Raw genomic sequence first — 132,826 nt, forward strand, 5'->3', positions numbered from 1 at the left:
AACATTTGGATATATTTATGAAGTGATGTCGTAAATTCATATAATATGCAATAATTTTTTTTTACGAAATTGATTTTCAGTGGTTCGTATAAAAGTTATACAAATTCAATTAATTTTATATATAAATATTTTCTTATAATTTTGAACGAAAATTTTAACTGAGAATTTTTATTTTTTTATTATGTATGCATGTATATGTTGATGAATGTCATTTGGAGATGCAATATGTTGGAGATCTTTAACCAAGAGACATCATGTCATGGATCACATACATACTCTTTTTTTGATATGTTGGATCTAATACGCCTTAGTTTGTATGAAATTTTGGTCCAAACTAGATCATAACCAAGCATTTTGGCAATTTGAGCCCAACTTACTGAATTTTGGGCAAAAGCAAAAATGTATGTGTATCAAATTATAATTGTAGTATGGACCAAAGCAAAAATGTATGTGTATATGTATATGTATATGTATACTAATATTATTTGTTAGTTGGATATCACAAGTCTAAATATAACACTAATTAAGGACTTGGCCTTTATTCAAAATAGTAGTTTAGAGCTATTAAAATAGTATGTGTATATATGTAGCTTTGTATATGTATATATCACTAGTGGAGAACATACAATTAGTGTCGCCTTAAAAAACCGACACTAATACTTTAGTATCGGTCGTTTACAAAAACTCGACACTAATAATATTAGTGTCGGCTGTTTATAACTGGCCGACACTAATTGTTAAGTATTAGTGTCGGCTGTTTATAAAAGGCGACACTAATACTTAACAATTAGTGTCAGCCATTTATAAACAGCCCACACTAATACATTAGTGTCGCTTTTTTATAAATAGCTGACACTAATACTCAGTTATTAGTGTCGCCTATTTATAAACAGCCGACACTAAAGCTATTCCAATTTCATTTTAAGTCCCGCGCACCTCTTTCAAACGCACGCCTGGGGTTTAAAACATCTCCTTCACTTCACTTCACGCTTCTCTCTGATCTGATCTTCTCAAACCTAGCCTCTTCTTCTAGGCGAATTCTAGAAGATGTGATGCAATATGGTCTTGCGCATGCTTCACGAAAAGGGGCGTAACTTTTGATCCGTCCGTCGGATCGGGCTGAAATTTTGACAGGAACTCCACAGCCCAAAACCGGATGCAAAACAAATCTATGATTTGTTTCACCATTTGCGGGCTCAGATTCGCGATCCGAGTCTTCCTTCATGAACTTTTGGACCTTTCTTTATAATTTGTGAGTTTTTAGGGTCTTTTATGTATCTTTTATGTATCTTTTATGTATTTTCTGTTTTAGGGTTTGTATTTAAACAGACGTCATGTCTTTTATGTATTTTCTGTTTTAGGGTTTGCACAAACCATTTATAAGAATAACAATAAATGAGCAATTTGGATGATATTTTATTTAGTGAGTGTTATTTGTAAATTAGTGTCGGCTTTTTAATAAATAGCCGACATTAAAAGTTAGTGTTAGTGTCGGCTATTTAATAAATAACCGACACTAATGCCTTACTTTTAGTGTCGGCTATTTACAAAGTATTAGTATCAGCCCGATTAGTGTCACCTAATGTCCGACACTAATACCCATAAACAGCCGACACTAATTCCAAGTTCTCCACTAGGGCATATATATGTGTATGTGTATGTGTATGTGTATGTGTATGTGTATGTGTATGTGTATGTGTATGTGTGTGTATGTATATGTTTGTGTGTGTGTGTTTGTGTGTGTGTGTATGTATATGTGTATATGTGTATATTATACATATATTATAAAAACCTTAATTAATGTTATATTTAGACTTGTGATATCCAACTGACAAATAAAATCAAAGTTCACTGAAAAAATAAAAAATAAAATCAAAGTTCACTGAAAAAATAAAAAATAAAAAATCATAGTTATAAAGAATTACGACATCACTTCGTAAATATATCAAATATTTTATTTTTTGGCATACACTCTAAATAAGAAAACTTTTTTTCACAAAATTATTCAAATCAAAATACTAAAATCTTAAAAAAAAAAAATAAAAAAAAAATAGCATGGGGCGCCCCAGGGAGTGGCGCCTCACAGGCCTAGTGGGGCGCCCCAGGGGGTGGCGCCTCACTAGAGGAATGGGCCGCCCGTAATTCTGGCGGTCAGGGCATATTTAAAAAAAAATGGGAGACAGGGGCATTTTTAAAATTTTGATTTGTTTTAGAGATATTAATAAAAATGGCCGCCCAAATTCCCAATTTTCCTTTCTCCGGATTGATGGGCTGATGACAGATTCGCAGGCAAATGAAAATATGTCATATCATATATAATACTAAATAAAATAAGTAAAGTGCTCGAGACCTCGAGTGCTTCTTCAAGTTATCCATCGCATTATAGGCCATAAAGGGGACCACAGCATTGGATCTCGCTACACCCACCAAATATCTTATATATATATAAAATAACAACATATCTTTTCATTTCTGTTTTTAATTGCTTTACAAGAAATTGACTAGCTCGCTATCGTCATCTCTGCTTCTAAATGGAGGCCGCTCTCATTAAAAAAGCTATTTGATTATCCGTGGCAATTTGCATGGGGACAAAATCTGGAGCAACTTATCACATTAGTATGTTGACCTCAAGACCGTGTATATCTCATAATAATGGGTAAAGATTTTACATAACAGTTTTGGTTTCATGCACCATACAAATTATAGAACCTGAACAACGCTGCATGAAACAAAAATTGCTCTGTTAATATCTTTACCGACAATAAGGACGTTAAACTGAGTAACTTGATCTTTTACCCAGAACTGGATTCGGAAGAAGATCAATTAAAGAACCTATATAAAGCAACATATTTATGATTTAAAAAAAAATATATATAGTATTCAGTTCAGATATTCAACTAGGTTTTGGAATAGTGTTTCTTTCTTATTTAATATAATATTGAGGCTATATATGCATATATATTACGGATCGAACCGTGTTATGGATCTATATCTCTATTTTCACAGTTCATACAGTTGATTCGAACCCGCTAAATATGATCTTTTTATATTTAACATATATATATATATATATATATATATATATATATATATATATATATATATATATATATATATATATATATAGAGATAGGCTAATATCAAATCGATTGTTCCTGGGGTATGGAGCAATCAAGTTTTAAACCGTCCGATCTGTTATCAGATTCGTGCTTGATCAGATCTGATTGTGTCGCTGATTTTAATTGAGCGGAATGAAGAAAATTGAAATTTCGCTCAATCCGCTGGTACGAAAAACTGGATCGGTCCAGTTCAACCCTCCCTCTCCCTCTCTCTCTCTCTCTCACGCGTAGTAGCCAGGCGTTATACCTAAACCCTTTCTCCCCCGTTCCTCTCCTCTCTCGGCGGCGACTTCTCCAGCGACAACCGCTGCTCTCTCTCCTCTATCTTGGCGAAGCTCTTCTTTCCCTCGGTCCTCTCTTCTCAGCTAGGGTTAGGTAGCGACAACCTCACGAGTTTGTTCAGGGTCTTGTGAAATTGGTAAACTCTCTCCCCTCTCTCTTGTTCTCTCTGCTGAAACCAGGGTTAGAAAAATATGAAATCAGTAACCTCAGACTAGGGATAGAAAAATCTGAAATTTATACTTAGTTTGCAATGCGACTTTCAGTTCTGTATGTACTTGCTGAATTTCGGTGTAATTTCCACTTCTGACTGAAATTGTGATAAACTTGTTATAATTAGCACACTCTACTTGTTTGTTGTATATGAAATATGAAGTCTTCTTATAATTGTCTCCTCTTTTGCAATTATTGGGAAAAAATCAAAACCAACATAATTTCGTTTATGCACAGTACCATCAATTTTACTGAATTTTCGTAACTTATGAGTCACAGCAAGAATTAATGTACTTTTAATTGTTTGTCTCAGCCAGAATTAATGTAATTTTCGTAACTTTTGTACCATGAAGAAGTGTCCAAAGGTAAATAACTTTTAATTGCTTGTGATATTTTTTCTTTCTTTAATTGTCTGTGATTGTTTAAGTGATATTTATTATCTAATTTTCTAATTGTAGAAAGAAGAGGATGAAAATGTAGGTAAAGACAATTTCCATAAAAAACGACAAGTGTAAAAGAAACAAACCAATTTCCATAGAAGATGCGAGTTAAGACAAATCTGATTTATGAGTGAAGATGATGAAGATAGCAAAGATCAAAGTGCATACGAATCTGATGCAGTTTATGGGGATGAAGAAGACTTGTTTTGAGGGCATGTCATCCAAATTTACTATTATGTGATATTAAGAAACAATAGGGTCTATTTTGTAAAATTCGCAATACCCTCTCTGGTGCAGTTTGGTGCAGGTTATGTGATGTTTTTGTGCAGTTTTTGTCTAAATCCAAAGTTATATTCAAAACTACATTCAAAGCAGTTTTTGTGCTTTTATATTTCTTGATGGGTCCACTACCAAAAAATTCGCAATACCCTCTCATGAGTCCACTACCAAAAAATTTCTATTCATAAGAATTTTTAACTACTTCTAATCATTGTCCAGAGTTCATAACATAAAAATGAAACGGCTATCCGAAAAACTGTTGTTATTTTACAAACAACACCTCACAAAATTGTCCTTTTGACATAGTTAGAACCTGAATAAAAATCTGAAATTTTATGAGTGAATAGATCATGTTACAACATAAATTTTCATAACAAAAACAGAATTTTTGGTGGAGTATAATTCCCACAATTGCCCTTCAAAGATTGAGTGCCAGAAACTCTCTTGCCAAAACAGTGACATAAAAACACCTGGGTAATGTATAGATATAAGATCATAAAATCAAAAGTAAAAAAACTGTGATCATTAGCTTAAGACTTAATGATATGATTTACCAAATATGTTGTATATAAAAATAAAAGTAACAAGAATCTAACAGTGGAGTAAAAGATACAGCCCTAAAACATATCAAAACACCTAAAAAAAGCTATAAATTAGTATACTTGTATATTATGTATTCAGGTTTGATCACATAGTCATGTTACACAATCTCCATACATATATCACACTTTTCTGAAATCTAATTCAAAACAGCTCATTGAACTCATAGCACAAAAGAGTATTGTGCTATGCACTAAGAAAAGTAAAAAATAATAGAGAACTCAAGCATAGTGCAAACTAACAGAAGCAAAGTAAAAAACATTCATTAACTACAATATTTTCATATAAATAAAAGCGTCAACTTAGAAAACCTAGCTAAAGTCATTATATCAAAAACTAACATCACCTAACAATAGTCATTACATCAAAAACTAACATCACCTAGCTAAAGTCATTACAATTACATGTCATTCAAGTACATCATATTCATTTTTTCTTCAAATAGGCGAAGCATGTAGGGTTTGACATCTCCTGCAAATAAACCATGTAAAAAGAGTCTCAATCAATATGTACAGATAAATATATGGACTTGAAAGATTTGAAGTCATAGATACATAACTAATTGTATAACATAAGAATAGAAGGATTGAGAAAAAGGTAGAGACCTTTAAAGCTAAACACAATTACTGGTATTTATGAGTTCTCTTTAGGAAAACTAAACCGTATTTTTTTTAACCCTAATTCACAATTCACAATACAGATTGCATCAATTTCATGTTTAACAAGCTGTTGTGATTGAGGCATAATTACCTAATTAATACTCAATGCTCAACTTTACCATGTAAGAAACTGATTTTGTACCACTATATTGTGTTTTTTAATCCTAGATTCAGGTGCACAATTTGAAATATGACGGCCGGTTCATATGATTTTGTAAGAACCCAGCATCTCATATATTGATTCCACTATAGGGAGACTTCAACTACTGGACTGAGCTATTCAACTTGTTCGAATAGCCGCATTGCAAACTAAGTACAAATTTCAGATTTTTCTATCCCTAGTCTGAGGTTACTGATTTCATATTTTTTCTAACCCTAGTTTCAGCAGAGAGAACAAGAGAGAGGGGAGAGAGCTTACCAATTTCACAAGACCCTGAACAAACTCGTGAGGTTGTTGCTACCTAACCCTAGCTGAGAAGAGAGGACCGAGGGAAAGAAGAGCTTCGCCAAGATAGAGGAGAGAGAGCAGCGGTTGTCGCTGGAGAAGTCGCCGCCGAGAGAGGAGAGGAACGGGGGAGAAAGGGTTTAGGTATATCGCCTGGCTACTACGCGTGAGAGAGAGAGAGAGGGAGAGGGAGGGTTGAACTGGACCGATCCAGTTTTTCGTACCAGCGGATTGAGCGAAATTTCAATTTTCTTCATTCCGCTCAATTCAAATCAGCGACACAATCAGATCTGATCAAGCACGAATCTGATAACAGATCGGACGGTTTAAAACTTGATTGCTCCATGTCTCAGGAACAATCGATTTGATATTAGCCTATCTCTATATATATATATATATATATGAGGAGGGATCAAGTTACAACATTTTTTGAGTTACAACAAGCATTATTTACATTTTCAAAGTCCAAATCGTCGAACCAAACCATTAGATGTGATCTCTACAATAAAATGTGCTTGGAGACCAAATTTTACATTTTTTGGATTTTTTTTACTATTTATTAAGATGGGTACAAAATTCAATGGTATGAATTTGACTAGTTTTTGTTCCCACCTTAATAAATAGTAAAAAAATTCTAAAAAATGTAAAATTTGGTCTCCGAGTACATTTTATTGTAGATATCACATCTAACGGTTTGGATCGACGATTTGGACTTTGAAAATGTAAATAATGCTTGTTGTAACTCAAAAAATGTTGTAACTTGATCCCTACTCTCTCTCTCTCTCTCTATATCTATATATATATATATATATATATATATATATAGAGTTAGGCTGGGGTGCTATGGATAGCATAGTGGCCTCCCGTGCTACGGTTCAATATTCAAGTTTTCAAAATCCAAACGGTCGATCCGAACCGTTCATTGATTAATCCATATTGAAATGTGCTTGGAGACCAAATTTTACATTTTTTGGAATTTTTTTGCTATTTATTAAGATGGTTTCAAAATCGCTGTTTTTATTAAAATTCTGCACCACTGGAAAACAGCGGTTTCAAAAATGCTTAATAAATAGTAAAAAAATTCCAAAAAATGTAAAATTTGTTCTCCAAGCACATTTCAATATGGATTAAACAATGAACGGTTCGGATCGACCGTTTGGATTTTGAAAACTTGAATATTGAGCCGTAGCACGGGAGGCCACTATGCTATCCATAGCACCCCAGCCTAACTCTATATATATATATATATATATGGCACGGCTAAATTGCTGCCGGGGCAATATCGTAATTTCTAATGTCCAAACAATAAATCCAAACCTTTAGATGTTTAATCTATATTATAATCTACTTGGAGACCAAATTTTACATTTTTTAGAATTTTTTTACTATTTATTAAGCTGGTTTGAAAACCGTTGATTTCAGTAAATTTCTGCAGCATTGAAATCAGCGGTTTTCAAATCAGCTTAATAAATAGTAAAAAAATTTCAAAAAAATGTAAAATTTGGTCTCCAAGTAGATTATAATATAGATTAAACATCTAACGGTTTGAATTTGTTGTTTGGACATCAGAAAATAAAAAAAACCCCGGCAGCACCTCCGGCTAAAATGCTACCGGCAGCAATTTAGCCGTGCCCTATATATATATATATATACTTGCAACTAAATTATAGAATGAGTCTATGGTACTATGCATATCACGGGTTGTTACCATGCTACAGCTCTATATTCGAGTTTTCAAATCCTAACGGTCGATCCGAACTGTTCATCTTGTTCTCCATATTAATATTTATTTGGAGACCAAATTTTATATTTTTTGAAAATTTTTTACTATTTTTTTAGATATTTAGAAAATCACTTGATCTGAAAATTCTGGACCATCCAAAAACAGTGATTTTCAATAAATCTAAAACAATAGTAAAAAAATTTCAAAAAATGTAAAATTTGGTCTCCAAACACATATTAATATGGAGAACAAGATGAACGGTTCGGATCGACCGTTAGGATTTGAAAACTCGAATATAGAGCCGTAGCACGGTAACAAATTGTAATATGCATAGTACCATAGACTGACTCCTAAATTATATATATATATATATATATTTAAAAAAGTTGTAGTATTTTTGTAGATAGGTACAAAACTACTGCTTTTGGATGGTTCCGAATTTTCAAATCAAGTGATTTTTTACCAATTAAAAAAAGGGTAAAAAAATCTTTAAATATTATAAATTTAATTTGCAAGTATATTTTTATATGAAGATTGTTTGTACTTTAAAAATAAATATACAAGTTCATAGCATGAATTATTGTGTAATAGGCATACTTTCATAGCCTCGCTCTTAATCTGAATGCGTATCCTCTCCATTAACTCAAAGGGAATTTTTTGAGTTAAAGAATTTCAACTGTCTGATTTTAAACCGAGTTAATCTTGTACTTGATTATAACATAGGGGCCTTTCAATATTAGTACAGATTTAGTTCACATGAATCTTAAAATAAATTGAACAATTAAGATTCATTAACTCAAAAGATTTCCTTTTGAGTTAATGCAGAGGATACAAATTTCTCTTAATCTAATTTCAAAAGGAACTGTCAGCTCATTAATTGAAGTATTTGCTTGTGCCTTGCTTTCGACAGGTATTGATTTGATAGGAGGCACTAATTAGTAAGAATTTGCCACGCTGCTATGCTTTCAATATTAATGTATATCTAGTTCGCAGAAATTTTAAAATAGATTAGACGATTGAGATTCATTAACTCAAAAGATTCTTTTGAGTTAATGCAGAAGATACGAATTCCTCTTAATCTAATTTCAAAAGGAATTGTCAGCTCATTAACTGAATTATGTGCTTGTGCCTTACTTTCGGTAGGTATTGATTTTGATAGGAGGCACTAATTAATAAGCATTTGCCACGCTGCTATGCTTTCAATCAAATTCATCAGAAGAAGAGAAAAAAAAAGGAGATACCAAAATGTAAGTCCTGTATGAAGTCTTTTTTAACATAAAATTGATCCTTTATTCTTGTATGAGTAATTCTTCTACTTTACCTCCACCGTAGAATCTGATTCTAAATAATAAAGTGATAGCATAATCAACATGTCGATTCTGCTTCATTATAAGTATACAATTTTAAATATCAACTATGCTTTAGTTTTGGATAACTACAGTTTGCAAAGCTGTTAGCCTCAAATTCTGCATTTTTTCTCAAAAAAGTTACCGATTCCCTCGAACGATCTTTTCATTATTTTTTCTAAAAATCAAACAGAAATATCTTTATAGCCAAGGAAGGTGACTTGAAAATTCGTTAACTCTAGAGCTCTCTTCCCTCCTAAACTTCATTCTCGACACTGTAACACTCCTCTCTCTCGGCTCTCTCTCCTCAAGTGAAAAGGAGAATGAGAGAAAGAAGAGAAAGCAAAGCTGAGAGCGCAGTATCATTGGAGTTTGAAGTGTAAATTTATTTTCATTTAGATCAGAGCGCGGCAGTGAGCATATCTGATCATCGTGCAGCGATTGTCAGACAAAAACAAATTCGGTCGTGAAGAGAAATAAAAAATAATGTAATAGAGTGATTAAAGTGTAGATATATAAAATTAGACAAATGCATTGGTATAGATAATTTCTTATAACCAATAATGTGTAGTTTAATCAGTTTATTCGTATTTAGCAAAATTTATTGCCAAATAATCTAACAACTACATAACCAATGACTTCCTAATTTTCAATCTACATGCACGGGGGGATGTGAAAGTGAGCGAAGATGCAACTGTAAAATTGAACTGTTTTACAGAGTTGAAATATTTTAATTTTCTGCTATAAGAAAGAAAGAATTATTGTTGGTGTGTCCATTAAAATATATTATAAATTGCTTATTTTTTCCATCAATACAATCAATTTTTCATTTCCTCATAAAAAAAGTTCCATCAAAATACTTAAATTAAAATAATTATATGACCGATGAATATGACAACAATTATCCGTCTAGGAAATGTGACAATCCTCAGTGGAGTAAGGCTTATTTGTCTCTTTCTTGAGGTTTTATTTTGTTTTACAATTTTTACGCTAAAGGTGAGGAAGGCTACCATTTGTTGTCAGTCACTAGCCATTAGCCAATCAGAAAGAATAAAAATGGTGAAGGCCCAAGCTGGGAATTTTGTGGCCTTCGTTTAACCTTAATCATCTGATCAGAAATAAACGACAGTGATTGAGGATCCCCTTTTGGGAACCACTAGCCTATCACACATTTTTGCTGTCCGCCTGTGACAATGTTCTCCAAAAGCTTGATGTATCCTTCATAAAGCTTGTTCCTATTCTCCTAGTAATTGATTGTGGCACAGTTTTTTTTGTTAATTTCTATTTTAGGTAATTAAAGCTATTTGCCAAGTAAAAAAGATGGCAAATTTAAACTAAAAGATCGGAATAAAATTTTCATTATCTTTTTAAATATGACGATGATAACAATAATTGTAGTAATAATTATAATATAGTAATAGAAATAACAACAACAACAACAACAATAATAATAATAATTATAATAAGAGAAATGTTCTTTGTTCACGAATTGTCCACCACCTTATCCACTCTAACTGATTTTAACGACTCTACTTTCCTTTTATAAATCAGATCTCTCTCTCTCAATCCTCCGCCTCTCTATTTTTTTCATCTCTCTTTTGAAAATCCTGGCGACGCTCTCTCTCTCTCTCTCTTTTGAAAATCCTGGCGAGGATCTCTCTCTCTCTTCTCTTCTACTCCGGCAGCGACGGCCGCAACGGCAGCAACGGCTGCAACGACCGCGACGGCAGCAACGGCCTCGACCTAGTGGAGAGAGACGATCTAAGAGAGGCGATCTGGAGGAGCGATCTAGTGGATAGATCTAAGAGAGACGATCTGGTGGAGATAGATGAGAGTGAGGCGATCTGGAGAAGAGAGATAACAGCGAGGCGATCTGGAGCATAATCAGGTTATTTTGCAGTATTCACTTTGTAGTTTTACAATATGCATCTTGTGATTTTACAGTATTTTGCTACTGTCAATTCATTTTTTGTTGTATTTTGTTTCTGGATGTTTGAAAATTTGAATGATGTTTTTTATAAGATTTGTTATTTAAGTTACATCATTGAATGATGAATTTTACATGATTGGTGCAAGTAAAATGACATTTTTTTTCTTTATGTTTGAAAATTGTTATTAGATTGTTTTACATAAGTTACAGCTTTGAATTATGAATTTTACAGGATTGGCGCAAGTCAGTTTTACATGATATATGTTGTTATTTTTTAAATGTTATGTATATCATTTTATGTTATAAATGGGTTTGGTTTACGGTATAGGTGACAAATTTTACAGTATATAAGTAATGTTTTCATATTCATTTTGTATTAGTTATTATGATATGTGTATGTTACATTTTATATTAAGTAATTTACAGTATATAAGATATACAAATACAGTGTTATGAAGACATTTTGATGTACATCATTATATATTTTTTTTTGTTTGTGTCTAACATTCTTTAGTATTGATTTTTACAGTTTTGCCCCAATGGCTTTTGATTTGAATGAAGATTTGGCAAGTGTAAATTCTAGCGTGAATAGTATTGCAGAAATTAGGGTTGTAGAAATCTATTTAAATGCCGAACCCGATATTGTGGGAGATGTAGGAATTGAAGAATCAACAGAGTCAAACATTGGGGTGAATAGATTGTGTGGTGAACAGATTTTTGTTGAACAGATGATGGATGTATGTATAGATTTAGAAATTTTATAGTATACATGGTATTAATTTATGGTTTATATTTTGAAATTTATAGTATACATGATTCTTTGCAGGTTGTAGTTTAAGCTGAAATGTAGCATTTTTTACATTTTATCTTACATTATACATGATATTATTTTATTGTTTAGATTTAGAAATTTTACAGTATACAAGATTCAATTTATTCGTTTACAGTATTATTTGAAAATTTTACAGTATACAAGATTCAATTTTACTGTGTAGAAGATTCAATTTTACAGTATACAAGATTCAACCCAGTGCGGAAGCTAATAATTAACTCTAACTGCCAGTAACCACTAATAACCGCTAATAACTAACTCTAACTGCCAATAACTTCCTATAACTGTAATTTTCGAAAGTACATTTATTTTGTCATGTTATGCAAGTTTCAATCTTTTTCTAACTATCATGGGACCACTTCAAATAGTTGCTGGATGTTTTGTGATTAACTGATATATTTTATGTGATATATTGTATAATTATACAGCATGTAGAAGTAATTTTACAGTATTCATGCAAGTTAAAGCTGTGGGCAAATGGTGGACAAAAGGCTGTGGACAATTAGACGCTTCCTAATAATAATAATATATTTTTTATTATAATAATACAATTAATGATAGGAACATTGATAGTAGAGAAGGACAACAATTTTGGGATCAAAGTATTTAAATTGTTCTCTAAAACAGAAACTGAATTTCAAATTTACAACTGCTACATGAAAAAAAAATTATTAATCATATGTACAATAATTAAAATTATTCATCTTGTAGTTTCTCCTTTTGCAGTTTATCTGATGCTTTATGTTTGGATGTGCCAAGAACAGAAGTTATTCTAGAATAAGGGCTATTCGGAATAGCAATGTATATCTAAACAATATTTTTGCTATTCGGAATAGCTATAATAGCTGCTATTCTTTATTCCTTGTAAATATTAGAATAACTACTATTCAGAAAGTGTGAAAATAGAGGGAAAAATGCTTTCTTCTCGTATTTCCGCTAGCACAGTCACAAAATGATAAAATTGACATTACTTATATTTTCTCCACATCGTGACAATTCGTTTGAGACCCCCACTTACCTATCTTTCTTCTTAATTTGCACATTGTTAACACTATTTTTTATCGGTCATAGCTGTTCACTATTATAAATGTACAATCCGAACAACATTTTTACTAATCCGAATAACAACAATTTTATACTAATCTCAAAATCATTATTTTTTCTCTATTCTCATTCACTATTTTCAAATTTCACTATTCTAGTTATTCTAGCTCCCATCCAAACGTACTTGTGCTTGCACTCATTTCTCTTTATTTTTTTATTGGACCTAAAATAATAAATTTACAACAGATGTATTATAAATTCAAATTTTCTATTAGCAATCTTCTAGATTGGACAGAAAAATTTGCTCCTTTCCCTAATGATAACAATGGCAATAATTCTGCCATATGTTGCTAAAATTGCGGCCATTTTTATTAATATCCCTAAAAATAATAAAATTTTTAAAAATGCCCCTGTCAAATTTTTTTTTTTATAACTGCCCTGACCGCCTGGATTTCGGGCGGCCCAAAAAGACCCAGGGAGGCGCCAGCCCGCCAGGCGGCCCACAACGCTAATGAGGCGCCATAGGCTGGGGCGCTCCATGAGCCAAGTGAGGCGCCATGCGCCCGGGCGCCCCATGCCCCATATACAAACCCAGCACAGAAGCGCCTCTCCCCCCTCTCCCCCATTCTGCCCCGCCTCCAGACCAGAAAAAAGAGAAAAAGAGAGAAGGAAACGCCCCTGCCCTGCCCTGCCGGTCGACGCCTCACCACCCGCTCCCGACCGCAACATTGTCATCTCCCCCGCTCCCTCCTCGGTTGAAGGTATGTTTTTTCATTGCGATTCGATTAGTTTAATTTAGGGTTAGAATTGTGAATGTGATTCAATTCGATTCGATTTGATTCGATTAGATTAAATTGATTGTTAAATGTGATTAAATTGATTGTTGATTGTAATTTGATTCGATTCGATTCGATTCAGGGTTTATGGATGTGAAAAATTGGTTGAATGTGATATGGTTGAATGTAGGGTTTATGGATGTCAAATGTGAATTGCTTATATTTAGATTTGTATACTTAAATTTAGGATTTATGGTTGTGAATTACTTATAATTTATGGTTCAATTTAGGATTATAATTTACGGTTCAATTTAGGATTATAATTTATGGTTCAATTGGTTGAAATGTTTTAAAAAAAATGCATGTACATGCAAAATTAATTTTGTAAACAAATTGCATATACACTAAAAAAATAAATTTTTGTAAAAAAAAAAAATGCATATGCATGCAATTTACTTACATGCAAAGTGTAAATTAATTGTATATACATGCAAATGCATATGCATGCAACAAAATTAATTGTATATGCATGTATATGATTTTCAATAAATCTACAAAAAATAACCCATAATTGTATGTAAATTGCATGTATACGCATTTTTTTATTTAACAATCAATTTTGTTTTTTTTTGTAAAATTAATTTGTTTACCAAAAATGTATATGCATGTACATGCAAAATTAATTTTGTAAACAAATTGCATATACACCCAAAAAAAAAATGTATATGCATGTACATGCAAAATTACTTTTGTAAACAAATTGCATATACACCCAAAAAAAATGTATATGCATTTTCTTTTCTTTTTTGTAAAGTTTATTTATTTTCAACAAAATTAATTTTTGTAAAAAAAAAATGCATATACATGCAATTTACTTACATGCAAAGTGTAAATTAATTGTATATACATGCAATTTATTTACCTACAATTATTTTGGGAAAATATACATGCAATTCTTATTAAAAAAATTTATATAAATTGTACGTTTTGATTAATATTTTTTGGCAAATGTAGTATGCCTAGAGTTAGACGGTGGGGAGTACGAGCTGAGCCTGCAGAGGGTGCAGATTCTGTGGATCCGAGTGGAGCTGGCACGTCCTCGGTGGATCCGACTGGAGATGGCCCGTCGTCGTATGATGATACGACTGGCAGGGGTTTTGAGGATCCGACTGGAGCGGATCCGTCGTCTCAGGCCGATTTTCCAGATGGTGTGCATGATCCTGACACATTTAGTCCTCTTCTATGGACCCATCATGTTAAGCACCGCGTCTCATTGGCATCTCTTGAGGTACGTGAATTTTATACTTTAAAAAATGACATTCTGTTGAGTTATTAAAAAAAATGCACGATTTGAGTCTGACAAATTGATAATAAATACAGGACGATGTCATGCTTACGGTGAGGCACCGCAGGTCTGAGATTCCGTACGTCCCCCATAAAGAAATGCAGCGATACATCTTGAACCTCGGCTTGTATCAGCTTGCCACCATGCCGCAGAGTAGGATCGATGTGTCTCTGATGCAGGGTCTAGCGGAGAGATGGCGACCTGAGACTCATACATTTCATCTCCCGGTCGGGGAGATGACAGTCACCCTTGGTGATGTGAGCGCCTTATGGGGTTTACGTATCGATGGCGACCCCATAGGCGGCATCTCAGACCATCCAGAGCTGCAGAGGATGATACCGGAGTTGTTAGGGTGTGATCCGAAGACTCTGCAGAAGAAATATAAGAAGAAGAAGGGGGAGGAGGAGGAGTTTCGTTATTCCGGGTACTGCATTTCTCTAAAGGCACTCCGGTCTCACTTCTTCCATAATCAGATAGATGTTGATACTGATGACATTGAGGCGGTCAGGAGGTACTATTACACTCTTTAAATTAACTTAGTAGTTGCTCAACCGTCTCAATTATTTACATTGATTATTTTATATTGCAGGTATACTAGAGCATATGTGCTGGATTTGTGCGGTGCTGTCATGTTCGAGGATTCCAGCGGTGACGCGATTCCGATGATGTACCTCTCCCTGCTGAGGGACCTGGAGAAAGAATCGAGATGGAACTGGGGTGGAGCTGTCCTCGCCCACTTATACAGAGGCCTCTGTCATGCTTGTCTGGTAAGTCTATATTAATATACGTTGTTATTGAAGGATGGATAAGAAGCACCCAGATTGAATTGTAAGTTAAATTTTCAGGTCAAGAATAAACAGCTCTTTGGACCACTGCTTCTGCTTCAGCATTGGTCGTGGTCACATCTGCCCATAAACCGGCCAGTCATACCATTGCCGCATCCCGATTGGGGAGGCCCTGAGCCAGCCAGATGCCCCGCATACGCCGCCATATGGGGCAGTCATCACGATCATGAAGAGAGGGGCAGGGGGATTTCTTATGTCCGGGGTCAGCTCCAGATGCTCCGAGATGGGAATATCGATTGGTTTCCGTATCGTGCATGGTATCAGCGCAGATGGCTGAGCCCGCTGACATTAGAGCAGACACATCTATGGTATTATCGGGGACCGGTCGTCTGTTTCTGGATCGTGGAGTACCATTACCCCGATCGGGTATCCCGGCAGTTTGGCTTGGATGCTTTCATCCCGGAGCACCCGTTGATGGGCAAGGATGCTACCGACAAGTTCCACAAGTAAGTACCATCTACTTAATTAATTTTTAACTTTAATATATTCACTGTTTCTCTACTTTCTAATTAATTGCACTTGCAGAACGGCGCACACTAAGGCTAAAGTCGACTGGAGCCAGCATTTCGTCATGCAGTACAACTGGGCTCGACATCCGGAGCAGCACTTATGGAGCCCGCCAGATACTACATCGTTGGGTGCTGGTCCCGGGGATCTGAGATATGCCGTATGGTACCAGAGATGGGGCATGCCGTCAGTCTACCTGACAGGCCATTATGGCGAGACCCTACGACGTAGGCTGATGGATTCATCCAGCAATTATATGCCCTGGGGTCCGATCAATGCTCGCGCGGTAAGTAAAACCGAAACATACTTTAATTTTAAAGTGCAAATCCAGATTACTTACTGTAGGCATAATCATGTTGTGTGCAGCTGTTGACCGCTATGAGAGGAGTTGGACACAGCTTGGCGTGCATGGCGAAGGATGCTTGGCGATATATAGGATGCCAGATGCTCGAGCACACTGCACCAATCGTGGAGACAGGCGGTTTTGAAGGCCGCCTCGTTGGCATGCTGCGCGATGCTGGGGAGAACATCAATTGGCGGGAGATACAGTCTGCACCGCGAAATCCAGATTATCAACGAGTCCCTGTCTACGGCGATGAGATGCCGCAAGCTCCTGCAGGTAATTACAAGTTAATATTAAAAGTACGACACACACAATATTCTTATTTCCGTTGAATTGTTCGTTCTAACTCAGTTAACTTCCAATTATGCAGCTGATGACTCAGGTTGGGCGTTCCACGACTGGGTGCTGAATACCCAAGGATGGGATGCTTATAAAAATAAATACGGAGTTGCAGTAGAGCTTGGCACGGTCAGTCGCCAATTATACCATTATTTGTTGCAGAGTTCTTTGTATGTAGCAAAACTAACATTATTTTAATCTAGGATGGAGCACCTCGTTGGAATGCCGATCCCATATTTAGCATAAATGAGCTGGACCCGGCAGATACAGATGCAGAGGCGTATGGCTCCCACAGACCATGATATGGAGTGGAGATGGAGCATGACTTTGAGGCTGGTGGGAGTTCATCTCAGACTGCAGATGGCTTTGTCTCTGCATTATTTGGCGCACCGCCTCCTTCCACGTATTCTGCAAGCTGGGAGCAAGATCCATGGGAGCTGCGTACACAGCCCGCCAATGCAGAGTCAGCTGCTGGATTTGATCCACGGGCAGCCAGGACAGGTACGCAGCACATGTATACGGGGGACGAGGATGAGGATATGGGGGACGATGAGGAGGATTTGGGAGAGGATGCACTCCGAGATGTGAGTCCGCAGAGGCGCGTGCAGCCGCACAGGCATGGCAAGGGCGTAGCGGCTCCTAGGTTGTCTCTATCCGGAAGGAGACGAAGATGATGATTGTAGAGTTTTTGTTTATTGTGATATATTTCTGACTGTAGTATTTTGACTATGGGACTGCTGTATTATGTTGACATTACGTTTTTTTATTTTATGTTCATGTTGGTATTATGTTGTTTGCACTTTACATTTCATTATTATAACACAGTTCAACAATACAATTAAAGTTCAACAATACAATTAAAGTTCAACAATACAATTAAAGTTCAACAATACAATTAAAGTTCAACAATATAATTAAAAGCAGCACATGTATACTTCAAGTAATTACATTCAAACTAAGAAATTATATTCAAGTAATTACAATTTCTTCACTATTTGCGACCCACACTCCCAGCAGACCGCCTGTGACAGGGGCGGTTTGCTAGGGTCCTGACCGCCTGGGCCACGGGCGGTCCACTAGGGATGCCTATTTATTCGTTTTTTCTCTCTCTCTCTTCTCACTCCAACATCAATCTACCTTCCACCTCAAAGGCAGAAAGAAGGGAGAAAGCGCTCAAGGCGATTTCGGGCGATTTTCTGGGCGACTACAGCTACAGGTAATTTAAATAATTTTTTAATAATTTTTTAAATATTTTTTGTAATTATTTTTTAAATATTTCTTTTAATTATTTTTAAAATATTTATTTCAATTATTTTTTATATATTTTCTAATTATTTTCTAATTAGCCGTTGATTACTGTACAGTTAGTATTTAATTACGCACATAATTAGCCTTCCTAATCAATTGCTGTCACTTGAAACCCTAGTTATAATGGCACCCAAAGTTGGAAAAAATAGAGGAAGAACTGAAACCGAACGCGAAGCAAAAAGAGCACTCATTAATAATTTTTGGACGGCTGAAGCCTACGCGATGAGGAATTTGGAAAGATTATTTTCACCCAAAAATAATGAAGAATTTCTGAGCACTCTTGATCCATCAATTAGAAAAATGCTGATGGAAGGCTGGGTGGACAGGGTCCCTCCACCTGGATGGGGACAGTGCTGCTTATGTGAGCTGAACGGAGATATGGTGGATATGTTCTTCTGTTATAAATGTGGCAAAGCTGTTCATCCCAATTGCATGGACCCGCATGCAGATCTGCTGAATGACGCTCGTCTCACTACGTGGGAGTGTCCTGCGTGCGTCCGTCGGGCTGAGGAAAAAAAGGGAGCAAGCTCCTCATCTCGTAAGGCTTAGACCCGAACTGTATGTTGTTGTAGTATTTTATGTTTTAAATGTAACGGTTTGTATAATTGCTATTTGAACTGGTTGTTGCTGTATGAATTTTATGTTACCTTATTCTATGGACTCGACGGTACTGTATTATTTAGTAATGTATCTGGATTTTATGAATTTTAAATTCCTGCTATTTAGGTTGAACATGGGCTGCATTATTTTTGAATATGATAGAAATAACTACAGTTCTAAAATAGTATCTGGATTTTATTTTTTGACATACACATACACATATACATAAACTAAACACTATTTTAAACAAAATTATTCAAATCAAAATCCTATTTCTCAAAAAAAAAAAAAAAAAAAAAAAAAACCAAATACCAGTGAGGCGCCCCAGGGAGTGGCGCCTCACTGGGGATATGGAGCGCCACTAGGGGGGGCGCCTCACTGGCTGTTTTGGGCCGCCCCAGGCCCAGGCGTTTAGGGCATTTTTAATAAAAAATGAGGAACCGGGACATTTTTAAAAATTTTATTTTTTTTAGGGATATTAATAAAAATGGCCGCTAAAATTGTTTTGACCTTAATTTATAATTTAAACTCCAAAATAATAAAAGGCGAATTTGAATTGTATAATTATGCATAAAATATATTTATCATGAATAACTTGGTGTGCTTATCCCTTTTTTAGTTGTCTGTCCAATTTTAGAAGGTCCTCTTATTATTAAGTTGAAAAGTTTGAGCCATTCTATTAATTATCGATGAATATTTTAGTTTCTTAAATAAGAGCAGGTTTTAAATGCTTCATGTCTTTATATCTCATTCGTAACTCACATTTTTATCTATTTAAAAATAATAATTTTATATCTATATAAAAAAAAGTAAAAAAGTTTCAAAAAAATTATAAAAAGTTGGTCTCCAAGCATATTTAATATGAAGATAATATTGAACGGTTTATATCGACTATTTAACTTTTGACAAAAAAAATAAAAACATAAGACACAAATATAACATGAAAGATATAAGACATTTCAACCCTACTCAGGTAATTAATTAATTAAGTCCTTTTTAACATTTTAGCTAGCTACTAACGCAACTAGACGTCCTAGGATGACCAATAAAAGAGTCAAAACACCAAATTATTTTTTAGTATGATTTTATATTGTACATGCATCCTTCATACCACTCACATTAAGTTAATGGATTGAATTGGCTGCTTAATTAATCTTAGACTTTAAACTATGTTCCGAATTACTAATAAACATATCAAAACGTAACAACATTTTGTATCACTAAATAGCTTGTAACAACAAAAACAAAGACTTCAAAAATAGTTGTTGGACTTAAAAAGTGACCTACAGAGAGATGAATAGATCAGTGTTGTAAAAAAAGTCCGTTTAGACCGATTAATCGGCCGTATGGTCGTTGGCGGTGATTAAACTGTCATGAACTTTTCCGAATAATCGACCTATTATTTCTAATTATAACCGATTATTTTCGATTAATCACTTGGTGGCACCCTGTCCGTCTGACGACTGCATACCGTTATTTACAACACTGGAATAGATAACTTAAATGTACCTTTTATAGATTTATCATGTTGACATCTGAAGTTTACCAAATTTATTTTATCTACAACATTATTAAAAAATAAAAATACCAACAATGTAAGAAGTACAAAAGCCAACTAATAAAAAAAAATACTAACCAAGCAATTAAGAGAGGAGACACCAAAATTAATAATGGAGTTCGTTATAAGCGAATTGATTACACCAAACAAGCGCATTTGCTAAAGATGTGATTGGCACCTCTTTATATTCTACTTTTCAGAAATTATTTATACAACAAGTGCCTTGATGAGGACCTTAAATTTATGAACTTATAACTTTCGAATCAATATTTCTTCCATAATAAATTGAAGTGTTCATCTTGATGAAAATATAACAACAACGATAATAATAAAATATTAGAAGGCAAAAGAGCTCCCTAGGTGATATCAAACCCTAGGCACGCCTTCTCTCCTCTCCTCTTCCAACACACATCTACTTTCAATCCACTTCTCTATCACTTTTTTTAGGCTTCTCTTTTGACAAAATGCCTCCTCTTTCTCTCGCCTCTACTTTGACAGGAGAGAAGAATGAGAGAGAAGGGAGGAACCGGAGCTGATTAGAACCGAGAGCGTGGTATCGTCGGAGTTCAGAGCATTGAGTCTCTACGTCATCTTAATCGGAGCACAAGTGAGTAGATTCGGTCATCGGAGCGCGGCGGTTGTCGAAAAAACGGATTCGGTCGTAGAGAGCGATAAGAGAAATATAATAAGGTAATTATGAGTGTATATAAGTGAGATTAGAGTTATTTAGAGTAGTTTGAAAGATTTTGTGAGAATAAAGAGTGAATTTAGATTTAAAGTTATTTGACTCGTTATAAGTTTGTTTGTCTTTTTTTTTTTTTTATTAATGAAATTATTAGTTAGAATTTAAAACCACTAACTATAAAAAAAATATATATATATATATATAACAACAACTTTTCTTCAACAAACTCCAACAAATAACAGTATATAGGTCATGTTCGACACTATAAAATAAATTAAAATTGAGTGAAATAGCTGTCCAACATGCTTGGAATAAAATAAAACAGTGTATGGTGATGACAGAATAGAAAAATGTGAAATAAAGAGGAAATTTTGGAGTCAACTCCACCCCATATTGTACAAAGGCCCCTCTCTATTCTATTTGATTGGAATATATAATTTGATGGGGGTTTATGGAATATGATTCTTATTTTATAGAAATGAGAGGGGCCTGGGGGGGCGGTGCTTTTTTTCTGAGTCTATTATATAGTACTGAATCTAATTGGAATAAAGTAGAAAAAATCTTCCTATTTTCTTTTCTGTTCACCATTCTCAGTTTTATTGTTGCCGAACGTCACCATAGATATCAACGAATTCGAATACCCTCAGGTTACGTACCTGGCTGAGTAGAATAGAACTGGACGGTATGAAATTGGAATTTTTAACCTGGCATGAATCTCAAAGCACAAATGATCGATACTGCCCCCTACTGCTATTCCGATCACCCACCGGCTGAAATTAAATCTGGGCTGTCTATTACAACTGCGTTAGGTACCTGAGAGGATACAGATCCAGATATCAACAGATGGGTTTAGGTCTATTCTTAATTTGACTATATAGATAACAGTATATATCTATAATCTTATGATGAGTTTTTATTTTAGAGGAAATGAACTAAATCTTTGACAAAACAACTTATGTTGAGTTTTAATTTTATAGGAGATGAACTAGATCTTTGACAAAGCAAGGGTTATGTTTATAAGATTGAGCAGTTAACATTGATTAAGGACACCACAGCCCTTGGGACAGAGAATTATATAACTTAGGACCAGGATCAGAAGTGATCGATCCATATAATTTAAACTAATTAGGGAATGTGACTTATTGAAAGAAGCAGAATTCGACAGTTGGAGTGAAGAAATCAAGTGTTTATAAAGAAATAAAAAAGAATATGTAGCATGCTTAAGAGATATTTAGTCATTAAATTAGTCGGTTTGGATAACAAATGATTTATTTTCTTGTGACACACACAATCACATGCCTAAATCTCATTATATATGCATTACAAGTAAAGAAATGAACCATTTGTCCTCATAAACTGATTAGTTAGATGAAGAAATATTTTCATACACAAACTATATATATATATATATATATATATATTTTTAATGAAGGATCAAATAAATACTTTATAAATTTCAAATGAGTTTTAATAGAAAAGTTAATTAATTGAGTAAATTTGTGAGTTTTTGAAATTTAGAATGGTTAATATAATATTATAAATTTTATAGGGAGTTTTCGAGGGGTATACATAACATTTCCCCTAACAGAGTGAAAAGTTTCTATAAAATTTGAATGGTAATTGTAACAAGTAACAACCAGTGTTAAACAAATTGGCCGAACCGGACAATTTTGAGTGTAAGTTGGATCCGGATTATTTTCAGTTTGTTTCAGTTAGATGATCGTTTCTTGTTAATGAACAGATAAAAACCGGATTATTAACTGGTTTTTGTCTTAAACCGGAGAAGCGTTCTTTAAAAAAAAACCGGTTCAGAATGATTTAGTTCCTGTCTTAAATTTTTCTTGTTTTCCTAATTCTCCTCCAATCTGCTTCTCGCGCATCCAATCAGAGAGAGATGCTCATCTGATGTATAGGCGACCCTTTTCTTCTTTTCTCGTGGTGTCGTGGATACAGGAGAGAGAACAGTAGGCCAGTGAATCAGATTCAATGCAGCATGTGACCGTGTAGAATGAGATCTAGATCGTCTGTTTCAATTTAGTACGAATCTGGAATGCTCATCTGATGTATAGGCGACCCTTTTCTTCTTTTCTCGTGGATACAGGAGAGAGAACAGTAGGCCAGTGAATCAGATTCAATGCAGCATGTGACCGTGTAGAATGAGATCTAGATCGTCTGTTTCAATTTAGTACGAATCTGGAAACGAATATTCCATGTACATACATATTCTAAACAAACCGATTAATTTGAGTTCAGATTCAGCAGGGTACCTTACTCTACGAACGAAGAATCCCCGCTGTCTGATTTAACCTGTCACGAATCTCAAATACCCTCTGTACATTTATCGCTGCTCCGTAAAAGCATCAGTCCGAAGCTTTACATGATGACATCATTTTAAAAGTAGAGTCTTATTTCTGTCCATTTTAATTTTCAAATATCATCTGACGGATCTTCTAATAATTTGATTATTGTATTAAATATTTATTTTAATGGATTAATCTCTATGAAACTCATCCAATTTTAAACCCTAAACCCTAAATTCATCCAATTATTATTGGACTTAATGACCTGGTTTTTATTAATACCCTCCAACAAAATAAACCCAACAAATATATCCTCTGGTAGTATTTGGCAACCATGACTTAGATCTCCTTAGTGATCTAAAGAGTCTGAAGCTCACCGAACGGGTGCTCATTTATCAAGCTTAAAACTACTTTCTTAGTGCTCTTTTTGCCCTCTTTTCTTAAGCCTGCCCAAGATTTTAAGTCATAGTTCTACATAGCTTAAGTAATTTGCCAAGCTTAAGGTCTTCGTAAGAAAGTAATTCTCCAACTTTATTGCCGAACGGGTGCTCCTTAGTGCAGCTTAAATTTTAAGCTTGTGACTCTTGCCGAACACCCTCTCTGGGCTGATTTTTTTTCAAAAATACCCCAACTGCCCAGGATTTGAGCGGTCAGCTATGGTACTTTTTTTTTAATTTAGAGATCTTAATATATTCAGATCTCTACCAAGCTACAAACTAATTTATACTAGCAAGTAGCAAACATATACTAGTTTTAAAATGATTGTGATTTTTTTTTTATAGATGTTTACCAAACAATAACTTTTTTTTTAGAGAGATTTTAATATTTTCATCTAAAATGTATATTATATGGCACCTATCCTAGATAAGTATATTGTAATCATAGACAAATTATGTGTTGTTATATCAATAAGATTATATTACTTTGAAGAGGCATTCTAAATTTGTCATATTATATTGCAAATACTTGAATAGCCACTAGGCACCCATTGGGGACATAAAATTGACAAATGCATATCCAAAGTTGCCAAAAAACAAAGGAAAGAGCATCCAAACTTGAGTTGAAGTTTCCAATTAAGTTTTTCATTTTTATTTTTCGAACATGTAGAGTACCATTTTTTATAGCAAACATTAATTCTATACACACTAAACATCTCTAATTTTTTTTTTTTTTGCAGCAAACCGCCCCACTGTTGGGCGGTCAGCTGAACAATTTTTTTAGAGATGTTTAGTGTGTATAGAATGAATGTTTGCTATAAAAATTGGACATTAAAATGAGTGTTTTGATATCTTTTTTACTATCTTCATTACTACCGAAGAACACTTCACCATCGGTTGAAATCACATTCCGCCATCAATTTCTGAACCATTACATATCGCCTCGATAGAAAATATGTACACATATGCTATCGACTCAAACCGATAGCGCTCAACTCCAACGCCATCAGATGAAAATTAGGGACAGATGGGAATAATAGTTTTTCGATCATTAAATAAGTTGTTTAATATAGAAACACCATCGGATCTACTAATGAACTGATGGAGAACCTACATACGGTGTTTGATATTTGATGCCGTTGATCTTTGAATGCCATCTCTTACGTTGTTCAACCGATGACAGATGCACTTACACCATCTGTTTGACTGTGTTGACATTTGGCAGGTCTCTTGATTACTTTATCTATGCCATCTGTTACTAATTTTGAGCCATTGGTAATTTATGTGAATATATGTTTTTAATTGTACTTTTATTAGGGTCTAGCCTCTGTATATATATTATATATCCATCCATGTATATTAAATAACACCCAATAGTAGATAACAATAAATAATATAAAACCATACAAGCTAATATGAATAGAAAATTAATATAAACAAAAACAACTAATTGTATCATATATATAATTAATACAGGAAGTTGTATTCACATCATACAAGAGGCGTTACAAAATTAAGGACACTTAGATATCACTGATAAAAAAAATCCAAAATGGGATTCTTGTTCCTAAACAGACACATATTCATCATCAGTGATAACAAAATCCAAAACAGGGTTGTTTTTCCTAAACAAACAAATAAATTATCATCATCAGAAGGTGAATAATCATTGCCCTCAGGTGCTGCATTAGGGTTTCCTTTACCCTCTTTTCTTGCCATATGTAGACACTTCTAGGGTGATTCAAAGATCTTCAATTGGGGTATTGTATTAGGGTTGCAACTACCATCTTCTATTGTCAAATGGAGACACTATTAGAATGGTACAAAAACCTTCAATTGGAGTGTTGTATTGGGATTACAACTACCATCTTCTTTTTCCAAATGGGGACACTAGTAGTGTGCTGCAAAGACCTTCAATTGGAGTGTTATATTAGGGTTGCAACAACCATGTTCTCTCGCAATATGGGGACACTACTAGTGTGCTGCAAAGACTTTCAATTGGAGAGTTGTATTTGAGTTACAACTATCCTCTTCTCTAGCCATCTGGATATACTACAAGTCTACAAAAACATTCAATTGAAACGTTGTATTAGGGTTGCAACTACCCTCTTCTCTTGGCATATGTAGACACTCCTAGAGTGCTGCAAAGACCGTCAATTGGAATGTTGTATTAGGATTCAACTACCTTTTTCTCTTGCCATATGGAGACACTGCTAGTATGTTGTAAATATCTTCAATTGGAGTGTTGCATTAGGGTTGCAACTACCCTCCTCTCTTGCCATATGGTGACACTACTAGGGTGTTGCAAGACATTCAATTATAGTGTTGTATTGGGGTTGCAAGTACCTAGTTCTCTTGCCATATGGAGTCACTAATAGAGTGCGCAAACACCTTCAATTGGAGTATTGTATTAGGGTTACAACCATCATTTTCTCTCGCAAAATAGGAACACTACTAAAATGCTGCAAAGACCTTCAATTAGAGTGTTGTATTAGGGTTGCAACTACTCTTTCTCTTGGCATTTGGAGACACTACTATAGTGCTGGAAAGGCCTTCAATTAGATTATTGTATTAAGGTTGCAACCACTCTCTTCTCTTGCCATATGGAGACACTACAAGTGCGCTGCAAAGAGCTTCAATTGGAGTGTACTATTAGAACTGCAACTACCCTCTTCTCTTGCCATATAGAGACAATAATAGAGTGCTGCAAACATCTTAAATTGGAGCGTTGTATTAGAGTTGCAACTACCCTATTCTCTTGCTACCTGGAGACACTACTAGAGTGCTACAAACACCTTCAATTGGAGTATTGTATTAGGGTTGCAACTACCATCTTCTCTTGCTATATCGAGACACTACCAGAGTGCTCCAAAGACTTTCAATTGGAGTGTTGTATTAGGGTTGTAACTATCCTCTTTTGTTGTCATATGAAGACACTACTAGAGTGCTACAAAAAACTTCAATCGGAGTGTTACATTAGGTTTGCCATTACCCTCTTCTCTTGCCATATAGAGACACTTATAGTGTGCTCCAAAATCATCAATTAGAGTACTGTATTAAGGTTGCAACTACCATCTTATCGTGCCATATGGAGACACTTATTAGAATGCTGCAAAGACTTTCAATTGGTGTGTAGTATTAGGGTTGCTGATATCTCGCAAACTTATCTATATGCCGACCTATATTTTGTACCAAAACCTGCAAGTTTGTTCTTATTTTGCAGGAATCAGGCGAAATCGAGGAGAACCTAGAATTTGAGAAGTTTTTACATGGCCCGTACAACATCTTGTCCGGCCCGTATCAACCTCGACTTGACCATAGACTCGACCGCTGACTCGACCATAGAAGAAACACAAGCACACAGCCCAGACAGGATATTGTATGGGCCGTGTTAGGCAAATCCGAAAACATATCCAGAATCTAGAAACAAGGCCTATTAAAGGAAGGTCGGCCAGAAAAGCATATAAGCGAGATTTCTTGCACCAGAGACCTCATTCTGGAGCAGAGAAGCATTCCTAGGGTTTTGGGATTGACGGGTATTGCTTGGATGCTTAGTTGAGAAGCAAAAGACGCAAGTTTTGTTATGGATCTTCTTCTTCTTTGGGTTTTATCATGATTTCTCATACTCTTATCTGTTTTACTTGTTTTAGAACTATGCTTGAGTAGATTTCTTTGTTTCTAGGGTTAAGATGTAATCTAATGTTTTGTTTTGCATGATAGTTATTGGATTTTTGTGTTGGAATTTGTGTTTGCTTGATTGTGTTTGATTTTAATTGCTTATATGAAATTGTTTGATTTTTATTGGTTTGTCACTAGATGCATGATCACATCTAAAGCACATTTCAACCTTTATAATCTTTCAACCAAAACTAAGTACATGAGATAGATTTAGTGATCCGAAAGGTGAAACCAAATAGTAGCTGAAAGGTGAACATTTTCTCTTATTGACAGATAAGAGGTTACCTTTAGAATACCAAACAAGCAACTAGGTAATTCGGACCAATATAAAAGTTGAGGTCTAGAATCCGACGAGGGTAAATATTGCAACTCCATACCAAGTTTTATGAACCAATATACGAGAGTTGAGGTTTAGGAACATTAGGTTTGGTCAGTAGAACCTTACACAAAGGAACAACACAAAGAAATAGTAACTGGTGCATTAACTCGAAGTCTACACGGACCGTGTACGACAGTACCCGGCCCATGTAACCCAACACGACCTGTGTAGGAAACTACACGGCCCGTGTTAGGGACTGAGAGGCAGAACTTAGATGAGTCTGAATCCCTGTAAATGCCTTTTTATTATTGATTTAAACCAAGTTTATTTTCTTCCTTGCAGTTAATTATTGTTCTTGAACTATTTAGGAAACATAAATACCCAAACCAACTTTTCTCACTTCTAGTCTTTAATTAACTTAAGTAGAATCTGGTTATTACTTGAACCGTCCCTTGGATTGATACCTGAATATACTGCTCGATAGGATTGTGCACTTGCAAACCAAGGTTTAAAAGGTATATCTTGCTATACTGAAACTTTGGGCATACACTTTTGTGTGAACAAGTTTTTAGCGCTCTTGCCGAGGAGGGCATAATTTATTTTCTGGATTCTTGCTTATTTTAGTTAATCTAGATTTTAATCCGTATGTTCTCTTTTATTTTTCTCTCTTTCAGGAAAGCTGGCATTTAAACCACCTCCCAAGGGTGATTATCAACTGAGGAGTAAAGGCCCACTCTTAACCACTCCTCAAGAGCCAACCGTTTCCTCACCACCTCTCAACACGGTCCGTGCGCTCAGCCCCTACTTGAACACCACTCAACACAGACTATACAATTGATACGCGGGCACCCAGGAAGAGAGAGCCCTACTTCAAGCAAAGCTACAATGAGCAACGACGGGAACAAAGACAGAGAGGAGGATCTGAGTGATCAAGAAGATAGGGACATGCATGACTTTGTGCCAAGGACTCTACGTGAGTTCAATGTGCCGAGAGCTAGAGACGTGAGGGGAGCAATCAGGCTACCAAGAATTGTGGGACAGCAATCAAACTTCAATCCGGGAGTTGTCAACATAGTGCAGCAAAATACCTTCCACGGCTTGGATCATGAGGATCCACATGCGCATCTCCAAACCTTTCTTGAATACTGCACCACCATAAAGACCATTGGGGTAACAGTGGATTACACTAGACTTGCATTATTTCCTTTTACTCTTAGGAACAAGGCCAAGAAATGGTTAGGGTCATTACCAAGGGATTCCATTACCAACTGGAGGGAATTGACTAATTCTTTTCTTACTAGGTTTTTCCCTCAGAAAAGAACTGCCAATGTAAGAACCCAACTGACCAGTTTTAGGCAAAGGTCTGATGAACCCCTGAACGAAGATTGGGAAAGGTTTAGGGAGTTATAATATTCTTGTCCACACCATGGTATTCCTGACTGGTTGTTGATCCAAACTTTCTATGATGGTTTAACTGAAAGCACTTGAACATCTATTGATGCTGTTGCAGGAGGAGCACTGATGTTAAGGGAACCACACGAAGCGATGAATTAGATCGATAACATGGTTCAGAACCAACAGTGGTCTGGCCGCGATAACACTCGAGCTGGAGGTGGCGACCGATTTGAAGTTGATCAGATCACTGCTCTAACTGCCAAGCTGGTTGCTATGCAGAAGGCAATTGAAAAGTTGAGTATAAAGTAAATGCCCTATTATCTTGCCATCTGGAGACACTACTAGAGTGTTCCAAACACTTTTAATTGGAGTGTTGTATTAGATTTGTAAATGTCACATTATCTTGCCATCTTGTAACACTACTAGAGTGCTCCAAACACCTTTAATTGGAGTGTTATATTCCAGTTGTAAATGCCCTATTATCTTGTGATACTGAGACATTACTAGAGTACTCCAAACACCTTCAGTTGGAGTGTTGTATTAGGGTTGTAAATGCCCTATTATCTTGTCATCTACTCCAAACACCTTCAATTGGAGTGTTGTATTAGGGTTGTAAATGCCTAATTATCTTGCCATGTAGAGACACTACTAGAGTGCTCCAAATACCTTCAATTCGAGTGTGGTATTCGAGTTGTAAAAGCCATATATATAGAGTCACTACTGGAATGCTCCAAACACCTTCAACTGGAGTATTGTAATAGGGTTGTAAATGCCCTATTATATTGTCATCTGGAGACACTACTTGAGTGCTCCGAACACCTTCAATTGGAGTGTTGTATTAGAGTTGTAAATGCCCTATTATTATCTTGCCATCTGGAGACACTACTAGAGTGCTCCAAGCACATTTAATTGGAGTGTCATATTCGGGTTGTAAATACCCTATTAACTTGTGATATTGAGACATTACTAGAGTACTCCAAACACCTTCAGATGGAGTGTTGTATTAGGGTTGTAAATCGCCTATTATCTTGCCATCTGGAGACACCAGTAGAGTGCTCCAAACACCTTCAATTAGAGTGTTGTATTAGAGTTGTTAATGCTCAATTATCTAGCCATCTGGAGACACTACTAGAGTGCTCCAAACACCTTTAATTGGAGTTATTAGGGTTGTAAATGCTCAATTATCTTGCCATGTAGAGACACTACTAGAGTGATCCAAACACCTTCAATTGGAGTGTTGTATTAGAGTTGTAAATGCTCTTTTATCTCGCCATCTGGAGACACTATTAGAGTAATCCAAACACCTTCAATTGGAGTGTTGTATTAGGGTTGTAAATACTCAATTATCTTGCCATGTAGAGACACTACTAGAGTGCTACAAACATTTCAATTCGAGTGTTGTATTAGGGTTGCAAATGCCCTATTAACTTGTTATATAGCGTCACTAGAAGAGCGCACCAAACACCTTCAATTGGAGAGTTGTATTAGTGTTATAAATGCCCTATTATATTGCCATCTGGACACACTACTAGAGTGCTCCAAACACCTTCTATTGGACTGTGGTATTCGGGTTGTAAATGCCTTATTCTCTTGTATATAGAGTCACTAATAGAGTGCACCAAACACCTTCAATTGGAGCACTGTAATAGGGTTGCAAATGCTCTATTATATTGTTATCTGAAGACACTACGAAGGTGCTCCAAAACACACTCAACTGGAGTGTTGTATTAGGGTTGCAAATCCCCTATTATCTTGTCATTTGGAGACAATAGTAGAGTGCTCCAAACACCTTCAATTGGAGAGTGCTCCAAACACCTTCAATTGGAGTGTTGTTTTAGTGATTTAAATGCTCTATTATCCTTCCATCTGGAGACACTATTCGAGTGCTCTAAACACCTTCAATTGGAGTGTTGTATTAGGATTGTATATGTCCAATTATCTTGCCATCCAGAGACACTATTAGAGTGCTCCAAACACCTTCAATTGAAGTGTTGTATTAAGATTGTAAATACCATATTATCTTGCTATATAGAGTCACTACTAGAGTGCTCCAAACACAATCGGTTGGAGTGTTGTATTAGGATAGTAAATGCCCTATTATCTTGCTATTTAGAGTCACTACTAGAGTGCTCCAAATACCTTCAATTGGAGTGTTGTATTACTGTTGCAAATGCCATATTATCTTGCCATTTAGAGTCACAATAGTGGAGTGCACCAAACAACTTCAATTGGAGTGTTGTATTAGTGGTGTAAATGCCCTATTATCTTGCCATCTAGAGACACTATAGTGCTCCAAACACCTTCGATTAGAGTGTCTTCTAAGGGTTGTACATGCCCTATTGTCTTGTCAAATGAAGATATTTCTAGAGTTCGCAAACACCTTCTATTGCAGTGTTGTATTAGGGTTGTAAATGGCGAATTATATTGCCATCTGGAGACACAACTTAAGTGCTCCCAATACCTTCAATTGGAGTGTTGTTTCAGGGTTTTAAATGCTCTATTATCCTGCCATCTAGAAATATTACTAGAGTGGTCGAAACACCTTCAATTGGAGTGTGGTATTCGGGTTGTAAATGCCATATTATCTTGTTATATAAAGTCACTACTAGAGTGCTCAAAACACCTTCAATTGGAGTGTTGTAATAAGGCTGTAAATGCCCTATTATCTTGCTATATAGAGATACTACGAAAGTGCTCCCAACACCATCAATTGGAGTGTTTTATTAGGGTTGTAGATGCCCTATTATATTGTTATATAGAGTCAATACTAGAATGCTCCAAATATCTTCAGTACGAGTGTTGTATTACGGTTGTAAATGCTCTATTATCTTGCTATATAAAGTAACAACTAAAGTGCTCCAACCACCTTCAATTGGAGTGTAGTATTAGGGTTACAAATGCCCTATTATTGTGCCATATGGAGACACTACTTGAGTGCTCCAAACACATTCATTTGGAGTGTCTCATGAGAGTTGTAAATGCCCTACTATCTTGCCATCTGGAGACACTACTAAAGTGCTCCAAACACCCTCAACTGGAGTGTTATATTAGGATAGTAAATGCCCTATTATCTTGCTATTAAGAGTCACTACTAGAGTGCTCCAAATACCTTCAATTGGAGTGTTGTATTACTGTTGTAAATAACTCATTATCTTGCTATTTAGAGTCACAATACTGGAGTGCACCAAACAACTTCAATTGGAGTGTTGTATTAGTGGTGTAAATGTCCTATTATCTTGTTATATAGAGACACTATAGTGCTCCAAACACCTTCAATTAGAGTGTCTTCTAAGGGTTGTACATGCCCTATTATCTTGTCAAATGAAGACATTTCTAGAGTTCCTAAACACCTTCTTTTGCAGTGTTGTATTAAAGTTGTAAATGGCCAATTATATTGCCATCTGGAGACACTACTTGAGTGCTCCAAACACCATCAATTGGAGTGTTGTTTTACAGTTTTCAATGCTCTATTATCCTGCCATCTAGAGATATTACTAGAGTGCTCGAAACACCTTCAATTGGAGTGTGGTATTTGGGTTATAAATGCCATATTTATCTTGTTATATAAAGTCAGTACTAGAGTGCTCGAAACTCCTTCAATTGGAGTGTTGTATTAGGGCTGCAAATGCCCAATTATCTTGCTATATAGGGTCCCTATTAGAGTGCTCCAAACACCTTCAATTGGAGTGTTGTCTTAGAGTTGTAAATGCCCTATTTTCTTGCCATCTGGAGACACTAGTAGAGTGCTCCAAACACCTTCAATTGGAGTGTTGTTTTAGTGTTTTAAATGCTCTATTATCCTTCCATCTTGAGACACTATTCGTGTGCTTTAAACACCACCAATTGGAGTGTTGTATTAGGGTTGTAAATGTCCAATTATCTTGCCATCTAGAGACACTATTAGAGTGCTTCAAACACCTTCAATTGAACTGTTGTTTTAGTGTTTTAAATGCTCTATTATCCTTCCATCTGGAGACACTATTCGAGTGCTCTAAACACCTTCAATTGGAGTGTTGTATTAGGGTTGTAAATGTCCAATTATCTTGCCATCTAGAGACACTATTAGAGTGCTTCAAACACCTTCAATTGAAGTGTTGTATTAGGGTTGTAAATGGCCAATTATATTGCCATCTGGAGACACTACTTGAGTGCTCCAAACACCTTCAATTGGAGTGTTGTTTTATAATTTTCAATGCTCGAAACACCTTCAATTGGAGTGTGGTATTCGGGCTAGAGATATTACTAGAGTGCTCGAAACACCTTAAATTGGAGTGTGGTATTCGGGCTGTAAATGCCATATTATCTTGTTATATAAAGTAACTACTAGAGTGCTCAAAACACCTTCAATTGTAGTGTTGAATTAGGGCTACAAATGGGGCAATTATCTTGCTATATAGAGTCGCTATTAGAGTGCTCCAAACACCTTCAATTCGAGTGTTGTCATAGAGTTGTAAATGCCCTATTATCTTGCCATCTGGAGACACAACTAGAGTGCTCCAAACACATTCAATTCGAGTGTTGCATTAGGGTTGTAAATGCCCTATTATCTTGCTATATAGAGTCATTGCATTATGGATGTAAATGCCCTATTATCTTGCCATCTGGAGACTCTACTCGAGAACCCTAAACACTTTCAATTGGAGTGTTGTCTTAGGGTTGTAAATGCCCAATTGCAGTGTGGTATTCCGGTACTAAATGCCGTATTATCTTGTTATATACAGTCACAACTAGAGTGCTCCAAACACATTCATTTGGAGTTTTTTATGAGAGTTGGAAATGCCCTATTATCTTGCCATCTGGAGACACTACTAGAGTGCCCCAAACATCTTCAATTGGAGTGTTGTATTATGATTGTAAATGTCCTATTATATTGTCATATGAAGACATTAATAGAGTTCTCCAAACACATTCATTTGGATTGTTATATTAGGGTTGTAAATTTCCTACTATATTACCATCTGGAGACACTACTAGAGTCCTCCAAACACCTAAATTAGAGTGTAGTATGAGGGTTACAAATGCACTATTATCGTGCCATATGGAGACACTACTTGAGTGCTCCAAATGCGTTAAATTGAAGTGTAGTGTTAGGGTTAAAAATGCCCTATTATCGTGCCATATGGAGACAGTACTTGAGTGCTCCAAATGCCTTCAATTGGAGTGTAGTGTTAGGGTTACAAATGCCCTATTATCGTGCCATATGGAGACACTACTCGAGTGCTCCAAATGCCTTCAATTGGAGTGTAGTATTAGGGTTACAAATGCCCTATTATTGTGCCATATGGAGACACTACTTGAGTGCTCCAAACACATTCATTTGGAGTGTCTCATGAGAGTTGTAAATGCCCTACTATCTTGCCATCTGGAGACACTACTAAAGTGCTCCAAACACCCTCAACTGGAGTGTTATATTACGATAGTAAATGCCCTATTATCTTGCTATTAAGAGTCACTACTAGAGTGCTCCAAATACCTTTAATTGGAGTGTTGTATTACTGTTGTAAATACCCTATTATCTTGCTATTTAGAGTCACATTACTGGAGTGCACCAAACAACTTCAATTGGAGTGTTGTATTAGTGGTGTAAATGTCCTATTATCTTGTTATATAGAGACACTATAGTGCTCCAAACACCTTCAATTAGAGTGTCTTCTAAGGGTTGTACATGCCCTATTATCTTGTCAAATGAAGACATTTCTAGAGTTCCTAAACACTTTCTATTGCAGTGTTGTATTACAGTTGTAAATGGCCAATTATATTGCCATCTGGAGACACTACTTGAGTGCTCCAAACACCATCAATTGGAGTGTTGTTTTACAGTTTTCAATGCTCTATTATCCTGCCATCTAGAGATATTACTAGAGTGCTCGAAACACCTTCAATTGGAGTGTGGTATTTGGGTTGTAAATGCCATATTTATCTTGTTATATAAAGTCAGTACTAGAGTGCTCGAAACTCCTTCAATTGGAGTGTTGTATTAGGGCTGCAAATGCCCAATTATCTTGCTATATAGGGTCCCTATTAGAGTGCTCCAAACACCTTCAATTGGAGTGTTGTCTTAGAGTTGTAAATGCCCTATTTTCTTGCCATGACTAGTAGAGTGCTCCAAACACCTTCAATTAGAGTGTTGTTTTAGTGTTTTAAATGTTCTATTATCCTTCCATCTTGAGACACTATTCGAGTGCTTTAAACACCATCAATTGGAGTGCTGTATTAGGGCTGTAAATGTCCAATTATTTTGCCATCTAGAGACACTATTAGAGTGCTTCAAACACCTTCAATTGAAGTGTTGTTTTAGTGTTTTAAATGCTCTATTATCCTTCCATCTGGAGACACTATTCGAGTGCTTTAAACACCTTCAATTGGAGTGTTGTATTAGGGTTGTAAATGTCCAATTATCATGCCATCTAGAGACACTATTAGAGTGCTTCAAACACCTTCAATTGAAGTGTTGTATTACGATTGTAAATGCCCTATTATATTGCTATATAGAGTCACAACTAGAGTGCTGCAAGCACATTCAATTGGAGTGTTGTATTAGGGTTGTAAATGTCATATTATCTTGCTATATAGAGTCACTACTAGAGTTCTCCAAACACCTTCGGTTGGAGTGTTGTATTAGGATAGTAAATGTCCTATTATCTTGCTATTTACAGTCACTACTAGAGTGCTCCAAATACCTTCAATTGAAATGTTATATTACTGTTGCAAGTGCCCTATTATATTGCTATTTAGAGTCACAATAATGGAGTGCACCAAACACCTTCAATTAGAGTGTCTTCTATGGGTTGTACAAGCCCTATTATCTTATCAAATGAAGACATTTCTAGAGTTCCCAAACACCTTCTATTGCAGTTTTGTATTCAGGTTGTAAATGGCCAATTATATTGCCATCTGGAGACACTACTTGAGTGCTCCAAACACCTTCAATTGGAGTGTTGTTTTAGGGTTTTCAATGCTCTATTATCCTTCCATCTAGAGATATTACTAGAGTGCGCGAAACACCTTGAATTGGAGTGTGGTATTCGGGCTGTAAATGCCATATTATCTTCTTATATAAAGTCACTACAAGAGTGCTCAAAAAACCTCCAATTGGAGTGTTGTCTTAGAGTTGTAAATGCCCTATTATCTTGCCATCCGGAGACACTACTAGAGTGCTCCAAACACCTTCAATTGGAGTGTCGTATTCGAGTTGTAAATGCCATATTATCTTGTTATATAAAGTCACCACTAGAGTGCTCAAAACACCTTCAATTGGAGTGTTGTATTAGGGCTGCAAATGCCCAATTATCTTGCTGTATAGAGTCACTATTAGAGTGCCCCAAACACCTTCAATTGGAGTGTTATCTTAGAGTTGTAAATGCCCAATTTTCTTGCCATCACTAGTAGAGTGCTCCAAACACCTTCAATTAGAGTGTTGTTTTAGTGTTTTAAATGTTCTATTATCCTTCCATCTTGAGACACTATTCGAGTGCTTTAAACACCATCAATTGGAGTGCTGTATTAGGGCTGTAAATGTCCAATTATCTTGCCATCTAGAGACACTATTAGAGTGCTTCAAACACCTTCAATTGAAGTGTTGTTTTAGTGTTTTAAATGCTCTATTGTCCTTCTATCTGGAGACACTATTCGAGTGCTTTAAACACCTTCAATTGGAGTGTTGTATTAGGGTTGTAAATGTCCAATTATCATGCCATCTAGAGACACTATTAGAGTGCTTCAAACACCTTCAATTGAAGTGTGGTATTACGATTGTAAATGCCCTATTATATTGCTATATAGAGTCACAACTAGAGTGCTGCAAGCACATTCAATTGGAGTGTTGTATTAGGGTTGTAAATGTCATATTATCTTGCTATATAGAGTCACTACTAGAGTTCTCCAAACACCTTCGGTTGGAGTGTTGTATTAGGATAGTAAATGTCCTATTATCTTGCTATTTACAGTCACTACTAGAGTGCTCCAAATACCTTCAATTGAAATGTTATATTACTGTTGCAAGTGCCCTATTATATTGCTATTTAGAGTCACAATAATGGAGTGCACCAAACACCTTCAATTAGAGTGTCTTCTATGGGTTGTACATGCCCTATTATCTTATCAAATGAAGACATTTCTAGAGTTCCCAAACACCTTCTATTGCAGTTTTGTATTCTGGTTGTAAATGGCCAATTATATTGCCATCTGGAGACACTACTTGAGTGCTCCAAACACCTTCAATTGGAGTGTTGTTTTAGGGTTTTCAATGCTCTATTATCCTGCCATCTAGAGATATTACTAGAGTGCGCGAAACACCTTGAATTGGAGTGTGGTATTCGGACTGTAAATGCCATATTATCTTCTTATATAAAGTCACTACAAGAGTGCTCAAAAAACCTCCAATTGGAGTGTTGTATTAGGGTTGCAAATGCTCAATTATCTTGCTATATAGAGTCACTATTAGAGTGCTCCAAACACCTTCAATTGGAGTGTTGTATCTTGCCATCTGGAGACACTACTAGAGTGCTCCGAACACCTTGAATTGGAGTGTCGTATTCGGGTTGTAAATGCCATCTTATCTTGTTATATAAAGTCACTACTAGAGTGCTCCAAACCCGTTAAGTTGTAGTGTTGTCTTAGTGTGGTGAATGCCCTATTATCTTGCCATCTGAAGACACTATTTAAGTGCTGCAAACACCTTCAATTGGAGTTTTGTATTAGGGTTGTAAATGCCCAATTATCTTGTTATATAGAGTCATTACTAGAATGCTCCAAACACCTTCAATTCGAGTATTGTAATTGCGTTGTAAATGCCCTATTATATTGTCATATGGAGACACTACGAAAGTGCACCAAACACCTTCAACTGGAGTGTTGTATTAGGGTTGCAAATCCCCTATTATCTTGTCATTTGGAGACTCTATAAGAGTGGTCCAAACACCTTCAATTGGAGTGTGGTATTTGGGTTGTAAATGTCCTATTATCTTGTTATATGGAGTCACTACTCGAGTGCTCCAAACATCTTCAATTAGAGTGTCGTAATTGGATTGTGAATGCTCTATTATCTTGTCATCTGGAGACACTACTTGAGTGCCCCAATATCCTTCAATTGGAGTGTTGTTTTACGATTTTAAATGCTCTATTATCCTGCCATCTTGAGACATTACTAGAGTGCTCAAAACACTTTCAATTGAAGTGTGGTATTCGGGTTGTAAATGCATCTAGTTATTTAAAGTCACTACTAGAGTACTCGAAACACCTTCAATTGGGGTGTTGTAACAGGGCTGTAAATGCCCTGTTATCATGTCATCTAGAGACACTACTAGAGTGCTCCAAACACCTTCTATTGATGTGTTGTATTAGGGTGGTAAATACCTATTATCTTGTTATATAGAGTCACTACGAGAGTGCTCTAAACACCTTCAATTGTAGTGTTGTATTAGGGTTGAAAATGCCCAATTATCATGCCATCTAGAGACACTATTTTGAGTGATCCAAACACCTTCCATCGGAGTGTTCTTTTAGGGTTGTAAATGCCTTATTATCTTGCCATCTCGAGGCATTACTAGTGTGCTCCAAACACCTTCATTTAGAGTGGTGTATTGGAGTTGTAAATGCCTCATTATCTTGCCATCTCGAGGCATTACTGGAGTGCTCCAAACACCTTCAATTGGAGTGTTGTATTAGGGCTGCAAATGCCCAATTATCTTGCTATATAGAGTCACTATTAGAGTGCTCCAATCACCTTCAATTGGAGTGTTGTCCTAGAGTTGTAAATGCCCTATTATCTTGCCATCTGGAGAAACTACTAAAGTGCTCCGAACACCTTCAATTGGAGTGTCGTATTCGGGTTGTAAATGCCCTATTATCTTGTGATATTGAGACATTACTAGAGTGCTCCAAACCCGTTAAGTTGTAGTGTTGTATTAGTGTGGTGAATGCCCTATTATCTTGCCATCTGAAGACACTATTTGAGTGCTGCAAACACCTTCAATTGGAGTGTTGTATTAGGGTTTTAAATGCCCAATTATCTTGTTATATAGAGTCACTACTAGAGTGCTCCAAACACTTTCAATTCAGGTATTGTAATTGCGTTGTAAATGCCCTATTATATTGTTATCTGGAGACACTACGAAAGTGCACCAAACACTTTCAACTGGAGTGTTGCATTAGGGTTGCAAATCCCCTATTATCTTGTCATCTGGAGACTCTATTAGATTGGTCCAAACACCTGCAATTGGAGTGTGGTATTTGGGTTATAAATGCCCTATTATCTTGTTATATGGAGTCACTACTCGAGTGCTCAAAACATCTTCAATTGGAGTGTCGTAATTGGATTGTGAATGCTCTATTATCTTGTCATCTGGAGACACTACTTGAGTGACCCAAACTCCTTCAATTTGAGTGTTGTTTTAGTGTTTTAAATGCTCTATTATCGTGCCATCTAGAGACATTACTAGAGTGCTCGAAACACTTTCAATTGGAGTGTGGTATTCGGGTTATAAATGCATTATTATCTTGTTATTTAAAGTCACTACTAGAGTACTCGAAACACCTTCAATTGGGGTGTTGTAACAGGGCTATAAATGCCCTGTTATCATATCATCTAGAGACACTACTAGAGTGCTCCAAACACCTTCTATTGATGTATTGTATTAGGGTGGTAAATACCTATTATCTTGTTATATAGAGTCACTACGAGAGTGCTCTAAACACCTTCAATTGGAGTGTAGTATTAGGGTTGAATTTGCCCAATTATCTTGCCATCTAGAGACACTATTTTGAGTGATCCAAACACCTTCCATCGGAGTGTTCTTTTAGGGTTGTAAATGCCTTATTATCTTGCCATCTCGAGGCATTACTAATGTGCTCCAAACACCTTCATTTAGAGTGGTGTATTGGAGTTGTAAATGCCTTATTATCTTGCCATCTCGAGGAATTACTGGAGTGCTCCAAACACCTTCAATTGGAGTGTGGTATTAGGGTTGTAAATGCGCAATTATCTTGCAATGTAGACACTTCTAGAGTGCTACAAACACCTTAAATTGCAGTGTGATATTCGGATTGTAAATGCCCTATTATCATGTTATATAGAGTCACTACTAGAGTGCTCCAAACACCTTCAATTGGAGAGTCGTATTAGGACTGCAAATGCCCAATTATCTTCCTATATAGAGTCACTATTAGAGTGCTCCAAACACCTTCAATTGGAGAGTTGTATTAGAGCTGTAAATGCCCTAATATATTGCCATCTGGACACACCACTAGAGTGCTCCAAACACCTAAATTCAAGTGCAATATTAGGGTTGCAAATGCCTTATTATCTTGTCATCTGGAGACACTACTTAAATGGGAGTGTTGTATTAGAGTTGTAAATGCCGTATTATCTTGCCGTCTGGAGACACTACTGGAGTGCTCCAAACACCTTTAATCGGAGTCTCGTATTCGGGTTGTAAATGCCCTATTATCTTGTGATATTGAGACATTAGTAGAGTGCTCCAAACCCATTCAGTTGTAGTGTTGTATTAGTGTGGTGAATGCCCTGCCATCTGAAGACACTATTTGAGTACTGCAAACACCTTCCATTGGAGTGTTGTATTAGGGTTGTAAATGCCCTATTATCTTGTTATATAGAGTCACTACTAGAGTGCTCCAAACACCTTCAATTCGGGTATTGTAATTGCGTTGTAAATACTCTATTATATTGTCATCTGGAGATACTACGAAAGTGCTCCAAATACCTTCAATTGGAGTGTTGTATCAGGGTTTTAAATGCTCTATTATCCTGTCATCTGGAGACTCTACTAGAGTGGTCCAAACACCTTCAATTGGAGTGTGGTATTTGGGTTGTAAATGCCCTATTATCTTGTTATATGGGGTCACTACTCGAGTGCCCCAAACACCTTCAATTGGAGTGTTGTTTTAGGGTTTTAAATGCCCTATTTTCCTGCCATCTGGAGACATTACTAGAGTGCTCGAAACACTTTCAATTGGAGTGTGGTATTCGGGTTGTAAATCTCCGATAATCTTGTTAAATAGAGTCATTACTAGAGTGCTCCAATCACCTTCAATTGGAGTGTGGTATTAGGGTTGTAAATGTCCAATTATGCAATGTAGAGACACTTCTAGAATGCTCCAAACACCATAAATTGCAGTGTGGTATTCGGGTTGTAAATGGCCTATTATCATGTTATATAGAGTCACTACTAGAGTGCTCCAAACACCTTCAATTGGGTGTTGTATTATAGTTGAAAATACCCTATTATCTTACCATGTGGAGAAACTACTTGAGTGCTCCAAACATCTTCAATTGGACTGTCGTGTTATGGTTGTAAATATCCTATTATCTTGCCATCTGGAGACACTACTGGAGTGCTCCAAACATCTTTAATTGGAGTGTCGTATTAAGGTTGTAAATGCCTAATTATCTTGTGATATTGAGACATTACTAGAGTGCTCCAAACACCATCCGTTGGAGTGTTGTATTATGGACGTAAATGCCCTATTATCTTGCCATCTGGAGACACTACTTGAGTGCCCCAAACACCTTCAATTGGAGTGTTGTATAAGGGTTGTAAATACCCAATTATCTTGCCATGTAGAGACACTACTAGAGTGCTCCAAACACCTTCAATTGGAGTGTTGTATTAGGGTTGTAAATGCCCTATTATCTTGCTATATATAGCCAGTACGAGAGTGCTCTAAACACCTTCAATTGGAGTGTTGTATTAGGGTTGTAAATGCCAAATTATCTTTCCATCTGGAGACACTAGATTAATCCAAACACCGTCAATTGGAGTGTTGTTTTACGGTTGTAAATGCATTATTATCTTGCCATCTCGAGGCATTACTAGTGTGCTCCAAACACCTTCAATTAGAGTGGTGTATTGGAGTTGTAAAGCTCAATTATCTCACTATATAGAGACACAACTAGTGTGCTCCAAACACCTTCAATTGGAGTGTGGTATTCGGGTTGTAAATGCCCTATTATCTTATTATATGGAGTCACTACTAGAGTGCTCCAAACAGCTTCAATTGGAGTGTGGTAATAGGGTTGTAAATGCCCTATTATCTTGTCATATGGAGACACTACTAGAGTGCTCCAAACACCTTGAATGAAGTGTTGTATTCGGGTTGTAAATGCCCTATTATCTTGCCATCTGTAAACACAACTAGAGTGCTCTAAATACCTTCAATTGGAGTGTTGTTGTAGGGTTGTAAATGCTTTATTATCTTGCTATATAGAGTCACAACTAGAGTGCTCCAACCACCTTCAATTGGAGTGTTGTATTAGGGTTGCAAATGCCCAATTATCTTTCTATATAGAGTCACTACTAGAGTGCTCCAAACACCTTTAATTGGAGTGCGGTAATAGGGTTGTAAATGCCCTATTAACTTGTCATCTGGAGACACTACTAGAGTGCTCCAAACACCTTGAATGGAGTGTTGTATTCAGGTTGTAAATGCTCTATTATCTTGCCATATGTAGACACAACTAGAGTGCTCTAAATACCTTTAATTGGAGTGTTGTATTAGGGTTGTAAATGCTCTATTATCTTGTTATATAGAGTCACAACTAGAGTGCTCCAACCACCTACAATTTGAGTGTTGTATTAGGGTTGCAAATGCCCAATTATCTTGCTATATAGAGTCACTACTAGAGTGTTCCAAACACCTTTGGTTGGAGTGTTGTATTAGGATAGTAAATGCCCTATTATCTTGCTATTTGGAGTCACTACTAGAGTGCTCAAAATACCTTAAATTGGAATGTTGTATTACTGTTGCAAGTGCCCATTTATCTTGCTATATATAGTAAGTACGAGAGTGCTCTAAACACTTTCAATTGCAGTGTTGTATTATGGTTGCAAAATGCCAAATTAACTTGCCATCTGGAGACACTACTTGAGTAATCCAAACACCTTCAATTGAAGTGTTTTTTTAGGGTTGTAAATGACGTATTATCTTTCCATCTCGAGGCATTACTACTGAGTGCTCCAAACACCTTCAATTGGAGTGTGATATTAGGGTTGTAAATGCCCTATTAACTTGCCATCCGGAAACACTACTCAAGTGCTCCAAACACATTCAATTGGGTTGTCGTATTAAGGTTGTAAAGGCCCTATTATCTTGTGATATTGAGACATTACTAGAATGCTCCAAATACCTTCTATTGGAGTGTGGTATTCGGGTTGTAAATGCCCTACTATCATATTATATAGAGTCACTATTAGAGTGCTCCAAACACCTACAATTGGAGTGTTGTATTAGAGTAGGAAATACACTATTATCTTGTCATCTGGAGACACTAATGGTGTGCTCCGAACATCTTCAATTGTAGTGTTGTATTGGGGTTGCAAATATCCAATTATATTGCTATATAGAGTCACAACTAGGGTGCTCGAAACACCTTCAATTCGAGTGTTGTCTTAGAGTTGTAAATGTCATATTATATTGTCATCTGAAGACACTACGAAAGTGCTCCAAACACCTTCAATTGGAGTGTTGTATTAGGGTTGCAAATCCCCTATTATCTTGCCATATGACACTAGTATAGTGCTCCAAACACCTTCCATTGGAGTGTTGTATTAGACTTGTAAATGCTCTATTATCTAGCCATCTGGAGACACTACTAGTGTGCTCCGAACACCTTCAATTGGAGTGTTGTATTAGGGCTGTAAATGCCCAATTATCTTGCCATGTAGAGACACTACTAGAGTGCTTGAATCACCTTTAATTGGAGTTTCGTATTAGGGTTGTAAATGCCCTATTATCTTGCTATATAGAGTTACTACTAGAGTGCCTCAAACACCTTCAATTGAAGTGTTGTATTAGGGTAGTAAATGCCCTATTATCTTGCTATTTAGATTCGCAATACTGGAGTGCTTCAAACACCTTCAATTAGAGTGTCTTCCTAGGGTAGTACCAGCCCTATTATCTTGTCAAATGAACACATTTCTAGAGTTTCCAAACACCTTCTATTGGAGTGTTATATTAGGGTTGTCAATGGCCAATTATATTGCCATCTGGAGACACTACTTGAGTGCTCCAAACACCTTCAATTGGAGTGTTGTTTTAGGGTTTTAAATTTTCTATTATCCTGTCATCTAGAGATAATACTAGAGTGCTCGAAACACCTTCAATTGGAGTGTCGTATTCGGGTTGTAAATGTCACCTTATCTTGGTATATAACGCAACTACGAGACTGGTCAAAACACCTTCAATTGGAGTGTTGTAATAGGGCTGTAAATGCCTTATTATCTTGCTATATAGAGATACTACTAGAGTGCTCCAAACACCATCAATTCGAGTGTTTTATTAGGGTTGTAAATGCCCTACTATATTGTTATATAGAGTCACTACTAGAGTGCACCAAATATCTTCAATACAAGTGTTATATTACGGTTGTAAATGCTCTATTATCTTGCTATATAAAGTCACAACTAAAGTGCTCCAACCACCTTCAATTGAAGTGTTGTATTAGGGTTGCAAATGCCCAATTATCTTGCTATATAGAGTCACTACTAGAGTGCTCCAACCACCTTCAATTGGAGTGTTGTCTTAGAGTTGTAAATGTCATATTATCTTGCCATCTGGAGACACTACTAGAGTGTTCCAAACACCTTCAATTGGAGTGTCGTATTAGGGTTGTAAATGTCCTATTATCTTTTTAAATGGAGACATTACTAGAGTGCTCCAAACACATTAAATTAGAGTGTTGTATTAGGGTTCTAAATGCCCTATTATCTTGCTATATAGAGTCACTACAAGAGTGCTCCAAACACCTTCAATTGGAGAGTTGTATTACGATTGTAAATGCCCTAATATATTGCCATATGTACACACCACTAGAGTGCTCCAAACACCTAAATTCAAGTGTAATATTAGGGTTGCAAATGCCTTATTATCTTGTTATCTGGAGACACTAATTGTAGTGCCCAATTATCTTGTGATATTGAGACATTACTAGAGTGCTCCAAACCCGTTTAGTTGTAGTGTTGTATTAGTGTCGTGAATGACCTATTATCTTGCCATCTGGAGACACATTTTTGAGTGCTGCAAACACCTACAATTGGAGTGTTTTATTAGGGTTGTAAATACCCTGTTATCTTGTTATATAGAGTCACTACTAGAGTGCTTCAAAACACCTACAATTTGAGTATTGTAATTGCATTGTACATGCCCTATTATATTGTCATCTGGAGACACTACGAAAGTGCTCCAAACACCTTCAACTGGAGTGTTGTATTAGGGTTGCAAATCCCCTATTATCTTGTCATCTAGAGATTCTACTAGAGTGGTCCAAACACCTTCAATTGGAGTGTGGTATTTGTGTTGTAAATAACCCATTATCTTGTTATGGAGTCACTACTCGAGTGCTCCAAACATCTTCAATTGGAGTGTTGTAATTTGGGTTGTAAATGCTCTAATATCTTGTCATTTGGAGACACTACCTGTTACGTTACGAAATTTTTACAATTAAATTCAAATGAATTAAAAGCAAGAATCAAGTTAATTGTGCTAACAAAATGAAAGTTAAAACCTTAATTTAGGTTCCTCTAATTAAGTAAGTTAAGTGTGAATCGAAACCGCGTCGAAATTTCGAGAATTTGAGACTTTACAGGCTCACTGCGTCCGCACTGGTAGGTGACTGCGGGTGACTGACCCGCACTGACTTCTGTTTTCCTTAAATTGCCTATGAAATTTCTGTGAGTGCGGGTGAGGCCACCCGCACTGCGGGTGGGTGCGGCCGCACTCATGATTTTCTGTGTTGAACTGAAATTGGCTAAGTACTGAGTGCGGGTGAGGCCACCCGCACTGCGGGTGAGGCCACCCGCACTGCGGGTCAGTGCGTCCGCACTGGGCTCGGACTTTTTCTGAAATTCTGTCAAAAATCTACTAAGTTCTCACTGCGGGTGAAGTGACCCGCACTGCGGGTGAAGCCAGCCGCACTGCGGGTGATTTCTGTGTTAAAATTCATACTGAAAACTGACTAAGTGCTGAGTGCGGGTGAAGTGACCCGCACTGCGGGTGGAGGACCCGCACCGACACCGATTTTTGCACTGGAAAGTGCTGGAAGGACCTACAAACTGCCGAGTGCGTCCGCACTCAGATCCAGTGCGGGTGAGTGATCCGCACTGGGTGATTCCAAGGGCTTATTTGCATAATTCATGCTCTCTCTCTCTCTCCCACTTCATTCCTTTACCATTTTAAGTGAAATTTCTGCCAAGAGAGAAGAAAAAGAGCGAGAGAGTTTCCCGTTCCTCTCAAACCCCTGATTGTTGCGAGAAATCGAAACCAGAACCGAGTAAACGCCCGTGGATCTCTCCTAACTCTCCTATTTGGTATTTCTTTCTCTTTTTATTTCTCTCGAAAAACTCAGATTTCTCGATTTCTCATATTTTCGTTTTAAACTCGAGATTTGTGTTCGAATTGCTCGAGGACTAGTTCCTCTACACTCATTGCTTGTTTATTTGTCAATCTTTTTCCCGATTTCTTCCGATTTGTGAAATCTGATTTCTAGGGTTTCGTGCCAAAATTGAAAGTTGGCATAATCGTGATTTGATTTGTTTAACCCGACCAATTAGACTTGTAATCGGTAGGGTTGCCTCCTGATCGTGAATTTTTAGAACGTTTAACGGTTAATTTGAGGTTTTGACCAAATTAGGGTTTAACCAATCGGTAAATTGAATTGATCCGAGAACCAAAGTAGTGAAACGGTGATTGATTATTACCAAAGTGAAATGGTATATGGCTAGAGGGCCTAGATGCATTTGTGCACCGTTATATGAGATTTTTAATAAGAAAGAAGGAACCGAAAAGAATTGATTTGGGACTGTACATACCCTAAGTAAACGTATAGACCACTGAACCCGAATTAAACCAAGTATACGTATAATATAGGTGTAGGCTCGGTCGAGCAAAACTTAACGAGGCAATTCGAGACGCCCGATCCGTAGCTAAGCGGTACGCTCGTCTTACTAAGGTGCGGGATTCTTGGACTTGTTTGATACTTTATTTTCAGGAATTAAACTGTTTATTCGTTTGTCATGTTGAATGATTAATTGTTGCATATTTTGGAATTCATACTGCATATTGATTCTTGCACAAATGAGAATGATTGAATTGTTTTAGTTAAGGTTGATTGGCATGTTGGTATGGTTATTATTTGTTTAGTTCTATTAATTGTGCTTGTTGTGAATGAATCTGCCAGGCCGACCTGTTTAGGTGGCTGGTTAAGGTAACGGTGACCTATCCGTTGACCGGTGTTTATGAATTTGCCAGGCCGACCTGTTTAGGTGGCTGGATAGGGTGACGCTGCTGACTTATGCGTTTGACCTGTTAGAATTTGCCAGACCGACCTGTTTAGGTGGCTGGATAGGGTGACGCTGCTGACTTATGCGTTTGACCTGTTATGGATTTGCCAGACCGACCTGTTAAGGTGGCTGGATAAGGTGACGGTGACCTATCCGTTGACCATGTGTAATGAATTGTGCGAGGCTGACCTGTATGTGTGGTTTTGATATATTTGCTTGAGATTTAGCAAAGTGGACCTGTATATGTAACTTTGATTCCGTGTGATTGCATTTGTCAAGTTGACCTGTATTGGTGACTTGTAACTGGATCTTAGAAAATGGTTAAGCCAAACAGCAATTGCAGATGGGTGTCTGATAAAGGGTCCAGCTTGGTTGGCCATCTGTAGGCGCTTGTAACCCTACAGATGTGGGTTTGATAACGGTTCAGCTCGAAAGAACATCTGTAATTGCTACCAGCCCTAACGAACTGAGTTAGGAATCGAGTTAAGCCAAAATATATGTTGTGTTTTGAAATCCATATTGAAAACTCCGTAAACTGTGTTTCAGGTTGATTAACTGTTGTCGAGTAGTGGCATTATGTTATTTATGTTTTCGTATATATCGGTTTGCATTGTTATTGTTTGGGTTTCATTGTTGAATATAGAGTTTGATTTCAAGTCCAATAATTCGTATGTGGCAAATTCGCACTGGGAATTTATTCTCACCCCCACCCTCCCGATTAATTTACAGGTACTGGTGCGACTGATCCTGGAGAGGCACGCGAGTAGTAGGCCATAGTAGCTTACCATCTCATGACCTTAGTACATTTTGTTGTATAGTAGTAGGGTAGGCCTCGTGGTTGGTATCCGGATGAGATACTTTTTGTTGTATGAAATTCTGACCAGACTGTGTACTCTGATTTGTGTATATATAAACTTGGTTTATATTATTATGATTTGAATTGTTAAGTATAAATTGAATAGCCTTGTAAGCATACACGGCGTTGTATGCTTACGGCGGGAGACTGCCGCGTCCCGTGACCGCGGGGTGTGACAGTTCTCTTCGGTGGTATCAGAGCTCAAGGTTTAGACCCTAACCAGACTGATAGGATACGTGAGTGGGGTACGTTATACTTGGGGTCGTTACGACTAACGACTGGTTTGTTATATGAGATAAGTGTATGCAAACTTAATAAATTGTTTCTTCTTATTTAAGTTATGGAAGGACGTCGCAGTAGGGGACGACCTAGAATCAGGAATCGTGATCCCATTCAGGATCCACTGAACGAGACGATCGGTCATGCGAGCGAGGCCGGATCTGCAGGGCCTGAGGTCCAAAGAGTTGATCTTGGACCTGGAGGTGCGCAGAACCGGGACCGAGATCTAGACGATAGGCTGATTGCAGCATATGAGAGAGGCCGCCAAGCAGAAAGACGTGAGGTGGCACCGGAGGCTCCCAGAGGTGCTCCTGAAGAGTTTAGGAGGCTATATGACTCCTTCATGCGCCTTCATCCGCCTCGTTTCGACGGCACCGGCGAGTATGCCGCTGCGGAAGAGTGGCTCGCAAGTATGAGTGCCAAGTTGGTTCTGTGTCGAGCACCAGAACAAGACATGGTGGAGCTGGCAGAGCAGCAGCTGGAGAGTGGTGCGAGGTTTTGGTGGGATGGGGCCCGACGTAGTTATGTCGGGGAGGAGGCCAAGATTCCGTGGGAGTGGTTCGAATTGCAGTTCACTCGACGGTTTCTGAGTAACTTGCAGCGAAAGGCGTTGCGGAGGAAATTTCTGGATCTGAAACAAGGTGGGCGAGCGGTGGCGGATTACAACAATGAGTTTCTCGCTCTATCCAGGTATGCGACTGATGTGCAGATCGATGTGGTGAGATACCATAGGCAGTACCTGGATGGACTGGATGGGGAGATATCTATGATTGTTGATACCCCTATGGCTACGGAGCTGCAGGCCATAATGGAACATGCTGAGCAAGTAGAGTTGCACAGCAAGAGGAAAAGGTTGCAGATTGCGGAGAGAAATGTAAAACAAAGGGAGGATCAGAACCGGCAGTTTAGGCCAAGGGGAGGACCGCCGACAGCTATACCACCCCCGAGACAGTTCATGGCACCTAGACCCCCTCCGAGGCAGATAGCGACACCAGTATTCCGGCCGGGTTTTGTTTCAGTGTGGTGCCATTCGTGCAACCAGGCACACTCTGAGATCGACTGCAGACGCCGCAACCAAGCGTGTTACACCTGCGGCAGCATGGAGCATTGGGCAAGAGAGTGCCCGAATGCGGCACTAAGGTTCCAGAGAGACAGCGGTGGCACAGGGCCCATGGGACGTGGATCTGGTAGACCACCATTCCGTGGTCGAGGCACTTCCCAAACCGGCGGAGGCAGGATTGGAGGTCGAGTGGCTGCCCACGCACTCGGTATAGCAGAGGTTGCACATGACGCAACGAGGACTCTGGAGGGAGGTGAAGGCTCACAACCGTCTGATTCTCGAGCTGATGTGATGACAGGTATACTTTCTATCTCGGATGAGAGTGCCTATTGTTTGATAGATACCGGGTGTAGCCATTCCATTGTATCGAAGGCTTGGGTAGAAAAGTGTAACTGGTCAACTGAAACCAATAACCAAGTCCTGAGTGTCCAAACCCCTTTCGGTTCGACTGACCGAAAAATAACCATATGCCGAAACCGAAAAGTCAGAGTTGATGGGAGGGATCTCGAGATAGACCTGTTGGTTATGGAGATCACGGGGTACGACGTTCTATTGGGGATGGATTGGTTAACGAGGCATGCCGCAACGATCGACTGTCCGCACCGGAGAATTTGTTTTGTAACCGCAAAAGGTAGTATGTCGTGCATGATGAACTGTAGAAAAGTTGGAGGGGTACTACCATGCATTTCGGCTGTGGAAGTTAAGCATCTGATCGATTCAGGATGCACTGCATATTTGGCAGCAATAGTGTACACTAATACGGAAGTTCCTGAGATGAATACGATTCCAGTGGTGTCGGAGTTCGTGGATGTGTTTCCGGAGGAAATTGTCGGATTACCACCAGAACGAGAAGTGGAGTTTGGTATAGAAGTGGTACCGGGTACGACACCAATTTCAAAGAGTCCATATCGTATGGCTCCTGCAGAATTGAAGGAACTCAAGGCCCAATTAGAAGAGATGCTGGAAAGCGGGTTTATTAGACCGAGCACATCTCCATGGGGTGCTCCGGTGTTGTTTGTGAAGAAGAAAGATGGTACCTTGCGGTTATGCATTGACTACCGTGAATTGAACAAGGTGACCGTCAAGAATAGATACCCGTTACCCCGAATCGATGACTTGTTTGATCAGCTGCAAGGATCTTCGATCTACTCTAAGATAGATTTGAGAACAGGGTACCACCAGCTAAGAATACGTCCGACCGATGTGGAAAAGACAGCCTTCCGAACGCGCTATGGGCATTACGAATATCTGGTGATGCCGTTCGGGCTAACGAACGCTCCGGCTGCATTCATGGATATGATGCAGCGAGTGTTTCATGACCTGTTGGATTCGACTGTGGTGGTGTTCATCGATGACATCCTGGTGTATTCAAGGTCACGTGAAGAGCATGAGGTACATCTGCGGATGGTGTTGCAGAGATTGAGAGATCATCAATTATTCGCAAAGTTTTCGAAGTGTGAGTTCTGGTTTGAGAAAGTGGCATTCCTTGGTCACGTGATATCAGGTGAAGGGTTGACAGTAGATGCAGAAAAGATTCGGGCAGTGACGGATTGGAAGAGACCAGAAACAGTTACGGAGATTCGCAGTTTTCTGGGGCTAGCCGGATATTATAGAAGGTTCGTACTTGGATTTTCGCAGTTGGCTGCGCCCCTTACGAAGTTGTTACACAAAGGTGTGAAGTTCGAGTGGGGTGCCACTCAAGATCAAAGCTTTGAGGCGTTGAAGAATCGGTTAGTATCTGCACCGGTTCTTGCCATGCCTATTACTGACGAGGAGTATACGGTCTACACTGATGCATCCGGATCTGGTTTGGGATGTGTGTTGATGCAGAAGGACCATGTTATAGCGTATGCCTCTCGGCAGTTGCGATCGCACGAACAGAATTACCCGACCCATGATTTGGAGCTGGCTGCAGTAATCTTCGCCTTAAAGATTTGGCGACATTACCTGTATGGAGTGAGGTGTCATATTTTCACGGATCACCAAAGCTTGAAGTATATTTTCACTCAACGGGAGTTGAATTTGAGGCAGAGGAGATGGTTGGAGCTGATGAAGGACTATGATCTGGATATTCAGTATCATGCAGGAAAGGCAAATGTAGTAGCTGATGCGCTGAGCAGGAAGAGTCAGATCAATCTGGCATCGATTATCACCAGCGAGACACATCTTCTCGAGGAAATGAGAAGAATGAATCTGCACGTAGGTGCATCCCGTGAGTTTGCATTGGAAACCTCATCTCGATTGATTGGAGATAGTAATAGTGCAGGTACAGCTACAGTTGCCTCGATTATCTTGGCCGCGGTCGAGGTTCGACCAGAGTTACACGAGCGGATTCGAGAAGCACAACAAGAGGACCCAAAGTGCCAGCAGTTTCGACAACATTTCGAGTCAAATGCAGACTCGCCATTCCAACTCCACAAAGATGGTATTCTGTGGTTTCATGACCGCATATGCGTTCTGAATGACTCAGAACTGAAGAATCTGATTCTGTCAGAGGCACACGACTCGGGGTATACCATTCACCCTGGTGAAGTCAAGATGTATCAGGATCTGAAGCGACACTTCTGGTGGCCAAAGATGAAAAGGAACGTGCAAGGCTATGTTGAGAAATGTCAGATCTGTCAGCAAGTCAAAGCGGATAGACGAAAGAGGGCGGGACTGCTAAGACCTCTGGAGATACCCATGCGGAAATTTGAGTCGATCACTATGGACTTCGTGACAGGATTTCCGAGGACCGTTGGACGATATGATGCCATATGGGTGATTGTGGATCGGCTGACGAAGATTGCACACTTCATTCCACTCCGGATCGAGACATCCGGAAAAGAGCTAGCCGATCTGTTCTTGCAATACCAGTTTAAATACCACGGATGTTCGAGACACATTGTCTCCGACCGAGACCCTCGATTTACATCTCACTTTTGGGAAAGCTTTCAAGAAGCCATGGGCACGAAATTAAGATTCAGTACAGCCCATCATCCGCAAACCGATGGTCAATCTGAGCGGACAATACAAACATTGGAAGACATGCTTCGATCCTGTGCTTTAAGTTTCCGAGAATCTTGGATCAACCATTTGTACTTGGTAGAGTTTGCGTACAACAATAGCTACCATTCGAGTATCGGAATGTCACCACAAGAAGCACTTACAGGTCAACAGTGTCGCACACCGTTGTGGTGGGGACCCGCAGGTACATATTCACCTACCGGCCCTCAGATGTTAGAAGAGATTGCCGAAAAGACGAAAGTCGTTTTGAGTCGGCTTAAGTCGGCCCAAGAGCGACAAAAGAAATATGCAGATGTGCACAGAAGACTGTTGGAGTTTCAAGAAGGGGATCACGTGTGGCTTCGAGTTTCACCCGTCAGGGGTGTACACAGATTTGGCGTATCCGGCAAGTTGAGTCCTAGATACATTGGACCGTTTCAGATTTTGAGGCGAATGGGACCGGTGGCATATGAGCTTGCATTGCCACCAGCATTGGACCGGGTTCATCCGGTGTTTCATGTGTCACAATTGCGCCGATACATACGAGATCCATCTCATTGCATCAATCACTCCGACTTGCATGTCCAAGATGACTTGTCCTATCAAGAGAAGCCAATGCAGATATTGGACCGTAAAGAACAGCAACTTCGGAGCAAGACGATTAAGCTTGTCCTGGTCAAATGGGGACGCCATTCGACTAAGGAAGCGACGTGGGAACATGAGGAAAGCATACGTCAGAAGTATCCGGAACTATTCAACGACTCAGGTACGCAATTTAGTTCAGAGGACTGAACTTTATTCTAAGGGGGGGAGAAATGTTACGTTACGAAATTTTTACAATTAAATTCAAATGAATTAAAAGCAAGAATCAAGTTAATTGTGCTAACAAAATGAAAGTTAAAACCTTAATTTAGGTTCCTCTAATTAAGTAAGTTAAGTGTGAATCGAAACCGCGTCGAAATTTCGAGAATTTGAGACTTTACAGGCTCACTGCGTCCGCACTGGTAGGTGACTGCGGGTGACTGACCCGCACTGACTTCTGTTTTCCTTAAATTGCCTTTGAAATTTCTGTGAGTGCGGGTGAGGCCACCCGCACTGCGGGTGGGTGCGGCCGCACTCATGATTTTCTGTGTTGAACTGAAATTGGCTAAGTACTGAGTGCGGGTGAGGCCACCCGCACTGCGGGTGAGGCCACCCGCACTGCGGGTCAGTGCGTCCGCACTGGGCTCGGACTTTTTCTGAAATTCTGTCAAAAATCTACTAAGTTCTCACTGCGGGTGAAGTGACCCGCACTGCGGGTGAAGCCAGCCGCACTGCGGGTGATTTCTGTGTTAAAATTCATACTGAAAACTGACTAAGTGCTGAGTGCGGGTGAAGTGACCCGCACTGCGGGTGGAGGACCCGCACCGACACCGATTTTTGCACTGGAAAGTGCTGGAAGGACCTACAAACTGCCGAGTGCGTCCGCACTCAGATCCAGTGCGGGTGAGTGATCCGCACTGGGTGATTCCAAGGGCTTATTTGCATAATTCCTGCTCTCTCTCTCTCTCCCACTTCATTCCTTTACCATTTTAAGTGAAATTTCTGCCAAGAGAGAAGAAAAAGAGCGAGAGAGTTTCCCGTTCCTCTCAAACCCCTGATTGTTGCGAGAAATCGAAACCAGAACCGAGTAAACGCCCGTGGATCTCTCCTAACTCTCCTATTTGGTATTTCTTTCTCTTTTTATTTCTCTCGAAAAACTCAGATTTCTCGATTTCTCATATTTTCGTTTTAAACTCGAGATTTGTGTTCGAATTGCTCGAGGACTAGTTCCTCTACACTCATTGCTTGTTTATTTGTCAATCTTTTTCCCGATTTCTTCCGATTTGTGAAATCTGATTTCTAGGGTTTCGTGCCAAAATTGAAAGTTGGCATAATCGTGATTTGATTTGTTTAACCCGACCAATTAGACTTGTAATCGGTAGGGTTGCCTCCTGATCGTGAATTTTTAGAACGTTTAACGGTTAATTTGAGGTTTTGACCAAATTAGGGTTTAACCAATCGGTAAATTGAATTGATCCGAGAACCAAAGTAGTGAAACGGTGATTGATTATTACCAAAGTGAAATGGTATATGGCTAGAGGGCCTAGATGCATTTGTGCACCGTTATATGAGATTTTTAATAAGAAAGAAGGAACCGAAAAGAATTGATTTGGGACTGTACATACCCTAAGTAAACGTATAGACCACTGAACCCGAATTAAACCAAGTATACGTATAATATAGGTGTAGGCTCGGTCGAGCAAAACTTAACGAGGCAATTCGAGACGCCCGATCCGTAGCTAAGCGGTACGCTCGTCTTACTAAGGTGCGGGATTCTTGGACTTGTTTGATACTTTATTTTCAGGAATTAAACTGTTTATTCGTTTGTCATGTTGAATGATTAATTGTTGCATATTTTGGAATTCATACTGCATATTGATTCTTGCACAAATGAGAATGATTGAATTGTTTTAGTTAAGGTTGATTGGCATGTTGGTATGGTTATTATTTGTTTAGTTCTATTAATTGTGCTTGTTGTGAATGAATCTGCCAGGCCGACCTGTTTAGGTGGCTGGTTAAGGTAACGGTGACCTATCCGTTGACCGGTGTTTATGAATTTGCCAGGCCGACCTGTTTAGGTGGCTGGATAGGGTGACGCTGCTGACTTATGCGTTTGACCTGTTAGAATTTGCCAGACCGACCTGTTTAGGTGGCTGGATAGGGTGACGCTGCTGACTTATGCGTTTGACCTGTTATGGATTTGCCAGACCGACCTGTTAAGGTGGCTGGATAAGGTGACGGTGACCTATCCGTTGACCATGTGTAATGAATTGTGCGAGGCTGACCTGTATGTGTGGTTTTGATATATTTGCTTGAGATTTAGCAAAGTGGACCTGTATATGTAACTTTGATTCCGTGTGATTGCATTTGTCAAGTTGACCTGTATTGGTGACTTGTAACTGGATCTTAGAAAATGGTTAAGCCAAACAGCAATTGCAGATGGGTGTCTGATAAAGGGTCCAGCTTGGTTGGCCATCTGTAGGCGCTTGTAACCCTACAGATGTGGGTTTGATAACGGTTCAGCTCGAAAGAACATCTGTAATTGCTACCAGCCCTAACGAACTGAGTTAGGAATCGAGTTAAGCCAAAATATATGTTGTGTTTTGAAATCCATATTGAAAACTCCGTAAACTGTGTTTCAGGTTGATTAACTGTTGTCGAGTAGTGGCATTATGTTATTTATGTTTTCGTATATATCGGTTTGCATTGTTATTGTTTGGGTTTCATTGTTGAATATAGAGTTTGATTTCAAGTCCAATAATTCGTATGTGGCAAATTCGCACTGGGAATTTATTCTCACCCCCACCCTCCCGGTTAATTTACAGGTACTGGTGCGACTGATCCTGGAGAGGCACGCGAGTAGTAGGCCATAGTAGCTTACCATCTCATGACCTTAGTACATTTTGTTGTATAGTAGTATGGTAGGCCTCGTGGTTGGTATCCGGATGAGATACTTTTTGTTGTATGAAATTCTGACCAGACTGTGTACTCTGATTTGTGTATATATAAACTTGGTTTATATTATTATGATTTGAATTGTTAAGTATAAATTGAATAGCCTTGTAAGCATACACGGCGTTGTATGCTTACGGCGGGAGACTGCCGCGTCCCGTGACCGCGGGGTGTGACACTACTAGAGTGCCCCAAACACCTTCAATTGGAGTGTTGTTTTAGGGTTTTAAATGATATATTATCCTATCATCTGGAGACATTACTAGAGTGCTCGAAACACTTTCAATTGGAGTGTGGTATTCGGGTTTTAAATGCCTTATTATCTTGTTATTTAAAGTCACTACTAGAGTACTCGAAACACCTTCAATTGGGGTGTTATAACAGGGCTGTAAATGCCCTATTATCATGTCATCTAGAGATTCAAATGGTGTGTTGTATTAGGGTGGTAAATACCTATTATCTTGTTATATAGAGTCACTACGAGAGTGCTCTAAACACCTTCAATTGTAGTGTTGTATTAGGGTTGAAAATGCCCAATTATCATGCCATCTAGAGACACTATTTTGAGTGATCCAAACACCTTCCATCGGAGTGTTCTTTTAGGGTTGTAAATGCCTTATTATGTTGCCATCTCGAGGCATTACTTGTGTGCTCCAAACACCTTCATTTAGAATGGTGTAATGGAGTTGTAAATGCTAAATTATCTCGTCTTGTAGAAACACTACTAAAGTACTCCAAACACCTTCCATTAGAGTGTGGTATTCAGCTTGTAAATGTCCTATAATAATGTTATATATAGTCATTACTACAGTGCTCCAAACACCTTCAATTGGAGTGCAGTAATAGGGTTGTAAATGTCGTATATCTTGTCATCTGGAGACACTACTTGAGTGCCCCAAACACCTTCAAGTGGAGTGTTGTATTAGGGTTGTAAATGCCCAATTATCTTGCAATGAAGTAACACATCTAGAGTGCTCCAAACACCTTAAATTGCAATGTGGTATTCGGGTTGTAAATGCCCTATTATCATGTTATATAGAGTCACTACTCGAGTGCTCCAAACATCTTCAATTGGAGTGTCGTATTAGGGTTGTAAATATCCTATTATCTTGCCATCTAGCGACACTACTAGAGTGCTCCAAACACCTTTAATTGGAGTGTCGTATTTGGGTTGTAAATGCCCATTTATCTTGTGATATTGAGACATTACTAGAGTGCTCCAAATACCATCCGTTAGAGTGTTGTATTATGGACATAAATGCCATATTATCTTGTCATCTGGAGACACTACTCGAGTGCCCCAAACACCTTCAATTGGAGTGTTGTATTAGGGTTGTAAATATCCAATTATCTTGCCATGTAGAGACACTACTAGAGTGCTCCAAATACCTTCAATTGGTGTGTTGTATTAGGGTTGTAAATGCCCTATTATCTTGCTATATATAGTCCATACAAGAGTGCTCTAAACACCTTCAATTGGAGTGTTGTATTAGGGTTGTAAATGCCAAATTATCTTGCCATCTGGAGACACTACTTGAGTAATCAAAACACCTTCAATTGGATTGTTGTTTTAGGGTTGTAAGTGCCTTATTATCTTGCCATCTCGAGGCATTACTAGTGTGCTCGAAACACCTTCAATTAGAGTGGTGTATTGGAGTTGTAAATGCTCAATTATCGCGCCATGTAGTCAAACACCTTTAATTGGAGTGTGGTATTCGAATTGTAAATGTCCTATTCTCTTGTTATATGGAGTCACTACTAGAGTGCTCCAAACAGCTTCAATTGGAGTGCGGTAATAGGGTTGTAAATGCCTTATTATCTTGTCATCTGGAGACACTACTAGAGTGCTCCAAACACCTTGAATGGAGTGTCGTATTCGGGTTGTAAATGCCCTATTATCTTGCCATCTGTAGACACAACTAGAGTGCTCCAAATACCTTCAATTGGAGTGTTGTATTAGAGTTGTAAATGCTCTATTATCTTACTATATAGGGTCACTACTAGAGTGCTCCAAACACCTTCAATTGGTGTGCAGTGTTAGGGTTGTAAATGCCCAATTATCTTGAATTGTAGAGACTCTACTAGAGTGGTCCAAACACCTTCAATTGGAGTGTGGTATTCGGGTTGTAAATGTCCTATAATCTTTTTATATAAAGTCATTACTAGAGTGCTCCAAATACCTTCAATTGGAGTGTTGTATTAGGGTTGTAAATGCTCTATTGTCTTGCTATATAGAGTCAAAACTAGAGTGCTCCAACCACCTTCAATTGGAGTGTTGTATTAGGGTTGCAAATGCCCAATTATCTTGCTATATAGAGCCACTACTAGATTGCTCCAAACACCGTCACTACTAGTGTGGTTTTAGGGTAGTAAATGCCCTATTAACTTGTCATCCGGAAACACTACTCGAGTGCTTAAAACACATTCAATTGGGTTATCATAGTAGGGTTGTAAATGCCCTATTATCTTGTGATATTGAGACATTACTAGAGTGCTCCAAATACCTTCAATTGGAGTGTGGTATTCGGGTTGTAAATGCCATATTATCATATTATATAGAGTCACTATTAGAGTGCTGCAAACACCTTCAATTGGAGTGTCGTATTAGAGTTGGAAATAACCTATTATCTTGTCATCTGGAGACACTACTCGAGTGCTCCAAACATCTTCAATTTGAGTATTGTAATTGCGTTGTAAATTCCCTATTATATTGTCATCTGGAGACACTACGAAAGTGCTCCAAACACCTTCAACTGGAGTGTTGTATTAGGGTTGCAAATCCCCTATTATCTTGTCATCTGGAGACTCTACTAGAGTGGTCCAAACAACTTCAATTGGAGTGTGGTATTTAGGTTGTAAATACCCTATTATCTTGTTATATGGAGTCACTACTCGAGTGCCCCAACCATCTTCAAATGGAGTGTTGTAATTGGGTTGGAAATGCTCTATTATCTTGTCTTCTGGAGACACTACTTGAGTGCCCCAAACACCTTTTATTAGAGTGTTGTTTTAGGGTTTTAAATGCTCTATTATCCTGCCAACTGGAGACATTACTAGAGTGCTCGAAACACTTTCAAATGGAGTGTGGTATTCAGGTTGTTAAGACACTGTTGGATCAACAATTTTGTAAAATACTTAATAAATAGTAAAAAATTCAGAAAAATGTCAAATTTGGTCTCCAAGCACATATTAATATGGAGAACAAGATGAACAGTTCGGATCAACTGTTTGGATTTTGAAAAGTCGAATTTTGACCATTTGTATTTCGGCCCAAATACATCGAATGCACATTAGTCACTCTCTCTCTCTCTATATATATATAGAGAGAGAGAGAGAGAGAGAGAGATGGGCTATGGTGCATTGCAATGCATGGGCACCCTTGTGCATTGGACTATAAATCACTGATTAAAAGTCCAAATGACCGATCCAAACCGTTCATCTTGTTCTTCATATTAATATGTGCTTGGAGACCAAATTTTACATTTTTTGGAATTTTTTTACTATTTATTAAGCCACTTTGAAAATTGTTGATACAGTGGTCCAGAATTTTTTACTGTTGTTTACTGTTCACCCATATTTTCAGATTTTCAAAGTGGCTCAATAAATAGTAAAAAAATTCCAAAAAATGTAAAATTTGGTCTCCAAGCACATATTAATATGGAGAACAAGATGAACGGTTTGGATCGGTCATTTGGACTTTGAATCGGTGATTTTTGGTCCAATGCACAAGGGTGCCCATGCATTGCAATGCACCATAGCCCATCTCTCTCTCTCTCTCTCTCTCTATATATATATATATATATATATATATATATATATATATATATATATATATAAAAATTATTCAAAACATGTGTAGGAACTGTTATTACAGGAGTTGCCGGAAAGACACCCCAAATTTGAAAACTTGATAGTAATGCAAAATTGAATCATAGAGAGTTGTCCAAAGTTAACAAAACTTACAGTAGTACAACATTGGTTTTATGTAAGTTTTATTTCCAAATACATAGTTTCTCTTGATTTTTAATTTGTTCTTTAAAATAAAGATAATTAATCTAGCTAGTTTATAATTGATCAACTATTTATTGCAGTTTTGTTATGATGATTATGAAGAATGGCAAAAAATATAGTTCCAGTCCCGCTATTTGAAGCATCTGACAGAAGAAATCTCAAGATGGGTGAGGTTAAGTTTTGGAGGTTTGATACCTTGGTAAAACGAGTAATTCAGTATCTCATGTTTGGTAAAGGGGAATTGAAAAATTTTAGAAACTTTGCTACAATGATCACTTGTTTTGATATTGTAGAGTGACTTTTTCAATACTGGATGTTTCTGGTTATGACAATCGGGAATGAGTGTTTTTAAATGTGATGTTTGAGCAATGTGGTGAAATTTGTTGTCTAGGGATTTTGGAGTTATACTAGTTCTATATATTGTAAATTTGTTGTAATATATATTGGGATCAATTTTGAATGTAAATTTGGTAATATATATTAGTACCACTAGGTACATTCATTTGATCTGTTTTAATTTAACTTTCTTATATAGTTATGTTACTCTTAGTTATGAACTTAATTTAACTTCGTCCTTGGATCTGTTTTAAATATTCATGAGTATTTTCTAGTAATTAATTAAGCTAGCTAGTGATATATATGTTATTCTTGGTTATGAATTTTCTTTTTAAAATAAATATAACATAAAAATTTCAAGAGCCAGTTAATCCTTAATTAATTAATTAGATATTATTGAGTTGGGATTATGCAGTGTTTTAAAATGCTGCCGCATGGGCCACATATGCGTATGCGGTCGGCAGCCGTGCTCAGAATGCCCATGCGGTTTTCCATGCAGTTTTGACCATGCGGCCGCATATGCGGTCCGAATATGCGGTCATGCGGAATTTTCCATGCGGCCATGCGGATTAAAAATGCGGCCATGCAGTTTTCCATGCGGATTCAATGGTCTGAATTTGATATTTTTTGTACCCATCTTAATAAATAGTAAAAAAATTCAGAAAAATATAAAATTTGGTCTCCAAGCACATATTAATATGGAGAATAAGATGAACGGTTCGGATCGACTGTTTGAATTTTGAAAATAAAAATATGTTCATTTTACAAATAGGTCCTTATGTCCATAGAAGCCTTTGCCATATATATATATATATATATATATATATATATATATATATATATATAGAGGTTGGCTAAGATCAAAGTGGTAGTTCCTAAGCTTTGGTGCTACCAATTCGTTTTTCAATTTTCAAGGTTCAAAACGTCGATCCGAACCGTTCAAGTTGTTCTCCATATTAAATTGTACTTGGAGACCAAATTTTACATTTTTCTGAATTTTTTTACTATTTATTAAGCCCCTTTGAAAATCGCTGATCCAACGGTGGCTTAACAAAACAGTAAAATCAGAAGCCACCGTTGGATCAGCTGTTTTCAAAGTAGCTTAATAAATAGTAAAAAAATTCAGAAAAATATAAAATTTGGTCTCCAAACACAATTTAATATGAAGAACAACTTGAACGGTTCGGATCGACATTTTGAATTTTAAAAATTAAAAAACGAATTGGTAGCACCAAAGCTCAGGAACTACCACTTTGATCTTAGCCAACCTCTATATATATATATATATATATATATATATATATATATATATATATATATATATACGTTAATTTTTATTTTAAAATTGATCCGCATATATAAATCTGCATGAAAATCCGCATATGCGATATGCAGTGGCCTTCCGCATGCATGAACAAAACCGCATTTTAAAACACTGGGATTATGTATGTTATTAAATAATTATCTCATTATAATTATTAAATGAGCGATAGTAATTAAATGTGTTTTTTTGTAGTAGTAACACCATTAGTTAAATTGATGTACCTGCATGGCCTACGTTCCAATTACCACTGCTGCCACTCAAAAATATAACCATTGGTTCGCTAAGAATATCAGTCAATATTGATCAATCCACCACCAACGGATCATGTACACAACAGATAGTAAAAGTCACCCCCCCTTAATGCCATTATCTGTTTAGCCAAACAGATGTTGAAGAGTCACTCAATACTAACTGTTCTTAAAATTTAACCAATGACAAAGGAGGGGGGCCATCAACGCCATCAGTTGGTTAGATCGAACAGTCGATAAAAAGTTCAAAGTATTTACAGCGTTGCCCCTAATTACATACACCATCTGTGCGAAAGCGCATCCGATGATAATAGGGGGATAGTAAATGTTTTTTGTTGTTGTTGTAGTGCTTTCAAGTTAGATTTATTACTAAGAGGTTTTGCAGTGCAGGGATATTGCCTTGACATTTTTCATTTTTAGCACTGAATTGAACATTAAGAAAAATATCAAAACGAATGTTTGTTATAAAATTGAACATTTCTCATTTCTTATTTTTATATAAAAATATTAAGATCTCTGAAAAAAACTGACTCAAGCACTAGGTGGCTAATACATTTTTGAATTTTTTTTCAATCCATAGGCCATATTTTGTTGGAGGGTATTAATCAATGTTCTAAATAGCGCGCTATAGTGTTTTTGGACCCTAAACGCTAAGCTATAGTAATAGCGGTCCACTATAGCGCATAGGGTGTAGCGCAAATAGTGCCCGCTATGCAACATTTAGATTTTAACCGTAATTTTTTTTTGCAATTGACGTACTAAGCTTTATATTAAAGTATTAAATATTTAATGAGAGATCCATCAAACAAAATCAAAATAAGGAAGCTACAATGCGCTATGCAACATGAGCTTTTTTTTTCAATTTATATGGGTTTTAAATAAAGGCTTAGATTGAATATATTATCATATTTCTTGAAGTAACAAAATGATACTTACTATACAGTAGTTTGAATATTTTGAATATATTAAGATAGTTAATTGTGACATGATGTCTAGGTTAAATTTAAATAGAAAAAAGATAGATTATGTCATGATGCTGGATATATTTTGAATAGAAAAAGATTGATAGTTTATGATATTAGTATTATTATTGATATTTTGAGTCGCAATTTGGACTTTGTATTGGTTCAATATGAATATTATATTTTTTTTAATAAATTTGATATTATTTATTGTTCTATGAGACTTAGATAATGTTGATATTTAGTACAAATATATGATATAATTTTTATAAAAATAAAAAATACTATGTAGCATAGCTTTTGCTATAACTTTTTTTGTAGGCTTCCCGCTATAATGCGATAAACGCTATTTAGAACCTTGGTATTAATAAAAATCACGGGACTTAATGAGAGGGGATCCCTCTTCACGATTCCCACGATTCCCAAATACAATTAGATGAACGCCTGAATAAACTCTTGCGAGAGGTTACCAACACCTGAATAAACTCTTGAACAGAACAATATGCAAAAATAAATTAAATATTTAGTTTTTATTTTTGTAGCAACAAATTTTATAGATTTGAGTTGTAATAAATAAGAGCTAAACACGTGTAGGTTTTATTTCGGCTCAATCTATATCCTCTCCATCAGTTCCGAATATGTAAACAACAGCTCCCGAAATTTTTATTAATACCCACAATTTTTATAAAATTACAAAATCTACCCAACTTTTCAAAGGAATTCGAAATCTGCCCCTTTCGATGACTAAATACCGGACAAAGCCCCTCTTTCCAGTTATTTAGTCACCGGATCCAGACATTGAGACCAGTGACTAAATAACCGGTTTCAATAAATTCATCTGGTTATTTAGTAACCGATTTTTTTTTTACAAAACAGAAAAAAAAAAAATTATTTTTGTATTGAAATATTAGAAATGTTGAATATATTTATTTGAAAATAGATGAAATATAATCTAATTTGATTTATTAGAAATACTGCAACAAATAACCCGGATCAACATTTTCAGATCGAATTTTTCACGGCTAGGGGTGGCAACGAGCTGTTAAAGAGCGAGCTAGGTCACACTCGTACTCGCTTGTTGGTGTATCAAGCTGAGCGAGCGAGTTTGAATTTTAGATTCCGAGCTAAAATTATTGCTCAAGATCGACTCGTGACTTGTCCGAGCGAGCCAAGCTAGCTCGTTACTAGCTTGGCAGATTTATAAATTTATATATTTTCTTTCCTACTATATCTTAAATTTTCATAACACATCTTATCAATTATGGCTAAAACAAAATAATATTTATATAACTAATTAACGAGGAATACTCTTAATTCAATTATAATTAAGCAAATCAACTACTATAAATTAACTTTACAGCTAAATTCATACATACAAATATATCAAAATCCTAAATTCATACAAACATATTCACATAAATAAATTCATGCATACCAAATCAAACAAATTCATACAAATTAACTTAATTGCTTATAATTAATTCACACATATTCCATACAAAATTACCAATCAACTTAAACACGGTCCAAAGTGCAATTGCCATAACATTGGCTATAACATCCATAAACCATAATATCCCCAATCTGAAGTAAACGGATCCGATTAAACTATTAAACTATGTATATTAAATAGCTCGTTAACGACTAAGCTGGCTCGTGCCGAGCCAGGCCAAACTCAAACTCATTAATTCTGGCTCGAGTATGTAATGAGCGAGCTAATTTTAACTTGATCCACTAACGAACGAGCTGTTACCGATCGAATAACGGGCAAATATCAAGCGACCCACGAGCTTTTTTTCCAGTCCTACTCACAGCTATAAGAAACATTAATATATTTCATTATGTGTTATTGAAAAAAAATAAATGCTTTGAATATGAGTTATTGATCGCGATTCAAAAGTCATTTCTAGGTAATACATAAAATGTTGTGATCCTTCTAGTACATTTAATTTTTTAAAAGTTGTATCTATTTTGAGAATTCTTTTTGAATAACAATCATTAAATAACTTAAGATTTTTATTTTTTTTTAAATAGATACAACTTTTTAGAAATTAATGTACTAGAAGGATGACAATATTTTTTGTATTTACCTAGAAGTGACTTTTGAACCGGGATCAATAACTCAGAATTCAATCATTTTTATTTTTTTTCCAATAACACATAAAGAAATATATTAATTTTTCTTACAGCCGCAAAAAATCCGGGCTGAAAAATATTGATCCGGGTTATTTGTCACAATCTTTCTAATAAATCAAATTATATTGTATTACATCTATTTTCAAAAAAATATATTCAACATTTCTAATATTTCAATACAAAAAAAAAATTTAGTCACCGGTCTCAATTTCTAGATCCGGTGACTAAATAACCGGAAAGAGGGGCTTAGTCCGGTTTTTTAGTCACCGAAAGGGACAAATTTTGAATTTCCGCGAAAACGTGAATAGATTGCGTAATTTTATAAAAAAATTGTGTATTAATAAAAATTTCGGCAACATCTCCTACTAAAGTACTAACTATAAACTTTCTAAATTAATATAATTGTTTGAAGCATCAGTCAACAAAATATTTATTTTTATATTAAACATGTAAATATTCTGATTTGTCAATGATTATGACTAAAAGATAAATTTTCAAATTTAATATCCGTTCTCTAATTAAATATAATGTCTTCTTTTTATTCTATACATCTTTTTGATATTTTTCTACATACAAAAATCTCAATTATTTAAGTATCTCAATTATTTAAGTGCTTATTCGCCACAATCCTATTTAGTATGTGTTCTTTTGATCTTGATTGCTTTCCATTTTTAAATGTCATTTAAATTTTTTTTATTGATTGATCATGGCTTTATTTCTTTCTCATTTTTATATCATATAAAAATGTTATTTATTATTTAATAGTTTCATATAAACATGATTTTATTCTCTATTTTAATAATATATACAAATGTATATAAATTATAAGATGAGGACATAACCCTTATAACAATAACCTAAGGGCTTCTACTCATAATAAAAAATAATAGCCCTTATGACAATAAAATGTGTTTGAAAACAGTAAATTATACAACTTTTTTTATGACTTTTTTTTCTTCTTGTTTTTCCGTTAACCTACATAACAAAAAAAGCTAGTATGTACTAGTAAAAAGAAAGCTCATAGGTATGTCATTAAATAAATGCGTTTTACATTTGTATGAGAATATGTTGGTCGAATTTTATTGTTGAATAATTATTTTTTTCATTGGTTTTTTTCTTTTATGATAATATGTTATTTTGTATGAGAATTATTTTTTGCTCTCTTATACTATGTTTCCATTGCAACGTAAGAGCATCATACTAGTAAAGTAAGTAAAGTAATTAAGTGGCTATCCACTATTAGTTTTGTTTTCATAAGTGCGAAAATTATCAATTATTAAAATTATATTTTGGGCTTCACGTTAGAAATAAAATATATGTATTGGAAACAATATCTTAAATTAAGTTAAGCGCATTTTAAAAGAATGAAAGACATAAATAATCACAGAATTATAAACAATTATTAGAAAAATATTAAAATAATTTTCGATTGAATTTGACAACAATTAATAGTTATTAGTTTTTTTTTGAAAAAGAGTTATTAGTTATTAGTTAATCCAATGAATGTAATACTTGATGGTTTGACTACTTGTCTTGAGGGCCTTGAAACTCGTCACTTCTATAAAATATTAAATTGAAAAAAAACAATTTTGGTATAAAAGTTTCTCCAATTTTTGAAAATAAGACTGAGCTTGTAATCAACATAATAGTGTTTGTGGGTGAAAGAACCAGAAATAAATTTAATAAGTTTCAATTATTTTTTATTTACATATCAAACCTCATTTTCGATTTACTGTTTGCCGATTTAATTTGTAAGATATTCATATCGAAACCCGAATTTTTTTTATATACCGTAATAAAAAAAAAAACCAAAACACTTTCATTTTGAGGGAATTTCACCTTTTATTCAGGCTGCAGAGCCAATCTACGGTCCCACTTAATGGGCCGCAGGGGGTGTGTTTGGATTCTTGTAACATACAAAGTGAGGCCACAGAGCTAATCTACGACCTGGATAAATGTGGAATTCCCCCAAAACGGAAGTATTTTGTTTTTTTTTTATTATGGTATTTTAAAAAAAAAAAAATTGGTATGGAAACTGATAAAATCATAAAAAGGAGAAGAGACAAATGTTACTATGTTATCGTGCAACAGTAGTGATTACCCATCTTCATTTCTGGAAGAAAGAGCATCGAATGGTCTAAATAAAAAACAAAGGCAGATTTATGGGATTCGAACCGACTCTTTTTAATTATTCTATAAGATTTAAACTAGTACCGATATCACCAACTTCTCGAGAAAGTTTGATAAATCATAACACTAAGAAAAACAAAACAAAGAATTCTAACTTTTCACTTCTCTTAAATATTCCATCTTTCTCACGGAATCGTTTGTGTAAACCAATCCACATATATTAATACAATAATCGCAACATCTCAAGACTTATCTCTAACTAGCTACAACTGATCTTAATTAAACGAACTCCTAATTTATTATTGGACACTGTTAAGGACCTTTTAAGGTGCTTCATATTGAAGCTCTCTCCTTTTCCTAATTAACAAATTGAGATCTTCAGCCTCTCATGGAATGAATTCATATCCTCTGCATTATCTCAAAAAGGAATCTTTTGAGTTAATGGATTTCGACCATTCGATCTGTTTTAAGATTTATGCAGACTAGATCCGCACTAATATTAAAGGATCTCCTATATTATAGGTAGGAACTGAATTGGCTCCATTTAAAATCAGACGGTTAAGGTTTCATTAACTCAAAAGATTCCATTTTGAGTTAATGCAGAGGATAAACATTCCTCATAGAATATCCGATAAATAATATATATTCACTGAAATTTTTACAGGTGATCAAGCAGGAATGTAAAAAAATCACGCCGTGATTGGATATATTACGGCCCGACACATGCCGGTTATGTGTCTCGTGCTGTGATAATTTGCATAACGTGATTATCTTTCATAAACTTGTCATGCGAAAGATCTGCAAAGAACGACACATCACGTGGTCACGCAATTCACATGTGATTAGAATTGTTAGATCTTGATTGAATAGTGAATTTTGAATAAACTAACTTAAATTATAAAAAAAATAGTTAAATTTAACCAGTCACATGTGGTCACAGTATAACTTGATCACGGCATAACTAACGTGCCGTGACCGTCTTTCCGAATTTGATCAGCACAGTATGTAAAATTCTGATTTGATCATGATATGGTACGACACATATTTTGATCCCTGTGACCAAGTATATATTCTGATGGCCAGGGCCCAGGGGATTGGCGCATGGGAATATATTGTTTTTCATTATTAGGCATGAGAATCATAAATTGTTTAGGCTCAAGATCCATGACTAAAATAAATAAACATGAAATGTTGTTCTTGGGAGTTCTTAAGCCTATACTGACACCGGCTAATCAGGAAATGGATTTGTGCTTTGGAGGTTTAAAAGGTTTTCACTTCACGAGTTATTGTAGCATATGCTATGATATGATCATATTGGAGTAGAACTAGGGTGTTCTTAAGTTCATCAAATTCTTTGGTAAACTCAAGTCTAAAACCAATTATATCGGCTTCAAATGATGAATTTAAATCATTGAAACCCGTCTACCTTATGAGTGATGCGTCTACATATTAATTTTTTTTTTATTTTGAAATTAATTTTGCATAGAGTCAAATGGTTAAAAAATTCAAAAAATGAATGCATTAAAATTAATATATTAACGTTCTAATTTTGACCACTTGATTTCATACTAAATTAACTCAAATGTTTAAAATTTTCACATATAAACGCATCACTTGTAAGATAAACAAGTTTCAACAGTTCAGATTCGACATTTGAAGAATATTCGATAGATTTTAGACTTGAGTTCACCAAGAAGCTTGATAAATTTAAGAACACCCTAGTTACTCATCATATTGTATATTCATTGATTATCTTCATTGATATCATTTTCAAATTATAAATATTTAAATCTTAAATGTGTTTTTTTCTATTATTTAGGTGGAATACACATATTAATTTGCTGCAATATTGAAATACATTTAGTCATTGATCAAATGATAAATTTGATTATTCGAAAAATTCTTTAATCGTTACTTTGTCAAACATAAAGGGAGAATTTCATATATCCCACTCAAAAACTGTGAAATGACGTATTTATCATCTAAATTTCTATAATTACATATTTACCATCTAAAAATCTAATAACTCACATATTTACCCAATTAATCTATAAATGAGATTAATTAAGTTTAAGATTATATAAAATATAATTAATAAGTTATTTAGTCACTTCTTCTCTGCCCATTCCTCTTTTGTGCACAGATTTTCCTTCCGTCTTTTTTGACGTAACTTCCTATTTTCGTTTAAACTCTCTCTTCATCTCATCTCTCCCGCTTAAACTCAGAGAGAAGAGGCAACAGACTCGGATTTAAGGATTCCAACTCAAGTTTGATCGTCTAAAAACAAGGTAACCGTTCCAACTTTTTCAACAAAATAACTCATACTGAATTCGACGCTGATATCGCAACCCGTTAACAAATGAGAATTTGTATTTTGTTACAGACTCAATTTGAAATATCTGTTTTTAATCTTTTATATTTGATATAAAGGAGAACGGTTCTAAGGAATGAAAGAGAGGATGATAAGTTAATCCTTGATTAATTATAGTTTTAAGAAAATTAAACATAATTAGTCTATGTTTTGGGTATATTTGATATATGCTAAAGTTATATTGGGTAAATATGTGAGTTATTGGATTTTTAGATGATAAATATGTAATTACAAAAATTCGGATAATAAATATGTAACTTCACAGTTTTTGAGTGGTATATATTAAATTATCCCAACATAAAACATAGCCTATCTAAGTGATAAATAAAATACATCTATATTTTAAAATAAATACACATGAATTAAACTAATTTGATAATATATAAAAAATTATCACACATATTATGTCATACAAAATAAAGATTTGATCATGTCTTCTGGTACAATGAACAGAGTGCTAACTTAAATATAATAAATAAAAAATATTTATATTCCTTAGTGACGCACCATTAGAACACTTTTTATTGCATTAAAAATTTAATTTTCACAATTTTAAATGACAAAAGTAAACTTTTCATCTTGATCAATATCACAAGCAATGTATATGATATTTTTTGAATTTGTTCAGTGCAAGTTCAACATGGGAGAAAAAATCCATGACTGGTTGTTATTAACTTAGTTCATTGATCTCCATATATTAATCTTGTATTTAAATGAACTCGAGGTGTTATAATATGGCGAACAATTACTCATTGCCACTTAAAAACAAGATCAATGATTCGAGTATGTTTTCTGAAATTTGGTTTTAAATGCAATAAAAATATTATTATGATGCGTTTAAAAGGGATTCTAGTTCATTATAAAATAATAAAACTCTATTTTCAATCCTATATTACTGAGATTTATACATACCAAGATTATAAATAGCAATTATCACATCATCACGGAACAATTACTCATTGCTATTTGAAAACAAGATCAACAATTCAAGTATATTTTCTGAAATTTGTTTTTAATGCAATTAAAATATTATTATTATGCGTCTAACAGGGATTCTAGTTCATTAGAAAATAATAAAACTCTATTTTCAAACCTATATTACTAGAATTAATATATACCAAGGAGTAGAACTAGGGTGCTCTTAAGCTCACCAAAGTCTTGGTGAGCTTAACTCTAAAATTCATCAAATCGATTTCAAATAACGAATCCGAACCGTTGAAACCCGTCTACCTTACGTGTGATGCATCTACATGTGAAATTTTAAAACATTCGAATTAATTTAGTATAAAGTCAAGCAGTCAAAATTAGAAGGTTAATAAATTAATTTTAGTGCATTCATTTTTGAACGTTTTTTGACCGCTTGACTTTATACTAAATTAATTCGAATGTTTAAAAATTTCACATGTAGATGCATCACACGTAAGGTATGCGGGTTTCAACGGTTCGGATTCGTCATTTGAAATCGATTTGATGAGTTTTAGAGTTAAGTTCACCAAAACTTTGGTGAGCTTAAGAGCACCCTAGTTCTACTCTATACGAAGATTTTAAATAGCAATTATCGCGTCATCGTCGAAAGGCTTAAAAAAAAGTTATAGCACTACAACTTAACTTTTAAGATATGAAAAGACTATAACGCAATTATTATGCAACTATAAACTATTTAGAATCCAAATATATACTAATTTATTAATAAATATGGGTGTGACCGTCATGCGCTTTAATTCTTATATTAAAAAAATTTATTGGGGGATCCAAACCATAATCTTAAAAATCATCTACAGAATCCATTATTGTCCATTTGTCCTGTTATTGGACTTAAAAGTTTGTTTCATGGCCATCCTCCATTTCCAACAAAAATGCAGAGAACCAGAAACTTACCCTTCTCCTATAAAAACCCCATACCACATTTCTCCTTTACTCAACGCTTCTCTCAGCACTTGAGCAGTGAAGTACCTCAATATAATAATCATGCATCCAGGTGAAGTAGCCAGCGTTGGATACTTCTCTAACAACACCCCTCTCTCCTTCAATCCTCATTGCCACATGCCCCAAAATTTCACAAATCTCTTTGATCCCCTATATGGCTTCTCATTTCCTACAGGCAGCTTCAGCAACTGCTCGACATCCTTTGAAGAAGAAACACACAATCTTCAACAAGATGCTAGTATTGTTGAAGAGCGGAGAAGGCGAAGGATGGTATCCAATCGAGAGTCTGCGAGGCGGTCCCGCATGAGGAAACAGAGACAGCTCACAGAGCTGAGGTCTCAGGTGTTGCACCTGCGTAACAGGAATATGGAGCTTCTAGATGAACTGAACAAAAAGATCAGGGATTATAAGGAGATTGCCCATCAGAATTCACAGCTTAGAGCAGAGCAGTCGGAGCTTGGTAAGAAGCTTGAGATGCTTAAAGAGAGGAGCAATTTTGATGGTGATGAGGTCTGAAGAGTTAAAGTGAAAATTGAGGTTGAATTTAATATAAAAATTTTATACTATTGAGATATACTAATTTTCGCATTTTTCTGCCCTTTGGTCTGTTGGGCTGTTGTAATTTTCTATTAATCACCTTTTTTTTTCCATGTGGGTGATGAATGGTATTATTAATCATTATTTGGAAGCCTTCTAATTGAAAACCAGTACATGTATAGACGGATAATAGCAATTTGAGGAATATGCTTTTCTAAAGGAGAATTTTTCCTAAAAGATGTTAAAAAAAATTTAAAGAAAAACATGCTCGGTACCAAACTAGTTTTGAAGGGATTATCAACCTTTAGTTTTGAACAAACTAGCTAATGTGTTCTGATCAGCTCGGTACCAAACTGAAACTGGTACCACAAAGTAGAAGCCTTTGCAGGATGCTTCCCCTGCATTAGAAGCTTTATACAGAATGGAACATTAGGTTTTCAGGATTATAAATGAGCTTAATTATTACTAAAATTACATGGATACAATTAACTTAAGCAACTACTAATCAAAAAAGGGAGAAAATAATGAAAGAAAAGGATCCGGAAATGCAAAGGGCAAATGTGTAATTTTTTTGAAACCAGCGTCAGGTGGATTAATAGAAAGTATGGAAATGGTTTTCACCACCAAGTCACTGCTTAGGTCATGGTCCACAGTAAATTAAAAGAGATGTTAACTTTGCAATAGAAAAAACAAAAAGAAGGGAAAAAGACAAAAAACAAAGTTTTTTTTTTGATGAAAGACAAAAAAACAAAGTTCGATTGCAGTGTTTTTATTTTAAAAATTATAGGCTTGAAATTCCAGAATTACTCGATCAATTTGATCTTGCATTTAATCTCTCTCATAATCCTGTTGAAGCAAAAGCAGAAAGCCAGAAACCCATCATTTAATTATTTTATAGATGATGGTACTATCAGTCTATCACGCAATTCTTTTTTCATGCACGTTTTGGAAATCACAATAGCAAATAATAAAGGGGCATACTGGAAACTTGCACTGAGAGACAGAAGTAGAGTGGAAAAAACGTGCCGTGCTGTGATTAACACGCCGTAACTTTGATCTTGTGCTATGACCAAAATGTTGAGAGGTGATCACAGCACGCGAATCACGGCACGGGTTACGTTTCTCACGTTTAACTATTTTTTTCATAATTTAAGACTTATTCAATTTAAATTAGTTTATTCAAGATTCACCATTTAATTAAGATCTAACAGTTCTAATTACACATGACTCGCGTAATTACGTGATGTGCCGTGCAGTGACTGAATCTTTTGCGTGACATGCCGTGCCGTGCCAAAATTTGGATCTTTCTGATAGAGAAATAGATTAAATAATAAAAGCGCCTAATCGATAAAAAGGTCGAAATATAAAGAGGAAATCCGTACAAATATTCTCTGTAACTTATTATGTGCAAAGAATAGTGCCTTGTTTGTTGCAACATTGTGATTTCTTTTTCTACAGAAACTCCCATTAAACTAACCTCTCTTTCTTTATAAAGAAATAAAGAAAGAATGGAAAGCGGCTTTTGATGATGATATTGCCAATCATATAGCTATTATGTTAATAAAAGGTTAATTGACATAACTAGGTATTAGAAGTTGTCATACGCCAACTACAATCATAAGATCACCAACTTAAATTGTACAATACTAACAAATTTTTTTAATGTCCAATAGTTCAAATAAAACCTTATTTCCCGGGCGGCAGTCTCAAGAGAAAAGTAACCACCGATGGAAACTGTACCTTGTGTACATTATCAGACACTCTTTATGAATTTAATATGTCCCCCCACCCCCAAATCTTTTCAATGTTATTACTTATCAGGGAGCTTTCAGTTTTTGCCAATTGGTATTTTCTGGATGTAGAGATTATATCTTAGCAAGGTTCTAAATAGTGATCATTGTGTCATCACAGAAAGGCTTAAAAAAAACGTTATAAAATTGCTAATAACATTATAGCTTTTAAAGTCCAAAAATACTATAGCACGAGTATAGCTTAACATTCTCTTTAGAACACTGGATCTTAGTTTAACATTCGCTTTCCTGTTATGTGAAAACACATCCCAGTTGAATACCAGAATAGCATAGCCTGGCTCATCAAGACAGGATGCCAAAATTCTCTCAATTTCAAAACTCTTTATAATATAGAAAATTACTATTTTCCCTTGGGTGTGTTGAGGGAGAACCATGTGTGCTGAATGCGTATCCTCGGCATTAACTCAAAAAGGAATCTTTTGAGTTAATGAATCTTAATTGTCTGATTTTAAACGGAGTCAATCCGGCTCCCGCCAAAAACATAAGAGCCCTTTAATTTTAGTGCGGATCTAATTCGCACGAATCTTAATACATATCGAATGGTCGAGATGCATTAACTCAAAAAATTATCTTTTAAGTTAATGCAGAGGATACAAATTTATGTTTGCTACCCAATGCCTATCAGCTTCGACCCAGACAAGAAAAAAAAAAAATTTAAATAGGGACCAAATCGAACAAATTCATCATAGACAAACAAATAAGTTTAGTGACAAATGATATACAAACAACTAATATTCTGAAGAAAGAATAAGAATTTTTCTTAATTTTTTTTTTGGTTCTATTATTAGATCGTCTATGGGGTCTTCTTAGAAGGCAGTTTCTTGGTAGGTGTAGTAGTGGTAGAGGTAGAGGTCTCAGCACCTGATGATGCTGGCACTGTAGAAGATTCTTCTAGCTTCTTTTTCTCTTCTACATACTTCGCTGGGTTGGCAAATGCACTCGTGCATGGCCACCTACGTGACACGACGCATTACAATTACCATACAGTTTATTTATCAATTTCTATTGTAATGATTTTGTTATTGATTGGCCAATTTGTACCAGTAACAGAACACTGTTACAGTTTAAGAAATCTCTCACAGGTGCATTCGTGCAGGCTGCTGGTACCAGACCTGCCTACAATGTTCTGGAGATCCATTATTGAAAACAAAAAAAGATAAAAACTTTATGATCTGATTTATTGAGTTTGCATGTTTATTGCTTTGGTGTTTGGAAGAATATCAACTACAATGAGCCTTAGTTGTACAATAATGAAATTAAAACCATACTAAAACTGGTACTGTCTCAGTATAGATCAGGCCGGGTCGGTCTCAGACTGCTGGTAACAGTCAATATCTACACAACTGATACTCCATGTAACAGATGACTCCTAACAGAAAATATATACCTGCTTGATCTAATTGTTTCATCTTCAATCTTTGTTTCTTCTTCAAATACATGGTCTGAAAGTAATCATAAAAGCTAAAGCATAAATATTTTAAACACCAAGCTGGGCAATTGAAAATTGTAGAACTGTGTCAGTAAAGGTAAATTTTCTTTCGGTCACTGTAAGTTCTCTTGGGATTATCCAAAATCAGTAAAAGTTCCGATCTTTTTTCTTTTCTTTTTTTTTATTTCGGTACCTCCTGTGAAGGTTTTATTGGAGAAGTACTTAGCCTTCAAATGCTGCACATATTCAGCCTCGTGTCTCTTGAACTTTTCCTGTCTCTCCTTCTTATCCTCATCCTCCCTGCAATAATAAATTAATAGTTTCGCAATTACGACTGGATCCATTCTATCTCCGATAATTAAGCGAAAATTAGCACTGTGAAAAAAAGCTAACTTACGATGAATCATTGTTTTCACCAATTAAATCAGGCATGACCTGAAATTTCGCAGTCAGGGAAACCCCATCATCCTCCTGAAACGATTAAAAGAAGGTAGTAAATCGACATATCAGGCTCTACAGTTTGACGTAGGCACCACCTGTCAGAGAGAGAGAGAGACAGACCTGATCGGGGAAAGAGAGGTTTTTCTGGTGGGATTCACAAGCAACATTGGGCTTTGCCTCTGACGACTCTACCGCAGCCATGACCAAGGAACGAGCGAGGCACCGAGGTTTTACGAAAGCTTTGTAACCACTGACAGTCGGTCTGCAGTGATCTAAGCACGGGGCCGCCACCTGTCAGTGGCACGAAATAATTGGATGCGAACTGGGGTGATATGGAAATTGGGTTTATGCGGGTCGGTTCCTATGCAGCTTATCTGTATGTCAACATATATGTAACGGGTATTATACTGGCGTTGTTATTTGTTAGGAAGTGGAAAATAGCGATTTATTTGATAAATTTTATAAAAAAAAAATTCTAAAAAAAATTATAACATTATTTTCTTTAAAATTATTAAGAAAATGTCTTTTGTAGATATGGGTGGAGAATGGAGATAGACATCCAATGAATGGGATCAAAATGTCAACTACATATAAAAAAAAAAAGTTTATATGTCGGTGGGATTTGGGAGAGAGAGGGACAGTGTCACATGTGAGAGCAATTTTTTTGATTAAAAAAAGTTTTAAAATGCTATAAGTTCTCAAATTAATTGATCAAAAAATTATGGTAGTGATTTATATAAAATTTTCACATAAATATGGAATCAATTTGGAATATCTGTAGTATTTTACTATAATTTATATAAAAAAAAATGTACTCTATTGTTGATTTTTGAAAATAAATGAGGGTCAATTGACTTTCATTGTACCTACATACCTCTGCTGATTTGAATCAATTGATTAAGCAAATCAGACAGTTTCGAGCAGACATCAAACTTATACTCATCGGACGTGTCCCACTTCCGTTACTTTGGGAGTTTAATCAGATTAATTTGTTTGAATTTCAGATCTTTGACAATATCGAATTGCAATAGTTATTCTCTCCAACGCTTACCCATGCTTTTTTTAAAGGTGAGTGGAAAATATTTCACCAAGGAATATATTAATAATATGAAGAGTAGGTACAAAACCGTTACGTTAATCCAGCGGTTTCCGTATGAGCCTAATTAGTTTACAATATATTTAATGGCAAAAGGGTAATTTCTCTAATTCTCTTAGATTGCGATTCAAGCAAAAAGTATCCATTTATGTAGATCAATTGTAGCTGCATATATAGATTATGATGTGCTCAGATTTTATATGTTGAGAGAATGTTTTTCTACTTCTTTCAATCCAGATGGCCCATGATCCTGTTGCCGATGCTGTCACACTTTACTCATATTAGGCAGTGAATGGCCGAACTGTTCATTAGTCCGTGGGCTCTTAGGCAGCCTCATCACCCTCGATGATCTCAAGTTGATCCTTTAATTCGCGTTAAATTAATACGACAATAAAAATCATTAGCTTAAGTATTAGTCTCTATACTGATTTTTTGCATCGACACAGAGAGTTTATAATTTGTAATTGGTTTTTTTCCTGCAAGTTCTTTTTCTTGCCAACACATAAAAGATTGTATGCTCTGGTCCTAGAAAATTACAGCATGAGGTCATCAGTTTTATATTATGATGTGATGAAAGCCCAATTTGAATGGTTAAGCAAATATGTCATTTTCTATGGTTGTAGTTGTGTTATAGTTATACTATTATGATAAAAGGAATGCTGGTACGAATGATGAGTCAAATGAGGCCTTATCAATGATTGCTCTATCTTCGTGCAAAAAGTTTGAATTGATTTGTGAAAACAGTTTTTTTTTTTTCTGTATGAATCTCCAAGCACAATAATAATGGACTCGGATGATTGATGGGTGTTTGGTTTGATGGTTCAAAGGACGAATTAGAAAATCTGAAGACCGTGTTGTTAAAGTACAAAAACAGTACGCAATATTTTAGTGTGTGTGTGTATATTCTGAAACTAGAATTTTTTTTTAATTTCTGAAACTTTAAAAAGCAATAACAATATGTAATTATATTATTATTTATTTATTTTTAAAAAGGCAAAAATGCCCATTATATTGATCGGAATATGAATAATTACACCATCACAGTTGTTCCAGTTCTAGAGTCAACAAAAAAAAATGTAACAACAAAACAATCATCAAGACATACATCATCCAAAGCTTAACACTTGTAATATTCCAAAAATAGACTAATGTTGCTAAAACTAAGCCGCTAAGTAATGGGCTGAGGCTAATAATATCTAAATGACAAAATTGGGGTTTAGTCTTCATAAGCATCTAGGTTTTCGCATAAGGGCCCCCATCAGAGCCGGTTACTGGCTAGTAAATGACCACCTCCATGGGCATGTACTAAGCTAATGGAATAGCATCTTCAATCACAAGAAGTCACTCTCCAATCGCATCTTTGACTTTCTTTTTCAAGGTATCTGACCAATAGCCACGCAAGATTTTTAATGAGCAAAATTAAAGATCTAGCACTTTTAACATGACAATTAGTAAAACATACTTCATTTCTATGTTTCCAAATACTCCAACTAACTGCACTTAAAACAATCAAGAAACCACTTCTGTTTTCAAAATCCAACATATGTGCAAAATGTAATATATCATCCCATGTATGCCAATTTTTCATTACCCATTGACTTTTACCTAAATAAAACCAGATTTGTTGTGCTAAATTGCAATTTATGAATAAGTGATCAATGGATTCGTGCTCAGAACAGAAATGACAAGTTTGGTCTCCAACCCACCCTTTCAATGTAAGATTATATTTGGCCAGTATTGTGTTATGTGATACTAACCACATAAAAAAAAATTATTTTTGGTGGAACTGGTAATTTCCACCAAAGCATTTGGCCAGTATTGAGTCAGCTAGCAAAACATCCTTATTACTACATTTTGTGTACAGTGTGTAAAATTTAATAGCTAAAGGGCAATTTTGGTACCAATTATCAGTCTAGAATTTGATTGGTATATTTACTCCTGGTGTATAAGAAACACTCATGTCACCTATGTAATTGACTTTCTCTAAAGCAGACCAGAATGAGGAGAAAGCAGCTGAATTGTGAGTTATATGTAATCATATTATCAAACCGTCTTGGTTTGTTCGACTCTTGACTAGTTAGAACTTGAGTTTAAAATTATTTGAATATATTCGTTCAAATTTGATTTAAAAATAATAATATACAAGTATATTACTTAATTTGAAGTATTTAGTTATTATAAGACCCTCAAACTTCACATGACAACCTCCAAAATATATTAGTACATTAGACATCATGTATATGGTTGACAAATCTATCTTTGTAAATAATCATGAGGGTTTGACCACTATACGCAAGTATTGCAATTTGCAAATGATACAAACTATATTTATCTCCAAAAAAAATTATACAATTAAACAACAAGGTTTACTCTACTTTCATAAGCATATGAGGGTACATGCTTATAAGTCACTTTTTTGTTTTCAAAATCCAAAAAGTCGATCTAAACCGTTAGATGTGATCTATATATTGAAATGTGCTTGGAGACCAAATTTTATATTTTTCTGAATTTTTTTACTATTTATTAAGCCACTTTGAAAATTGATGATTCAACGGTGGCTTAACAAAACAATAAAATCAGAAGCCACCGTTGGATCAGCAATTTTCAAACTGGCTTAATAAATAGTAAAAAAATTCAGAGAAATGTAAAATTTGGTCTCCAAGCACATTTCAATATAGAGATCACATCTAATAGTTCATATCTACTTTTTGAATTTTGAAAACGAAAAAATGACTTATAAGCATATACCCTCATATGCTTATGTAAGTAGAGTAGTCAACCTCATTAAACAACTATCTTACTATCTTAGTACTTTGTTTGATATAAATTTAAAAGTTTTCATTATTGTTATAAATGAGGAGAGTACAAACGCTTCTATTTTTTGTGTTTTCACTATGTTTCTATTTTTTGTGTCTCCACTATATCTCTATTTTTAAAATATTTATAACTCAAAATTTAAATCATAAACATCAAAATAAAACCATTAAATGTGATATATATTATTTTCTCTATGTACTTATAAAAATTATCACATTTTGATTTTATTTTTATGTGAATCAATAAGTTGAAAAATCAATGTCTAGAAATTATCTACATTAGTATATTTTACAAGCTCTTGGCGACAACCAAAACAAAGTTGAAATGTCATAATTTTTTACATATTCATAGATAAAATAATGTAGATCATACCTAACGGTTTTATTTTGACTTTTAAGTTCTACATTTTGAGTTATTAAAATTGTTAAAAATGAAGACATGATAGAAACACAAAAAATGAAGACATTTGTATCCTCCTCATTATAAAATATAGATAATTAAACAACATTTATCTACAAAAATATTAAACTGATCCCAACTGGGTAATTTTAACTAAAATAATATTTTTTTTCTTAAAGCTTGGTAGAGACTACCAAGATTGATAATACCTTAACGGCTTAACTGATCTGATGTAGATAATTAAACAAAATTTATCTACAAAAATATTAAATTGATCCCAACTGGGTAATTTTATTGACAATAGAATGGATAATAAAGGTAGATTTTTCTGTATTTGTTGGGCTTTTTGGGGCCAGGACCAGTACACCGGATGTGAACTCGATGAACAATGTATACATCATTTGGACCGGACCAGCTGTAAACCTTAAAAAAAAAAAAAAAAATCCAACTGATGAACCGAAGAAATTAAGAAAAGTGTTATGAATTAAGTATTTATGGATGTCCATATTGCAACTCTCTTGAGCAATTACTTGAAAACTTCTCTTTAAAGAAGTATGTTTCTCTCCCTACATTTATCAATAGAGTTAATATTAGATGACTTGTAATTTACATTTTCTAGCCTATAAATAGAGGCTTTGTATGAATGTATTTGATATAACAAAAGCATATGAATAAAGCATAGCCATCTTTATACATTCTCAATATCTTGTTTATTATTCTTTTACTTTATTTTATAACACGTTATCAGCACGAAAGCTCTACTAGTTGAAGATTCGAGGTAACTTTGATATCTCTTATTTTAATTCCATTTAAATAAACAATTCTTATAATAAATAATTGCTAAATGGAATAAGTTATGATTTTTTGTATATTTAATCATCTGGAAGAAGATTTCAAGAAAATCTAAGTAAATAATCGGGTTGTTAAAATATTTAGTGTCTTAACCGTAAAAAAGAAATAATAATAATTAGTCTCTCCTATTTTTATTGGTACTTGAATGACCTTTGTCACTGTTACATGATATCCTTATGTTGCCTTTTAGCAAATTATGCAATGATTCAAATTAAACCATCAAAGTTAATAAAATGGCCTGAAGCCATCTGTTGATTATAAATTTTATAATGTGAAATTTAGATCTGATTCATATTTTTTTTGTGCAATATTTTATGTTCAACAACTTAATCTTCTTGAAGAAGATTTTAAAAGATATTAAGGTCTTCTTGAAGAAGATTTCAAGAAATTTTATATGATTTGCAAAATTTTTATCATGTTTATATTAATTTTGTTTTTCAATAATTTATTCTTCCGGAAGAAGATTTCAGAAAAAATGAAAAATGTTTCAAGTAATTTTCCAGAAGAAGATTTATGTGACTCACAAAATTTAATATGAAAAGATTTCAATATATCTTCTTGAAGAAGATTTCAATAAGGTTTATATGATGTGGATTTTTTTTTAAATGATGTAATCTTCCCGAAGAAGATTCAAGAAACATTCCGAGTTGATTCATTATCACTTGATGGCTGAATAAAATAATGAGTTGTTAAATAAAATATTATCTTAATTGTGCTTCATTCCTCGAAGTGAATGTAGCAATATATAATAATAATAATTTTGGACAAACTCGTGAACATGGACCAGATCTAAGTTAAATATCATAATGTTTATTCTTATAATACACATTTTCACCGGAAGTGGAAAGATAATGAAGAAAATAATGAGAAAAAGAAAAATAGAAAGAATTAAAAAAAAAAGGAGAATTCATGTTATCATTGGTCACGTACCGGTTGTACGTCAACATACTACGCTGAAACATCATATTGCTTTATAAGCATCACTAAATATATATATATATATAAATCGAGAATTTTTTTTTATTTGCTAATGTCATGATCTCGATCTTATATACTCAAAATAATATTAGTCACTGAATTAAGTTCATTCTTTAGCGAGAAACATATATGATAGTAAAGCATTAGAATTTAACAATCTAACCTAAGAGGTCATTAAATGAAACTTAGAACTATCATGTTAAGATTATTCGGTATAAGCCAAGTATGTGCCAAGATAAAAGTTAAGTATTAGTTATTGCCTTGACCAAACTTTCTCGGTCTCATGTGAATATTTACTTTTAACAAGTTAATTTGTTCCTATATCAAGTATAAATTAATTCATGATATGAAAATTGTAGAATATAATAAAAACAAGCTGGGAGACACGATAATATTTAAAAGGGTCATTAAATCATTAGATCAAAATTCTTTTACGATTTTTTTTTTATTAATGATAATAATAGTAAATAAATTAATAAAAAAAATATTTTTTTTTGTTATTATGAAATTATATTTATGGTCATTTTTATTTATTTGCATTTCTTGTTATCACTGTTATGGTGGTATTTCTTATTTTTGTTAATTGCAACTGTTGTTAATAAAATAATATTAATAATTTGATTGAAGGCTCCGGAAGAGCAATATTGTAATATTGTTGTTATGCGGAGGATATAAATTTATATTAACGATGCATTATATTCTTCTAAGTCTCAAAACAATTTGTTAAGCTTTAAGAATATCCGCCGAAATGGATATCATATTGAGACAACTAATGAAAAAAAATGTTGAAGAGAATAAAACAAAATGCATATCCTCTGATTTGTACAACACATATATTAGTACAATTGAAGCACATGTTGTAAACCAGTAGTTTACATATAATAATATATTTATAGTTTGGCATGATCGGTTGGGCCATTCCGGATCAACAATGATGCGAAAAATAATAGCAAATTAATGTGAACATTCATCAAAGAATCATAAGATTCTTTAATATGATGAGTTTTTTTTGTGTTAATTTTATTTCTAGAACGTATACAAGATGATATTTGTGGAACATTATTTTCAACATGTGAACTATTTGAATATGTTATGGTTTCAATTGATGCATCAACAAGATGGTCACATGTATGTTTATTTTCAAATCGCAACCTGACGTTTGCGAGATTACTTGCTCAATTGATTTGATTAAAGAGCATAATTTTATGATTATCCAATTATGAAAGTACGTCTAGACAATGTCGGAATTAATGTTGAACATTTGTAGATGTTCGTATATAAAAAAGAAGATATGATATTTTACATGCAACAAAACTAATTCGCATCATACCAACTAGCTATTATAAAGCTTCCCCTTATAATTAGTTTTTGGTCACATATCTAATATTTCTCATATAAGAATTTTTGAATGTGCGGTATATGTTATAATTGCTCCACCACAACGCACTAAATTGGGATATCAAATAAAGTTGGAAATTTATATTAAATTTGAATCTCCATATATAATAGAGTATCTAGAATCATTGATGGGAGATTTTTTCATGGCTAATTTTTCCGATTGTGATTTTGATGAATAAAAATTTCCAACCTTAGGGGAAGAAAACTATCAGCTGGAAAAAAAATACATTAGTATGAATTATCATTGTCTTATTTTGATCCTCGTACTAAAGAATGTGAACTAAATGTTCAAAAGATAATTCATTTGCAAAGGTTAGTGAATCAATTGCCAGACACATTCACAGGCTCAAAGAAAGTGACCAAATCACATGTACCAGCTGCTAATGCTCCAATTAAAGTCGGTGTCCCTGTTGGACAGACTACTTATAACACGCATGAAGCGTGGAAAAGCATCGGTTCCAAAGATTAAAAAAATATAAAAATCCTCGAAAAAGAAAAGGAGCAAAGAATGAAAATGGTCAAGACGAGAATATGATAATTTCAGATAAAACTCCAGAAGAGAATAAAATTATAACTAATATTGGAGTTCCAGCAGAAACTCAGGTATCTGAAATTCATGAAAATAAAGAGATCTCGATAAATTATATCATGAATGGAAGAAGATGGAACCGAGATAAAATTGATATCAATGATATTTTTTTTGTATATAATATAGCGCTAAATATAATAAATATTGAGGATCATGACCCGAAGTCTATTAAAGAATGTCGACAAAGAAATGAATGACCAAAAATAGAAAGGTGCAATTGAGGTAGAGTTAAACTCTCTTGAAAAGTGAAAAGTTTTTGGACCTGTAGTCCTTGTACCTCAAGGTATAAAACCAGTAGGATATAAATGAATATTTATGAGAAAATAAAATGAGAAAGATGAAATTTTGAAATATACTCATATGTGGTGGATGCAACAATTTTTTTTTTAGTCTGGCAGTCCATGAAGGACTTAATTTGCACCTAATGAATATTGTTACAGCCTATTTAAAATGGTTTGCTTGATAATGATATTTATATGAAAATCTCTGAAATATTTAAGATATGCCTGAAGCATGTAATTTAGGTTCTCGAGAACATTATTCAGTTAAATTGAATAAATCTTTATATCGATTAAAGCAATATGGACGCATATGCTATAATCGTTTAAGTGAATATTTATGAAACATGGATATAAGAATGATACGAGTCCATGTATTTTCATGAAAAGATATAGAAATGATTTTGTTATAATTGCAGTTTATGTTGACGATCTAAGTATCATTAGAACTTCTGAAGAGCTTTCAAAAGAATAAATTATTTAAAGGAAGAATTTGAGATGAAAGATCTTGAAAGAACAAAATTTTGCATTGGATTGCAAATATTTAAAAATGATATTTTTATGCATCAAGAAAATTATATTGCAAGAGTGCTGAAATAATTTTATATGGATAAATAGCATTCATTAAGCACTCCGATGGTTGTAAGATCATTAGATGTGAATAAATATCATTTAGACCTCGAGAGAATGATGAAGAACTACTTGGTCCTGAAGTACCATATCTTAGTGCAATGGGAGCACTTATGTATCTTGCTGGACATATAAGGCCTGATATATCATTTGCTGTAAATTTATTAGCAAGATATAGTTCTTCTTCCACACGAAGACATTGGAATGAAATTAAACATATATTTCGCTACCTCCGAGGTACAATGGATATGGATTTGTTTTTTTGTTCAAATATATCCAAATCTGATTTAATTGGTTATACAGATGCTGGATATTTGTCTGATCCACATAATGGCCAATCTCAAACAGGCTATTTGTTTACATGTGATGGAACAACTATTTCGTGGCGATATGTGAAACAAACTATAACAGTCACATCTTCTAATCATGCAGAAATTTTAGCAATACATGAAACAAGCCAAAAATGTGTTTGGTTAAGATCTGTGATTCAACACATTCGTCAGACATGTGGCTTGTCTTCTGAAAAAATGATCCTGACGATCATATATGAAGATAATACTGCATGTATTGCTCAATTAAAGGAATGATACATTAAAGGAGATAGAACAAAACACATTTCACCAAAATTCTTTTTCATCCATGATCTTCAGAAGGATAATGTTATTAATGTTCATCAAATCCGTTCAAGTGAGAATCTAGCAGACCTATTCACCAAGGAGCTTCCTACTGGGATATTTGAAAAGCTGGTCCGCAATATTGGTATTCGTCGATTTAAAGATCTTGATTAATGTTATCATGAGGGGGAGTTAAATACGCATTACATTTTCCTTAACCATGGTTTTTCCCACAGGGTTTTCCTGGTAAGGTTGTAATCGGGTATTAAGAAGAATAATGTACTCTTTTTCCTTCACTAGGTTTTTATCCCATAGGGTTTTTCCTAGTAAGGTTTTAATGAGGCATATTCTTATGAAATGGACATCCAAGGGGGAGTGTTATGAATTAAGTATTTATGGATGTCCATATTGCAACTCTCTTGAGCAATTACTTGAAAACTTCTCTTTAAAGAAGTATGTTTCTCTCCCTACATTTATCAATAGAGTTAATATTAGATGGCTTGTAATTTACATTTTCTAGCCTATAAATAGAGGCTTTGTATGAATGTATTTGATATAACAAAAGCATATGAATAAAGCATAGCCATCTTTATACATTCTCAATATCTTGTTTATTATTCTTTTACTTTATTTTATAACAAAAAGAAAGATTTGTCGCCTAAAATATTTCTTGAGTGAGTCTATGGTAATATGGGTATTACAGGGTCTAGTGCGCTACGAAATCCGGACTCTTGAATCTGAGTCAAAATTCATGTTATCAAAGTGCGCTGGATCTGACTTAACGGAGAGACTCCGTTTAATTTAAAGGAGCGTCAGCCAAGGGGGCACCTCCTCTTCTATTCCTCGGGGAGAGGGGGTTTCCGATGGGCATCGGACACAAATAGGGTTCGATGAGGGGTTTAAACCGTCGGATCTGCTTTAAGATTCGTGTGTACGGATTTTAAAGCAGACGCGAAATTGCGAGTGCGAATCTTAAAGCAGATCCGACGGTTTAAACCCCTCATCGAACCCTATTTGGTCCGATGCCCATCGGACACCCCCCTCACTCCTATTCCTCAGCTATTTTGCAGTTTTGCTCTCTTCGTTGGAGCCTCTACTGAGATCAAATTGATCCCTCTCTCGAATCTGTGCGAATCGAGCCCTCTTCTCTCGAATAGCTCTTCCGTCTCTTAGGTTTGTCGCTCTCTCGAGTTCCAGCGGTGCGCTCTCGTTCTTAGACGGGATGCTCAAGTGGCGTGCTCTGAGTAGAAGCTCTCCGCTACAGGTACCTCTATCTCCATTTCTCTCGTTACCCTCAGCAAGGTTTGTTTAATGAAATTGTAAGAAACCCAAAATATTTCAATTCTGGTAATTAATCAAATTTTCTTCAGTTTGTTCATTTTTTTTAAGGTCAGTTTGTTCAATTATTTTGATTCTTTTTAGCAATATGGAATAATTAAATTGTTACTACTAGGAAAAGTTAGAAAATCCAACAAGTGGCAGTATTGTTATCTCTTTTGTTCTCTACGAAATGGGAGAACTAGCCCAACTAATAATTGGATCAAATTGAGGCTCATTTGGACGGACTAAATTTGCTTTATTTTTCTTGGAGAAAGTTTCTTTATGTTTAAATTTGACAGAAAATAAGTAAATACTTGGGATGACATTCAGTGCCAACTAAGACTTAATTTGAATTATTGTTCTCGTAATTTAGTGTGTTAGTTTGGCTTATGCAAAAAAAATTATCGGTCCATAGTTTTACCTAATTTATTGTTTTCTTTCATATGCAACAGTTCAAAGGAAATTGTCCATGACTGCATCAAACTTTTTATCAATCAAAGAATTTGAGGAGATTTCTGCCAAAGAAGCAAGAACTGATACATAACAAAAAAAATGCCAAAACCATGCGTGATACACAGCAAGAACTTGAATATTGTGGGTTGTTGTGGTACTAGTAATTTATCTTGGAAAAAACTTTCTAATATATAGTGTATGGTATTTTGTGGTTAGCGTTGTTTATAGTTGTTTATAGTATGTTAATATAAGTTTCAAAGGATTCATATACTATCAATTGCTAAAGGGTTGTTTGTAGTAACATCAAGCAAACAACAAGCAAATTACACACTTTACCAGCAAGCAACAAAATCTTCAAGTTGCAAAAAAATTGAAAAGTTGTACAAATTACCAAGACTACTAAGAGATCATATTAACTATGGCATGTTTAGCTAAAATATTACAGCATAATTCAAATATAAGAGTAAACTGGAAATTTATAGGTCAGTTCAAAGCTGAAAAATTACAATTAATTCCTAAAACTATTCTATTAAATTACAGTTGATAACTTCATCTTCGTCTTGCATTATCTTTTCCTTAGCAAGATTTTCTAAACACTGAAATTAAAAAAAAAAAAGTTACAATAATGATATTATTGGTCAATCTTGTGTTTAAAGAACTGTAAAGTGCTATAGTAATACCTTAGGACATGTTCTAACGAAAGACAATAGCTGCAAGTTTATTCAAAACCTGATGAATAAATCTACAGTTCTCACCCAAAATCGACTTTAATTTATAATAAATACTAAATTGCTATAGTAATACGCATATTACCATAGACTCACTCATATTTCTTGCTTTTTAAACCATACAGATTAGGTTGTCCAGCCCAATGGATAGGCCCCTCAGAATTCTTGAAAGGCAGTCTGATTTGAAAACTTAGTCCCTTAAAATTCTCCATTTTTCGACATCTGCGTTTTTTTGTGTTCTCCTTCCTAATGCTTGTGGCTTTGTGGGGGCTGCCGGCAAGCATAGTGACAAATGAATAGTTCGGGTTGAATTGACGGGTAAAAAGTTTGTGATTTGAGTATAATTAGAAAATAATTCGATACAACAAAAAAACAAAAAACAAAAATTCCAAAACAAAACCCTCCAAAAACAAAAACAAAAACTTGCTTTTTTCATGTTTTTATCGCAAATAATTTGTGATTTGTGTTTTATTCGCATTTTATTTGCTAAAAAAATATATTATACATTTTTTTGCGTTTTATTTAGAGTTCGGTTCGGAAAAGTAAAAAAAAAAGAATAAAACATGAATTAAACCTGTATATTGGTGCTATGCTGGCAAGTGGCAATCGATGGGGGCATTATTTGTTAATTTTTTGCTTAGGTTGCCACTTGTCAATTTTATATTTAGATAAGGGTGTTTGGAAAATAAAATGTAAAATATATAATGTGGAAGATTATATTTGAATCAATATTCTTCAACAACTCAATGAACAACTTTCACTACTAAACTATAAGTAAATATTTATTGTTTTATGAGGGGACTAAGCTTAGAAAATTAAAAAATACCAGAAAAAAAAATTTAATTAAATTTTAATATGCATAATTAAAACAAATTGAATTATGGGGTGGCTAAATCATGTTTAGAGTGCACTAAGATCCCTCCGTGTAAATATGGCTCTGCATGTATATAAATTCAGATTTTATATGATTTTATATTTTTTTTTTAAAAATCATATAGAGTTTATACTTAACAAATATTAATTATGTTCGAACTTATTCTGACAAGTTTCAAATTTGAAAAAAAAAAAAAAAATTATGTAGGACACATTTAACTTAAAAAACTATACAAGTTCATAAAGCACTTGACAGAGCCAAATACGAAGTTCCGATTCGACATCCTCTGAGATATCTCAGACTTTCAGTGTGTTTTGGAAAATCTCAACCGTTAAAATATGTTCGGCACGAATCTTAAAGCACAAATAATACTGCAACGTGTTATGTTGGCTGAACTAGCGTTGTAAGATTGTTTTTATTGCATTTTTTTTTTTGTATAAACTTAGTACTGTCTAGTCAACACGGCTCATGAATCACGAATCGGTTTTCTTGAACGGATAGACAAAGTTAAAAAAAAAAAAACTAAGTTTATGCTGGAAATTAAAAAAATTTAAATTCGGAGTGTACCAGTAAAAAATAAAATAAAATGCCTGATACCATTTAAAAAATTGCCGACTGACGAGCTGCAGTTGGGCCGAGATATTTCGTATCACCCCAGGTACCTGAGGTGCAAGTGATAAATCTGAACCGTTAATTTCACTTGGCACGAATCTCAAAGCAGACCCCACAACCTCAACATGCACCGGTTTGATATGATTGAAATTGATCTGGGCCGTCAAGTTTTTCAATTGCACCTCCGGTACCTGGGGGACACGGACTCAGATATTTCGGTGCGGATAATCTGACGAGATAATTTCTGTATGGGTATGTACAATGCTACAATCTCCTCATCTTCTATTACGAGAAATGAGCAGTGAGCATCTTATCCTGCAACTGCAACGCACAACACTTCCCCCTGCCTTTTCTCTCTAAAGTAGAAAAAGATTTCCGGTCCAAGGAAAAGAAAGACTGCCAATCTTTGTTCTTTTTTAATGGCGTCATATCCAGCGCCAAGTGCATTCTCAATGCCTCCGCAGCTCCCCTTTGCTCCAAAGCAGCCCCCTTCGAAGCCCATCTACAAGGACCTTCATTTCAACCACGACCTCGCTGCCACCAGAAAACTTCAGGTCAGAAATCCGAATGGACCTCTCCCTTCCATCTATTTTTTTTTTTTTTGTAATTGGGTTTACTCTGGATTGAATGGACTTGGTGCAGGTTGGAGTGGACCTGGTTGCACGGCTAGTTGGGGTTACGCTGGGGCCCAGGGGCAGAAATGTGGTCTTGCAAAATCCTTATGGACCTCCTAAGATTGTGAAAGATGGTGAAACTGTGCTGAGAGAGGTAACACCTTTATGTTTTTTTTAGCCATTATGTAATAATCCCATATTATTGGTATACGTATTTGGAACTTATTTACAAGGGGATATGGTAGTTCTCTAATGGTTATATCTTCTTCTTTTTTTGTTGCTAATTATAATTTTTGTAAGATTGAATTGGATGATCCAATGGAGAATCTAGGTGTCAAATTGGTGAGACAAGCCGGTGCAAAGACAAATAGTATTGCCGGTGATGGCTGCACCACCTCTATCATTCTTGCTCAGGGTTTAATTGCGGAGGGAATGAAGGTACTGTTCTTATCCATTTTGCTGTTAGGTCATTTTTATGCATGCCCCTCTTAGGTATCAGAATAACATGTACCCCCCCCCCCCCCCCCCCCCCACCCACACACACACACACAAAATGGGAAATATCACATCACCCCTGCTACCGCAGGATATAGGTTGTACCAGTTAAAGCAAACCCTTACTAAACATCAACACCATTAATTAAAAAATAAAAAATAAAGGCTTGTGCTCCTGCACCTCATATTTTTGTCAAGAGGTGACTGTGTAAAATCCACCAAATACTATCAACTTAAGCTTTTTAAGCAACTAGTTGGTTAACAAGTGCTTGTTGATTTCCTCATCACTGATCTTCAAGAATTAGGTACTGGCTGCAGGAATGAATCCAGTTCAAATTGCACGGGGTATAGGGAAGACTGCAGATGCTCTGGTCTCTGAACTCAGATTTATGTCCAGAGAGGTTTAAACAGCTTCTTACTGTTTCTTTTGCATAATTATCCATGGAATTTTTGGTGATTTTTTCGGTGCTACTACGTCTTTGAAGTACGAGTACGGGTTCTCATAAAATCCCGCATTTGAGGACTGCTTTGGTGCCTAATTGAGGACTGCTTTTTGTGTGTCAGATTTTAGATCATGAAATTGAGTTCATTGCAACTGTCAGTGCGGGAAATGATGAAAAGATAGGGAACATGATTGCTAAAGCTCTTAGTAGAGTTGGTAGAAATGGATTCATTCGTATTGAAAATGGGAGGTCAACAGAAAATAATCTGGAGATAGCTGAAGGAATGCAATTCGACCGTGGCTATCTCTCTCCATATTTTGTCACAGATCACACAAATATGCAAGTTGAGTTTACGGACTGCAAGGTCAGTGATTTATGATTTTGTAAAGTTCTTTGAACTTCTGTGCATTTACCAACTCTCTTTTACATTAACCTTCAAATTTGGTATTTAGACATTTCAAACTACATGATTTGTTTCGATGCTATTAACATGGAGGTTGGTTTTGAGATATTGACTTTGATCTTACATATACTTCATAGCTGAAGAACATTTTTTTTATACATCTGTTGGTTATGTGGGCTTATTTTTTTTTTTTATTGGTATTCTTGAGTTCTTAAGTCGTGTTAAATTTGTTCCACATGAACTTTGATTTGGGTTGATGCAAACCTGTCTATGTTGAGTTTTTAAATTATTAAAAATACTAGTCTTTTCTTTTGTTTTGCTTTTGCAGATATTATTGGTGGATAAAAAGATCAATGATGTAAAAGAGATGTTTAAAATTAATAAAATATTAGATGCGGCTGTTAAAGAAAAGTTTCCCCTTCTAATAATAGCCGAGGATGTAGAATCAGAAGCCTTGGGTCTTCTTATTAAGAACAAATTAAAGGGTACTATTAGAATAGCTGTCATCAAAGCCCCTGCATTTGGTGCTCGTAAGAGTGACTACTTAGATGATCTTGCAATCTTGACTGGAGGTACAGAAATTAAATCTTCTCTTTTGATTTTCAGATAGTCCTGAAATATACCTATAACTATATGACCACTAATGCTTGGTAGAATTTTGAGGTTGAACTGACAGATTTCCCCTGGTTCAATAATGCTACTATGATGTAATATTTAGAATTTCACTTTGTGCCTGCTAATATTGATCCAATCGATCCATTCTCTTCCCATTGAAGTTTCTGATTTCTCTCAAACCATAATCATAATTATGTGCATGAAAAAGAAGTGTTAAAAACAATAACAAATTGATTCAAAGATAATCAAAGGGACAAGTTGTAAAAATTATTCTGTGATGAGAGGGGAGACAGGTAAGAATAGCATCTTATAGTAGTACTTGTTAATTCTTGAACTTGTGTCCTCACAAATGACAAAGATTGTCACTGTTAAGTACTGAGTTAGTTTCTTTAGAATGCTCTGCTTTACTTTGCTGCCTTATTCTGACAAAACTTCTGCTTTAAAGGTAGAGTAGTGAGGGACGAAATGGGGTTGACTCTTGAGAGGGCCAGAAGAGAGCACTTAGGTTCTGCTATTAAGGTTGTCATTACAAAGGATTCAACCATAATTGTTACTGATGGAAGTACACAAAACGCAGCTAAAGAAAGGATTGCTTTGTTAAAGCGTCTAGTTGAGGTATGGTATTGTATTATGTATAAGATGAAACGAATACTCTTATCTTCTTATCTGTGATGTCTAGATCATATCAGTTAAATGAAATATCTAAATTGTAACATCCTGTTGTTCAGAACTCAAATGAGAAGTTTCAAAAGAAAATATTGAATGAGAGAATTGCAAGGCTAAGTGATGGAATTGCAATTATCCAGGTAAGATCTGGGACTTGGTAAAATTTTGTTTGATTAACTCTAACTAGACCTGTCTATGTAAGTACTTCTGAAATGTTGTTTATTCAAATACTAGGTTGGTGCACAAACGGTAGTGGAACTGAAAGATAAGAAATTGAGGATTGAAGATGCTTTGAATGCTACCAAGGTAGAATTGAAGTTGTTTTTACACATGTAATTAATACCACCTTTAACATAGGCTATATGATTTGTAGGCAGCTATTGAGGAAGGTGTTGTTGTGGGGGGTGGATGTAGCTTATTGAGATTATCTTTGAAAGTGGATGAGATAAAAGCAACATTGGACAATGAAGAACAAAAGGTACAAATGTAAAAACTTTCCATAATTTAAAACTCAAAAAGTGCATGTAATATGTGGTTTAGAAGCCTCCAGAATTTAGCTTTTATTGGGACATTTTCTAATTTAGATTTAGCAGGCTATCTCTTTTTCTTAAATTACTTGCCATTTACTTTTTTTCTCCCTTGATATGGTTCTCTCATTATCAACAGACATCAAAACTTGAGATAAATTGTCTAAATTTTTATATTTAGTTTAGTTTGCTTTTAAGGAGAGTATGTAATGTGGCATGATATATGATCTAATTATCGGTTTATATTATGCAGATAGGTGCTGATATTTTCAAACGGGCTTTAAGATACCCGTCAAAATTAATTGCACAAAATGCTGGCAAGAATGGTACCTTTGTAGTGGACAAGGTTTGTTCTCTCACATTTAACCGATTTCCTTTTTTTCAGTTCAATTACACAAGTTGTTAAATTTTCATAATGTTACCGCATTCTGTAGATTTTGGCAAACAGTAATTTGAATTATGGATATAATGCCGCTAGCAATTGTTACGAAGACTTGATTGCTGCTGGAATATTAGACCCAACAAAGGTAAGCTACCTACTATTGTTGTATTTATTTGTAATTTAACTTTCTCTATCTCTTCTGTATGAGGATTCCTTAGTTTCCTACTGATTGCTCAATTTGCTTCTGATTTGACTGGCATGTTGCCCAGAAGGGGACATGCTAAGTTGTGCTTTGACTAAACATCTGACAAACTTCAATGTGTATGACTAGATGAACAATGAATCTATCAAACTCTAAATTTGTCCCACCCAACAACCCCCGAAAAGTAGAAGAAAAGAAAGAAAAATAAATTAATTAATGAATGAATAGGAAAAAAATGACTAAATTTTAGTGGCAATGTATTCAAAATGGAGCAGGTAGTAAGATGTTGCATACTGCATGCATCAGCTGTGGCGAAGACATTTCTGACCTCTGATCTGGCAGTAGTTGAGAAGAAAACTGAGCCCGTTCAGTTACCCCGGTTTCTTGCTAAACCTAAAACAATGATGCCTAAAATGATGATCCCGCCTACAGGTTCAATTTGTTAAATTTTATTTTGATAATGTTATAATATGCCTAAATTGTTTGTTATGTCCGATCATATTTTCTCATATTGCCAGTTCCTTAACTGTCAGGTTTGGCCTTGTGATCGATCAATTGACGTGTAAATTAATCTGCAATGGAGCAGCTCGGCTCAACAAATATGAACAGGAGTTGTGAGAAGAAGTGTTAAACAACATATTGAGAAGGGGCATATCAAGCAAGAGGAAAATTCTCTTGGCTAACTGACTTTAGTACAAGTGATATAGGATGTTTCTTTTGAATATGGTGCCAATTCGGTCTCCTTTATTTGTACAATTACAGTATTTGTGGAACATCTCAGTTACATTTTGTTTTTCTTTCTGAAAAGGAAAAAAAAAGGAGCAACAGTTACCTGTTTCATTAAAGAAACAATCCACATACAATTTCTCAGTTACAGTTTTTTTTTTTGTTCCATTCAATGCCTGTAAGTTTTACAGTAACAAGTGAATAAATGGTATTTATTCCAATCCCCTGAATGGATTGAGGATTGCAAGGAAGATAAATGGGATGAAGAAATGCATGTAAAATATAGCTATGTTGGTGTTGAATTATCTAAGAACAGAATTTACAGATAATTGGTTATGTGATAGTATTTAGATAAAATATATTTTTCATTTTCATTCGAAACCTGAGTGAATATCTCAAAATAGGGAAAGCGGTTTGACCATTGACGTGCTAAAAATAATTTCAGTGACTAAAGACAATAATGCAAGTGTTTAGAAGTACATAGAAAATACGAACTGGGCCTAGATTGGTGTCAAATCCAAATCTCAGCCCTAATTACATGTAAAACCCAATCCACGAGTTATCCCAACTTTAGCACTGAAAAAGGGAAATGGAGCCTTCGAAAATCTAACTCGTGATCTCATCTGCCGTGAGCGAGGCCGTTACAGGAAAGAGAGAGAGAGAGAGAGAGAGAGAGAGACAGATGGCGTCGTGGTTAGCCAACAAACGCCTCGAGCGGTGCGCAGTGCGACCCTTGGCAATTGCTGCTGCTCCAATCAATCAAATGCTTCCCCATTTCTCTCAGACCGTTATAAACTAAATCCAACCCAGCCTTTCTGCTCCATCCTCTTTTAATGAGGAACAAGTACCGAGAGAAAGAGAGCAAGAGGGGCCTAAATGATGATCCTACATCTGGTGCAAGTGATGCTGGATCTGACGGTCGCTGGCATCTCTCTCGTGGTCGTCTTTGGTTTCTTCGCCTTCATCGCTGCAATTCTCTGCACAACCGCTTTCATTCACCACTCCAAATCCTAGGTATGGTGATTTTAAAATCGTACTGTCGTCACTAAATTATCTAGTAATTGCAATGCTCGCGGTTTATGATTCTGGAATAGTCAGTACTGCGGGAGAATTTTGAATTGTTGGATCTGGATAGATTGATCATGTAGGGCCCTTTGCTAATGTACGAAATGGGGAATTTGTAAATTCAGTTGGGCATTCTATCGAGTACCTGGTGTGCACACATGCTTACATTTTGACAGGTGCTGGCTCTCATTTGGAGCATAACAGGGCTCAGGGGATTGGGTTTTTTTTGGTTTAATGACTTTCTATTTACATTTTGCTTCTGCATTTTATTTTAATTTGTTTTATAGTCCGGACGGGTAAATAAATTGTGTATTTAGTGATAAATTTCTGAGACTTCATGATTTGATAAACTGAAATGGTAAATCATTGGATTAAAAAGCTTAGTTAAAAGGTTTCAATTGTGGTATCCATATATAGCATAGCTCCTTTAAATTGGCTTAATCCAGTGTTCTAAATAGCGCGCTATAGCGTTTTTGGACCCTAAACGCTAAGCTATGGCATAATAACACGTTATTTGAGCTACGAACGCTATAGCGGTAATAGCGGTCCGCTATAGAGCATAGCATGTAGCTCAAATAGCGCCCGCTATGCAACATGAGTTTTTTTTTTTTTTTTTCAATTTATATGGGATTTAAATAAAGGCTCATATTGGATTTTAACCGTGATTTTTTTTTTTGCAATTGACGTACTAAGTTTTATATTAAACTATTAAATATTTAATGAGAAATTCATCAAACGAAATTAAAATAAGGAAGCAACAGCGCGCTATGCAACATTAGTTTTTTTTTTTTTTTCAATTTATAGGCTTTAAATAAAGGCTTAGATTGAATATATTAAGATATTTCTTGAAGTAACAAAATGATACTTACTGTATAGTAGTTTGAATATTTTGAATAGATTAAGATAGTTAATTATGCTATGATGTTTAGGTTATTTTGAAATTTAAATAGAAAAAAGATAGATTATGTCATGATGCTGAATATATTTTGAATAGAAAAAGATCGATAGTTTATGATATTAGTATTACTATGAATATTTTGAGTCGCAATTTGAACTTTGTATTGATTCAATATGAATATTATAATTTTTTAATCAATTTGATATTATTTATTATTCTATAAGACTTAGATAATGTTGATATTTAGTACAAATATATGATATAATTTTTATAAAAATAAAAAAAACGTTATGTAGCATAGCTTTCGCTATAGCGACGCTATTCGTTTTAGTTTTTTTTGTAGGCATTCCGCTATGACGCGATAAACGCTATTTAGAACCTTGGCTTAATCCAATCATTGTCAATGTACATGTTATTCCAATACCAGTGTCATACCAGGCAGTACCGGGCTTGTTATTTAATAGTTGAGGTTATCTGATCCTTGAAATTCAAGCTCTGGTAGCATGAATCTATAGATGCACAACATAAGCAATAAACTGCAAATAAATACCTATTAAGTATAGTCATGGCATTTTGCACTGGCTTATTGTAATCATGCCATAAATGGTTTGTTAAATGCATAAGCTGAAGTTCTTGATGTTAACCACCAAAGCCTTTTAACCAAATCATCATTGACTTGCAATTGTTGATCTGAACGTTATTCCAGAAGCAAAGCCTAATTTTGGATCCCTTTCCATTTTTGGCACTGCAGGATTGGTAGTTCTGATGCATGGATCTGCATGAAGTTGTGAAGTTTTGTTTGTAGAAATTAAAGTTAGGATTGCTGTAATAATTTGACGAATAAATCAGTTAATAGAATAAGCCCCTCAAATCTGTTTCAAATTTCAAATGTACATAGCTAGAACTCTGGAACTGGTGCGTTTTTGCAGAGAGCATTGATAAAACTAGTGTGTATGTGCAGAGAGCAACAATTTATCAATTCATGAGTTCTGCTCACTTATTTAATTTTAGTATATCAAGGTCTGAGAAAAAGAATATTCTGATGGGTTGCGAAGTATTGGCATTAGTTGATCTACTGCTATTGAAAAACCAACTAGGTTAATATCACAATTTACCAACCTCTATTTTGAAAAAACCCAGGACAGTTTTTACATTAAAGTATTAATGGAAGTGTGACTTGGCTGAAATCCAATTTCATCAAAATGATAAATTTTATTTCAAAGTCTGTACTTTCAGTTTTTCAAACTAAAATCCCAGGCAAAGCAGCTTGGGGCGCCTCCGATGGACATTGGACCTAAATTGGTTCAATGTCCATTTAGAACCATCTGATTCGCCTTAATATCCATGCACACCACACTTTAATATTGTGCAGATCAAATGTGCACGAAGCATGAAACAAATTGGACAATTTCGAATGGGTATTGGATCGATTTGGATCCGATGCCCGCTTCCCTCACCTATACTATGGTTGTTTTAATCTGGAATGATAAAGGAATATTTGAGTTTGTTCTAGTGTACTTATCTGAATCACATTTCATCAAAACATCTTTCTGACTTAAATGTTGCCCAATGGTAACTTATAATGAGATTAAGTTAATGATGCTCTGAAATCAACTTATATGATATAATGATAAATCAACTATTCTCATTGTTAGTCAAGTTTGACAAAAGGATGACTAACTTCATAGTTCCTCTTTTGTATTTCTTGGTTTGCGTGGGCCCACGTACACATAAGAACGAAACAACAAATTAGATGCACGGAGCTGGCCGGTGTTATGTTGTTTTCTTAGTAGCTAACTAGACCTAATGTTACTAATAATGCCATAATTTACAATATGATTATGATGCAACTGTTAGGTATAACAGATAGGTATTAAACTGCCCACATGCTAGCACTAAACTTGGTGTTGGTGAATGGTGAGCTCATATGCACGGGCAACATCAGCCCTTTTGGGAAGTTCATGCTCTAGTTGTACCATTTAATGCATGCACTTATTAACTAGATTATAGGACATACTGTACTTTCTAATGATAAAAAAAACTGTGATGACAAAAGACTAGTTTTTCAAACGTCAATTGTTATGAATTAGCAGAAGTAACAAAATAATGGATCAGGGTTTTGCTTATGTTGTAAGTAAGATCGCTAGCTTGCTAAGCTCTAGTTTGTTGTGTGTGTCATTGATTGCTACGTACCTAGCTAGATTTTCTTTTTAATCAAAATATTCTGAAAAATTATGAACTCAAAATTTTACTTAATTGAAAGCTAAGAAATTGTATATTTTATCTTACAATTAATATTTTAATTTGATAAAAGATTACATAATTTAAGTGAAATTGAACTTTATAGTAGAACTAGAGTGTTGTTAAGAGCTAGCTGAACTCCAAGATCTATCAGATTGGAATAAATGTTGAAATTAATCTAATTCATGAGTAAAGCATTTATATGTATAATTTATAAATTTTGAATTGATTTAGTATAAAGTCTAGCAGTAAAAAAAAGATTAGAAACTAATTTTAATGCAATTATTTTTCTTATAATTTTTGATAAATTTATAAATTTTACAGATGCTTATCACTTGTGAAGAGATCAGTTTTAACATTTTGGATTCATGGTTTTAAGCCAATTTAATAGGTTTTGAAAAGTTTAAGAACACCTTAGTTCTACTCTTAAAATCTTATATCAAATAAATTAGTCTTTACTTAAAGTTCGGAGCTTATATCAAATAAATTAGGCTTTACTTAAAGTTCGGAGCTTAGAGTACAAGCAGAGTCATTGTCATAATGAATGAAATGTTACACTTATACTCAATGAGCTGCTTGTGCACCTCATTAAATGACACTCCTGGTGCAAGAGGTCATGTTCCAGTCTTGAAGAGCTATTGTATCTTTATTCCTGCTCATGCCAACCGAGAATAGACTGGCAATGTTGCAAACTTTTGCCCAATTGAGAGTTAAACCTCTTTTCAATCTTAGTATTCAAGTTTTTCTTCTTTTATTTAATTAAGAAACAGCTTCTGTTTAATTAATTCTTTCAGTTTTGTACTCATCTGTGGGTCAGTTGAGATGCAACTTCTTTATTCTTTTCTAGGTTGTAAAGTTTTGAGGTTGAGCTGGATAGTTAATATAATAGATAATGCAATTTCCAAGAAAATATTCGAAAATATATATATATAGATGCAGGGGCGGCCATGCTAAATACAAATTCAATAGATCATAAAAAAATTGTATAGTGAAGATTCCATAGAAAAACCTATTTAAGTCAAGAGGCTAGCTTAGTAGCATCTAGTAAATTTAACTAAAGATCACCGACTGATATGATCAAGATCAGTCAATTAAAAGACCTAACATAGTAAGAGTCAATCTGATGTACATATAACTTCGATGTCAGTTGAAGTTTGACATATATAGAAAAAGAGAAAGAGATACGCATGCAGTTAAATTCATCTGGTTCATACAACTTTTTCTCAATAAAAAGTGACAAAGAATCAAAACATCTTCTTGGTAAATCATTTTTGACAGAGTGAAGTATACAACTATATATAGAGCCAACATTAATTATTTATATGCTATACAGAGCTAATACACTCGCATCTTGAGAAATTTAATTATGGACTATAAGATATACGCATCAAAAGAATTATTTAAAACAATTTAAAAATATGCTTTAACATAAGCCAAAATAATATTTGGAGAGCTTAGCCAAATCATCTACCACACTTGATGTTAGCTTTCTTGTTCTTAGAACCGCCTTTGCTAGAAGAACCATCTTTCTTGAACAAACCCCTGAACCATTTCTTTTCTGTGTTTTTCTCAGTACTCTTTTCCACTTTTTCCTTCTGATTGTCGTAGGTTTTACCATGATCAACATCATCTTCATCACCACCATCATCATAATAGTTGTCATGATAATGCCTCGTCTTTTCTGTGTGAATGTTTCCGGTAGATGCATCAGAGGCCAATGAACTCTTGCTGTCTGTATCACCGTCATCATGCATGGAAGATACCAAGTAAGTCGTCCAACCAGACTCGGTACGGGTCCGGCTACGCCCATCCCCGTCAGTGATGTCAGATAACTCTGGAGTCTCCATTTGTAAAGAAAAATGGAGAGATGCTAATTAGCCTTTCTACCAGCACAGATGTCGTACGCAGTGCAATCTAACTCTAGAATAATGGAGATAGAGAAACAAGAGAGAGCATGCAAGAGCATTAAACGAAGTATGATATAGCAAACGAGAGCAGCTGAGAGAAGAAGAGCAGTTTGGCTTTTGAACGGTCTGACAACCCATTTCTTTTGAGGAATGAAAGAGGTGCAGAGATCATTTGGGGTGAAGTGTCACAGTCGATCTTTCTTTAAAATCTCTCTTTAAATAGGAAAGGTTAATGTATCAGTCATCTCAGCTGTCTCTCACACCTCTTCCAGCCCATTTTAGTTCTGGGTCTTGTCATAGGCACTGCATACAGGTGGTCATACTGCCAAACTGTTGTACATTAACTTTTAACTTTTAATTATTTTTTGTTTTTCTTAATTTCGACACTGGACTGTTACACTAACTAGCTAGGTAAATGAACGTGCGTTTTAAATGGAAAAAAAGGCATGGTCCAAAGTGGGAAATAGACCCCCATGATCAAGAGGGGCCCTTCTCTTGGTTGCATTATTATTATCTTAATTACAATAATAAGTACAAAATAAAACGAAAATTTATAGGATTTAATTATTTTTATATTTTTGTAGTGATTGATACGGGATATGGCTTAAGTCATGCAATACCAATATGTAATCAATAGTGACAATATATAAATATGATCAAATTATCTCGTCTTAATGATATATTAATATCATTTAGGATTAGGAGTGGCAAAAAAGCTCGTGGCTCATGGCTCGTGGCCCGCTTGGTATCAGTTCGTGACTTGATCAGTAACAAGTCGTTTGTTAGTGGACCGAGCTAAAATTGGCTCTCTCGCCACAGACTTGAACCAAAATTAATGAGTTTGAGTTTGGCCTGACTCGACACGAGTCATCTCGGTCATTAACAAGCTATTTAATACACAGTTTAATTGTTTAATCGGATATGTTCAATTCATGTTGGGGATACTATGTTATGGATGTTATATTCAGTGTTATGGTAATTGCACTTTGGACTGCGCTTAAGTTTATTGGTAATTCTGTATGGAATATGTGTGAATTAATTATAAGCAACTAAGTTTATTTGTATGAATTTGTTCGATTTGATATGAATGAATTTATTCAGTGAACTATGTTTGTATGAATTTAGAAATTTGATATTTTTGTATGTATGAATTTGTTCGATTTGATATGAATGAATTTATTCAGTGAACTATGTTTGTATGAATTTAGAAATTTGATATTTTTGTATGTATGAATTTAATTGCAAACTTAATTTATGATAGTTGATTTGTTTAGTTGCACTTGAATTAAGAGTATTCCTCAAGCTAGTAACAAGCTATTTTGTTTAGTTGCACCTGTCAAGTAAATGTTATTTTGTTTTAGCCATTATTGATAAGGCGTACTATGAAAATTTAAGATATAGTTAAAAAGAAAATATACAAATTTATAAATATGTCAAGCTAGTAACAAGCTACCTCGGTTCGCTTGGACAAGTCAGTCTTAAGCAGTAATTTCAGCTCGGAACCTAAAATCTAAACTCGCTCGCTCATCTTGATCCACAAACAAGCTGATTACGAGTGAGGCCGCAGCTCGTTGCCACCCCTATTTAATTAGCATCATCAATATCAAATATTATAAAAAGAAAATTTAACACCTTCCTTCAAAGGCATTAGATTTGCCAGTCGAATATTATACCCAGACTTATGTGAAAGGGGATGATCAGTCGGAAAAACCATAATTAATATTGGGGGAAATTAATTTGGGAACATCTCAATTCATCCATATGCTGTTGATCTACACCCAAACTGATTTTCTTCGAAAATCATAAGGAAGAATTCCATATAGTACTTCGGAAATATAAGTATAAAAAAAAAAGCTACTTGATAAGATAGCAATTGAATTGAGATAATGAGAAGCTCGTAGGATTTTAGTCTCATCTTATTACCTGGGCGAGGACAGAGATCGATGTAGTAGGACTTTCACCCCATGTAATTAAATATATATACTTAACAAAAGAGTAATTATATATATGCAACAAGGAAGAAGAATAATTTTATTTTATTGTTTTCATTGATTGATACAAAATATGGCTCCAAGAATTATAAATATACAATAAAAAAAACAACAATATACAACCACACTACGAGTAAGTATTATACGTATCATAATACAAAAAAAAAAAATTAAACCAAAACACTCTCGTCTTGGGAGAATTCGAATACCCAGGCTGCACAGTAAATCAGCAGTCCCATTTAATTGGGACCGCACAACCAGTCTGCAGCTCCTGACTAGCTAGAGTCCGTAGATTCAATCCGTGGCTCTATTTTTTTATTTTTTATTTTTTAATTTGTGCCTCTGACAATAAAGGGAAATGAGCAGGGGAATTTGGTGAAAGAAAAAATTAATAATACATCCCTGGGATTTATTAAATTTATTCGTGCCTCAACCATATTACCCCATTTAATACTTCTCAGAGCACGCGAATTTGATCAATGAGCACACGAATTGACGGCCATTTTTATTAAAACCCTAAAAAAAAAAAAAAAATTTACATATCTACCCCCGCATTCGGTTTTTTTTTTTTTTAAATTGCCCCAACTGCTTGGCTCACCCCTCCTAGCAGACTGCCCGGGCCAGAGGCGGTCCACTAGAGACTAGACCGCCTGGGGTCCGGGCAATTCTCTTTTTTTTTCTTTTTTTTAGAGAGATCTTAATATTTTGTGTGAAGAAATTTTTTTCTTGTTTATAGTGTATGCCAAAAAATAAGACATTTGATATATTTACATCCCGTTTGGATGGAGAGTAGAGGAAGGAATAGGAGGTAAAGAATAGAAGGAAATGGAATGGAATAGAAATGAAGATTAACATATTTAACCTCTTCGTGTTTGGATGATTAATGAAATAAAATAAATTTAACTTTCCTTTCCATCTTATTTTTTGTTTAGTTGATTAAAATTTAGGAGGTTAATGAGAAATTCAGTAACTGTTGTAGGTTTGAGGAAAAGATCTTGCATGAGAATTATATATGTAAGATATAGGATTGGGCATTTGTATCATTTTTTCTAAAAATATTTATAACAAAAAAAATTTTCATCCGTTACACCCCAATTTGGGAGGGAAATCGATTATATTAATTATAATAATATAAGGTTAAACATTTCACCTCATGTACCCTTCACCTCCAACATAATTTTATCAACCAAACACAATTCAACGGAAAGTTTTTGTTCCTTTTCATTCCCTCCCTTCCTCTACTCTCCATCCAAACAAGGTGTTATGAAGTGATGTCGTAACTCTTTATAACTTTGATTTGCTTTGTCAGTTGGATATCACAAGTTTAAATATAACACTAATTAAGGACTTGGCCTTTGACAGCTTGTTGATCTTCTTCTCTTTATTTCTGGTACTAACACAGTAGTTTAGAACTATTAAAATATATTAAAATCTCAAATTAGATCTTTGTCCATGCACAATACACCCTAGACTGACATCTGGTATGATACCAAGTCCAAACTCAGCAGCCAAGCACTAAGCAAAGGCCACTGGTATAGTGCAATGCACTAAAAATGTCAAATTTGACATCTTCTGGTATATCAGCAAGTCTAGACTGATACAAGGACCAAACTGCAAAAGTGATTACACTAGCATCTAGAGCAAAAGTGATTGACACAAATTTCAATTTATTTAGATTTTTCTACAATTAGTTATGAATTTCCAAAGTTTGGCTTTTGAAAAAACTTTAAACAGCCATAACTTTGGCTATGAAAGTTGGATTTGCATGTATGACCACTTTTCGAAAGGGGGGGGCGAGACGGATCTGAATTTTGCTCCGGGAGAAACCCCCGGGCATCCAAAGCATCAGAATTTCAAAAAAACATCGTTTAGTGCATCAAAAATTCAGTTTAAGTTTTCGTTCAACGGTATACATACAATGATTGATATTTTGTTTAGTCAAAAACCTAAAATATTATTCAAGAATTATTCATATAATTATTTTAAATGCATTTACTATTTATTGTGTTCGTTTGCCTATCTCCGATCAAATGGTATATGTTGACAATAATCAAATAATCCAATTATTCTCTAAAAAAATGGTATATGTTGACAATAAGCAAATTGTATATGTTGACAAGAATCAAGGCCAAGTCCTTAGTGTTATCTTTAGACTTGTGATATCCAACTAACAAATCAAATCAAAGTCATAAAGAGTTACGACATCACTTCATAAATATATCAAATATCTTATTTTTTTGCATACACTCTAAACAAGAAAATGTTTTCTTCACAAAATTATTTAAATCAAAATATTAAGATCTCTCTAAACAAATAAAAAAGAGGACCCCAGGTGGTCTGGTTACTAGTGGACCGCCCGTGGGCCAGGCGGTCAGGAAAATTTGAAAAAAAATCCAAATGCGGAGGCAAATCTGTAAAAAACTTTTTTTTAGGGTTTTAATAAAAATGGCCGCACAAATTGACAATGTAGTATTATTAAAAAAAAAATTTAATTCGTACGTATCTCAACTATATATTAAACATTTAATTTCTTTTTCTTTTTTACTTGGAAACCGTGCTTAAGAATCCAATTTAAATCAAAGAATTTGTCTGAAGTATCTCAAAATTTGAGCTAATTTTTTTTTCTTCTAGTTAGCAAATGTTTTTTATAATAAAAGAAAAGGGACCGCAGATTGTCTATGCAAATCTCAGTATTTGAATTCACATATTAGCTGTGTGACTTGGATAAAAATCAAAATTCCCAAAACAGTGGTGCTTTTTGTTTTTGCTTTTTATTAGTATGGTATTAAAAAAAATCAGTAGTTGATAAAAGTATTATCCTTTGCACCAAGAATAAAGAACTTGTTCGGTGTTGTTCGGCTGCATAGGATTAAGCTTCCTTACAACTCCTTAAGGTCTTAATCCCAGTTTACTCCCAAACAATAGCTCCTTTAGAAAGATTAAGACATCTTCCTTATCTCCAAATCTTAATCTTGGGTGGGGCTTCCTTAAGGTTTGAGTTTTCTGGAGGTCTTCTTATTTCTTTTTCATTTTTTTATTACCTTCTTCTCCAAGAGAGGGAACACATCCCCCATGCACGTTAAAGGAAAAAGCTTGTTTTCTCCGGCGCCGATTGATAACTCTCCAACGAATAACTTTCAAATCAGACGCCACACGAACATTCTTGTAAATGTGATCTCTCCATTGACACCCCTTTTGGTGGGTTTCCATTTCTTCTGTTAGTATCTCTTGTTTGAAGTTAACTTTCCATAATTTGTGATTTGGGATGGACATTGATATTTTTGTTGATGTTCTGTGGACACTTTTAATTGCTAGTATAGTCACTTTTAATTGCTTACATAAACATCAATATTTGTATAAATAACGCATCTCCATAAATTACGATGGTTGGCAGGCTGGCAGCTCTGATTGCTTGAAGCTTTCAATACTTTCTTTTCATAGAGACACTTTTGAGGAATTTCTTTCTTTCTTTCTTTCAATCCTGATTTTTTTACTGGCACTAGTTCCCAATTTATTAAGAAAACCTTTTTAATTATTTATTATGTATGTAATCGATAATTTTTTTTTGTTTCTTAGGTAACATGGATAACTTAATTATCTTGTAGCTTATCAAATGTTTTGGATGATCACAATGAATCGTGAATTTTTATGAATAATATACTTAGTTAATGTATATATTTTTTTCTATCTTTACTGTTTATATTTTAATTAAATTTGTAATAATAATTTTGATAAAATTATCACATTTTATTTAATAAAATATATTATATATTTAATTAAAATCATAATACTATTTAATTCACCAACCGTATTATATAACAATAATAACATAAGGGGTAATATAGTCTTTCACTCATTATATATATTTTTTATTCAAATACATATATACTACAACCTTAATTTTTTTTATTTGCTGAACACAAATTCTTTAGCACTTCTTAAGGTCTTAATCTCTCACTCCTTAATTCATGTTGCCGAACGGAACCGGAGGAGCTAAATCCGTGTTTGTCTAGCTCTAACTATAAAAAGAATAAAGAACTTGAAGGAGTCAAATCCGTGATTGTCTAGCTCTAACTATATCAGTCAAACTTTGGACCAATCGTACTCGTACATAATATTACCAAAGGAATTCGTTTCTGCAATCATTAATTGTTGTCAATTTAATTGACCCTTACAACATGTTTCGTACATAAATTTATTTATAGGGATCGACTAACAGTTCCTCTACTTCAGTCCCCTATTTATCCCCGCACTAAAAGACAAAAAAAATAGTTAAAACGTGCTAACTACCACCAAAGAGCAAGATTAATGCTATTTTATTAATAGTCAAAACGTATAGTATTCATACCTACGAATTTATAGTATTCATACTTATTATCAGAATCATTCGTCATATGTAAACACAACCTGGAGGGGACCAGTAACGACCAGGAGGACCGCTGACGTCTTGTGACAGCCTGGATTGAGGACCGCAACCGTCTGAAAGTGACATTTGCCAAGATTGGGGACCACTACAGCGAATCTATATATTATTCATATCTAAATACAGAAGTATTCATATCTAAACAAATGAAGTATTCATACTGACGATTACGAAGTATTCATACATGTATGAAATAATTTATACAATTCAAAATTTAAAGTCAGATTCATCTCTCTCACCCCACCTCTTCCAAGAAGTATGCATATCTAACAAATGAAGTATTCATATCTACTTGGTCAAATTTTGTTGTTACTGTGATGCATATGTTTTACCAATTTGAAGACATGAAGTATTCATATCTACTTGATCAAATTTTAGTGTTACTGTGATGTATATATTTTACTAATAGTTAAGACATGAAGTATTCATATCTACTCATTTGTGTTATTATTTTTTTCATCCACACATCATCTGATTTATTGATATCTAAAACACTTAGTATTCATACTTAAGCGTGAAAGTGTGTATTGTTATGAAACAATATTTGACTTTAATTATTTTGATATTTATAGATAATAGTAACCATATTAACATTTGTATTCATACCTATGAATATATGTACGAATATTAATGTTAAATAAATTTTTAATACATTGAGCATTTTATCGAGCACCTCATGGTCATTATCTTTGATCTCCTTAAGGAACTAGCAAGAAACCCTGGTTCTTTCATCAAGCACTAGAATCTCAATTAGGGCATCGTATGTGGATCCCGTGTGGGCATACCTGATTTGCCGGCCAACCCAGATGAAAAACTTGATACATAATTTGGGGTTTTTGACACTTAACCATCTCAGTCACAAAAGAATCATTCATTTTTTCTCTAAATTGCCTCAAAATTTCAGGATTTTGTCGTCACAGTGTTGCAATTCAGAGGTCGAAGAGGTGATGTAGGTGAGGTAGTGGTGCTCAGAGAGAGGCATCGGTGGTGAAAGCTGAAGCGGTGGGGTGGTGACGATGGGTTCCATTGCCCCGGCTGCTGCCACTCTCGCCATCTCTTCTCCCTCTCATAGGTAACCCCACGATCAAGTCAATTGATCGCGCCCTTGCCGTCAATGAGGAACTTCTGAGTCTGGAACTCGGATCCACCTTCGGTGCCAGGTTGCCGATTCGAGAAGAATGACTGGAGAAGAAGTGAGCAGGGGTAGCAAAAGGGGATCCAAGGAATACTCTACGAGCGCTAATGAAGCTCTCAGGTGGAGGTCATTGAGGCAGGGAGTGGGTTCGGGTGGCGGAGGCTGTTGAGATTGATCGGGATATGAAGGTTTTTCTTTCGAAGAGGGGTTAGATCCAATTGGAGAGAAAGCTGGTTTCTTTTTTTATTAAAGTCTTTTGACTTTGACTTTGACAGTTAGTGAGACTGATTAGTTAGGGGGACAAATAGGGGACTAGATAGCGGGGGATGAAATCATTACTCTTATTTATATTACTTTTAGCGCCTTGAACTTTTTGTTTCAAACGGATCTCTGCAAAAATAGAAAATAAATACGGATATAGATAATTATTTGTATTAGTATTATCTGGATATGACTATATGTACAAACAAATATTTAAAAAAGTTAATAAATATAGATACAAATAATTTTTCATATATATATATATATATATAGAGTATGGCTAAATTGCTACCGGTAGCACTTCGACCTAAATGCTTACGGGGTCATATCTTAGTATTTGATGTTCAAACAACAAATTCAAACCATTAGATGTTCAATCTATATTAAAATGTGCTTGAAGACCAAATTTTACATTTTTTGAAATTTTTTACTATTTATTAAGATGGTTTGAAAATCGTTGTTTTTATTAAAATTCTGCACTATTAAAAAACAGCGATTTCAAATCATCTTAATAAATAGTAAAAAAATTACAAAAATTTCAAAAAATGTGAAATTTAGTCTCCAAGCACATTTTAATATAGATTGAACATCTAACGGTTTGAATTTATTGTTTGAATATCAAATACGAAGATATGACCCCGTAAGCAATTAGGTCAAAGTGCTACCAATAACAATTTAGCCATACTCTCTCTCTCTCTCTCTCTATATATATATATATATATATATATATATATATATATATATATATGGACTATCTAATTTGCTGCTGGTAGCACTTCGACCGAGGTGCTTATGAGGTCATATTTTAGTATTTGATGTTCAAACAACAAATTCAAACCGTTAGATGTTCAATCTATATTAAAATCTGCTTGGAGACCAAATTTTACATTTTTTGGAATTTTTTTACTATTTATTAAGCTAGTTTGAAAACCGCAGTTTTTATTAAATTTCTGAAGCATTGAAAACAGCGGTTTTCAAACCAGCATAATAAATAGTAAAAAAATTCTAAAAAATGTAAAATTTGGTCTCCAGGCATATTTTAATATAGATTGAACATCTAACAGTTTGGATTTGTTGTTTGAACATCAAATACTAAAATATGACCCCGTAAGCACCTCAGTCGAAGTGCTTCCGGTAGCAAATTAGCCAGAATATATATATATAGAGGTAGGCTAATAAACAATCGATTGTTCCTAGCCTCCCGTGCAACCAAGTCATTTTCCGATTTTTAAAGTCCAAATGATCGATCCAACACGTTAGATGTGATCTCCATATTAAAATGTGCTGGGAGACCAAATTTTACATTTTTTGGAATTTTTTTACTATTTATTAAGCCACTTTGAAAATCGCTGATCCAACGGTGGCTTAACCAAACAGTAAAATCAGAAGCTACCGTTGGATCAGTGATTTTCAAAGTGGCTTAATAAATAGTAAAAAAATTCCAAAAAATATAAAATTTGGTCTCCTAGCACATTTTAATATGTAGATCACATCTAACGGTTTGGATCGATCATTTGGACTTTAAAAATTGAAAAACGAGTTGGTTGCACGAGAGGCTAAGAACAATCGATTGTTTATTAGCCTACCTCTATATATATATATATATAGAGAGAGAGAGAGAGAGAGAGAGAGAGTGACTAATGTGCATTCGAATGTATATGAGCCGAAATACATACGATCCAAATTCGACTTTTCAAAATCCAAACGGTCGATCCAAACTGTTCATCTTGTTCTCCATATTAATATGTGCTTGGAGACCAAATTTACATTTTTCTGAATTTTTTTTACTATTTATTAAGTATTTTACAAAATCGTTGATCCAACGGTGGCTTAACAAAATAGTAAAATCAGCAGCCACCGTTGGATCAACAATTTTGTAAAATAATTAATAAATAGTAAAAAAGTGCATTCGAATGTATATGAGCCGAAATACATACGATCCAAATTCGACTTTTCAAAATCCAAACGGTCGATCCGAACCGTTCATCTTGTTCTCCATATTAATATGTGCTTGGAGACCAAATTTACATTTTTCTGAATTTTTTTTACTATTTATTAAGTATTTGCCAAAATTGTTGATCCAACGGTGGCTTAACAAAATAGTAAAATCAGCAGCCACCGTTGGATCAACAATTTTGTAAAATACTTAATAAATAGTAAAAAAGTTCAGAAAAATGTAAAATTTGGTCTCCAAGCACATATTAATATGGAGAACAAGATGAACGGTTCGGATCGACCATTTGGATTTTGAAAAGTCAAATTTGGACTGTATGTATTTCGGCTCATATACATTCGAATGCACATTAGTCACTCTCTCTCTCTCTCTCTCTCTCTATATATATATATATATATATATATATATATATATAGAGGTTGGCTAAGATCAAAGTGGTAGTTCCTGAGCTTTGGTGCTACCAATTCGTTTTTCAATTTTCAAAGTTCAAAACATCGATCCGAACCGTTCAAGTTGTTCTCCATATTAAATTGTGCTTGGAGACCAAATTTTACATTTTTCTGAATTTTTTTAGTATTTATTAAGCCACTTTGAAAATCACTGATCCAACGGTGGCTTAACAAAACAGTAAAATCAAAAGTCACCGTTGGATCAGCTGTTTTCAAAGTGGCTTAATAAATAGTAAAAAAATTCAGAAAAATGTAAAATTTGGTCTCCAAGCACAATTTAATATGGAGAACAACTTGAACGGTTCGGATCGACGTTTTGAAATTTAAAAATTGAAAAACGAATTGGTAGCACCAAAACTCAGGAACTATCACTTTGATCTTAGCCAACCTCTATATATATATATATATATATATATATATATATATATATATATATATATATATATATATATATATATCTACTTCTGAAACATAAAATCTTTATTTTCCGTATTTATATAAATCATATCCGTATTAATATTCGCATTCATATTTATAGACTCACCATATCTAAATCCACAAAACTTGAATACAAATGCAAAAACGGACGAATAATGTCCAATTTGTTTGCACCCCTACTTGTGGAACACTGAATTGTATCATGATTAGCTCTGAATCGGATAGTTTTATTTCTACCTTTCAACTAGGGATGCAAACGGATCAGATATTATCTGTCCATATCCGAAAATTATATATATACATATATTCAATATCCGAATATTTGTGCGAATATATTTACAGATATAATTTTAAATTTTAATTATTTGTATCAAATAACAGATATATATTATATAGTTTAATATATATTATGAAAAAAATATTATTCACTGCTATACAAAAAGAAATATCCGATATATCTAATTTTCGATCCGTCCGTATTAAAAAATTATAAGCGGAAATCATTGTACCACTGTCCAATCCGTATACGATCCTTTTGCATCCCTACTTTTACAATGGACGCAAAAGTCCCTGTTCTGGGGACTTTTTTCATAAACCATAATTAATAAAACGTTTTTTAGGGAACCAATATGATTGATTTTGTTTTTTTCAAAAATCATAAGGACCGTGGGAACCCCACGGTCTCAAATTGGTTATTTTTTTTTTTTTTTTAAAAACAGATTTTTTTTTTCAGACCGTGGGGATCCCACGGTCTCAATTTTTTTTTTTTTTTTGTTATAAAACAGAATTTTTTTTAATTTTTGTATTAAAATATTAGAAATGTTGAATATATTTCTTTGAAAATAGATGAAATACAATATAATTTGATTTATTAGAAATACTGCAATAAATAACTCGGATCAATATTTTTCAGGTCGGGTTTTTCGCGGCTGTAAGAAAAATTAATATATTTCTTTGTGTTATTAGAAAAAAATAAAAATGCTTAGATTCTGAGTTATTGATCCCGGTTCAAAAGTCATTTCTAGGTAATCCAGAAAATATTATGATCTTTCTAGTAAATTTAATTTATGAAAAGTTGTATCTATTTTTGAAAAAAACAATAACTTTTAAGTTATTTAATAATTGTTATTCAAAAAGAATTCTCAAAATAGATATAACTTTTTATAAATTAAATGTCCTAGAAGGATCACAATATTTTCTGGATTACCTACAAGTGACTTTTGAACCGGGATCAATAACTCAGAATATAAGCATTTTTATTTTTTTCTAATAACACATAAAGAAATATATTAATTTTTCTTACAGCCGCGAAAAACCCGACCTGAAAAATATTGATCCAGGTTATTTATTGCAGTATTTCTAATAAATCAAATTATATTGTATTTCATCTATTTTCAAAGAAATATATTCAACATTTCTAATATTTTAATACAAAAATTAAAAAAAATTCTGTTTTTAAAAAAAAAAAAAAAAAAAAAAAAAAATTTGAGACCGTGGGGTTCCCACGGTCCTTATGGTGTTTGAAAAAAAAAATTCAATCATATTGGTTCCCTAAAAAACGTTTTATTAATTATGGTTTATGAAAAAAATTCCTGTTCTGGGCCACACAAGCTATATGATCAGGCCCAAGACCTATCCGAAATTAGTCCATACTTCATACCGTCTCAAGCAACATTTAGAATGGGTTGCATCTCTACCCTCCATTATAATCCACCGTTGAGATTCTATTTCAGATATGTAAAGTGCTGCCCGACGTAACTTTAGGCACCGCCGGGCTAAAGTGCTGCCCTCCATTATAAGAGACCGAATCGTCTATCTCCCGGGGGGCAGGAAATTCCTGCCCCCAGAGTCACTGCGGGTGGGCCCTCATTTAAAAACAGTAACAGTAGTTAAAACCTTTAACAGTAACCGGTCCCACTCCGCAGTGACTCTGGGGGCAGGAATTTTCTGCACCCGGGGGGCAGGAAATCCGGTTCCCCATTATAATCCTCTCAAAAAAAAAAATTGACTCTCTTGCACCGTTGCACGTGTTGTTCGTGGTATTTACACCACAACTCATCTTTCCTGTCATAACTTTTAAAGAAAGGGGAAATTTCATGTATACCCTCAAAAATATCAAAAATGCGCATTTCACTCTCTAACTTTCCAAACTCACAAATTTATCTATTTTATTGTTTTTTATATTAAAACTCATTTTAAATTTATAAATATCTACATTACCCTTTATTAAGAGCATAAAAAATTGTAACTTGTTTAAAAATAACACCAGTCTTTGTTATGATCAGTTTTCAAGAACAAAATAGATATTTTATAAAGAATAAAGAGTATAATGGATATCCGGTGTTCGAAAACAAAATAGATATTTTAGAAAGATAAAAAGTATAATAGATATCTTATAAGATCGATATTTTTTTTTGCTTTTTTTTTTAAGATTAGTGACTTTTAAGTGCCAACTAACCATTTTATTGATAAAAAATCAAACTATCCACTATTTTATTCTTGTAAAATTCTCCAAACTACTCTAAATAATATTTATCTACTAATCTCACTTATATACACTCATAATTATTCTATTACCTTTCTCTATTGCTTTCTACGACCAGATCTGCTTTTTCAACCGTCACCACGCTCTGACGCCCGAATCTAGTCACCCACACTCCGATTGAGATAGCATAGAGACTCAACGCGCTATACCATCATCCGATCGCCGGATTTGCCCCTCTACCATTGTCCAACCACCGCATGCGCTCTGACAATTGAAGCCAAATCTAATCGAGATGATACGCCTCACATCGACTCCGTTCTCTCCCATCTCCTTTCTCTCACCCTCCTCACCGCTCGAGAAGGTAGAGACAAAGAGAGAGAGGAGGTGGTTGTGTAAAGAATAAAAGGGGCCGTAGGGGAGGTGGTTGTAGTTGAGATGTAGAAAGAATAAGAGGGGCGGTAGCCGGTAGGGGAGGTGAGGAGAGAGGCAGCTCAGATCTAAGCTTTTCTCTTCTCAAAGAGTAAAATTGATATTTTATAAAGAGTAAAATGAGTATTTTATCAATTTAAAATAAGTTTTAATATAAAAAAAATAATAAAATGAATAAAATTTTAAATTTTACAAGCTTAGAGAAAAAAATACATAATTAAAATTATTTTGAGAGATATACGTGAAATTTCTCTAAAAGGATAGTGGATTTCACAATAATTATTCTACATATTAGTGATCCTATCCAAACAGTTTCTACGTGTTTTACAATTCTAGTTGAGAGATTTATTAAAAAAAAAAAGTTGGTCCAATAAATATAAAGGGTTTTTAATTGACATCTTGTGTTTCGTCAACTTATTACTATGCAGGATATAATTATGCCTACGGGCTTCAAATAAAAAAAAAAAAAAAGGATACAAGTATGAACCCACTTTAAATTTTAACTATATTTAACGGTAGGTTGTTATATGATAGTTTAATTGGTTTAAACGTATTTCAAATTAATTATGTATTTTCAAATAATTTTTATTTTATGAGGTTTATAAACGATTAAATGCTTTAATGACAAGTTTAATTGCATTTTTTTTAAATAGTTCTCGAAATGGCCTAGTGAATCAATTTATGAGATAAATATGATAAACAAAAAATTAAAGTTAGTGGCAAAATATGATAAATGATGATGTTATTTTAGAGAACTTTAACACTATGAGGTTTTATAAAGCGATTAAAAGTTTTAATGACCAGCTTAATTGCATTTTTTTTTTTTTAACTACGTCTTGAAATATGTGATTTTTTTTTGGATAAATCGCAATTATATGGACCTACCGAATCAATTTAAGATATATATAAAATTGATGGCTAATGATTTGATGTTGTATAAATATTGCTAATATTAAAATATGTATCCAATATTCGAATTACAATTATTTATTGTATGTTTATACAATTGTAAAAGATGCTTATATTGTTATTGACATAGTTATGGAGCTAACATTAGGGTGTGCTTCATAAAAGGAGAGAGGAGAGAAAGAGAGAAGAGAGGAGTGACCGAACTGTCTGAAAGGTGTTTAGTTGTTCCACAAACTAAAATTTTAAAGGAGAGTCAAAAAAAAAAAAAGAGAAGCTTCAAATAAAAATATTATTACTCATGGGAAAATTCACTACGTCAATAATATCGGAATTCGAGAAAAATAAAATCAGAATCTGGGATTGTTCGATGGCCTCGTGCCTAATTTAATTTGTCTGATGTCCAGTTAGAGCTTTTCAATACTAATTAAGATTGGTGAAACAAATTAAGTGTGTACAAATTTTAATGTGAATTGGACAACTCTAACCGGATATCAGATCAAATTTGATTCAATGCACATCTGACTAGGGCTGGCAAAAAAATTCGAGGTTCGTGATTCGATTCGGGTTTGATTCGGGTTTGATTCGAGTTTAATTCGATTCGAAATAGGTTCGAATTGAAACGAACCAAATCAGGTTCGGTTCGGAATTAATTCAAACCAAACTCAAACCTAGCCTGGTTCGATCGAAATAGGTTCGTGATTTTTTTGTGGTTCGAATCTCATAAAATCACCGGCCATCCATTTACCTGATGGAATTAAAATCCAAGATAGAGAGTCATAATTTAACTTAGTCGACACTCCCTCGCTCTCAAATCTCAATAACCTAGTTCTCTCTCCACCTCTCCCTAACTCACTCTCCCTCTAGCTCTAAAATCTAATCGACACTCTCGGCGACTGGCTGTCTCTCCGGCTGTCACTCCTCTCTCCGGCCTAGATGACTGTCTCTCCTCTCTTTTCGGTCGTCTCTCATAGTTCATACCAGGAAAACCGTCTCTAATGTATTTTTTCATGAATAATTTTTCAACTTAAAAACACTTATTTCATAGTTCATACCGATAAAAGGAAGCCATGTGAATTTTGTCACGCGAGAAAAAATTAATATATAAACTACCGGTATAACTAGGGCTGCTAAAAAATAATTTAGTTCGTGATTCGATTCGAGTTCGATTCGAAAAATGTGTAGTTCGCAATTAATTCGATTCGAAATAGGTTCGGTTCGAAACGAATCAAACTAGGTTCGGTTCGAAATTAATTCAAACCAAACTCAAACCTAAGATAAGTTCGGTTCGGTTCGGTTCGGTTCGGTTCGGTTCGTTGCCACCCCTACATCTGACCACCCCAACTCCAAATAAGATATGATAAAAACAAGAATAATGTTATTGTTCTTTTTGTTGGCAGCTCATTTAGTGAAGGAAAAAAACATGGCGTGGCGTGACTTGGTCACATCACATATGACGTATGACCAAAACTTATTTTCATAGCGAAGAACAATTATACCACGTATAATCACACTGTAATCTTGATTATTTGTTTAATACTTTTTTTTCAGATTTTCATGAAAAATAATAACGGACAAACTAAAAATATAAAAATAGAACTATTATAAAATAAATTATAATAAAAAAATAATATCAAAAAAATTAGTCACGTGTCATCATGTGACGTCATGTAACGTGACGTGATCAGATTAAATGACGGACATTTTCAATTGAAGAAAGACATCACGCAAACAAGAGTGAAAGTAGATAGAGACAAAAAGGTGGTCCATAAAATTAATTAAGACACGTCACCCCTTATAAATTATTATTTTTTAACTTTATCATTTAAAATTTTTAACTTTTACTAAAAATTATACTAGTCCACATGTATTCAGGCTCTCATATTTCAAATTTTAAGCCCCGACTCTGTACACGAACCCCCTTATAAATTATTATTTTCCAATTTTATCATTTAAAATTTGAACTTTTACTAAAATATATTATACTACTCCATATGTATTCAGTCTCTCATATTTCAAATTTAAGCTCCGACTCTGTACACAAATGAATACGTCACGCAACACACAAAGTACGTAAGTTAACCGACAAGTGATGTGACAAAAGAAAAATAGAAATCCATAGTCAATCCATGTAAAAAAAAAAAAAGGATTATCCACACTTACACTAAATAGAATATTTCAAACTTTTTACCTTCGATTTTCATTGATATAATAATTACGACTAGATGTACGGAATTGTACAAATTACGTAACAGATGGATTTATCTTGTCACCCAATCACCTATTAGCTCTTCGGGCATCCATTTAATGTAATGACACCTCGGCACCTGAATTTTTTTTATAAACCATAATTAAAAAAAAATTATAAAACCAACATGATTATTTATTTTTTTACAAAACCATAAGAACTGAAATGTTATTTCGGTCCGATTTTTTTATTTCGGAACCGAAATAGCAATTTAGTCCGAGGTATTTTCACAATTTTTCAACGTATTTTTTCTCGAAATATATGAAAACGGCTGGGACTGAAATGACAATTCAATCCTAAAAAAAAGATACCGAAATGACATCTCGGTTCTTATAATTTTTGTAAAAAACAAAACAATCATGTTGGTTTAATATATAAAATCTATTTATTTTTTATTTATGGTTTCTAAAAAAAAAATGTCGCCACCTCGGGTGGAATAATTAAGTCACTAGTTTTGAAAGAAGCATATATACGCTTCTTTTCTGTTTTTTTTGCTCTGCCAACCAATATGGGACTGGCCATGTTTCAGATACTTGCCCATTTGTGGTAGTTCAGCTTTTATCATCTTTTACTCAAGTTTTTGTTCTTTCATTGGAAAGTAGTCTTGCTTGATTATTCCATTCTCTTTCTTTTTTCTTTTTTTTCCAGGTGCTGGTAGCTATGTTGAGTTGGCATTTTGCTTTCCGTTTTTTGTTTTGGAAAAATTGAATTATTGGGTTACCTATTTTAATGTTGATAGCTTCAAAATATTAAAACGGGTAACGATTTTAACAGAGCAGTTTTGGCTTCAGACAGCTCACAGACTATACAATCAAACCGGCGCTGCGTATGGGTTTTGCGCTGCATGAAGCCAAAACTACTCTGTTAAAATCATTACCGGTTTTATTAGAAATTCCAGAAGTCTTGAGATTAATGACCTATAGCTAATAAACAGTCAATTATAAAAGTTGTTTATAAGATGTTGGAGCCGTTCGGCAACACAAGTAAAATTAAATTTTAATAATTCGCACTAAAGAGATATGTTCGATTATCTTAATATATGAATAAAACTAATTAATTAGGAGACTTAATCTATAGATAGATATGACTTAAGATTTTAAAAAAAGTAAGTTAAAAGTGATGAATTTAATCCTCGATAAAAAAATCGTAGTTCAAAAAAATTACACAAATTAATAAAGAAGTTAAAAGTTGTGTCTAATCAAGTTTTCTCAAAGATGACCTTAAGTGTCTCCCAAGTATAAAAAAAAAAAAATCACCTAGAAAACGAGCTAGTGTCAATCATACTTTAGACTGAATTTTCATTCTATACATATTTTAACATTGAGATAATGTATTGTTTTTTATGGTTTTTTTTTTATTATTATGGTCGAGATAAAGTATTGTTACCCAACTCATTTGACAATCTGACAGACAAACCAAAAGAATGAATGCATCAATAATTAGCTTCCCTTAACTAATTGCTCAATAATTAGCTTAATTATTATTACAAGTAAATGTGAATATACTTATCTACACGTGTCATTTAATACAAGGATGCATGTTTCATTGAGCCCTTGTATGTTATCTTGAAAACAACTAAATATAATTACAAGACTAAACAGAGGATGTTGAGAAAAAGGCATTTGATATATATATAACTAATTTACACAAGTCATATCATATAACAAGGGATATATAAAGGTAAAATACATAACCTCAAAGAGATGCTAGCTAGTTCCTACATTGCCTCAACCAAAATAACAATATATAAAAAAAGTTTAGCAAAGCAAAATCATTGTTACCAGGTTAGTTTTGTCTTCCAAATCTTAGAACTACAGCTACTAGAAGATCCACCTCTCTTAAATAAACCACCAAAACATCTCCTTTCTTCCCTTCTCTCCATTTTCTTAGATTTCTCCTTGATATTGGTAGAAAGGTTACTAACATGATCATCTGTTGTCGTAACAATATTTCTCTCATTATTTCCTGTAGACGCATCAGAAGCCAATGAATCATCCTCTTCTACTCTGTTCTCACCAGTGCTGTCGTGAAATTCAACACTGAGATCACTACCCATCTCACCATCACCATGATCATCATGATCATCATCCAGGGGAGATGCCAAGTAAAGCGTCCAGCCAGACTCTGTGCTGCTACACCTCTCCCCTTCTCCAGTTATCACAGATGTCGACTCAACTAGGTACTCCATTTGTAAACAGAGGCAAGAGAAGCTGAGGTGCCTTTCTATTTACACTGAGAACGCGCAAGAATATTCGCAAAGAGAGAAAGAAACAAAGGAGCAAGCGTAGATGAAGTGTAATTGAGCACCTACCAACTAGGAGCAGGAGAGAGCAGTTTGGTTTTGATTCTTGCTTGATTTTTGAATTGTCTGACAACCCATTTGTAGAGTGATAGAGGTGGACAGGAGATCTTTTGCGCTGAAATGTCACATTCTTATATAAAATTCCCTCCTTTAAATAGGAAAGATCAATGTACCAGTCACCACAGCTGTCTTTCACACGACTTTCAACAAATTTCATTTCTGGATCTTGTCAGGAACATCAAAGGTGATCCATCTTTTCAAAAAAAAAATGTCTCGAAGCCCGAATTTTTTTTATAAACGATAATTAAAAAAAAAATTATAAAATGACTATTTTTTTTTTACAAAAATTATAAGAATTGAAATACCATTTCGGTCTTCTTCTTTTTTAACCGAAATGACATTTTGGTTCCAACCGTTTTCGCAGATTTTAAGAAAAAATACGTTGAAAAATTATAAATATACATGGGACCGAATTGTCATTTTGTTTTCAAAAAAAATTCGAGACCGAAATGACATTTCCATTCTTATAATTTTTGTAACAATAAAAAAAAAAGTAATCATGTTGGTTTCATAAAAATCTTTTTTCTAATTATGATTTATAAAAAAAATTCCAAGTCCTCCACGGAAGATTTTTTTTTTTTTTACAAAATATAATTTAAAAAATTACCAAATCAATAATTTAATTGCCAAATAGGAAATAAGTGAATGCAGGAATATCAAAACTTTGCCTATTTTTATTACATTATTGGTTCAAAAACATTAGACTTCCTCATCTATCCCTGATAATTTTCTTTCATTTTCTTTCTTTTATTTTGTTCTAAATCAGAACAAATGGCATGATGGAAAATGGTCCCTAATTTAAAATCATCAGTGTATCAATGATGCAAATTCCACTGGTTAACCAAAATTAGTTTTGGTAAATCATTTCAATAGTTTCACCAATTACCAAAATTTGAGTTATATTTTCTGACAACTTGTTTTGCATCTGTGGTGTTTGATCAATATCTCAAGACAACGCATGAATATTACTGACCTAAAATTAAGTTTGATAAACACTAGCTAAAGCAGAGACTAATCCAGACGATTTAACCAATAAACACAAATTACATGTGCGGTTGCTCTTTTTTTTCATTTTGGGACAAAAAATCTACTTCCAAATGAAAATAAAAAATAATGATGAGCTGTGAAATATTATTTTGTTTGGAATTGAAATCTGAAATCTGAAGTTAAGAGTTTTAGTGATTTACAGTGTCCTAATTCTACTCTATTTATGCAAGTTCCGGTCATATAACCGTTGAAAGAAAAAAAGAAATGAATAAGGGAAAGATTTACAGAAAATTTATGCACTAGTTAAGCATCAGCTGTAAAAGGAAGCTGAATCGGAGGAAAGAAGGAAATGAGAATTGGGGATTTTTTTTTACCATAATTAGAAAATGACAATTTAGGAAATCAATTTGGCTGGGTTTTTTTTTTTACAAAAATTATAAATACCAAATAGGCTATTCGGTACCCTATAGCCCATTAGGTTGGTTTTTGTAAAAGAAATAATCAGTCAAGTTGGTTTTCTAAATTTATTTTTTCCAATGAGTAAGGCTACGGTGAGTTGCGAAGTAAAACACATTTTTACTTCACGCAATATCTTCATTTTCAAAGTTCAAATAGCCGATCCAAACTGTTAGATGCTTAATCTATATTAAAATATGCTTGGAAACTAAATTTTACATTTTTTGGAATTTTTTTACTATTTATTAAGCCACTTTGAAAATCTGAAAATCCATATGAACAGTAAAAAACAGTAAAAATTTCTGGACCGCTGGATCGGCAATTTTCAAAGTGGCTTAATAAATAGTAAAAAATCCAAAAAATGTAAAATTTGGTCTCCAAGCACATTTCAATATGGAGATCATGTTGAGCGATTCGGATCGACATTTTGAACTTTAAAATCGCAAAATATGAGCGTAAAGTAAAATAGTTGCTTTACTTCGCAACTCACCGTAACCCAACTCTTTTCCAATTATGAATTTGAAAAAAAAAATCTGAATTGGGTGTAATATGCAAGTTTTCCAATGATTATGCTAAGTATCTCCAGAAAGTATAGCTCCAATATGTGTATTTTTCTTCTTATTTTCAATCCATGAGCATAGGCCTAGATGCAATCATGCAATACGCTTTTTGGAGAATTATTACAATGATGACCTACGAAAATTGTTAAAATTAAGAAAAAAGAGAGAGGGTAACATAATAAAATTGCTACTTGCAGGTGAAGAAAGGAAGAAATGAAAATCGCATACTAAACCTCATCTATTGTTCAATTCAACAACTTCATCATATTTGTCCGGTTACATTAGATGAGGACAAAGTTGATACAAAAGAGAAAATAATTCCAGTTCAACTTGATAACCTCATTTGAAGGATGCTAATCTATTTCGGATTCAAATTATCATAACCCAAGTCGGTATTAACACAATTTGGATCAGCAATGGATCGCTCTCTGGACTTTTTTTCTGAATAAAATGACACGTTTTCATATTTATTTTACCACAATTTCTTCCTACGAATTTCAATTCATGTGATTCAAAATTATGTGAAAAGCTTACAACGTGTGCTACGATCATTATGTTTTGCATTTTCTCTAGAAACAAAAGGCATCATGGTCAATCATGTGTGCCAAAAGAAGTGATACATTTGAAGTATGTGTGTTCCTAATTTAAATTAGGTGCGAGTTTATTAAGTCAAGAAGAATAAATGTAGTTTGTATTTTGTGTTAAAAAAATTATCTAACAAACTAGTATTAAATCTGCATTTTGTTCACTAAATAAATAAATGACAATTATACTAAAAAATATAATCAAGAATATAATAATAAAACTTTATTACTCAGAGCTACAAAATTCGGACCTAAGGTAAATTTATATCCTATGCGCAAGAATAATTGGATAAAACGGTCTCAAGTTATGTTTGAATTCCTTTATTTGTAGTAGGTGCAATCGTGATCAGTGACGTAGCCAGAATTTGTATCAGGGAGAGACAAAAATTAAATAACTAAAAAATAATTATTATTTTTATTTAATTATTATGAGCACACCCTTTCTTAGAAAAAATTTTCTTTTATTTCTAGATAGTTTGGTAAAATAAGGTTAAAAATTAAATTTTTTTTACTATACTTTGTGATTAAGATAATTTTTGTGAAAGTTCAAAAATATATGGATTCACTGTATGTTAACATCGTCAAATAGCAAAACATAATAGTCTGGATTGAATGTTAAGGCTCAAATAATTTATAGATGCTCCTAGTTCTCTGTGAGCCAATAATTATTTCTATTTTTATACTTAATGGACCAATACATTAAGTCCATTTAGAAAGAAATATCCAATCATTTTTCTTCTCCAAAGAGTCTCCGTTCACTTTCTTTCCAAATCAACAAAATTTTCTTTTAAATTCAAAATTGACACAAAAAAGACCAAATTAAGTCACAACTAGAAGAGAATCATGGCAGGAGTAGGCAATGATCTAATTTTATACATAATTATAGATAATTATCAAAATTAAGGAGTAGGCAACCGCCTACTCCTGATCCATGCTGGCTCCGCCACTGATTGTGATAGAGGCTGATTTAACTTTTTTCAACAATTGTAGCAAAATAATATTTTTACTATACAAAAAATATTTCTTTTTGCAAGCAAATTGAAATTAAATTTAATAAATTATAGAGCTAATTGAAATAGCAAGAAAATATAAATTGTTGGATAATTTGCTCTCCAAATATCATTTATTTTTATAGGAAAATACCAATAACTTTGTGCATTCGTGACAATTAACATGATATTCATTCTATTAACCTTTTAGTATTAACATGATAATTTTCCTACGGAATTGTTTGAAAATGAATGGTATATATATGCCCATCAGCCCAAAAAGGAAATTGATTTCAATGCTTGCGCAAGCTGATGCAGGCTATTCTCAATTGATTCAATTGATTAAAATGGGTAGCTGATAGGGTGCCAAATGGCACCTTTTTACATGTTTATCCGATCCGTATCGTATCCGAAAACACCGGTAAGGATAAGATTTTTTTTTCTTTAGATAATCAGGTACGGGTAAGGGTAATGATTTTTTTCCATTATCTTACTTGTTTTCGTATAAGATAATTTTTAAAAATAAAATAATATATATATAGATATATATTTGTATGAAAATAATACATGACACAATAAAATTGTATTTTATTAAATTTTCATAATACAAATTAGTTGTATTCATTAATTTTTTCTTATTTTGAAAAATATTTTATCGAAAGCACAAATCGAAATGTTAATGACACTTTTTTATTCGTTTACCTGACCCGTACCGTATTCGAAAAAACGGATAAGTATAAAGATTTTTTGTTGTTGTCATAATAGGTACGGATATGAAAATATCTCCATCCAACTCATATCGTACCCGTTGACACCCCTAGTAGCTGACAAAAATTTTAAAAATATATGATTGAGACAACGGACAGCTCCTATCTAAACTTATGTTATTTGATTCGATCTAATGTGGCGGTAGATAGTGAGCTTCTGTGTAGAAATTAGATTAAAGATATTAATTTACAAATAACTAGCTCCATAACCATAATTCATAAAGTATAAAAATGTTAATATTAAAATAATAATTTATTTACATAAATTTTATGGTTTATAAAATAAATTTCTAACATTTTGTTGTTTTAAGTTGTATTTTGTGGGTCTCTGAGATCTTTTGAGAGTCTCTTGGTATTTATTAAGAGCTTTCCTTTTAAAATCACACTGTAAATGAAGCTTTTGAAATATTATAAATTTTATATGTTTGAATTGAGTTTTATCTCATATTTGTTTTTATTTAGAGTTGAACTTGCTCCTCTTTAAATGATATATTAAATGAACTTGCTATTGTTGCATCCCTTTGACCGGATAGTCTCACATCATTTAGTTTATTAAAATTATTTATACTGAAATGGTTTAGTTTAATGGTAAATAAATATGTTTTTCTTTAAAATTTATGCACTAAAATATATTAAAATTGTAAACTGATACTCTTACTGAAATAAATATTATATTGTGATATTTTCTGCCAAATCATCAAGGACGTGTAGTTCTACTTTTAATTATATACAAATATATTTTTAAGAAAGAACTACAGCTGTCAGATCTGAATATTTTTTAAAATTTTGTATTCAAATATTAGATTAATCAAAATATAATTAAGTTATAAATTTGTAATTTTTCCAATTCATAAGTAGTACTAATTTTATATTTTAATAGTCATATATAAACCTCAAACTTTTAAACTTATCATCTTTAAAAAAACTAAACTAAATAACTACTGTTGTGAAAATTTTCCATATTTATCATGTTTGTAGTTCTAAACTGCAAACTCAGCAGATTGATACCATAATTTAAAGGGGAATGCTATTTTATAAGCAAGAATTCTAATATTAAGGTTTGAGAGAATTATTTTCTCTCTTGTATCAACTTTGTCCTTCGTAAATTCTTCTTCAAATCTTTATTTTAAATGAAATTATCATTAATAAGGAAACTTTTGAGGTATTAGCAATTAATGTAAATGGCAGGTCTATATTTATGAAAATAATAAATAAGGCAATCATTTTGACTTGCACCAGTATGATCATGATTACAATATAAATTAAGTTACTTTATCTTAAAAATTAATATATTGACTTTAAAATACAATAAATATTGTCCAAAAAATAAAATTATCTATTATTTCTACTCTATTTCCAAAGATTGATACTAAGCGGTCATTTGGTGTTTGTACATGTGCAGCTGCCTATTTGCTTCTATCCTCTTCTTTAGATTAATAAATTGATTCCCGTGTCTACGAATCCGAAATTTTTATTAATAACATTAAAAAATAAATTAAAGAAAATAACATTATTTTTCTAGAAATTTAAATACCATTTTCGCTGAATAATCCTGCTCTGCTGAATTATTTATCAAAATTGTATGAGCTCAATTTAATTCAGTAAAATTGCATAGACCAATCTAGCGGAATTAAGATTTCAACCTCCGAATCCTACAAATTCATAGTTTTTTCCCTCTTCATCCACACAAATCCAGAAAAATATTAAAAAAATGGAGAAAAATGAAGAAGAACCCCAACAAGGAGGTTGAATGCGTGGGCAGTCTTCAACGGTGGTACTGTTTTGTTAAGTCACCGTTGAATCAATATTTTTAAAATGGCTTAATTAGTAAAAAAATTCAAAAAAATGTAAAATTTGGCCTCCAAGCACATATTAATATGGAGAACAAGATGAACAATTCAGATCAACTTTTTGAATTTTGAAATTTCAAATTTGGACAGGTAGCACTTTGGCCCATATGCTACCGAAAGCATATTAGTCACTCTATATATATATATATATATAGAGAGAGAGAGAGAGAGAGAGAGAAGGGTTAAAAACTTAAAATGCACCATTGGTTTTGTGCCCCAACCATACCCCATGTCTCTATCTCCGTTTACAAAGTTTAAACAGTCGATCCGTACCGTTCATCTTGTTCTACATATTAAAATGTGCTTAGAGACCAAATTTTATATTTTTTGGAATTGTTTTACTATTTTTTTTAGATAGGTACAAAATCACTGCATCTTGACCATCCAAAAACAGTGATTTTGTACCTATCTAAAAAAATAGTAAAACAATTCCAAAAAATATAAAATTTGGTCTCTAAGCACATTTTAATATGTAGAACAAGATGAACGGTTCGGATCGACTGTTTAAACTTTGTAAATGGAGATAGAGACATGGAGTGGAACACAAAACCAATGATGCATTTTAACCCTACTCATATATATATAGGAGGGTTCAAATGCCTCCATCATGCCTTCATTTTTAAAAACTTAAATAACTCAAAGTTTAAAAGTTAAACGTCAAAATAAAACCGTTAGATGTGATCTATGTTATTTTCTCTCTGTGTCCATAAAAAATTATCTCATTTTGATTTTGCTTTTATATGAATCAATAAGATAAAAAATCAACGTCTAAAATTTTTCCACATTAGTATACATTTTTACAAGCTCAAGATGACAACCAAATCAAAGTTGAAATGTCATAATTTTCTACACGTGCATAGATAAAATGATGTAGTTCATATCCAATGGTTTTATTTTGAATTTTAAGAATTTAAATTTTGAGTTATTAAAGTTTTTAAAAATGGAGGCATAATGGAGGCACAAAAACATGGAGGCATTTGAACCCTCCTCTATATATATATATATAGAGAGGAGGGTTCAAATGCCTCCATGTTTTTGTGCCTCCATCATGCCTCCATCTTTCTCCATCATTTTCAAAGTTCAAACAGTCGATCCGAACCGCTCAACCTAACCTCCATACTAAAATATGTTTGGAGACCAAATTTTATATTTTTAGGAATTTTTTTACAATTTTTTTAGATAGGTACAAAAATACTGTTTTTAGATGGTTCAGATTTACTGATTTTGTACCTATCTAAAAAAATAGTAAAAAAATTCCTAAAAATATAAAATTTGGTCTCCAAACATATTTTAGTATGGAGGTTAGGTTGAGCAGTTCGGATCGACTGTTTGAACTTTGAAAATGATGGAGAAAGATGGAGGCATGATGGAGGCACAAAAACATGGAGGCATTTGAACCCTCCTCATATATATTGTTACGTTACGAAATTTTTACAATTAAATTCAAATGAATTAAAAGCAAGAATCAAGTTAATTGTGCTAACAAAATGAAAGTTAAAACCTTAATTTAGGTTCCTCTAATTAAGTAAGTCAAGTGTGAATCGAAACCGCGTCGAAATTTCGAGAATTTGAGACTTTACAGGCTCACTGCGTCCGCACTGGTAGGTGACTGCGGGTGACTGACCCGCACTGACTTCTGTTTTCCTTAAATTGCCTTTGAAATTTCTGTGAGTGCGGGTGAGGCCACCCGCACTGCGGGTGGGTGCGGCCGCACTCATGATTTTCTGTGTTGAACTGAAATTGGCTAAGTACTGAGTGCGGGTGAGGCCACCCGCACTGCGGGTCAGTGCGTCCGCACTGGGCTCGGACTTTTTCTGAAATTCTGTCAAAAATCTACTAAGTTCTCACTGCGGGTGAAGTGACCCGCACTGCGGGTGAAGCCAGCCGCACTGCGGGTGATTTCTGTGTTAAAATTCATACTGAAAACTGACTAAGTGCTGAGTGTGGGTGAAGTGACCCGCACTGCGGGTGGAGGACCCGCACCGACACCGATTTTTGCACTGGAAAGTGCTGGAAGGACCTACAAACTGCCGAGTGCGTCCGCACTCAGATCCAGTGCGGGTGAGTGATCCGTGATACCTCGCATATTTAGCCTATATTTGACTTGATTTCATACCAAATTCATGTTCCAAATTGTCAAAACCATGTGCATTTCATTGATATATTCTTAGAATTTGGTACTGCTGAGAGTTTGTTTGTTTTCTGCAGGATTGGAGCAAAATACACGAAGAAACGGCGTTTTTGGACACCTTGGTACGGCCCTTACCAAACTTGGTACAGCATGTACCAAACTTAGCCGTTTCAGCCTTCTTCCCACCTTGTACGGCCTGGCCGTACCAAATTGGTACGGGCCGTACATAGGTGCCGCCTGACAGAATTCAAATCTTGGCAGAGGCTATATATAGCGGGGGATCTCTCCATTTTCGAGGATTCCACTTCATTCCAGATTGAGAGCTCAGTGAAAGAGAGAAAGAGAGCAAAGGAGCAAGAAGAGAAGATCAAGGAAGAGGAAGAGGCGAGAATCGACGGATCTACACCTTCTCCATTCCCGATCTTCAATCTAGTTCTTTCATGACTTTCTCTATCTCTTTTCTTGTATATCTAGACAGATCCATGACTTGTGAGTAGTAGACTTTCGTTTCTAGGGTTTGTAGATGGATTTTCTTGATTTGTGTTGCTTTTCTTGATTTGGATCTTGTATGAACTCTTGTGATTGAATTGATTGTGAATTTGCTTTTCTTGATTGCTTTGTGTTTCTGTGATTGCATGTGGTGTGCCTATAGTGGTAGATCAACCCTAACAAGGTCATGTGACCATTGCCTTCTCTCAACCAAACCAATCCCTTTAGGTAGACTTGATCGAATTGAAGCCGAAAGGTTGAATTCTCCTTTAATCGACAGATTAGAGGTTACCTTAGATCTCCAATCAATCAACTAGAGGATCTGGACCAAAACACGAGAGTTGAGGTTTAGAAACCCTAGAAGGTGAAGAATTGAATCCAAAACTTAGATCTTGAACCAACAAACGAGAGTTGAGGTTTAGGAACCTTAGGTATGGTCAATTGAACCTTTATCAAGAGTTTAATACGAGGTACCAGCAAGAAATGCATCAACTCGAACTTGTAAGCTCTGTTCTGGTAAACCAGTACGGCCCTTACAAGAGTGGTGCGGCCTACCCGTACCAAGCCCCATACGGCTTGGTCATACCAGGTTGGTGCGGCCTGGCCGTACCAACTTGGTAAGGGCCGTACCACTAGAGGCAAATCAGAGATGAAGTCTGAAACCCTTGAAACACCTTTTATCCCAAATCAAAACACAGTTTATACCTTTTCTTGCACATTTACTATTCTATATCATTGTGTGATTGCTTGAGTTGATTCCTTAGGAAAATTAAACACCAAAACCCCTTTTTCTCACTTCTAGTCTTTAGCTAAGCTAAGTAAAATTCTAGATAAAGAAACCGTCCCTGTGGATCGATACCCGATTATACTCCTCGATAGGGTTGTGCACTTGCAACCCTAATCGGAAGGTGTAACCGCGGTTTAAAAGGTACGCTCCCAAGCGTACCGAAACTTGCGTTGCGCTTTTACGCCGATCAATCCGCACTGGGTGATTCCAAGGGCTTATTTGCATAATTCCTGCTCTCTCTCTCTCTCCCACTTCATTCCTTTACCATTTTAAGTGAAATTTCTGCCAAGAGAGAAGAAAAAGAGCGAGAGAGTTTCCCGTTCCTCTCAAACCCCTGATTGTTGCGAGAAATCGAAACCAGAACCGAGTAAACGCCCGTGGATCTCTCCTAACTCTCCTATTTGGTATTTCTTTCTCTTTTTATTTCTCTCGAAAAACTCAGATTTCTCGATTTCTCATATTTTCGTTTTAAACTCGAGATTTGTGTTCGAATTGCTCGAGGACTAGTTCCTCTACACTCATTGCTTGTTTATTTGTCAATCTTTTTCCCGATTTCTTCCGATTTGTGAAATCTGATTTCTTCCGATTTGTGAAATCTGATTTCTAGGGTTTCGTGCCAAAATTGAAAGTTGGCATAATCGTGATTTGATTTGTTTAACCCGACCAATTAGACTTGTAATCGGTAGGGTTGCCTCCTGATCGTGAATTTTTAGAACGTTTAACGGTTAATTTGAGGTTTTGACCAAATTAGGGTTTAACCAATCGGTAAATTGAATTGATCCGAGAACCAAAGTAGTGAAACGGTGATTGATTATTACCAAAGTGAAATGGTATATGGCTAGAGGGCCTAGATGCATTTGTGCACCCTTATATGAGATTTTTAATAAGAAAGAAGGAACCGAAAAGAATTGATTTGGGACTGTACATACCCTAAGTAAACGTATAGACCACTGAACCCGAATTAAACCAAGTATACGTATAATATAGGTGTAGGCTCGGTCGAGCAAAACTTAACGAGGCAATTCGAGACGCCCGATCCGTAGCTAAGCGGTACGCTCGTCTTACTAAGGTGCGGGATTCTTGGACTTGTTTGATACTTTATTTTCAGGAATTAAACTGTTTATTCGTTTGTCATGTTGAATGATTAATTGTTGCATATTTTGGAATTCATACTGCATATTGATTCTTGCACAAATGAGAATGATTGAATTGTTTTAGTTAAGGTTGATTGGCATGTTGGTATGGTTATTATTTGTTTAGTTCTATTAATTGTGCTTGTTGTGAATGAATCTGCCAGGCCGACCTGTTTAGGTGGCTGGTTAAGGTAACGGTGACCTATCCGTTGACCGGTGTTTATGAATTTGCCAGGCCGACCTGTTTAGGTGGCTGGATAGGGTGACGCTGCTGACTTATGCGTTTGACCTGTTAGAATTTGCCAGACCGACCTGTTTAGGTGGCTGGATAGGGTGACGCTGCTGACTTATGCGTTTGACCTGTTATGGATTTGCCAGACCGACCTGTTAAGGTGGCTGGATAAGGTGACGGTGACCTATCCGTTGACCATGTGTAATGAATTGTGCGAGGCTGACCTGTATGTGTGGTTTTGATATATTTGCTTGAGATTTAGCAAAGTGGACCTGTATATGTAACTTTGATTCCGTGTGATTGCATTTGTCAAGTTGACCTGTATTGGTGACTTGTAACCGGATCTTAGAAAATGGTTAAGCCAAACAGCAATTGCAGATGGGTGTCTGATAAAGGGTCCAGCTTGGTTGGCCATCTGTAGGCGCTTGTAACCCTACAGATGTGGGTTTGATAACGGTTCAGCTCGAAAGAACATCTGTAATTGCTACCAGCCCTAACGAACTGAGTTAGGAATCGAGTTAAGCCAAAATATATGTTGTGTTTTGAAATCCATATTGAAAACTCCGTAAACCGTGTTTCAGGTTGATTAACTGTTGTCGAGTAGTGGCATTATGTTATTTATGTTTTCGTATATATCGGTTTGCATTGTTATTGTTTGGGTTTCATTGTTGAATATAGAGTTTGATTTCAAGTCCAATAATTCGTATGTGGCAAATTCGCACTGGGAATTTATTCTCACCCCCACCCTCCCGGTTAATTTACAGGTACTGGTGCGACTGATCCTGGAGAGGCACGCGAGTAGTAGGCCATAGTAGCTTACCATCTCATGACCTTAGTACATTTTGTTGTATAGTAGTAGGGTAGGCCTCGTGGTTGGTATCCGGATGAGATACTTTTTGTTGTATGAAATTCTGACCAGACTGTGTACTCTGATTTGTGTATATATAAACTTGGTTTATATTATTATGATTTGAATTGTTAAGTATAAATTGAATAGCCTTGTAAGCATACACGGCGTTGTATGCTTACGGCGGGAGACTGCCGCGTCCCGTGACCGCGGGGTGTGACATATATATATATATATATATATGAGTACGGCTAACGCGCTTCCTCTAGCATATGGGCCGAAATACTTCCGGTGGAAATTTGAAATTTCAAAATCCAAAAAGTCGATCTGAACCGTTCATCTTCTTCTCCATATTAATATCTGCTTGGAGACCAAATTTTACATTTTTCTGAAATTTTTTACTATTTATTAAGCCACTTTGAAAATCGCTGATCCAATGGTTTTACTGTTTTGTTAAGCCACCGTTGGATCAGCGATTTTCAATGTGGCTTAATAAATAGTAAAAAATTTCAGAAAAATGTAAAATTTGGTCTCCAAGCAGATATTAATATGGAGAAGGAGATGAACGGTTCAGATCGACTTTTTGAATTTTGAAATTTCAAATTTCCACCGGAAGCATTTCGGCCCATATGCTAGAGGAAGCGCGTTAGCCATACTCATATATATATATATATAGTAAGGTTACCATACTTTGCAAATTAAAGTGGGTGCTTTAATTTGCGCTTATATCTCTAGTTTGAAAGTTCAAAACGTCAATCTGAACTGTTCAAGTTGATATCCATATTAAATTGTGCTTGGAGATCAAATTTTATATTTTTTGGAAAATTTTTACTATTTTTTTAGAATTTTTAAAAATCAGTGTTTTTCAGAAAATTCTAGACCATCAAAAACAGTGATTTTCAGAAATTCTAAAAAAATAGTAAAAAATTTCCAAAAAAATATAAAATTTGGTCTCCAAGCACAATTTAATATGGATATCAACTTGAACGGTTCGGATCGACGTTTTGAACTTTGAAACCAGAGATATGAGCGCAAATTAAAACACTCACTTTAATTTGCAAAGCAGGGTAGCCTTACTCTATATATATATAGAGAGAGA

At 34.8% G+C, this 132,826-nt stretch overlaps 6 protein-coding genes and 2 long non-coding RNA genes across 11 annotated transcripts; 5 read left to right on the top strand and 3 right to left on the bottom strand.

Moving 5' to 3' along the window:
• The first annotated feature begins 3,306 nt into the window (after nt 1-3,306).
• LOC144558641 (uncharacterized) lies at nt 3,307-4,425 on the top strand. The gene is made up of 2 exons (XR_013512954.1): nt 3,307-3,537; nt 4,070-4,425. It is a non-coding gene; the product is annotated as an uncharacterized LOC144558641 (long non-coding RNA).
• Nucleotides 4,426-5,161: 736 nt separating this feature from the next.
• LOC144558810 (uncharacterized) lies at nt 5,162-6,358 on the bottom strand. Its single transcript, XR_013512997.1, has 2 exons — nt 6,008-6,358; nt 5,162-5,401 (listed from the first exon to the last, which is right to left on the bottom strand). It is a non-coding gene; the product is annotated as an uncharacterized LOC144558810 (long non-coding RNA).
• Nucleotides 6,359-11,572: 5,214 nt separating this feature from the next.
• Nucleotides 11,573-17,366, top strand: LOC144558546 (uncharacterized). The gene is made up of 5 exons (XM_078307390.1): nt 11,573-11,733; nt 16,401-16,668; nt 16,749-17,001; nt 17,096-17,193; nt 17,268-17,366. Exons 1-5 carry the CDS (start codon nt 11,573-11,575, stop codon nt 17,364-17,366), a joined length of 879 nt encoding a protein of 292 aa, XP_078163516.1.
• A 12,146-nt stretch (nt 17,367-29,512) lies between these two features.
• Nucleotides 29,513-72,311, top strand: LOC144558547 (uncharacterized). The gene is made up of 5 exons (XM_078307391.1): nt 29,513-29,626; nt 48,891-50,130; nt 50,554-51,957; nt 52,303-52,443; nt 71,971-72,311. The coding sequence occupies exons 1-5, from the start codon at nt 29,513-29,515 to the stop codon at nt 72,309-72,311; spliced, it is 3,240 nt and encodes a 1,079-aa protein (XP_078163517.1).
• Nucleotides 72,312-74,806: 2,495 nt separating this feature from the next.
• Nucleotides 74,807-76,431, bottom strand: LOC144558254 (uncharacterized). The gene is made up of 5 exons (XM_078307060.1): nt 76,134-76,431; nt 75,970-76,043; nt 75,766-75,872; nt 75,531-75,585; nt 74,807-75,096 (listed from the first exon to the last, which is right to left on the bottom strand). The coding sequence occupies exons 1-5, from the start codon at nt 76,212-76,214 to the stop codon at nt 74,937-74,939; spliced, it is 477 nt and encodes a 158-aa protein (XP_078163186.1). The 5' UTR covers nt 76,215-76,431; the 3' UTR covers nt 74,807-74,936.
• A 13,474-nt stretch (nt 76,432-89,905) lies between these two features.
• On the top strand, nt 89,906-94,855 carry LOC144557879 (chaperonin 60 subunit beta 4, chloroplastic-like). 4 transcript variants are annotated; one of them, XM_078306508.1, is made up of 14 exons: nt 89,906-90,205; nt 90,294-90,419; nt 90,566-90,703; nt 91,065-91,160; nt 91,324-91,566; nt 91,934-92,177; nt 92,666-92,835; nt 92,949-93,026; nt 93,121-93,192; nt 93,260-93,364; nt 93,667-93,759; nt 93,848-93,940; nt 94,273-94,429; nt 94,531-94,855. In XM_078306508.1, exons 1-14 carry the CDS (start codon nt 90,071-90,073, stop codon nt 94,542-94,544), a joined length of 1,764 nt encoding a protein of 587 aa, XP_078162634.1. In that variant the 5' UTR covers nt 89,906-90,070; the 3' UTR covers nt 94,545-94,855. The 4 variants fall into 4 exon arrangements, 3 of the variants coding, with proteins under 3 accessions (XP_078162634.1, XP_078162636.1, XP_078162635.1); XR_013512812.1 differs by having other exon boundaries at nt 89,907-90,205; nt 93,244-93,364; XM_078306510.1 differs by lacking the exon at nt 94,273-94,429 and having other exon boundaries at nt 89,907-90,205.
• A 517-nt stretch (nt 94,856-95,372) lies between these two features.
• On the top strand, nt 95,373-97,699 carry LOC144557880 (chaperonin 60 subunit beta). The gene is made up of 2 exons (XM_078306511.1): nt 95,373-95,737; nt 97,438-97,699. The coding sequence occupies exon 1, from the start codon at nt 95,600-95,602 to the stop codon at nt 95,735-95,737; it is 138 nt and encodes a 45-aa protein (XP_078162637.1). The 5' UTR covers nt 95,373-95,599; the 3' UTR covers nt 97,438-97,699.
• Nucleotides 97,700-119,071: 21,372 nt separating this feature from the next.
• Nucleotides 119,072-119,921, bottom strand: LOC144558338 (uncharacterized). The gene has a single exon (XM_078307163.1). It carries the CDS (start codon nt 119,739-119,741, stop codon nt 119,331-119,333), a length of 411 nt encoding a protein of 136 aa, XP_078163289.1. The 5' UTR covers nt 119,742-119,921; the 3' UTR covers nt 119,072-119,330.
• Between the last annotated feature and the right edge of the window lie 12,905 nt (nt 119,922-132,826).

Source organism: Carex rostrata, chromosome 8, assembly GCF_964058835.1.
Source record: "Carex rostrata chromosome 8, lpCarRost1.2, whole genome shotgun sequence".
Lineage (NCBI taxonomy): Eukaryota > Viridiplantae > Streptophyta > Magnoliopsida > Poales > Cyperaceae > Carex > Carex rostrata.

Excerpts from the sequence above, each read along its gene's own strand:
- LOC144558546 (XM_078307390.1), top strand. The coding sequence starts at position 11,573 with ATGGCTTTTGATTTGAATGAAGATTTGGCAAGTGTAAATTCTAGCGTG. Across the intron at positions 16,669-16,748 it reads GTCCGATCAATGCTCGCGCG|CTGTTGACCGCTATGAGAGG; the intron begins GTAAGTAAAACC and ends TGTTGTGTGCAG. Across the intron at positions 17,002-17,095 it reads GATGCCGCAAGCTCCTGCAG|CTGATGACTCAGGTTGGGCG; the intron begins GTAATTACAAGT and ends CCAATTATGCAG.
- LOC144558547 (XM_078307391.1), top strand. The coding sequence starts at position 29,513 with ATGGTTCAGAACCAACAGTGGTCTGGCCGCGATAACACTCGAGCTGGA. Across the intron at positions 29,627-48,890 it reads AGCTGGTTGCTATGCAGAAG|GATCCACTGAACGAGACGAT; the intron begins GCAATTGAAAAG and ends GATCCCATTCAG. Across the intron at positions 50,131-50,553 it reads TCGAGCTGATGTGATGACAG|GATGCACTGCATATTTGGCA; the intron begins GTATACTTTCTA and ends TGATCGATTCAG.
- LOC144558254 (XM_078307060.1), bottom strand. The coding sequence starts at position 76,214 with ATGGCTGCGGTAGAGTCGTCAGAGGCAAAGCCCAATGTTGCTTGTGAA. Across the intron at positions 75,873-75,969 it reads GGTGAAAACAATGATTCATC|GGAGGATGAGGATAAGAAGG; the intron begins GTAAGTTAGCTT and ends TTATTATTGCAG. Across the intron at positions 75,097-75,530 it reads GAAACAATTAGATCAAGCAG|GTGGCCATGCACGAGTGCAT; the intron begins GTATATATTTTC and ends CGTGTCACGTAG.
- LOC144557879 (XM_078306508.1), top strand. The coding sequence starts at position 90,071 with ATGGCGTCATATCCAGCGCCAAGTGCATTCTCAATGCCTCCGCAGCTC. Across the intron at positions 91,567-91,933 it reads TTGAGTTTACGGACTGCAAG|ATATTATTGGTGGATAAAAA; the intron begins GTCAGTGATTTA and ends TTGCTTTTGCAG. Across the intron at positions 93,760-93,847 it reads GTACCTTTGTAGTGGACAAG|ATTTTGGCAAACAGTAATTT; the intron begins GTTTGTTCTCTC and ends CGCATTCTGTAG.
- LOC144557880 (XM_078306511.1), top strand. The coding sequence starts at position 95,600 with ATGATGATCCTACATCTGGTGCAAGTGATGCTGGATCTGACGGTCGCT.
- LOC144558338 (XM_078307163.1), bottom strand. The coding sequence starts at position 119,741 with ATGGAGTACCTAGTTGAGTCGACATCTGTGATAACTGGAGAAGGGGAG.